We start from the raw sequence: 130323 nt of genomic DNA, 5'->3' as shown, positions 1-130323 counted from the left end.
CAATGACGAGAATTATACTCTAGTAGTCTAGTCAAAGAGATTCCATGCCCCGATGATAGCGAAGACGTGTCTGCAGGCGCCCCAGACAGTGGTGAGATACCAACCCGTCAGTCACCTGCCATACAGCCTGCCAACCATGAGCAATGATCTGTGGTGCCTTTTCATTTCACAGCAAGACCCCTTTGGTTGTCAGCCGCGGCGCACTTACATCACAGCGGTACGTCGGCGATATTCTATGCCCCCTTCTGTTCTTCATCACAAATCATCATGGGTTTACATTTCAAGTAGATAACACCCGCCCACAGATAGCGAGAGTTTCTACTGCTTGCCTTCGTGCTTGCCAAACCCTACCTGAGCAGTCGCTGGTGAAGTGTCAGTGCAGCAGCGAGTCGCATATTTAGCTTTCGTATTTGTTTTGTAGTTTAATCTTAATTTCTTTCCGAGTGTTTGTGCGCTTGCATATTTAATTAAATAAAATCCTTGCGTATTCTCGTATTTGAGAGGAGTAATATTGCTTATTGATAGCCGTAGAGTATAAATTCGCGGAGTCGTTAGATATTAGCAGTACGATGGATAGGGTGTGTGCGTGCTTCGTGCGGGCGCAGGAGGAACTGGCTGCGGTTCGCGAGCAGCTGAGCGTCCTGTTGGCCACGGTCAGCCGCATTCAGGCTGCTGTGTCGAGGTGCAGCGACGGCGTAGGGTCTGGCGCGTCGCTCTAGACACCCTAGTTGTCGCTTGCTGCGTTCGTTGACTCAGCCGCCGGGGCACCTTCTAGTGTACCCGGCGTATTGGGGCCGCCCTCACCTCAGGGTGAGTCACGGACTGCAACGCGTTCGCGTCGCTCGAGGCGGAGGGTCAATGTGGAGGCTGCCTGGCTGGCCTCACCCGTTCGTCCTGTCTGGGCAGGTGGCCGCTCCTTCAGCAGGGCCAGAGCAGGCACACAGGGGCAAAGGCTTACTGGTTATTGAGCTCCAACGTTAGGTGGGTGATGGAGCCCCCTTAGGGAAATAGCGTACAGGGCAGGAAAGAACTCCAACGTGCACTCGGTTTGTCTGCCGGGGGGCCTCATCCAAGATGTTGAGGCGGCCTTGCCTGCGGCTATTGAGCGTACGGGGAGCAGTCTTCTGCATGTAGTTGCCCACGTCGGCACCAGTGATGCCTGTCGCTTGGGTTCTGAGGCGATCCTCAGTACGTACAGGCGGCTGGCGGATTTGGTGAAGACCGCTGGCCTTGCACGTGGGGTGCAAGCAGAGCTCTCTATTTGCAGCATTGTTCCCAGAGTGGATCGGGGTCCTTTGGTTTGGAGCCAAGTGGAGGGTCTCAACCTGAGGCTTCATCAACTCTGTGATGGTCTCCGTTGCAGATTTCTAGACTTGTGCTATTGGGTGGGGAATTCTAGGATGCCCCTAGATAGGTCAGGGGTGCACTACACAAAGAAAGCGGCTACTCGGGTAGCGGAGTACTTGTGGCGTGCATATGGGGGTTTTTTAGGCTAGGCAGTAGTGCGAGGTGTCCTGATAAACACTCACCAGTCGACGTGCAGGCAGGGAAATCAGGATGCGCTCAGTGTAATGACGCTTCAGCTATCAAGATATTAGCAGTAAATTTTGAGTGTTAGGAATAAAGTTCCTGAATTTGCAGCCCTCCAGGAAGCGTGTGGCGCGCAAATTATTCTCAGGACTGAGACCTGGCTGAACCCTGAGATAGGAAGTTCTGAAATATTTAGTGAGGGTAGGAACGTGATTTTAAATTTATTAGAATAAGTACTTGAATTAATTCGATTGAATAAGTGTATCTGCTTTTACTTTTAGGATGAACGAAAAAAACTAAATCGAAAAATAAAGACTGCAAAATCTACAGACATGCCATCTGCCTTGAGGCCAGTGCCTCATGGTCTGGGATTTCCAGTTACATCACCATCTGGTAAGCAGAGTGACTTTTCAGGTGGATTAAAGTAATCACCATCATTATAAATGCAGAGCTCATGTGGAGTTTAATCAACAATGGACCACCCCATGTGCCATTCAATAATGCTACAGGGTTGGCAGGAAATGACAGTGGTTTCACTGACTGACTGACTAATTGATTGACTGGATCGTCAGTGGAACGATATTAACTGTATGGTTGCCATCAAATGTTTGTGCAATATTTTTTATTAAAATAAAAATGCCTCTTACAGTAGTTATAGCTCTAATACTTACTCCTACTTTTCTAAGCATGTTATAAATTGTTAGACAGTACAATGTCAATGAACATTAAGTTACTATCTATAGTTATTTTAAATATTTATTTAGAGTGTAATTGCTATCATTTGTTAAATATTTTTTAGCCATTGGCTACAGGTGTGGAAACCATTCATGTCTTTTATTTCTTGTGGCAGTCTATCACAGTCTATCACAAAAAATTTTTTCCATGGTGTAATCCACAATTTTGAAACTTTGACTTGTTTCTTCAGTTGAGATGTAAAAGTGACTGGATTTGTTTCCATGGTTATGCATTGTGCTGTTTTGCTGTTCAAATTAAAATATTTTCTTATATAAATTATGTTGTGAGAGATGTAATCACATGGAACAGTCAGAATTTCTAACTTTTTGAATAAATATTCACAGTGTGCCCTGTTACTACTATTCATTACTATTTGTTTAGCACTCAACTGTACATTGAAACTAGTATGTATGTTCCCAACACTTCCTGTATTCCTCAAAACATTATCCCATTGATGAGGATTTTATATATATATATATATATATATATATATATATATATATATATATATATATATATATATATATCTCCAAAGTAGGTCATTTTCAGTCTTGAGATGTGCACAATGGTGCAAAGATTTGCAGGGTATAACATGATTAGGTAGCCTCTTTGCCAAAATTCCCATATCTACATCTACATCTACATGATTACTCTGCAATTCACATTTTAAATGCTTGGCAGAGGATTCATCGAACCACAATCATACTATCTCCCTACCATTCCACTCCCGGAGAGCGCAGAAAAAACGAACACCTAAACCTTTCTGTTCGAGCTCTGATTTCTATTATTTTATTTTGAAGATCATTCCTACCTATGTAGGTTGGGCTCAACAAAATATTTTCGCATTCGAAAGAGAAAGTTTGTGTCTGAAATTTCGTAAATAGATCTAGCCGCAACGAAAAACGTCTTTGCTTTAATGACTTCCATCCCAACTCGCGTATCATATATGCCACACTCTCCCCCCTATTGCGTGATAATACAAAACGAGCTGCCCTTTTTTGCATCCTTTCGATGTCCTCCGTCAATCCCACCTCATAAGGATCCCACACCGCGCAGCAATATTCTAACAGAGGACGAACCTGTGTAGTGTAAGCTGTCTCTTTAGTGGACTTGTTGCATCTTCTATGTGTCCTGCCAATGAAACGCAACCTTTGGCTCGCCTTCCCCACAATATTATCTATGTGGTCTTTCCATCTGAAGTTGTTCGTAATTACAGCATCATCTGCGAACAACCTAAGAGAACTGCTCAGATTGTCACCCAGGTCATTTATACATAATTAGATCAGCAACAGCAGAGGTCCCAGGACACTTCCCTGGGGAACACCTGATATCACTTCAGTTTTACTTGATGATTTGCCATCTATTACTACGAACTGCGACCTTCCTGACAGGAAATCACGAATCCAGTCGCACAACAGAGACGATACCCCATAGGCCCGCAGCTTGATTAGAATTCGCTTGTGAGGAACGGTGTCAAAAGCTTTCCGGAAATCTAGAAATACGGAATCAACTTGAGATCCCCTGTCGATAGCGGCCATTATTTCGTGTGAATAAAGAGCTAGCTGCATTGTACAAGAAATATTTTTTCTGAAACCATGCTGATTACGTATCACCTTCGAGGTGATTCATAATCTTTGAATACAGTATATACTCGAAAACCCTACTGCAAACCGACATCAATGATATAGGTCTGTAGTTCGATGGATTACTCCTACTACCCTTCTTAAACACTGGTGCGACCTGTGCACTTTTCCAGTCTGCAAGTACAGATCTATCGGTGAGCGAGCGGTTGTGTAAGATTGCTAAGTAGGGAGCTATTGTATCAGCGTAATCTGAAAGGAACCTAATCGGTATACAATCTGGACCTGAAGACTTGTCCGTATCAAGCGATTTGAGTTGCTTCGCAACCCCTAAGGTATCTACTTCTAAGAAACTCATGCTAGCAGCTGTTCGTGTTTCAAATTCTGGAATATTCCATTCGTCTTCCCTGGTGAAGGAATTTCGGAAAACTGCGTTCAATAACTCCGCTTTAGCGGCGCAGTCGTCGGTAACAGTACCATCGGCACTGCCCAGCGAGGGTATTGACTGCGTCTTGCCGCTTGTGTACTTTACATACAACCAGAATTTCTTCGGATTTTCTACCAAATTTCGAGACAATGTTTCGTTGTGGAAGCTATTAAAGGCATCTCGCATTGAAGTCCGTGCCAAATTTCGCATGTCTGTAAATTTTAGCCAATCTTTGGGATTTCGCGTTCTTCTGAACCTCGCACGCTTTTTCCGTTGCCTCTGCAACAGCGCTCGGACCTGTTTTGTGTACCATGGGGGATATCTTCCATCTCTTACCAATTTATGAGGTATGAATCTCTCAGTTGCTGTTGGTACTATATCTTCGAATTTGAGCCACATCTCGTCTACATTTGCATAGTCAGTTCGGAAGGAATGGAGATTTTCTCTTAGGAAGGCTTCTAGTGACACTTTATCCGTTTTTTTTAAATAAAATTATTTTGCGTTTGTTTCTGGTGGATTTGGAAGAAACGGTATTGAGCCTAGCTACAACGACCTTGTGATCACTAATCCCTGTATCAGTCATGATGCTCTCTATTAGCTCTGGATTGTTTGTGGCTAAGAGGTCAAGTGTGTTTTCGCAACCATTTACAATTCGCGTGGCTTCGTGGACTAACTGCTCGAAATAATTTTCGGAGAAAGCATTTACGACAATCTCGGAAGACGTTTTCTGCCTACCACCGGTTTTGAACAAGTATTTTTGCCAACATATCGAGGGAAGGTTGAAGTCCCCACCAACTATAACCGTATGAGTGGGGTATCTGTTTGTTATGAGACTCAAATTTTCTCTGAACTGTTCAGCAACTATATCATCGGAGTCTGGGGGTCGCTAGAAGGAGCCAATTATTAACTTAGTTCAGCTGTTAAGTAAAACCTCCACCCATACCAATTCGCATGGAGTATCTACTTCGCCTTCACTACAAGATAAACCACTACTGACAGACAAAAACACTCCAACACCAATTCTGCCTAATGTATCTTTCCTGAACACCGTCTGAAACTTCGTAAAAATTTCTGCAGAACTTATTTCAGGCTTTAGCCAGCTTTCTGTACCTATAACGATTTCAGCTTCTGTGCTTTCTATTAGCGCTTGAAGCTCAGGGACTTTCCCAGCACAACTACAACAATTTACAACTACAATTCCGACTGTTCCTTGATCCAAGCACGTCCTGTATTTGCCATGCACCCTTTGAGATTGCAGCCCACCCAGTACTTCCCCGAGGCTTTCTAACCTAAAAAACCGCCCAGTCCACGCCTCACAGCCTCCGCTACCCGTGTAGCCTCGAGCTGAGTGTAGTGAACTCCTGACCTATTCAGCGGAACCCGAAACCCCACCACCCTATGGCGCAAGTCAAGGAATTTGCAGCCAACACGATCGCAAAACCGTCTGAGCCTCTGATTCAGACCCTCCACCAGGCTCTGCACCAAAGGTCCGCAGTTGGTTCTGTGAACGATGCTGCAGGTGGTGAGCTCTGCCTTCATCTCGTAAGCAAGACCGGCAGCCTTCACCAAATCATATAGCCGCTGGAATCCAGAGAGAAATTCCTCAGATCCAAAGCGACACACGTCATTAGTGCCGACATGTGCCACCACCTGCAGCTGGCTGCACCCTGTGCTCTTCATGGCATCCGGAAGGACTCTTTCCACATCAGGAATGACTGTTCATTTTAACTAACAGTCTACATTCATCCCCAAGAATTTGGTATCAGTTACACAATATAAGAAATTATAATTTACTTTCAATTTAGTATCACTGGGTTTTTCATTTAGTCAAAAGTTTATACAGTTTGTCTTTTTCACTTTTAAAGTAACTGTTGCCCTAGTGTCAGTCCTAATTGAGTGAAAGGAAAATTTTATCAAAATTCAATGAAGGTGTGGTTGGGCAATGAAATCTGCGGCCGTTGGCAGAGTGTGGTAATAGTCAACAGCCAGCAGTCCAGGCAACGTGAAAATGGCACTCGCAGGCACAGAGCTGTGATGGCGGAATTGCACGCACGTTTTTTTTTTTTTTTATAGAGTCAGGAAACCACAGCGTTGCTTTAAGTTATTACGATGTATGAGGAGGGGCACTGGGCCAGAGTCAGGTGGCCAATTTGTAAGTGGTAGGCATGTGGCAATTTGTCCCTGCCTTAATTTCTGTCTCTCTCTGGCACTATGTCAGAAGCGAAGGGAAAACCAGCATAAATAGACAGCTAATTTTAGGTAGAGAGAGTGTGGCAGGTCAGTTGAGCGTCAGGATGGACCTATGCTGGTCTACACGTATAGGGGCAAGTCTGCCAGCAATGTTATAGGTATTCTACATAAGCTTGTACTTTGTTTCTATGTACTTGTTCGGGCTATATTCCGCCTTCAGCGACACAACACAGGGGTTGGATGGAAAGGCAGTGTGGAACTTGGAGATTGCATTGTCTGCCTGAAAGAGAGCAATTACAGCAGTCTACAGCATCCAGGAGGGGCTCGGTTCCTCTCCCATCTACCTTCCATGTTCGCTTCCCACCTGGCATACCGGTGTCTGGGAGAGGCTTACACTGTGGGAGGCACAACAGCGCTAGGGATGGCGGCAGGTGTTGCCACCTGGCAAACACCACTAGTGGCAAGTTGCAACACCACATCCAGGGGGGCGCGAGTTGGAGACCGGTCCTGTTCTGGGAGAAGTGTTGGCCCGAGGGCCATGGGTGACCAGTACATCCACCTTCGTCCCATGGTCAGGCAGAGCAGGCCAAATGGGGTGGAGAGTGGTGAGGACCAGGGACTGTAGCAGTATCCGGAATAGCGGGCAGCTACACGGCGCAAGACATGACACCTTGGCAGGTGGCGATCAGACAGAGCGTGGCTGGCCAAGACACGACACCTTGGCGAGTGGAGACTGGGCAGATCAACGGCTGACTTCTGGCTGAGTGGCATTGATGACAACAGTAGCAGCATCAGAATACTGGAAGTTGCTGAGCCAGCTGGACTCATGTAACAGAGCTGTGGGTGGCATGCCAACACTATGCTTCACCCATGGAATACTGTAAATTAGCTGAATAAAGAAATGATTCCAAATACTGCTCTATCACTCTGCACTGCCCCTCAATGTTCTTGAACTTGCTCTGCCTCCTGACAAAATATGGCGCAATGGGTCCTGGCTTCAGCTTGGTCATCTGGAGTCCTGGGCTTGACCACCAAACTCGCAACATAACTCTAATTTTTAATGACCAGTTGTGAATGTCTCGGCGAGCTTCATTGGATTTTTATGTTAGCTGTGTTGAATTTCTGTCAGTGATCGCTATGATGCTGTCATCAACAAACAGTCTTTTTTCTCTTACCCGACACCTTGTGGGAATCATTTAGATTTATAAGGAGGAGGATTGGGCCAAGTGCACCTCCGTGGGTGATACTTACATAGATCAACCAGGAAAATATGATCACATACGTAACAGCTGATATGTCCCCTTTGGCGCAGATAACAGTAGAGACGAATTGTGACATGGAAGCAATGAGGTATCAGTAGGTCACTGGAGGGGGTTGGCACCACATTTGATACACAAGTCTACATCTACATATATACTCCATTAACCACCAAGTGGTGTGTGGCGGAGGGTACTATTCACGCCAAAGTCATATTCTCCCCCCACCACCACCACCCTCCCCCCTCTACAGGCCTTGCGACATAGTGCATTATCTTGTTGAAAAATGTCATCAGGAAACATGACCTTCATGAATGAGTGTCTGCAACCAGTGTATGACACTTGTTGGCTATATTGGTGCTTTACATATGCTCCACTGGACCCTTGGAGGACCACATGAATGTTCCCAAGAGCATAACAGAGCTGCTGCCAGCTTGTCTGCATCCCACATTACGTGTGCTGTTCCCCTAGAAGATAATGAATTCGCATCCACTCATTGGTATGATGAAGAAGCTATCTGGATTCATCAGACCATGCTATTCTCTGCTAGTGCGCCTATGTCCAGTGCTGATGGTCACTTGCCCATTTCAGTAGTAGCTGCCAATGTCATAGTATCAACACTGGCACATGCATAGGTCATCAGCTGTCGAGACCAATCATTAGGAGTGTTTGGTGCACTGCATGTTCAGACACACTTGTACCCTGCCCAGCCACATGTCTGCTTAACCAGTTTGCCCAGCCTGTGACATCCAACGTTTGTAATGAGGTGTGGCCACACAACCCTGCGATGTCTGGACATGGTTTTACCTTTTTTTCATCATGTGTCAAGGACACTCACCACAACACTCCTCAAATACTCAACAACTCATGTAGTTTCGGAAATTCTTGTGCCAGGCTTCTAGGCCATCAGAATCTGCCCTCACTCAGACTCAGATAGATTGCATGCCTTTCCCTTTCTACACACAGACAGCATCCTCACTGTTACTACAAACACAATCGGTGTGTCTTATTACCAGTCATTGTTAACCAGCTGATTCTGCTATCATGTGGATCGATTTATATCGATAGTAGGTCAGTGGTCATCATATTCTGGTTGACCAGTGTAAGTTAATATATTTTTTATCTGATAAATGTTTTACTGCTAGTCTTTTAGAAATATGTGAGATTTTAATATCTTGCACCCACTTTTCCAAGTATGACTTAAACCACTTTTTTTGCCATACCCTTATTCCTAATAGGTCTAATTTGTGTAATAAAATTCTATGGTTAACTGTGTCAAATGCCTTCAATAGATAAAAAAATGCATGTTGTATTCTTGCCTTTGTCTCATACTTCGGGTACTATTTTAGTAAACAGTGTTTTAGCTGACCATGTGCCTCTTCTGGGCCTGAAAATGAATTGTTCACTGCAGAGAGAGTTGTATTTATTTTAGTACTCCATTAGCCTGTTTTCCTATATGGTTTCTATTGTCATGGGAAAACAAGGTAACAAAAAAAATTGGTTTGTGGTTTTCTACTTTTTCTGCATCACCATTTTATTCTATTGGTACTACTTTTGCTTTTTTCAGGTATACAGGAAAGCTGCCAGATTTGAAATATTAATTATTATTGTTAAAAGGTTTTTTATGTTGTTTATAAATTTTTTAGGGACACTGACTTGAATCTCATTGAACCCCTGCATTTCTTATTGTTTCATTGGTGTGTTACCTGTGCAACATCTTTCTCTGTAGTTGGAAAGAGCACCAATGAATGCGGTGGCTAGTTCTGGTGGTGTAGAAAATATGCATCTGGAAATTTCTCTTGCAGTTTCATAGTAATGGCATTTGTATTCATTCACAAAGAGTGCTACTTCCTTTGGGTTGCTGATTTGAACATTTTTGCTTCTAATCTGAGTTTCCAAGTGTTTCTGTTCAACATTTGGTGTCTCCTGTTTGTTTATGTACCAGATTGCTTTGCTTTTGTTATTTGCCTTCAGTAATGTTTTACTGTTTGTAAGTTGCAGATAGCAATAACTTCCTGTAAGTTCTCCTGCAATTTTTGTAAAATTCTGAAAAAGCTGTATCAGTCTAGCTGATTTTGATGGATGTGAGAGACCTTAGAGTACCAGAGGAATTTTTGATATCTCTTGTCACACACACATTTTTTTGAAGTTCCAGTGGAATTCTGTGTTTTGGGGAATGATTCCTCAAATATTAGTTTAAAAATTGTCATGAGCTTATTAAACATTTTGTTTACATTTGTTTCAGGATACACTTTCTCTTACCCTTTGAATTGTAACTGGGATCATAACTAGTGAACCAACTCAGTACATTTTAAAGGAATATAATCAGAGTGACCAGTTAAAAATACCACTAAGGCTCATGCACCTAAACATACAGTACCTTAGAAATAAGCTTAATATATTACAGGTTTTTTTAAGTGAGCAGTCACCTCATATAGTAGTATTAACTGAGCGTGGATTAAAATCTGATGAAATTATTTACTGTAAACTAGAGGGCTACTCCTTAGCAAATAGTTATTGTAGACAGCAACATAAGGGTGGTGGTGTGGCAGTTTACATTAGTGAGAATCTCGAGTACAAGAAAATAAACTATCTAGACCAGTACAACAAAGAAGGCTTGATTGAAGTGACAGGCATTGAATTCCACACCAAAGAGTGTAGAGAGGTTATGAGAAAACATAAATTTATTGGGATTTACCATCCACCAAAGGCTGATGTAGTTAGCTTCATAGACATATTTAGTAGAGTAGTGGGACGTTGTGGTCCCAGTGACCTAACTATACTTGGTGATCTGAATATTGAGGCAAAATCTTCCAGTTTGTGTAATATGAGGTTAATAGGTACTCTTAACTCATATAATCTCATGAATGTAGTAAATAGTGATACCAGGGTAACAAAGTCCATATCTAGCAGAACTGATTACGTTATACTATGTAAACATATTAAATACAGTGTTAGGTGCTGGAATATGGATTTTCACTACTCTGACCACAAATGCCAGCTTGTAGAGTATGTAAACACAAGCATCCCAAAAATGACAAAAGTTATCGAAAATAAAAGAATCCTAAAAGAGGGTAACATCCTTGCCCTAAGAAATAAATTAGCTATAGAGGACTGGGATCTGGTTTACCAGACTGAAGGATCTGAAAACAAATGGGCCAAATTCTATGATACTATGTTAAGACACATTGACAGATGCTGCCCTGTCAAGAAAATACAAAGAGTGTTCACCCATAACCAAAGTGCAAAAACCAACAGACTGATACTTCCAGCAAATATGGTAAAACTCAGGCAAAACATCCAGGACCTGGATGTGTTACACAAGTCAACAAACCTGCAGGTTTTTAAGGCCAAGTACAACGAAACCAAGAAAATCTTTAAGAAAGAGCTTTCAAATCTAAGAAAACAGATATACAGCAGTGAAATAGCTCAATCAGACAATATAGCCAAGAACTCGTGGAGAATTATAAATCAATTTCGCAAAGCCACACCAAAGCCAGAAACTGAAATTTTAATTATAAGACATGAAGGAAACACAATTAAAGATCCTAATAAAGTCTGCAATATTTTCAATAAATACTTTATATCTGCAGCTGTTAGTCCAATTAATAACACAGTTGTGAGTAGTGAGGTAAAGCTCTGCCCTTTTGAAGAGCCACCTTTTGAATTCAAACAAGTAAGTGAAAAAGAAATAGGCAGGATAATAAATAACCTAAAGAATAAGTTCTCATCTGGATGGGATGGTTTGAGTAGTATCATGATTAAAAAATGTAATAAGGAATTAGTTAAAATAATCACCCACCTGGTAAACTGCAGTGTCAGAGAACATAAATTTCCAAATGTATTGAAATGGAGCACAGTTAAACCAGTGCATAAAAAAGGATCCAAGGAAGAGGTTTCAAATTTCAGGCCCATATCATTAATACCTGTCTTCAGCAAAGTATTTGAAGTTGTGCTGCTGACACAACTTAGTGACTATTTCTTGAAAAATAAGTTCCTAACAGAGACACAACACGGATTCCGAAAAGATCATAGCACTATCACAGCAACTACGGAATTTCTTCACAAAACGTATGGTGCCCTTGATCAAGGAATGCAAACAGCTGGCATATTTCTAGACCTTACTAAAGCCTTTGACTCGGTAAACCATGAGTTACTTTTAAGTAAACTTGAGTCATACAATGTAAATGCTGCATCCATGCAATTGCTGGCTACATATTTATTTAACCGCATGCAGTGTACAAAGCTGACTTACAAAATCAATAATCAGATCATTAATTTCCAGTCCAAATATGAGACAGTCACACAAGGTGTATCCCAGGGCTCAATTTTGGGACCTTTCCTTTTCCTGGTGTACATAAATGATATAGAGCAACCTTTCAACTCCCAATTGGTAACCTATGCAGACGATACCTCTCTGTTATTTCTTGGTAAACAAAATGATGAGTTTACGTTGGTAGCAACTGAGGGACTACAGCAAATAACTACTTATTTCCAAGATCAAGGTTTGAAAGTTAATATCAGTAAATCTCAGTTATTGCCATTTAAACTTACAAACTCACACCAAACCTCTATCAGTAACATAGGTGGAATTGAAGTAGTGGACACAGAAGGCTGCAGATTTCTAGGTATTCACCTAGATGAAAATCTAAGATGGGTAAACCATATCAAATTTTTATGCAATAAAATCAGCAGTTCATTAGATCTAATCAGCCAATTATCAAAAGTAGTTCCACATCAGACATTAAAAACAATTTATTATGGAACCATTTTTGCACAGATTAATTATGGGATAGAGATAAGGGGTTGTGCTGCCAACATACATATGAACAGAATATTAACCCTACAGAAAAGAGCAATCAGAATTATCTATGGATTAGGGTATAGAGATTCATGCAGGGAAATCTTTGTTCATCATAAATACCTCACAGTCTACTTACTGTATCTTTACAAATTAATTATATTTTTTGTGACACATCAAAACAAAGAAACAGTGTTCTGATATGCATGCCTATAATACAAGAAATAAAGACTGCTACTACAGACAAAGAACAAAATAAAAAACAACAAACCATAGGCCATGCATTAGTGGTCAAATATGGTACAACAGATTACCGAGCTCTATAAGGTGCCACAAAGGGAACTTATTCAAAGTGAAACTGAAACAATTCTTGATTGACAAGTGTTTATACACTTTAAGTGAATATTAATATTAAACTAAAATAAATTATTGTATATATATATATATATATATATAGGATGACTTTAATTTTGGATTGAATGTCTCTTATTTTTATGTCTTTTGTTATGTGTATTTCTTCTTTGGTTATTTATTATAGAGAGGATTATATATCTGGAGAAAAAAATATAAATCGTTTTATTATTATTGTTTTAATATTTATTCTTTCTATAGGTTTTTTAATTATTAGTCCTAATTTGATTAGAATTTTATTAGGATGGGATTTTTTTAGGTTTAGTTTCTTATTGTTTAGTTATTTACTACCAAAATGTAAAACCTTATAGTGCGGGTATATTAACTGCACTTTCTAATCGTATTGGTGATGTTGCTATTTTAATTTCTATTGCTTGAATATTAAATTTTGGTGGTTGAAATTATATTTATTATTATATTTTATTTCTAATTCTTTTGAAGTAAAGCTTATTACTATATTAATTGTTTTTGCAGCTATAACTAAAAGAGCTCAAATTCCTTTTTCTTCTTGGCTTCCTGCTGCTATGGCTGCTCCTACTCCTGTTTCTGCTTTGGTCCATTCTTCTACTCTTGTTACTGCTGGGGTTTATTTATTAATTCGTTTCAGACCAATATTAGTTACTTATAATTGTGGTTGATTTTTGCTTTTAATTGGTTGTATAACTATATTTATGGCTGGTTTGGGGGCGAATTTTGAATTTGATTTGAAGAAAATTATTGCTCTTTCTACTTTAAGACAACTTGGTTTAATAATAAGATTTTTGGCTATGGGTTACCCAAAACTTGCATTTTTTCATTTATTAGCTCCTGCTTTATTTAAGGCTTTATTGTTTATGTGTGCAGGTTCAATAATTCACAATTTAAAGGATTCTCAGGACATTCGTTTTATAGGTTCTATTGTTAATTTTATGCCTTTAACTTCAGTTTGTTTTAATGTTTCTAGTTTGCCTTTGTGTGGTATACCATTTTTAGCAGGTTTTTATTCAAAGGATTTAATTCTTGAAATGGGTTGTTTAAGATGGATTAATTGTTTAATTTTTTTTATTTATTTCTTTTCTACTGGCTTAACTGCTTCTTATTCTTTTCGTCTTTCTTATTATTCAATATCTGGTGATAATAATTGTTATTCTAGATTTTCTTTTGATGCTAAGGGTTATTATATTTCGTTTGGTATAATTGGTTTATTATTTGTTGCTGTTTTTGGTGGCAGTCATTTGTCTTGATTAATTTTTCCTATTCCTCATGTGATTGCTTTGCCTTATTATTTAAAGTTTTTAACTATTACTGTGGTTGTTTTGGGTGCTTATTTGGGTTATCTTATTTCTAATTTTGATTTTTCTCAAAATTTATTTTCTTTAAGTATACTTTCTTTTGTCAGATTAGCTGGTTCTATGTGGTTTATACCTTTTCTTTCAACCAAGTTTATTAGATATATTCCTTTAAAATTGGGTTATTATTCATCTAAATCATTTGATTATGGTTGGGGTGAATTATTTGGTGGTCATGGTTTATATAGACTGTTTATTTATTTAATTGGTTATATAAAAGGTTGATATGATTCTAATTTTAAGATTTATCTTTTAACTTTTATTTTTTGAATGTTTATTTTGGTGATATTATTTTTCGTTTACTTAAATAGCTTATGATTAGAGCGTGACACTGAAGATGTTAAGGAAGTATTTTTACTTTTAGGTATTTAGAAATATACATATATTATTTTTACAGTGAAAATGTAATGTTTTACTTAAACTATATAAATTTTAGAAATGTTAACGCAATTTAACCGCTAATATAAAAAGTTTGCAGCTTTCATATTGGCTTTACATTTCCTTAATTGGAACTTTATAGTTCAATTATATTATTAACAGTAATACGCCTCTTTTTGGCTCCAATTAATAAGAATAAGGGTATTTTATTTACCAACCTTCCAGGTCGAAACTGACTGCTATATTTCGCTTCTTATTCTATTTAAGGTTGATTGATTATATCAATACTTTTTTAATGCAACCCAAATGTTATAGTTAACTACAACCCTTTATTCTGCTCATTGTAAAGCTCCTTGATTTCATTCATGATATAGTCCTCCTAGTAATACTATAATAAAAAATATTGTTGATATTGTTCAGATTATAATGTCTGAAGTTTTAAAAATAATTACATTTGGGAGGATTAGTGCGATTTCTACATCAAAAATTAAGAAAATTACTGCAATTAAGAAGAATCGAAGTGAGAAGGGTATTCGTGCTGATCTTTTTGGGTCAAATCCACACTCAAATGGTGAGCTTTTTTCTCGGTCATTAATTAATTTTTTTGATAATGTTGTTGCAAGGATTATAACAATTATTGGGATAATAAATCTAATAAAAATTCTTGTAGATAGAATTAGGATTGTTTTTCTTGATTAATATCAAGCTTTTTGATTGGAAGTCAAATGTACTATTTATACTAGAAAAACAATTATCTACCTCATCAATAAATAGAGATGTATAAGAATAATCACACTACATCTACAAGTGTCAGTATCATGCTGCTGCTTCAAATCCAAAGTGGTGTCTTGGTGAGAATTGATTTATTGAATGTCGAAGTAGACATGTTGATAAGAAGATTGTTCCAATAATTACATGTAGCCTATGGAATCCTGTTGCAACAAAGAATGTTGATCCATAAACTGCATCTGCAATGGTGAAGGGTGCTTCTCAATACTCATATGCTTGAAGTATAGTGAAGTATAGTCCTAATAATACTGTGAAGAATAGTCCTTGTAATGCTTGAGTATGGTTAGATTCTATTAAACTATGATGTTCTCATTTTACTGTTACTCCTGATGCTAAAAGAATAGCTGTATTAAGTAATGGAATTTGTATAGGATTAAAAGGTTGAATTCCTATTGGGGGTCATAATATCCCTAGTTCAATAGTAGGTGCTAGTCTTCTTCTAAAAATGCTCAGAAAAATGAAACAAAGAATAGTACTTCTGATGCAATAAATAAAATTATTCCTCATCGTAATCCAATTGATACAAATCCCGTATGTAGTCCTTGGTATGTTCCTTCTCGTACTACATCTCGTCATCATTGGATTATAGTTAGTAAGGTAATTCCAAATCCAATTATAAATAAGTTAATGTTAAATAGGTGAAATCATTTTGCTAATCCTGATACTAAAACTATTGCTCCAATTGCTCCTGTTAATGGTCAAGGTCTATAATCTACTAAGTGGAATGGGTGATTTGAATGAGTTGTTAACATAGGTTTAGTATACTTCTCTAGAATATAAAGTTCTTAAAATTGAGAAAACATAAGCTTGAATTATTGCTACTGCTGATTCTAGAATTAATAGAAGTATTTGTCCAATAATTAATAGTGAGATTAAGTTTATTGCTATAGATGGTCCTGTATTTCCGAGTAATGTTAATAGTAAGTGTCCTGCAATTATATTTGCTGCTAGTCGTACTGCTAATGTACCCGGTCGAATGACATTTCTAGTTGTTTCAATTAATACTATAAATGATATTAATGCAGGCGGTGTTCCTTGAGGAACAAGGTGTGTAAATATATGATTGGTATGATTAATTCATCCAAATAACATAAATCTTAATCATATAGGTAGAGCGACTGCAAATGTTAATGCTAAATGTCCTGTTCTAGTAAAGATGTAAGGGAATAATCCTATGAAATTATTAAATAGTATTTGATCCTAGTAATGTTTTAAATTCATTGTGTAAGGTTAGGTTTAGTTTATTTCAAATAATATTAATTCGTGATGGTGTAAGTCAAAACATTGATGGGATTAATAATAATCCTAAGAATGTTCTAGTTCAATTTAATGATAAATTGAAGATATTAGTTGATGGATCAAATGTTGAGAATAAATTTGTTATCATTTTCAATTTAAGTTTTTTATATCATTTGTTCTTTTTTCTGCTCTTTTAATAAGATTTGGTTTAAATGAGAAAAAGTTTATTTGATTAATTAAAATTAATGTAGCCGAAAATATAATGAATAGGGAGAATCATATGAGGGGATATTTGAGGGATTTGGGTTAAATTTCCCCATCAGAAGTAGTCGTTAATTTACTATTTTTTGGTTTAAGAGACCATTACTTACTTTCAGTCATCTGATGTATTTCAAGGTGTACTAATTGTTTAGTTATTTTAGATTGACACTCTAATGTTATATATTTTAACTAACTCCTTAGATTATCTTAGATAATCACTTGGTAAATAAGTTTACTGAAGTTCTTTCAATTACAATTGGTATGAATCTATGGTTTGCTCCACAGATTTCTGAACATTGTCCAAAGAGCAGTCCAGGTCGGTTTATTGTAAGTGTTCCTTGGTTTAGTCGACCTGGCGTTGCGTCAATTTTAACCACTAATGCAGGTACTGCTCATGAGTGTAGAACGTCTGATGCTCTTGTTAATACTCGTACTTCCGTATTTATTGGTAGAATTGTTCGGTTATCTACATCTAGGAGTCGAAATCCGTCATTTTCTAGGTCTTGTTCTGGTGTTATATAAGTGTCAAATTCTACGTCTATAAAATCTGAATATTCATATCTTCAGTATCATTGTCATCCAATTGTTTTAATTGTAATTATTGCATCTACTGAATCATCAAGTAAATATAATAGTCATAATGATGGGAGTGCAATAAAAATTAGTGTAATTGCTGGTAGTGCTGTTCAGATTGTTTCAATTAAATGTCCGTGAAGTATGTTTCGTTTTGTATAGGCAATAAATAATATATAACCTACAATCCTACAATTACTGTAATTAATAATAATACGACTATAGTATGATCGTGGAAGAATGATAGTTGCTCCATTAATGGGGAAGCTCCATCTTGAAGGGATAAATTTGATCATGTTGCCATTAATGAATTTTCTAATAAAAGGTCAAACCTTTATTTGTAGAGCTTAAATCTACTGCACTAATCTGCCATATTAGAATCTAGAAATTAATGGTAGTTCTGAGTAGCTGTGTTCTGCAGGTGGGTTATTTTGTAGTCATTTTGTTGATCTTCTTATATTAGCTCTAAATATGATTGCACGGTGTGTAACCATTCTTTCTCATATAATTACAATAAATATAATAATTCCTACAATAGAAATTGTAGATCCAACTCTTGACACTACATTTCACGATGTATATGCATCTGGATAATCTGAATATCGTCGTGGTATTCCTGCTAGTTCTAGGAAATGTTGAGGGAAGAATGTTAAGTTTACCCCAATAAATATAATTGTAAATTGATTTTTAATCATGTATTATTTATAGTTAATCCTGTAAATAATGGGTATCATTGAATAACACCTCCTATGATTGCAAATACTGCTCCTATGGATAATACATAATGGAAGTGGGCCACTACATAGTATGTATCATGTAATACAATGTCAAGTGATGAGTTTGCTAATACTAACCCTGTTAGTCCACCAATTGTGAATAGAAAAATAAATCCTAAAGCTCATAATAGTGGTGGATTGAATTTGAATTTAGTTCCATATAGTGTAGCTAATCATCTGAATACCTTAATTCCTGTAGGTACAGCAATAATTATTGTTGCTGATGTAAAGTAAGCTTGTGTGTCAACGTCTATTCCTACTGTAAATATGTGATGTGCTCATACAATAAATCCTATTAGTCCAATTGATAATATAGCATAAATTATACCTAGTGTTCCAAATGATTCAATTTTTCCTCTTTCTTGACATACAATGTGAGAGATAATTCCAAATCCAGGGAGAATTAAAATGTAAACTTCTGGGTTCCCAAAGAATCAAAATAAGTGTTGATATAGAATTGGGTCGCCTCCTCCCGCAGGGTCAAAGAATGATGTATTTAAATTACGATCTGTTAGTAGTATAGTAATAGCTCCTGCTAATACTGGAAGCGATAAAAGGAGGAGAAGGGCTGTAATAGCTACAGATCATACAATTAAAGGTGTTTGATCTAGAGTTATACTTTCTGATCGTATATTAATTGCTGTTGTAATGAAGTTTACTGCACCAAGAATAGATGATACACCTGCTAAATGAAGTGAGAAAATAGCCAGGTCTACAGATGCCCCTCCATGTGCGATAGCTCCTGCAAGAGGGGGGTAAACTGTTCACCCTGTACCAGCACCGTTATCTACTATAGAAGATGTAACAAGAAGGGTTAGTGAAGGCGGTAGTAATCAAAAATTTATATTATTTATTCGTGGGAATGCTATATCTGGTGCACCAATTATTAATGGTACAAGCCAATTACCAAATCCACCAATTATAATAGGTATTACTATAAAAAATTATTACAAATGCGTGTGCTGTAATAATAACATTATAAATTTGGTCATCTCCTATTAGAGATCCTGGCTGGCCGAGTTCAGCACGAATAAGTATTCTTATTGATGTTCCTACTATCCCTGCTCATGCTCCAAATAAGAAGTATAAAGTACCAATATCCTTATGGTTTGTTGAGAATAATCATTTTTGCGGTAAGATGGCTGAATTTAAGGTGGTAGACTGTAAATCTACTTATGAGATGTTTCTCTCTTACCATCTTTAAGGCCTTATATTCAATTATGATTCTAGACTGCAATTCTAGAGGTGTGAAATTTTACTAAGGCCTAAAAGATTATTCTTTTAATTATAACTTTGAAGGTTATTAGTTTAGTTAACTTAAGTCCTTAGTATAATGAGATTAAGGTGGATGTTGAGATTAATCCTATTGTTGAAATTATTACTGTTACAGGGAGAATAATTCTTGATTTTTGAGACTTTACTTATATAGATCATGATTTTTCTGTGTATGATATAATTAGGGCTGAGAATCTAATACGTATATAATAGTAAAGTGTAATTGTAGTTAATACAACCATAATGGTTATAATAGTTGTTATGTTATTTTCTATTAATGATTGTATTACAATTCATTTTGGTAGAAATCCAAGGAATGGTGGCAAACCACCTAGGGATAGAAGAGATAAAAATATTATAAATTTAATTTCAGTTTTTATATTTCTGGCTGAATAAATTTGGTATATAAAAAATAGATTTATTTGCTTAAATAATTAGACCTTAATTAATCTTAATAGTGAGTAAATAACAAAGTATAATTCTCAGACGTTTTCTCTAACTGTTAGAGATCTAATTATTCACCCTAAATGTCTAATTGAGGAATATGCTAGAAGTTGTCGTAGAGACGTTTGATTTAAACCACCTATTGCCCCAATAATAATTCTTAGAATGATAATTGTTCAAACAAAAGTTCTTAGTTGAATACAGTAAGATAACACCATTATTGGGGCAATTTTTGTCATGTTATTAGTGTTAAACAGTTATTTCATCTTGAAGCTCCTATTACTTCTGGAAATCAGAAATGATAGGGTGCAGCCCCGATCTTTAATAATAATCTAGATCTGATTATTATTGATGGAATAAATTCTGTTTCACATCCTATTGGATATTTTATTTGAATCAGCAAAATTGAAAATAATAGTATTGTCGATGCTATTGCTTGGACAATAAAATATTTAATTGATGATTCATTTATTATTATATTTTTATTTCTTGTTAGGAGTGGAATAAATGAAAGTAAGTTGATCTCAAGTCCTATTCAAACTCCAAATCAGGAGTTTGATGAAATGGACAGGATCATTCCTATCATTAATGTTGATAGGAAGAGAAGTTTTGTAGAGTTGTTGGTCATTAAAAAGGAGAGGATTGATACCTCTATAAATGGGATATGAACCCATTAGCTTGTTTAGCTTACCTTTTTACATTAAGGTGTATGATGCACGTTAGTTATTGATACTAAAGGAGGAAGTTTAATTCTGTCTTATGTAATTTTTAATGAAGGTAATTTTTATTTACTTGATTTACCCTATCAGGGTAACCCTTTAATCAGGCACTTCATTTATATTTAGTATATAAATTAAAAATTTTTTTAAAAATTTGTTTATGTATCATTTTGGTAATTTCTAATTAATTTATCTCGGTTCGGATAATTTGAGTATATATTATATATAATAAATAATTTATAATAATATATTAAATTTAATTAAATTTAAATACCTATAATGTTATTTAATTATTATTAAATGATTATTTTAATACATTTATTAACCTAGGATTATAGCTACTTATGTTTTTAGCTTAAAATAGGTTATTATATTGTAAATTATATAATAACATGTAAATTAATATTAAATAGTATTACAATTGGATATAATAAATATAATTGAAATTATTAAATATAAAATATTATATTAATATAAATAATTATATTAATTATAATAATATAATTATATATTTTCTATAATTAAACTATTTAATTAATTAATATTTAAGTTAACTTAATATAAAGTTAATTTTATAATAATAACATATTACATTAATTTACATAATTGTATAAAATTTATTTATTATAGTATTTAATCTTTCTTTATTATTAGTGAAAAGAAAGATTAAATAAGAAATAATATAATACATTTAATGGTATACATGTTCCATATTAAACTTTATTTATATATAATAAAGAAGTTGTTGTGGTCATTCAAGGGTGCGTTTCTTTTTTTTTCACTATTTGTGTTTTTTTTCTTTTTTTCTTTAAATATTTGAATCTTTTATTTTTTTTTAATTTTATAAATTTTTGAATTTCTTATTTTGTTTTCATATGTTTTATTCATGCTTATATTATTCACTTTTTTTTGTATTATATGTAAGTTTTATTAAACTAAATGTTCTATTTTGCAGTAATTTGATTTAATTATCAAGTGATTTTGGATTTAGCAATTGATTTAGTATCGGCATAATTCGTGCCAGCAGCCACGGTTATACGATTGATACAAGTGAATATTATTGGTTAAAACAGTTGTTTATATTTTTAGTGTTAAAATATAAATTTGTAAAGTGAAATGTTAAAATTTATTTATAGCACTTTTTATGAATCTGTGAAATTTAAATAATAAACTAAGATTAGGTACCCTATTATTTTAAATGTTAATTATATTTACCAGGGTACTATTAGTTAAGGACTTTAAACCCAAAGAATTTGGCGGTATCTCATTCCATTCAGAGGAACCTATCCCGTGATTGATAATACATGATTTACTCTACTTAATTTATTTGTTTGTATATCTCCGTTATCAGAGAATCTTTTTAGAGTTATAATTCTCAAGATTTATAATTATAAAATATTTCAGGTCAAGGTGCAGCTTATAGTTAAGAGGAGGTGGGTTACAATAGATTTTTGTTTATAACGGATTTGATGGTGAAATACTATTAATGAACGTGGATTTGATAGCAATTTACTTTAACTGATATTAGCTCTGAGGTGTGTACACATCGCCCGTCGCTCTCATTATTGATTATTCTATTTCATTTTTTAAATTTAGATTCAATTTAGATGAGATAAGTCGGAACATAGTAGATGTACTGGAAAGTGTATCTAGTAAGAGTTTCAAGATATAACTTATTAGTAAAGTGTTTCATTTACACTGAAAATTCTTCTGTGCAAATCAGGATATCTTGATTATTTATTTTATTATATTTATTTTTTTTTATTTAATGATTTAATAAAAATAATTTTGTCGAATTTTGTCTTAGTAAATTTTGTAGAATTGATTTTTTAGATTATAGTTTATTGGTAATGTAATTGTTTTATGAAATATTATTTTAAATTTTTAAAAATAGATTTTATTTATTGTACCTTTTGTATCAGGGTTTATCAAAATTTTAGTATTCACTTTACTTGTCTCGATTTGATTCATAAGTAATTTATAGTTAATGTATCATAATTATTATTAAATTATTTATGGAAATGACATGTTAATCGTTTCCCAAGATATCTAGTTTCTTAAGAAAAAAATTAATTTTTTGAAGTTAATTGTTTTTATTTAATTTTTTAAGTATAAATATTAACTTATTTATTCTTTAACGGATAAGCTTTGAAGTTAATAACCTATAATTTGTTTTATAAAATATAATAGTAAGCTTTAAACCAGCTATCTCCAAGATTATAATTATTTGAGGTTTTTTATTAAGATTATTTATTTAATTTTAAAATTTTTGTAATAATGATAGAATTAGTATATTTATTTGTATATAATTTTTACCTTGTGAATTTATTGTAAGGAACTAGGCAAAATTGATTTCCGCCTGTTTATCAAAAACATGTCCTCTTGAAAATACTTTGAGGTCTGGCCTGCTCACTGAGCAGATTTTTAAGGAGCCATGGTATTTTGACCGTGCAAAGGTAGCATAATCATTAGTCTCTTAATTAGTGGCTGGAATGAATGGCTTGACGAGAAATCAACTGTCTCTTAATAAATTTTTTAATTTAACTTTTGAGTCAAAAGGCTTAAATTTTTCTTTAGGACGAGAAGACCCAATAGAGCTTAACATTTTATTTTTATATAGTTTTTTGTTTGTCTTTCTATATTTAATGATGATGTTTTGTTGGGGTGACATGAAGAATGAATAAACTCTTCATTATTATATCATTTATTTGTTTGATGTTTTGATCCATAATTTATGATCATAAGATTAAGTTACCTTAGGGATAACAGCGTAATTGTTTTTGAGAGCTCATATCGACAAAGCAGATTGCGACCTCGATGTTGGATTAAGAAAAATTTTGGGTGCAGTAGCCCAGTATTTAAGTTTGTTCGACCTTTAAATTCTTACATGATCTGAGTTCAGACCGGCGTGAGCCAGGTCGGTTTCTATCCTAAGATTATTAATTCATATTAGTATGAAAGGACCATATGGTTGAAATATTTTTTATTTTATTGATTAATATTAATTAAATTACTATTTTGACAGATTAATGTGTTGAATTTAGAATTCATTTATGTAGATTTTTTCTACAAATAGTATTGATACTTTATGATTTATTTATGTTTATTTTGAATTTTCTGTTATTAGTTATTTGTGTTTTAATTAGTGTTGCTTTTTTAACTTTATTAGAGCGTAAGGTTTTAGGTTACATCCAAATTCGAAAGGGCCCAAATAAAGTAGGTTTTGTAGGAATTCCTCAGCCCTTTAGTGATGCTATTGAGTTAATTTGTAAGGAGCAGCCAATTCCTATTATATCTAATTATTTACTTTATTATTTTTCTCCTGTTTTTAATTTAATAATTTCCTTTGCTGTTTGAGTAATTTTCCCTTACTTAACTTATATATGTTCTTTTTCTTATGGATTTTTGTTTTTTTTATGTTGTACTAGATTAGGTGTTTATACTGTTATAATTGCTGGTTGGTCTTCTAATTCAAATTATTCTTTACTAGGTTCTCTTCGTTCTGTGCTTTTCCTAAGCTAAATAACTTATTATTCCTTAATTAGTTTATCTCATGCGTTTGCAATATGTACATTAATTAAGAAGTATGTAATGTAGATGATTGTTAAAATTTGTCCTGTTATGATGTAAGGTTCTTCAACAGGTCGTTTACCAATTCTTGTTAATAAGCTTACAGCAACTACTATAATTCAGAATAAAATCTGATTAATAGGATAGAATTGAATACCTCGAAAAATGTATATTTAAAACATTTATGAAAATTAATGTAATATGTTATTATTATAAAATTAACTTTGTATTAAGTTAACTTAAATATTAATTAATTAAATAATTTAATTATAGAAAAAATATATAATTATATTTATAGAGGTATCAATCCTCTCCATTTTAATGACCAACAACTCTACAAAACTTCTCTTCCTATCAACATTAATGATAGGAACGATCCTGTCAATTTCATCAAACTCCTGATTTGGAGTTTGAATAGGACTTGAGATCAACTTACTTTCATTTATTCCGCTCCTAACAAGAAATAAAAATATAATAATGAATGAATCATCAATTAAATATTTTATTGTCCAAGCAATAGCATCGACAATACTATTATTTTCAATTTTGCTGATTCAAATAAAATATCCAATAGAACGAGAAACAGAATTTATTCCATCAATAATTATCAGATCTAGATTATTATTAAAGATCGGGGCTGCACACTTTCATTTCTGATTTCCAGAAGTAATAGGAGCTTCATGATGAAATAACTGTTTAACACTAATAACATGACAAAAATTGCCCCAATAATGGTGTTATCTTACTGTATTCAACTAAGAACTTTCGTTTGAACAATTATCATTCTAAGAATTATTTTGGGGCAATGGGTGGTTTAAATCAAACGTCTCTACGACAACTTCTAGCATATTCCTCAATTAGACATTTACGGTGAATAATTAGATCTCTAACAGTTAGAGAAAACGTCTGAGAATTATACTTTATTATTTACTCACTATTAAGATTAATTATGGTCTTATTATTTAAGCAAATAAATCTATTTTTTATAAACCAAATTTATTCAGCCAGAAATATAAAAACTGAAATTAAATTTATAATATTTTTATCTCTTCTATCCCTAGGTGGTTTGCCACCATTCCTTGGATTTCTACCAAAATGAATTGTAATACAATCATTAATAGAAAATAACATAACAACTATTATAACCATTATGGTTGTATTAACTACAATTACACTTTTTATTATATATGTATTAGATTCTCAGCCCTAATTATATCATACACAGAAAATTCATGATCTATAAAAATAAAGTCTCAAAAATCAAGAATTATTCACCCTATAACAGTAATAATTTCAACAATAGGATGAATCTCAACATCAACCTTAATCTCATTATACTAAGGACTTAAGTTGACTAAACTAATAACCTTCAAAGTTATAATTAATAGGTGTTAATGTACATATTGCAAACGCATGAGATAAACTAATTAAGGAATAATAAGTTAATTAGCTTAGGAAAAGCATATCATTTGAAAACATAGAACTAGAAGTTTAACTCTTCTATTAACTTTTCTTAAAAAATTTCACTAAATAAATGAAATAAATAAAATCTTTAAACCGACAAAGAAAATAAAAAAATTTAAAGATAAAGGCAAAAAACTTTTTCAAGCTAAGTACATTAACTTATCATAACGAAAACGTGGTAATGTCCCCCGAACTCAAATAAACCCAAAGGACAGAACAGCAAGCTTAATAAAAAATATAAAAGAATAAAAATCACCACCTAAAAAAATTAAAGCTAATAAAATTCTTATAAAAACAATTCTTGTATACTCAGCTAAAAAAATTAAAGTAAAACCGCCTGCACCATATTCAATATTATACCCTGAAACTAACTCAGATTCACCTTCGGCAAAGTCAAAAGGAGTACGGTTTGTTTCAGCTAAACAAGAAGCAAAACAAGCTAAAGCCAAAGGAAAAGAAATAATAATAAATCAACAATAAAGCTGATAATTTATAAAATCAAACATGTTAAAACTACCAATTAAAATAATTAAAGATAATAAAATTAAAGCCAAACAAACTTCATATGAAATTGTTTGAGCAACAGAACGAAGAGAACCTAGTAAAGAATAATTTGAATTAGAAGACCAACCAGCAATTATAACTATATAAACACCTAATCTAGCAAAACATAGAAAAACAAAAATCCATAAGAAAAAGAACACATATATGTTCAGTAAGGGAAAATTACTCAAACAGCCAAGGAAATTATTAAATTAAAAACAGGAGAAAAATAATAAAGTAAATAATTAGATATAATAGGAATTGGCTGCTCCTTACAAATTAACTTAATAGCATCACTAAAGGGTTGAGGAATTCCTACAAAACCTACTTTATTTGGGCCCTTTCGAATTTGGATGTAACCTAAAACCTTACGCTCTAATAAAGTTAAAAAAGCAACACTAATTAAAACACAAATAACTAATAACAGAAAATTCAAAATAAACATAAATAAATCATAAAGTATCAATACTATTTGTAGAAAAAATCTACATAAATGAATTCTAAATTCAACACATTAATCTGTCAAAATAGTAATTTAATTAATATTGATCAATAAAATAAAAAATATTCAACCATATGGTCCTTTCGTACTAATATGAATTAATAATCTTAGGATAGAAACCGACCTGGCTCACGCTGGTCTGAACTCAGATCATGTAAGAATTTAAAGGTCGAACAGACTTAATTACTGGGCTACTGCACCCAAAATTTTTCTTAATCCAACATCGAGGTCGGAATCTGCTTTGTCGATATGAGCTCTCAAAAACAATTACGCTGTTATCCCTAAGGTAACTTAATCTTATGAACATAAATTATGGATCAAAACATCAAACATAAATAAATGATATAATAATGAAGAGTTTATTCATTCTTCATGTCACCCCAACAAAACATCATCATTAAATATAGAAAGACAAACAAAAAACTATATAAAAATAAAATGTTAAGCTCTATAGGGTCTTCTCACCTAAAGAAAAATTTAAGCCTTTTGACTAAAAAGTTAAATTAAAAAATTTATTAAGAGACAGTTGATTTCTCGTCAAGCCATTCATTCCAGCCACTAATTAGGAGCCTAATGATTATGCTACCTTTGCACGGTCAAAATACTGCGGCTCTTTAAAAATCTGCTCAGTGAGCAGGCCAGACCTCAAAGTATTTTCAAGAGGACATGTTTTTGATAAACAGGCGGAAATCAATTTTGCCTAATTCCTTATAATAAATTCACAAGGTAAAAATTATATACAAATAAGTATACTAATTCTATCATTATTACAAAAATTTTAAAATTAAATAAATAATCTTAATAAAAAACCTAAAATAATTATATAATCAAAATAAAAAATAATGAACTAAAACGAAATCTTAGAGATAGCTGGTTTAAAGCTTACTATTATACTTTATAAAACAAATTATAGGTTATTAACTTCAAAGCTTATCCCTTAAAGAATAAATAAGTTAATATTTATACTTAAAAAATTAAAAAAAAACAATTAACTTCAAAAAAAAAATTTTTTCTTAAGAAACTAGATATCTTGGGAAACGATTAACATCTCATTTCTATAAATAATTTAATAATAATTATGATACATTAACTATAAATTACTTATGAATCAACCCAAATCGAGACAAGTAAAGTAAATACTAAAATTTTGATAAACCCTGATACAAAAGGTACAATAAATAAAATCTACTTTTAAAAATTTAAAGTAATATTTAATAAAACAATTACATTACCAATAAACTATAATCTAAAAAATCAATTCTACAAAATATACTAAGACAAAATTCGACAAAATTATTTTTATTAAATAATTAAATAAACAAAAAATAAATATAATAAAATAAATAATCAAGATATTCTGATTTGCACAGAAAAATTTTCAGTGTAAAAGAAACACTTTACTAATCAGTTATATCTTGAAACTCTTACTAGATACACTTTCCAGTACATCTACTATGTTACGACTTATCTCATCTAAATTGAAGCTAAATTTAAAAAATAAAATAGAATAATCAATAATGAGAGCGATGGGCGATGTGTACACACCTCAGAGCCAATATCAGTTAAATTAAATAAATTGAATTACTATCATATCCAGCTTCATTAATAGTATTTCACCATCAAATCCGTTATAAACAAAAATCTATTGTAACCCACCTCCTCTTAACTATAAGCTGCACCTTGACCTAAAATATTTTATAATTATAAATCTTGAGAATTATAACTCTAAAAAGATTCTCTGATAATGGAGATATACAAACAAATAAATTAAGTAGAGTAAATCGTGTATTATCAATCACGGGAAGGTTCCTCTGAATGGAATGAGATACCGCCAAATTCTTTGGGTTTAAAGACCTTAACTAATAGTACCCTGGTAAATATAATTAACATTTAAAATAATAGGGTATCTAATCCTAGTTTATTATTTAAATTTCACAGATTCATAAAAAGAGCTATAAATAAATTTTAACATTTCACCTTACAAATTTATATTTTAACCCTAAAAATATAAACAACTGTTTTAACCAATAATATTCACTTGTATCAATCGTATAACCGCGGCTGCTGGCACGAATCATGCCGATACTAAATCAATTGCTAAATCCAAAATCACTTGATAATTAAATCAAATTACTGCAAAATAGAACATTTAGTTTAACATAACTTACATATAATACAAAGAAAAAGTGAATAATATAAGCAAGAATAAAACTTTTGAAAACAATATAAGAAATTCAAAAATCTATAAAATTAAGAAAAAATAAAAGATTCAAATATTTAAAGAAAAAAAAGAAAAAAAACACAAATAGTGACAAAAAAAAGAAACGCACCCTCAAATGACCACAACAACTTCTCTATTATATATAAATAAAGATAAACATGGAACATGTATACCAATAAATGTATTTTATTATTTCTTATTTAATCTTTCTTTTCACTAATAATAAAGGAAGATTAAATAATATAATAAATATATTTTATACAATTATGTAAATTAATGTAATATGTTATTATTATAAAATTAACTTTATATTAAGTTAACTTAAATATTAATTAATTAAATAATTTAATTATAGAAAATATTTATAATTAAATTATTATAATTAATATAATTATTTATATTAATATAATATTTTATATTTAATAATATCAATTATATTTATTATATCCAATTATAATAATATTTAATATTAATTTACATATTATTATATAATTTATAATATAATAACCTATTTTAAGCTAAAAACATAAGTAGCTATAATCCTAGGTAAATAAATGTATTAAAATAATCATTTAATTATAATAAAATAACATTATAGGTATTTAAATTTAATTAAATGTAATATATTAATATAAATTATTTATTATATATAATATATACTCAAATTATCCGAACCGAGATAAATTAATTAGAAATAACAAAAAAGGTACATAAACAAATTTTTTTAAAAAAAGGTTTAATTTATATATTAAATATAAATGAAGTGCCTGATTAAAGGGTTATCTTGATTGGGTAAATCAAGTAAATAAAAATTACCTTCATTAACAATTACATAAGACAGAATTAAACTACCTCCTTCAGTATCAAAAACTAACATGCATCATACACCTTAATGTAAAAAGGTAAGCTAAACAAGCTAATGGGTTCATATCCCATTTATAGAGGTATCAATCCTCTCCTTTTTAATGACCAACAACTCTACAAAACTTCTCTTCCTATCAACATTAATAATAGGAATGATCCTTTCCATTTCATCAAACTCCTGATTTGGAGTTTGAATAGGACTTGGGGAGAACAACTTACTTTCATTTATTCCGCTCCTAACATGAAATAATAATATAATAATAAATGAATCATCAATTAAATATTTTATTGTCCAAGCAATAGCATCAACAATACTATTATTTTCAATTTTGCTGATTCAAATAAAATATCCAATAGGATGAGAAACAGAACTTATTCCATCAATAATTATCAGATCTAGATTATTATTAAAGATCGGGGCTGCACCCTTTCATTTCTGATTTCCAGAAGTAATAGGAGCTTCAAGATGAAATAACTGTTTGACACTAATAACATGACAAAAAATTGCCCCAATAATGGTGTTGTCTTACTGTATTCAACTAAGAACTTTCGTTTGAACAATTATCATTCTAAGAATTATTTTGGGGCAATGGGTGGTTTAAATCAAACGTCTCTACGACAACTTCTAGCATATTCCTCAATTAGACATTTACGGTGAATAATTAGATCTCTAACAGTTAGAGAAAACGTCTGAGAATTATACTTTATTATTTACTCACTATTAAGATTAATTATGGTCTTATTATTTAAGCAAATAAATCTATTTTTTATAAACCAAATTTATTCAGCCAGAAATATAAAAACTGAAATTAAATTTATAATATTTTTATCTCTTCTATCCCTAGGTGGTTTGCCACCATTCCTTGGATTTCTACCAAAATGAATTGTAATACAATCATTAATAGAAAATAACATAACAACTATTATAACCATTATGGTTGTATTAACTACAATTACACTTAAGTATTATATATGTATTAGATTCTCAGCCCTAATTATATCATACACAGAAAATCCATGATCTATAAAAATAAAGTCTCAAAAATCAAGAACAGTAATAATTTCAACAATAGGATTAATCTCAACATCCACCTTAATCTCATTATACTAAGGACTTAAGTTAACTAAACTAATAACCTTCAAAGTTATAATTAAAAAATAATCTTTTAGGCCTTAGTAAAATTTCACACCTCTAGAAATGCAGTCTAGAATCATAATTGAATATAAGGCCTTCAAAATGGTAAGAGAGAAACATCTCATAAGTAGATTTACAGTCTACCACTTTAAATTCAGCCATCTTACCGCAAAAATAATTATTCTCAACAAACCATAAGGATATTGGTACTTCATACTTCTTATTTGGAGCATGAGCAGGTATAGTAGGAACATCAATAAGAATACTTATTCGTGCTGAACTCGGCCAGCCAGGATCTCTAATTGGAGATGACCAAATTTATAATGTTATTATTACAGCACACGCATTTGTAATAATTTTTTTTATAGTAAAACCTATTATTATTGGTGGATTTGGTAATTGGCTTGTACCATTAATAATTGGTGTACCAGATATAGCATTCCCACGAATAAATAATATAAGTTTTTGATTACTACCGCCTTCACTAACCCTTCTTGTTACATCTTCTATAGTAGATAACGGTGCTGGTACAGGGTGAACAGTTTACCCCCCTCTTGCAGGAGCTATCGCACATGGAGGGGCATCTGTAGACCTGGCTATTTTCTCACTTCATTTAGCAGGTGTATCATCTATTCTTGGTGCAGTAAACTTCATTACAACAGCAATTAATATACGATCAGAAAGTATAACTCTAGATCAAACACCTTTAATTGTATGATCTGTAGCTATTACAGCCCTTCTCCTCCTTTTATCGCTTCCAGTATTAGCAGGAGCTATTACTATACTACTAACAGATCGTAATTTAAATACATCATTCTTTGACCCTGCGGGAGGAGGCGACCCAATTCTATATCAACACTTATTTTGATTCTTTGGGAACCCAGAAGTTTACATTTTAATTCTCCCTGGATTTGGAATTATCTCTCACATTGTATGTCAAGAAAGAGGAAAAATTGAATCATTTGGAACACTAGGTATAATTTATGCTATATTATCAATTGGACTAATAGGATTTATTGTATGAGCACATCACATATTTACAGTAGGAATAGACGTTGACACACGATCTTACTTTACATCAGCAACAATAATTATTGCTGTACCTACAGGAATTAAGGTATTCAGATGATTAGCTACACTATATGGAACTAAATTCAAATTCAATCCACCACTATTATGAGCTTTAGGATTTATTTTTCTATTCACAATTGGTGGACTAACAGGGTTAGTATTAGCAAACTCATCACTTGACATTGTATTACATGATACATACTATGTAGTGGCCCACTTCCATTATGTATTATCCATAGGAGCAGTATTTGCAATCATAGGAGGTGTTATTCAATGATACCCCGTTTTTGCAGGATTAACTATAAATAATACATGATTAAAAATCCAATTTACAATTATATTTATTGGGGTAAACTTAACATTCTTCCCTCAACATTTCCTAGGACTAGCAGGAATACCACGACGATATTCAGATTATCCAGATGCATATACATCGTGAAATGTAGTGTCAAGAGTTGGATCTACAATTTCTATTGTAGGAATTATTATATTTATTGTAATTATATGAGAAAGAATGGTTACAAACCGAGCAATCATATTTAGAGCTAATATAACAAGATCAATAGCTTGACTACAAAATAACCCACCTGCAGAACACAGCTACTCAGAACTACCATTAATTTCTAGATTCTAATATGGCAGATTAGTGCAGTAGATTTAAGCTCTACAAATAAAGGTTTGACCTTTTATTAGAAAATTCATTAATGGCAACATGATCAAATTTATCCCTTCAAGATGGAGCTTCCCCATTAATGGAGCAACTATCATTCTTCCATGATCATACTATAGTCGTATTAATATTAATTACAGTAATTGTAGGTTATGCTCTAAGTTATATATTATTTATTGCCTATACAAACCGAAACATACTTCACGGACATTTAATTGAAACAATCTGAACAGCACTACCAGCAATTACACTAATTTTTATTGCACTCCCATCATTACGACTATTATATTTACTTGATGATTCATTAGATGCAATAATCACAATTAAAACAACTGGACGACAATGATACTGAAGATATGAATATTCAGATTTTATAGACGTAGAATTTGACACTTATATAACACCAGAACAAGACCTAGAAAATGACGGATTTCGACTCCTAGATGTAGATAACCGAACAATTCTACCAATAAATACGGAAGTACGAGTATTAACAAGAGCATCAGACGTTCTACACTCATGAGCAGTACCTGCATTAGGGGTTAAAATTGACGCAACGCCAGGTCGACTAAACCAAGGAACATTTAAAATAAACCGACCTGGACTGATCTTTGGAAAATGTTCAGAAATCTGTGTGGCAAACCATAGAATCATACCAATTGTAATTGAAAGAACTTCAGTAAACTTATTTATCAAGTGGTTATCTAAGATAATCTAAGGAGTTAGTTAAAATATATAACATTAGAGTGTCAATCTAAAATAACTAAACAATTAGTACACCTTGAAATACATCAGATGACTGAAAGTAAGTAATGGTCTCTTAAACCAAAAAATAGTAAATTAACGACTACTTCTGATGGGGAAATTTAACCCAAATCCCTCAAATATCCCCTCTCATATGATTCTCCCTATTCATTATATTTTCGGCTACATTAATTTTATTTAATAAAAAAACTTTTTCTCATTTAAACCAAATCTTATTAAAAGAGCAGAAAAAAGAACAATTGATATAAAAAACTTAAATTGAAAATGATAACAAATTTATTCTCAACATTTGATCCATCAACTAATATCTTCAATTTATCATTAAATTGAACTAGAACATTCTTAGGATTATTATTAATCCCATCAATGTTTTGACTTACACCATCACGAATTAATATTATTTGAAATAAACTAAACCTAACCTTACACAATGAATTTAAAACATTACTAGGATCAAAATCATTTAATGGAACAACATTCATCTTCATTTCAATCTTTATTATAATACTATTTAATAATTTCATAGGATTATTCCCTTACATCTTTACTAGAACAGGACATTTAGCATTAACATTTGCAATCGCTCTACCTATATGATTAAGATTTATGTTATTTGGATGAATTAATCATACCAATCATATATTTACACACCTTGTTCCTCAAGGAACACCGCCTGCATTAATATCATTTATAGTATTAATTGAAACAATTAGAAATGTCATTCGACCGGGTACATTAGCAGTACGACTAGCAGCAAATATAATTGCAGGACACTTACTATTAACATTACTCGGAAATACAGGACCATCTATAGCAATAAACTTAATCTCACTATTAATTATTGGACAAATACTTCTATTAATTCTAGAATCAGCAGTAGCAATAATTCAAGCTTATGTTTTCTCAATTTTAAGAACTTTATATTCTAGAGAAGTATACTAAACCTATGTTAACAACTCATTCAAATCACCCATTCCACTTAGTAGATTATAGACATTGACCATTAACAGGAGCAATTGGAGCAATAGTTTTAGTATCAGGATTAGCAAAATGATTTCACCTATTTAACATTAACTTATTTATAATTGGATTTGGAATTACCTTACTAACTATAATCCAATGATGATGAGATGTAGTACGAGAAGGAACATACCAAGGACTACATACGGGATTTGTATCAATTGGATTACGATGAGGAATAATTTTATTTATTGCATCAGAAGTACTATTCTTTGTTTCATTTTTCTGAGCATTTTTTAGAAGAAGACTAGCACCTACTATTGAACTAGGGATATTATGACCCCCAATAGGAATTCAACCTTTTAATCCTATACAAATTCCATTACTTAATACAGCTATTCTTTTAGCATCAGGAGTAACAGTAAAATGAGAACATCATAGTTTAATAGAATCTAACCATACTCAAGCATTACAAGGACTATTCTTCACAGTATTATTAGGACTATACTTCACTATACTTCAAGCATATGAGTATTGAGAAGCACCCTTCACCATTGCAGATGCAGTTTATGGATCAACATTCTTTGTTGCAACAGGATTCCATGGGCTACATGTAATTATTGGAACAATCTTCTTATCAACATGTCTACTTCGACATTCAATAAATCAATTCTCACCAAGACACCACTTTGGATTTGAAGCAGCAGCATGATACTGACACTTGTAGATGTAGTGTGATTATTCTTATACATCTCTATTTATTGATGAGGTAGATAATTGTTTTTCTAGTATAAATAGTACATTTGACTTCCAATCAAAAAGCTTGATATTAATCAAGAAAAACAATCCTAATTCTATCTACAAGAATTTTTATTAGATTTATTATCCCAATAATTGTTATAATCCTTGCAACAACATTATCAAAAAAATTAATTAATGACCGAGAAAAAAGCTCACCATTTGAGTGTGGATTTGACCCAAAAAGATCAGCACGAATACCCTTCTCACTTCGATTCTTCTTAATTGCAGTAATTTTCTTAATTTTTGATGTAGAAATCGCACTAATCCTCCCAAATGTAATTATTTTTAAAACTTCAGACATTATAATCTGAACAATATCAACAATATTTTTTATTATAGTATTACTAGGAGGACTATATCATGAATGAAATCAAGGAGCTTTACAATGAGCAGAATAAATGGTTGCAGTTAACTATAACATTTGGGTTGCATTCAAAAAGTATTGATATAATCAATCAACCTTAAATAGAATAAGAAGCGAAATATTGCAGTCAGTTTCGACCTGGAAGGTTGGTAAATAAAATACCCTTATTCTTATTAATTGGAGCCAAAAAGAGGCGTATTACTGTTAATAATATAATTGAAGTATAAAGTTCCAATTAAGGAAATGTAAAGCCAATATGAAAGCTGCTAACTTTTTATATTAGCGGTTAAATTGCGTTAACATTTCTAAAACTTATATAGATTAAGTAAAACATTACATTTTCACTGTAAAAATAATATATGTATATTTCTAAATACCTAAAAGTAAAAATACTTCCTTAACATCTTCAGTGTCACGCTCTAATCATAAGCTATTTAAGTAAACGAAAAATAATATCACCAAAATAAACATTCAAAAAATAAAAGTTAAAAGATAAATCTTAAAATTAGAATCATATCAACCTTGTATATAACCAATTAAATAAATAAACAGTCTATATAAACCATGACCACCAAATAATTCACCCCAACCATAATCAAATGATTTAGATGAATAATAACCCAGTTTTAAAGGAATATATCTAATAAACTTGGTTGAAAGAAACGGTATAAACCACATAGAACCAGCTAATCTGACAAAAGAAAGTATACTTAAAGAAAATAAATTTTGAGAAAAATCAAAATTAGAAATAAGATAACCCAAATAAGCACCCAAAACAACCACAGTAATAGTTAAAAACTTTAAATAATAAGGCAAAGCAATCACATGAGGAATAGGAAAAATTAATCAAGACAAAAGACTGCCACCAAAAACAGCAACAAATAATAAACCAATTATACCAAACGAAATATAATAACCCTTAGCATCAAAAGAAAATCTAGAATAACAATTATTATCACCAGATATTGAATAATAAGAAAGACGAAAAGAATAAGAAGCAGTTAAGCCAGTAGAAAAGAAATAAATAAAAAAATTAAACAATTAATCCATCTTAAACAACCCATTTCAAGAATTAAATCCTTTGAATAAAAACCTGCTAAAAATGGTATACCACACAAAGGCAAACTAGAAACATTAAAACAAACTGAAGTTAAAGGCATAAAATTAACAATAGAACCTATAAAACGAATGTCCTGAGAATCCTTTAAATTGTGAATTATTGAACCTGCACACATAAACAATAAAGCCTTAAATAAAGCAGGAGCTAATAAATGAAAAAATGCAAGTTTTGGGTAACCCATAGCCAAAAATCTTATTATTAAACCAAGTTGTCTTAAAGTAGAAAGAGCAATAATTTTCTTCAAATCAAATTCAAAATTCGCCCACAAACCAGCCATAAATATAGTTATACAACCAATTAAAAGCAAAAATCAACCACAATTATAAGTATCTAATATTGGTCTGAAACGAATTAATAAATAAACCCCAGCACTAACAAGAGTAGAAGAATGGACCAAAGCAGAAACAGGAGTAGGAGCAGCCATAGCAGCAGGAAGCCAAGAAGAAAAAGGAATTTGAGCTCTTTTAGTTATAGCTGCAAAAACAATTAATATAGTAATAAGCTTTATTTCAAAAGAATTAGAAATAAAATATAATAATAAATATAATTTCAACCACCAAAATTTAATATTCAAGCAATAGAAATTAAAATAGCAACATCACCAATACGATTAGAAAGTGCAGTTAATATACCCGCACTATAAGGTTTTACATTTTGGTAGTAAATAACTAAACAATAAGAAACTAAACCTAAAAAAATCCCATCCTAATAAAATTCTAATCAAATTAGGACTAATAATTAAAAAACCTATAGAAAGAATAAATATTAAAACAATAATAATAAAACGATTTATATTTTTTTCTCCAGATATATAATCCTCTCTATAATAAATAACCAAAGAAGAAATACACATAACAAAAGACATAAAAATAAGAGACATTCAATCCAAAATTAAAGTCATCCTATATATATATATATATATATATATATATATATATATATATATATATATACAATAATTTATTTTAGTTTAATATTAATATTCACTTAAAGTGTATAAACACTTGTCAATCAAGAATTGTTTCAGTTTCACTTTGAATAAGTTCCCTTTGTGGCACCTTATAGAGCTCGGTAATCTGTTGTACCATATTTGACCACTAATGCATGGACTATGGTCTGTTGTTTTTTATTTTGTTCTTTGTCTGTAGTAGCAGTCTTTATTTCTTGTATTATAGGCATGCATATCAGAACACTGTTTCTTTGTTTTGATGTGTCACAAAAAATATAATTAATTTGTAAAGATACAGTAAGTAGACTGTGAGGTATTTATGATGAACAAAGATTTCCCTGCATGAATCTCTATACCCTAATCCATAGATAATTCTGATTGCTCTTTTCTGTAGGGTTAATATTCTGTTCATATGTATGTTGGCAGCACAACCCCTTATCTCTATCCCATAATTAATCTGTGCAAAAATGGTTCCATAATAAATTGTTTTTAATGTCTGATGTGGAACTACTTTTGATAATTGGCTGATTAGATCTAATGAACTGCTGATTTTATTGCATAAAAATTTGATATGGTTTACCCATCTTAGATTTTCATCTAGGTGAATACCTAGAAATCTGCAGCCTTCTGTGTCCACTACTTCAATTCCACCTATGTTACTGATAGAGGTTTGGTGTGAGTTTGTAAGTTTAAATGGCAATAACTGAGATTTACTGATATTAACTTTCAAACCTTGATCTTGGAAATAAGTAGTTATTTGCTGTAGTCCCTCAGTTGCTACCAACGTAAACTCATCATTTTGTTTACCAAGAAATAACAGAGAGGTATCGTCTGCATAGGTTACCAATTGGGAGTTGAAAGGTTGCTCTATATCATTTATGTACACCAGGAAAAGGAAAGGTCCCAAAATTGAGCCCTGGGATACACCTTGTGTGACTGTCTCATATTTGGACTGGAAATTAATGATCTGATTATTGATTTTGTAAGTCAGCTTTGTACACTGCATGCGGTTAAATAAATATGTAGCCAGCAATTGCATGGATGCAGCATTTACATTGTATGACTCAAGTTTACTTAAAAGTAACTCATGGTTTACCGAGTCAAAGGCTTTAGTAAGGTCTAGAAATATGCCAGCTGTTTGCATTCCTTGATCAAGGGCACCATACGTTTTGTGAAGAAATTCCGTAGTTGCTGTGATAGTGCTATGATCTTTTCGGAATCCGTGTTGTGTCTCTGTTAGGAACTTATTTTTCAAGAAATAGTCACTAAGTTGTGTCAGCAGCACAACTTCAAATACTTTGCTGAAGACAGGTATTAATGATATGGGCCTGAAATTTGAAACCTCTTCCTTGGATCCTTTTTTATGCACTGGTTTAACTGTGCTCCATTTCAATACATTTGGAAATTTATGTTCTCTGACACTGCAGTTTACCAGGTGGGTGATTATTTTAACTAATTCCTTATTACATTTTTTAATCATGATACTACTCAAACCATCCCATCCAGATGAGAACTTATTCTTTAGGTTATTTATTATCCTGCCTATTTCTTTTTCACTTACTTGTTTGAATTCAAAAGGTGGCTCTTCAAAAGGGCAGAGCTTTACCTCACTACTCACAACTGTGTTATTAATTGGACTAACAGCTGCAGATATAAAGTATTTATTGAAAATATTGCAGACTTTATTAGGATCTTTAATTGTGTTTCCTTCATGTCTTATAATTAAAATTTCAGTTTCTGGCTTTGGTGTGGCTTTGCGAAATTGATTTATAATTCTCCACGAGTTCTTGGCTATATTGTCTGATTGAGCTATTTCACTGCTGTATATCTGTTTTCTTAGATTTGAAAGCTCTTTCTTAAAGATTTTCTTGGTTTCGTTGTACTTGGCCTTAAAAACCTGCAGGTTTGTTGACTTGTGTAACACATCCAGGTCCTGGATGTTTTGCCTGAGTTTTACCATATTTGCTGGAAGTATCAGTCTGTTGGTTTTTGCACTTTGGTTATGGGTGAACACTCTTTGTATTTTCTTGACAGGGCAGCATCTGTCAATGTGTCTTAACATAGTATCATAGAATTTGGCCCATTTGTTTTCAGATCCTTCAGTCTGGTAAACCAGATCCCAGTCCTCTATAGCTAATTTATTTCTTAGGGCAAGGATGTTACCCTCTTTTAGGATTCTTTTATTTTCGATAACTTTTGTCATTTTTGGGATGCTTGTGTTTACATACTCTACAAGCTGGCATTTGTGGTCAGAGTAGTGAAAATCCATATTCCAGCACCTAACACTGTATTTAATATGTTTACATAGTATAACGTAATCAGTTCTGCTAGATATGGACTTTGTTACCCTGGTATCACTATTTACTACATTCATGAGATTATATGAGTTAAGAGTACCTATTAACCTCATATTACACAAACTGGAAGATTTTGCCTCAATATTCAGATCACCAAGTATAGTTAGGTCACTGGGACCACAACGTCCCACTACTCTACTAAATATGTCTATGAAGCTAACTACATCAGCCTTTGGTGGATGGTAAATCCCAATAAATTTATGTTTTCTCATAACCTCTCTACACTCTTTGGTGTGGAATTCAATGCCTGTCACTTCAATCAAGCCTTCTTTGTTTTACTGGTCTAGATAGTTTATTTTCTTGTACTCGAGATTCTCACTAATGTAAACTGCCACACCACCACCCTTATGTTGCTGTCTACAATAACTATTTGCTAAGGAGTAGCCCTCTAGTTTACAGTAAATAATTTCATCAGATTTTAATCCACGCTCAGTTAATACTACTATATGAGGTGACTGCTCACTTAAAAAAACCTGTAATATATTAAGCTTATTTCTAAGGTACTGTATGTTTAGGTGCATGAGCCTTAGTGGTATTTTTAACTGGTCACTCTGATTATATTCCTTTAAAATGTACTGAGTTGGTTCACTAGTTATGATCCCAGTTACAATTCAAAGGGTAAGAGAAAGTGTATCCTGAAACAAATGTAAACAAAATGTTTAATAAGCTCATGACAATTTTTAAACTAATATTTGAGGAATCATTCCCCAAAACACAGAATTCCACTGGAACTTCAAAAAAATGTGTGTGTGACAAGAGATATCAAAAAGTCCTCTGGTACTCTAAGGTCTCTCACATCCATCAAAATCAGCTAGACTGATACAGCTTTTTCAGAATTTTACAAAAATTGCAGGAGAACTTACAGGAAGTTATTGCTATCTGCAACTTACAAACAGTAAAACATTACTGAAGGCAAATAACAAAAGCAAAGCAATCTGGTACATAAACAAACAGGAGACACCAAATGTTGAACAGAAACACTTGGAAACTCAGATTAGAAGCAAAAATGTTCAAATCAGCAACCCAAAGGAAGTAGCACTCTTTGTGAATGAATACAAATGCCATTACTATGAAACTGCAAGAGAAATTTCCAGATGCATATTTTCTACACCACCAGAACTAGCCACCGCATTCATTGGTGCTCTTTCCAACTACAGAGAAAGATGTTGCACAGGTAACACACCAATGAAACAATAAGAAATGCAGGGGTTCAATGAGATTCAAGTCAGTGTCCCTAAAAAATTTATAAACAACATAAAAAACCTATTAACAATAATAATTAATATTTCAAATCTGGCAGCTTTCCTGTATACCTGAAAAAAGCAAAAGTAGTACCAATAGAATAAAATGGTGATGCAGAAAAAGTAGAAAACCACAAACCAATTTTTTTTGTTACCTTGTTTTCCCATGACAATAGAAACCATATAGGAAAACAGGCTAATGGAGTACTAAAATAAATACAACTCTCTCTGCAGTGAACAATTCATTTTCAGGCCCAGAAGAGGCACATGGTCAGCTAAAACACTGTTTACTAAAATAGTACCCGAAGTATGAGACAAAGGCAAGAATACAACATGCATTTTTTTATCTATTGAAGGCATTTGACACAGTTAACCATAGAATTTTATTACACAAATTAGACCTATTAGGAATAAGGGTATGGCAAAAAAAGTGGTTTAAGTCATACTTGGAAAAGTGGGTGCAAGATATTAAAATCTCACATATTTCTAAAAGACTAGCAGTAAAACATTTATCAGATAAAAAATATATTAACTTACACTGGTCAACCAGAATATGATGACCACTGACCTACTATCGATATAAATCGATCCACATGATAGCAGAATCAGCTGGTTAACAATGACTGGTAATAAGACACACCGATTGTGTTTGTAGTAACAGTGAGGATGCTGTCTGTGTGTAGAAAGGGAAAGGCATGCAATCTATCTGAGTCTGAGTGAGGGCAGATTCTGATGGCCTAGAAGCCTGGCACAAGAATTTCCGAAACTACATGAGTTGTTGAGTATTTGAGGAGTGTTGTGGTGAGTGTCCTTGACACATGATGAAAAAAAGGTAAAACCATGTCCAGACATCGCAGGGTTGTGTGGCCACACCTCATTACAAACGTTGGATGTCACAGGCTGGGCAAACTGGTTAAGCAGACAGGTGGCTGGGCAGGGTACAAGTGTGTCTGAACATGCAGTGCACCAAACACTCCTAATGATTGGTCTCGACAGCTGATGACCTATGCATGTGCCAGTGTTGATACTATGACATTGGCAGCTACTACTGAAATGGGCAAGTGACCATCAGCACTGGACATAGGCGCACTAGCAGAGAATTGCATGGTCTGATGAATCCAGATAGCTTCTTCATCATACCAATGAGTGGATGCGAATTCATTATCTTCTAGGGGAACAGCACACGTAATGTGGGATGCAGACAAGCTGGCAGCAGCTCTGTTATGCTCTTGGGAACATTCATGTGGTCCTCCAAGGGTCCAGTGGAGCATATGTAAAGCACCAATATAGCCAACAAGTGTCATACACTGGTTGCAGACACTCATTCATGAAGGTCATGTTTCCTGATGACATTTTTCAACAAGATAATGCACTATGTCGCAAGGCCTGTAGAGGGGGGAGGGTGGTGGTGGTGGGGGGAGAATATGACTTTGGCGTGAATAGTACCCTCCGCCACACACCACTTGGTGGTTAATGGAGTATATATGTAGATGTAGACTTGTGTATCAAATGTGGTGCCAACCCCCTCCAGTGACCTACTGATACCTCATTGCTTCCATGTCACAATTCGTCTCTACTGTTATCTGCGCCAAAGGGGACATATCAGCTGTTACGTATGTGATCATATTTTCCTGGTTGATCTATGTAAGTATCACCCATGGAGGTGCACTTGGCCCAATCCTCCTCCTTATAAATCTAAATGATTCCCACAAGGTGTCGGGTAAGAGAAAACAGACTGTTTGTTGATGACAGTATCATAGCGATCACTGACAGAAATTCAACACAGCTAACATAAAAATCCAATGAAGCTCGCAGAGACATTCACAACTGGTCATTAAAAATTAGAGTTATGTTGCGAGTTTGGTGGTCAAGCCCAGGACTCCAGATGACCAAGCTGAAGCCAGGACCCATTGCGCCATATTTTGTCAGGAGGCAGAGCAAGTTCAAGAACATTGAGGGGCAGTGCAGAGTGATAGAGCAGTATTTGGAATCATTTCTTTATTCAGCTAATTTACAGTATTCCATGGGTGAAGCATAGTGTTGGCATGCCACCCACAGCTCTGTTACATGAGTCCAGCTGGCTCAGCAACTTCCAGTATTCTGATGCTGCTACTGTTGTCATCAATGCCACTCAGCCAGAAGTCAGCCGTTGATCTGCCCAGTCTCCACTCGTCAAGGTGTCGTGTCTTGGCCAGCCACGCTCTGTCTGGTCGCCACCTGCCAAGGTGTCATGTCTTGCGCCGTGTAGCTGCCCGCTATTCCGGATACTGCTACAGTCCCTGGTCCTCACCACTCTCCACCCCATTTGGCCTGCTCTGCCTGACCATGGGACGAAGGTGGATGTACTGGTCACCCATGGCCCTCGGGCCAACACTTCTCCCAGAACAGGACCGGTCTCCAACTCACGCCCCCCTGGATGTGGTGTTGCAACTTGCCACTAGTGGTGTTTGCCAGGTGGCAACACCTGCCGCCATCCCTAGCGCTGTTGTGCCTCCCACAGTGTAAGCCTCTCCCAGACACCGGTATGCCAGGTGGGAAGCGAACATGGAAGGTAGATGGGAGAGGAACAGAGCCCCTCCTGGATGCTGTAGACTGCTGTAATTGCTCTCTTTCAGGCAGACAATGCAATCTCCAAGTTCCACACTGCCTTTCCATCCAACCCCTGTGTTGTGTCGCTGAAGGCGGAATATAGCCCGAACAAGTACATAGAAACAAAGTACAAGCTTATGTAGAATACCTATAACATTGCTGGCAGACTTGCCCCTATACGTGTAGACCAGCATAGGTCCATCCTGACGCTCAACTGACCTGCCACACTCTCTCTACCTAAAATTAGCTGTCTATTTATGCTGGTTTTCCCTTCGCTTCTGACATAGTGCCAGAGAGAGACAGAAATTAAGGCAGGGACAAATTGCCACATGCCTACCACTTACAAATTGGCCACCTGACTCTGGCCCAGTGCCCCTCCTCATACATCGTAATAACTTAAAGCAACGCTGTGGTTTCCTGACTCGTTAAAAAAAAAAAACGTGCGTGCAATACCGCCATCACAGCTCTGTGCCTGCGAGTGCCATTTTCACGTTGCCTGGACTGCTGGCTGTTGACTATTACCACACTCTGCCAACGGCCGCAGATTTCATTGCCCAACCACACCTTCATTGAATTTTGATAAAATTTTCCTTTCACTCAATTAGGACTGACACTAGGGCAACAGTTACTTTAAAAGTGAAAAAGACAAACTGTATAAACTTTTGACTAAATGAAAAACCCAGTGATACTAAATTGAAAGTAAATTATAATTTCTTATATTGTGTAACTGATACCAAATTCTTGGGGATGAATGTAGACTGTTAGTTAAAATGAACAGTCATTCCTGATGTGGAAAGAGTCCTTCCGGATGCCATGAAGAGCACAGGGTGCAGCCAGCTGCAGGTGGTGGCACATGTCGGCACTAATGACGTGTGTCGCTTTGGATCTGAGGAATTTCTCTCTGGATTCCAGCGGCTATATGATTTGGTGAAGGCTGCCGGTCTTGCTTACGAGATGAAGGCAGAGCTCACCACCTGCAGCATCGTTCACAGAACCGACTGCGGACCTTTGGTGCAGAGCCTGGTGGAGGGTCTGAATCAGAGGCTCAGACGGTTTTGCGATCGTGTTGGCTGCCAATTCCTTGACTTGCGCCATAGGGTGGTGGGGTTTCGGGTTCCGCTGAATAGGTCAGGAGTTCACTACACTCAGCTCGAGGCTACACGGGTAGCGGAGGCTGTGTGGCGTGGACTGGGCGGTTTTTTAGGTTAGAAAGCCTCGGGGAAGTACTGGGTGGGCTGCAATCTCAAAGGGTGCATGGCAAATACAGGACGTGCTTGGATCAAGGAACAGTCGGAATTGTAGTTGTAAATTGTTGTAGTTGTGCTGGGAAAGTCCCTGAGCTTCAAGCGCTAATAGAAAGCACAGAAGCTGAAATCGTTATAGGTACAGAAAGCTGGCTAAAGCCTGAAATAAGTTCTGCAGAAATTTTTACGAAGTTTCAGACGGTGTTCAGGAAAGATACATTAGGCAGAATTGGTGTTGGAGTGTTTTTGTCTGTCAGTAGTGGTTTATCTTGTAGTGAAGGCGAAGTAGATACTCCATGCGAATTGGTATGGGTGGAGGTTTTACTTAACAGCTGAACTAAATTAATAATCGGCTCCTTCTAGCGACCCCCAGACTCCGATGATATAGTTGCTGAACAGTTCAGAGAAAATTTGAGTCTCATAACAAACAGATACCCCACTCATACGGTTATAGTTGGTGGGGACTTCAACCTTCCCTCGATATGTTGGCAAAAATACTTGTTCAAAACCGGTGGTAGGCAGAAAACGTCTTCCGAGATTGTCGTAAATGCTTTCTCCGAAAATTATTTCGAGCAGTTAGTCCACGAAGCCACGCGAATTGTAAATGGTTGCGAAAACACACTTGACCTCTTAGCCACAAACAATCCAGAGCTAATAGAGAGCATCATGACTGATACAGGGATTAGTGATCACAAGGTCGTTGTAGCTAGGCTCAATACCGTTTCTTCCAAATCCAGCAGAAACAAACGCAAAATAATTTTATTTAAAAAAAACGGATAAAGTGTCACTAGAAGCCTTCCTAAGAGAAAATCTCCATTCCTTCCGAACTGACTATGCAAATGTAGACGAGATGTGGCTCAAATTCGAAGATATAGTACCAACAGCAACTGAGAGATTCATACCTCATAAATTGGTAAGAGATGGAAGATATCCCCCATGGTACACAAAACAGGTCCGAGCGCTGTTGCAGAGGCAACGGAAAAAGCGTGCGAGGTTCAGAAGAACGCGAAATCCCAAAGATTGGCTAAAATTTACAGACATGCGAAATTTGGCACGGACTTCAATGCGAGATGCCTTTAATAGCTTCCACAACGAAACATTGTCTCGAAATTTGGTAGAAAATCCGAAGAAATTCTGGTTGTATGTAAAGTACACAAGCGGCAAGACGCAGTCAATACCCTCGCTGGGCAGTGCCGATGGTACTGTTACCGACGACTGCGCCGCTAAAGCGGAGTTATTGAACGCAGTTTTCCGAAATTCCTTCACCAGGGAAGACGAATGGAATATTCCAGAATTTGAAACACGAACAGCTGCTAGCATGAGTTTCTTAGAAGTAGATACCTTAGGGGTTGCGAAGCAACTCAAATCGCTTGATACGGACAAGTCTTCAGGTCCAGATTGTATACCGATTAGGTTCCTTTCAGATTACGCTGATACAATAGCTCCCTACTTAGCAATCTTACACAACCGCTCGCTCACCGATAGATCTGTACTTGCAGACTGGAAAAGTGCACAGGTCGCACCAGTGTTTAAGAAGGGTAGTAGGAGTAATCCATCGAACTACAGACCTATATCATTGATGTCGGTTTGCAGTAGGGTTTTCGAGTATATACTGTATTCAAAGATTATGAATCACCTCGAAGGTGATACGTAATCAGCATGGTTTCAGAAAAAATATTTCTTGTACAATGCAGCTAGCTCTTTATTCACACGAAATAATGGCCGCTATCGACAGGGGATCTCAAGTTGATTCCGTATTTCTAGATTTCCGGAAAGCTTTTGACACCGTTCCTCACAAGCGAATTCTAATCAAGCTGCGGGCCTATGGGGTATCGTCTCTGTTGTGCGACTGGATTCGTGATTTCCTGTCAGGAAGGTCGCAGTTCGTAGTAATAGATGGCAAATCATCAAGTAAAACTGAAGTGATATCAGGTGTTCCCCAGGGAAGTGTCCTGGGACCTCTGCTGTTGCTGATCTAATTATGTATAAATGACCTGGGTGACAATCTGAGCAGTTCTCTTAGGTTGTTCGCAGATGATGCTGTAATTACGAACAACTTCAGATGGAAAGACCACATAGATAATATTGTGGGGAAGGCGAGCCAAAGGTTGCGTTTCATTGGCAGGACACATAGAAGATGCAACAAGTCCACTAAAGAGACAGCTTACACTACACAGGTTCGTCCTCTGTTAGAATATTGCTGCGCGGTGTGGGATCCTTATGAGGTGGGATTGACGGAGGACATCGAAAGGATGCAAAAAAGGGCAGCTCGTTTTGTATTATCACGCAATAGGGGGGAGAGTGTGGCATATATGATACGCGAGTTGGGATGGAAGTCATTAAAGCAAAGACGTTTTTCGTTGCGGCTAGATCTATTTACGAAATTTCAGACACAAACTTTCTCTTTCGAATGCGAAAATATTTTGTTGAGCCCAACCTACATAGGTAGGAATGATCTTCAAAATAAAATAATAGAAATCAGAGCTCGAACAGAAAGGTTTAGGTGTTCGTTTTTTCTGCGCTCTCCGGGAGTGGAATGGTAGGGAGATAGTATGATTGTGGTTCGATGAATCCTCTGCCAAGCATTTAAAATGTGAATTGCAGAGTAATCATGTAGATGTAGATGTAGATATGGGAATTTTGGCAAAGAGGCTACCTAATCATGTTATACCCTGCAAATCTTTGCACCATTGTGCACATCTCAAGACTGAAAATGACCTACTTTGGAGATATATATATATATATATATATATATATATATATATATATATATATATATATATATAAAATCCTCATCAATGGGATAATGTTTTGAGGAATACAGGAAGTGTTGGGAACATACATACTAGTTTCAATGTACAGTTGAGTGCTAAACAAATAGTAATGAATAGTAGTAACAGGGCACACTGTGAATATTTATTCAAAAAGTTAGAAATTCTGACTGTTCCATGTGATTACATCTCTCACAACATAATTTATATAAGAAAATATTTTAATTTGAACAGCAAAACAGCACAATGCATAACCATGGAAACAAATCCAGTCACTTTTACATCTCAACTGAAGAAACAAGTCAAAGTTTCAAAATTGTGGATTACACCATGGAAAAATTTTTTGTGATAGACTGTGATAGACTGCCACAAGAAATAAAAGACATGAATGGTTTCCACACCTGTAGCCAATGGCTAAAAAATATTTAACTAATGATAGCAATTACACTCTAATTAAATATTTAAAATAACTATAGATAGTAACTTAATGTTCATTGACATTGTACTGTCTAACAATTTATAACATGCTTAGAAAAGTAGGAGTAAGTATTAGAGCTATAACTACTGTAAGAGGCATTTTTATTTTAATAAAAAATATTGCACAAACATTTGATGGCAACCATACAGTTAATATCGTTCCACTGACGATCCAGTCAATCAATTAGTCAGTCAGTCAGTGAAACCACTGTCATTTCCTGCCAACCCTGTAGCATTATTGAATGGCACATGGGGTGGTCCATTGTTGATTAAACTCCACATGAGCTCTGCATTTATAATGATGGTGATTACTTTAATCCACCTGAAAAGTCACTCTGCTTACCAGATGGTGATGTAACTGGAAATCCCAGACCATGAGGCACTGGCCTCAAGGCAGATGGCATGTCTGTAGATTTTGCAGTCTTTATTTTTCGATTTAGTTTTTTTCGTTCATCCTAAAAGTAAAAGCAGATACACTTATTCAATCGAATTAATTCAAGTACTTATTCTAATAAATTTAAAATCACGTTCCTACCCTCACTAAATATTTCAGAACTTCCTATCTCAGGGTTCAGCCAGGTCTCAGTCCTGAGAATAATTTGCGCGCCACACGCTTCCTGGAGGGCTGCAAATTCAGGAACTTTATTCCTAACACTCAAAATTTACTGCTAATATCTTGATAGCTGAAGCGTCATTACACTGAGCGCATCCTGATTTCCCTGCCTGCACGTCGACTGGTGAGTGTTTATCAGGACACCTCGCACTACTGCCTAGCCTAAAAAACCCCCATATGCACGCCACAAGTACTCCGCTACCCGAGTAGCCGCTTTCTTTGTGTAGTGCACCCCTGACCTATCTAGGGGCATCCTAGAATTCCCCACCCAATAGCACAAGTCTAGAAATCTGCAACGGAGACCATCACAGAGTTGATGAAGCCTCAGGTTGAGACCCTCCACTTGGCTCCAAACCAAAGGACCCCGATCCACTCTGGGAACAATGCTGCAAATAGAGAGCTCTGCTTGCACCCCACGTGCAAGGCCAGCGGTCTTCACCAAATCCGCCAGCCGCCTGTACGTACTGAGGATCGCCTCAGAACCCAAGCGACAGGCATCATTGGTGCCGACGTGGGCAACTACATGCAGAAGACTGCTCCCCGTACGCTCAATAGCCGCAGGCAAGGCCGCCTCAACATCTTGGATGAGGCCCCCCGGCAGACAAACCGAGTGCACGTTGGAGTTCTTTCCTGCCCTGTACGCTATTTCCCTAAGGGGGCTCCATCACCCACCTAACGTTGGAGCTCAATAACCAGTAAGCCTTTGCCCCTGTGTGCCTGCTCTGGCCCTGCTGAAGGAGCGGCCACCTGCCCAGACAGGACGAACGGGTGAGGCCAGCCAGGCAGCCTCCACATTGACCCTCCGCCTCGAGCGACGCGAACGCGTTGCAGTCCGTGACTCACCCTGAGGTGAGGGCGGCCCCAATACGCCGGGTACACTAGAAGGTGCCCCGGCGGCTGAGTCAACGAACGCAGCAAGCGACAACTAGGGTGTCTAGAGCGACGTGCCAGACCCTACGCCGTCGCTGCACCTCGACACAGCAGCCTGAATGCGGCTGACCGTGGCCAACAGGACGCTCAGCTGCTCGCGAACCGCAGCCAGTTCCTCCTGCGCCCGCACGAAGCACGCACACACCCTATCCATCGTACTGCTAATATCTAACGACTCCGCGAATTTATACTCTACGGCTATCAATAAGCAATATTACTCCTCTCAAATACGAGAATACGCAAGGATTTTATTTAATTAAATATGCAAGCGCACAAACACTCGGAAAGAAATTAAGATTAAACTACAAAACAAATACGAAAGCTAAATATGCGACTCGCTGCTGCACTGATACTTCACCAGCGACTGCTCAGGTAGGGTTTGGCAAGCACGAAGGCAAGCAGTAGAAACTCTCGCTATCTGTGGGCGGGTGTTATCTACTTGAAATGTAAACCCATGATGATTTGTGATGAAGAACAGAAGGGGGCATAGAATATCGCCGACGTACCGCTGTGATGTAAGTGCGCCGCGGCTGACAACCAAAGGGGTCTTGCTGTGAAATGAAAAGGCACCACAGATCATTGCTCATGGTTGGCAGGCTGTATGGCAGGTGACTGACGGGTTGGTATCTCACCACTGTCTGGGGCGCCTGCAGACACGTCTTCGCTATCATCGGGGCATGGAATCTCTTTGACTAGACTACTAGAGTATAATTCTCGTCATTGATGAGTCCTGGTTGGAACTGAGCCCCGCTGACCAGTAAAAGCGTGCTACCCAACCCTACATTTGCCACCAAGGCTGCCCCATCACTTCCAATTGATCACGTTTGGGGCATTATGGGCAAAGACCTCAAGCCAATTCGGGATTGTGGGTATCTAATGTGCAAAATGAACAGACTTCGACACGATATCTCTCAGGAGGACATCCACCAACTCTGAACTAATGCCAAGCTGAAAAACTGTTTGCATGAAGGCCAGAGCTGGACCAACGAGTTAGCTACTTGCTCTATTTGTGAACCTGTTTATCTAGAATACATTACCCAATTTTTTTCTGAAATTGCAATTATTTGTTTGTCTGTGTTTTATATCGATCGGCTATGTTGCGTATTTCTGCTTGAAAAAATTTAAGAATCTGGATCCAGAGCAAATTCTTATCCGGCCCCGAACGAGCACTGCCTCCTCCGTACTTTATAGATGGAATTATCGTATTTGTTGGAACAGCGTATTTACATGCGTTAAAATTAGAACACGATCCCAGTGAATCTTACTTCTGCAACAATACTTCTTCGCTCTGTCATTTTCCAGCAAATGAAAAAATAATTCTATACTAGTAAAGTTTGTAGTAACTGACAGAAAAACAGCGAATAAAACAGGTGTCATTTCTGGCATTCACCAAGATGGTGTTACAGGGCCTTTGCTGTTCCTTACCTTCATGAGCAATTTAGGAGACAATTTGAGCAGCCATCTTACGTTGTTTGCAGATAATGCCGTCGTTTATCACTAGCAAAGTCATAAGAAGATTGAAACCAATTGCGAAAGGATTTAGATAGCTGTATGCTGCGATGTTTGGCTGTTTACCCTAAATAATGAAAAGTGTGAAGTCATCCACATGAGTGCTAAAAGGAATCCGTTGAACTTCGGTTACTCGATAAAACAGGCAAATCTAACGGCCGTAAATTGAATTAAATACCTAGGAATTGCAATTATAGATAACTTACATTGGAAAGAGCACACAGAAAATGTTGTGGTGAAGGAAAACAGAAGATAGAGTTTTGTTGGCAGAGCATTAGAAGATGCAACATGAAAGTGCCTACACTACACCTTTCGAGTACTGCTGCACAGTGTGGTATAGTTTCCTGGTAAGATTCACAGAATACATGGAGGAAGTTCGAAGAAGGGTAGCACGTTTTCTATTATCGGTTAATAGTTGAGAGAACTTCACAGACATATTACACGATTTGGGGTGGAGATCGTTAAACCACAGGCTTTTTCGTTGCTGCGGGAACTTATCACGAAATTTGAATCACCAACTTCTCCTCCTAATGCGAAAGTATTTTATTGATGCCAGCCTACAGAGGGAGAAAGATCACCATAGTAAAATAAGGGAAATCAGAGCACGCACAGAAAGATATAGGTGTTCGTTTTCTCCAGGCGCTGTTCGAGAATGGAATAATAGAGAATTAGTGGGAATGTGGTTAAATGAACTCTACCAAGCACTTTAAGCATAGGCGTTAATATGGTGCCGAGAGCTATGGAATTCTTTTGATTATCTAGTGTTAAGTGCAAATATTTATACAATCTGTCGATAACATGAAACCAAGACAAAAGCCTACATTTTTCAGAAGTAAACTAGGAAACTTAAAGCAATAAATCTGTTTATTAGGAAAGTTTTACTCTGGTAGCAGATCATGAGACCCATTCTTCCTATCCTGTGCTAGGGGTTCATAGGGCAACTCCCCATCACAGCCCCCTCAGATTCAGTGGTAAGATAGCCCAGTGGATAGCTCTTCAAAAACTTAACACAGATCAAGCATGAAAACAGAAAGAAGATGTACTGAACTACGAAAAAAATCAGCAAAATAAAAACGAGCAGTCCAAGCTCAAAATGTGCAACATCTACCGAATGTACACAGCCATGGTGTCGTGGTTATCTGATTACAGTGTTGGACTGCAAAGGAGAGATCCGATTTCGAACATATATTTTTTTTATTTCTCACAAAGTTATGAACTGTCCGTCGGGTCATTAATGTGTCTATTGTGCTGTAACTTCTGCTTACAACAACGAAGTGTAATGAATTGACCTCCAGACGTACATGTCTATTTTTTTCTACGCAAGTACCACATGTTATGACTCTTTAGTTCAATTTTGAAAGTTTTCACTAATTCCTTTCCTTGTAACACTGTTCACCCATGTATTTGTTGTTTTCATTTCCGTGAGAGGTCTATGCGGCATCTCGCCTGCTCACACCTTATGTGCGCTTACGACGGTAATATACTCGTATTCTTACCATAAAACTCATGTTGTATAACCGATGTAGGGTACAACTATTACCAAGACTAGAGAAGTGGAAACAGACATGTCATTGACTGGACGGACATAAATTTGAGAAAAAAAATAGAGCGTGAGGGAGATTTGAACTCTTATCTCCAGCGAAGCATTCGAACACCATGACCACACAACCACGGCACTTCGCTTTCCACATTTCCTTCGAGGTTTCCAATCTTAAAGTTCGATCTTTCACTGCTTCGATTTGGTTATTTTTTCAAAGTATAGTACACATTTCTGTTTTCATGCTTGATCTGTGTTCAGTTTTTGACGGGATATCCACAGAACCATCTTACCACTAAATCTAATGGAGGAGGAGGGGGAGGGGGAGGGGAAGGGGGTGCTTCCCTTTTAACAAACAATTTTGAGTACTCAAATATCTACGCAAAACATGTTTGAAATAAAATGAAAATCTTGTATTTGTCACATCATAAGGGTACACAAATGTTAGAAATTCAGTAAAGAAAACAAAAGTATCTTGCGGAATAAGCCTTATCAACAGAATTTGTCACCAGTTAATTATGTAGTCACAATATACTGTTGGTATGAATGGTTTCAGTTTCTGTATATCGGTTGGTTTCTTCTCATTTAGTTCCACATAGCCCTGCAGAAAAGGAGCACATGGCAACAATGGACGGTTGATTGTTCATAATTTTCAACTGTTGCTTTGCACAATCAGTCCATCAGTGATACTCCTTCCTACGACAAGATGCTCTTCATATCTAAACTCCATAAATTCACATACATAGAATATTACTTTTCATTTTTTTCACCGTTATTCGCATAGACTCAACCGAAAATACTTACTTCCTGAAGGAGACCTATTTTTGTCACCAGTTACGAAAATCAAAAATGTTTGCAGTCTGTAAATTTTAATACTAAATATGTTGTTCTTGTTCCAAGATACTATTAACACTACTTCCTCATGCAATTGATATATTCTATCTGATATGCGAATCTCTCTGTAACATCGAAATTACAGTCAGGAGGCGTGTAAGAATGCCCACGTACGGGAAAATAATGGTCTAAATTGTGTAATCTTTCAGTGCTAACCAGTGTTTTTAAGAAATCCAACACTTATTTTTGTTCTGACCAGGAAAACCACCAGGAAATTTGTAGTTACATAGTAGAACTTTGTACTTCACTATTAATGTAGTCTAAGAAAGAAGAGCAACTTCATCCAGATGTTTCTTGGCCTATCCCTCATGATATACCTGTACGTAAAGTTTTGCAATGCAGTTCATATTGTGAATATATAATACCTTGAAGGGAAGTTGCCTGCAGCAGAGCGCTTCCTGTACTGACATCTTCGGCAGCTGCAGATTCTGCATGTAATTACACATATTATAGCAACTTCATTGTTTTCTTTACTTAGATTATACAAGGATTCCATTTTGCTTGGGAACGTTTTTGGTCTCCTCGTATGGACTGTATACTCTGCAACTACTACTACTACTACTACTACTACTACTACTAATGGACTTAAGTTTATTGCTATAGCTTTACATTTACAGGAAATAGCAATTTGTGGACTTTTGAGTACCAGTGTGAACCGTTCTTCCAAAAATAATATTCAACAAATAGGAAACCTGTTCAGGATACTTCTCCACAAAAATGCTATTCATTATTTTGATATTAAGGTTCTTAGTCGAATATTTTCATTTCGTTATGTATAATGACCCTTTGTGTTGGATATGAGCGTAACTGCTCGACTACTGGCCCCTTGGAGTTGCATTTAGTGACATTTTTACCCTTTATGTTCTTTAGAGACATTCCAGACAGAAAAAAAACATGTCAAAAGGCGAGCACGAGCTTTTGTCACATTTCTATTTTGAAATGCCTTGGCATATATTTGACATCTTACTAAACGTTATGTAACATAATACATGAAATATCATGTGCGAAATATCTTTGCTTCCTTATCTTGTTAACTTTTACCACTTCACCAGTGCTTGTAATACTAATCGTGTTCATCTTTATTTGCTACAAAAGTTTGTGGATATCTCATCATGATCCCTCTGACAGCTCCGTAACCTTTTTACACATGTGATGTATTATGGAACTGTTAATGACACACTGAAGCACTGTTTTCAACAGCAAACGTTTTGCATAATCAAAATTTACAGTGAAACTGCAGCACACTGATTTGCAATCGTATCCAATTTTCTTCTTTGTGACGACCTTAGAAGCACAGTTGAAGTTGATGTATGCCGAACTATTTACTTTTGCTTCCTTCACATGTTCTGATTTGTATTCGATATTTTTAAGTTCCTTTTCACGTTTTTTTCACTTCGAACAAAACACTTTCTCATTATCAGATGCCATGCTGCCGGTTGACATTCAAAGGATGGTAGTGGTACACCACGTGCTGAACAGACAGAACATTTCCATGCACACATTCAAAGCATAAATAGCACCTCTGCAGGAGAAGAGTCGTTTCTGAATTACACTGAAATTTTAAACCTTGCCTGTAGGCCATAAGTATGTGATAGATACGTTATTTCTACATAAAACTGTGTGTGTTGTCTCCAAAAATACGAAAATTTAAATGACTCAGTGTAAAAAAAGTGGAGAAGCGCTATTTGTGCCTTTAACGATTCAAATACTGTATTACAGCTGGAAAAATGTTTTCATTAAGAGATGAATAAACTATGTTCTTGTATTTCTTACTGACCACACAAGCCATAGTTTTCTCGCTCTTTGTGTGTAACTTCGCAGTTGTGATTTTCGATATGAAATTTAGAACAAAGACGAACCAGATTACTGTAACAGAAGACCAAATACAACTATTCAATGGAAAAAACTTTGATTAAATCTAAATTTTGCATCTTCATCATTTCTTCTCGTAAATAAACTAATGTACCAATTACATAGAACATATTTCAGGGTACCAATCGTTACGGCAGATCAAACAAAAATAGTCCCTTTAAACATGTTTATTGATGCATGCAATACTTAGTTCTGCGCTCATAACTATATCTGTGACTGCAACATCCGCTATCAATCGATATTTTGATTTTATTAAACGTAATTATGGTATGACTAGCCCACAACCCGTGTGTCTTCCAGGCTGTACGCGGAGACATCCGTCACCTCATCCTCGGCAGCCTCTTCTACTTCGTCGTCCTGGTCATCTCCCTGGTCGTTGTCGTCTTCTGCAGTCGCCTCCTGCAGACGAAACGCATATCTTAGTAGGCTGTCACAGCAAGTTCAGTTCATTAAATGAAACAAGTTTACTGTTACCAGTCACCGTTGACTGGCTACAGTAAACTACTTGTTTCATTTAATGTCAATAAGTCACGGTAAAGCCTAACCTAAAATGTTTGCATTTCAAGTTCACTTCAACCCAACTACTCCTGCTTGTCGCAAAATGAACTCTATGGAACTGAATTTATCTTTTAAAAGCAGGGAAAGGTCTAAAATTTTTCTTTCAAAAATACTGTCTTGATCACACCACTTATGTTTCATTAACATAGGTGACCGGTTTCGGTCATATCACTTGACCATCAGAATAGCACCGCACGAACAAAATCAGTCTTCGGCCATCATGTAACTTTTAATAAGCATGCTGAAGGGATGGTACAACAATTTGCAAGTCCTTCATTGCGCTAATAAAGGCTTATTATTAAATATTTAGGAGGAGATCGAGATATATGCCCGTTAGAGAGATGAACCATCAGTGCTTCTCAATGAACAGCTGGATTTTCGTGAGAAACATTTTTATCATCTCTTTGACGAAATTCTATGAACACGTATGTACTCTTTTGTTCAGAAAATCGTAGGACCCAGTTCTATCCATGGCAGAAATGTACCTCAGAACAGTACATAAATATTTATATCATAATCTTAAACTTCCAACTAGAAATATTACGAAATATAACCCCATTTTTAATAAACCAGTTTTATGACATTTAAAAAATGTAATATACCACTCGTCAGCTGATCATTTCATTATTACATATATCTCCAGTGCCAAATAATGATAATATAAGACAAACTGAATCTAGCATAGGTGTATACTTGCAGTCAAGTCACAACTCATATCGATATGATGCCACAATGCCAAAGACCTTCACAACATCGTTGACTTTTAAACCATTGTGGTAGTACCACCTTAGCCCATAGAGGGCACACAAAGTATTCATAGTCTGTACAGTTATTTTTAAAGCTTTTAATTGGTATTTTATACAATATCTAAGTAGTTCCATGGTTGTAAAGATATTTTATACATAACTTTTTATGTTATTATTGTACTTTTTTTTACGTTTTGACGATTATGCGAACCCGTTTTACACTGGTTGACGTGAGGTATAGGGAGAAGAGGTAGGCGGAACATCTTCGTATTTAAACGTATGCCCGTCACTTGCTGGCACCAGTTGACATCACAGTAGCTGAGAAGAGTGCTCCATCTACCATCTTCGAAGGTTGCCATGGGTATAACAAGTCTTATTGTATTTTATCTTTATAAGCATTTTGTCATTTTATTGTCAATCTAGTAAGGTTTCTATTACTTTCTAAATTAAATTACAGGTCTGATGATGATAATGGGATATGACCGAAACCAGTCACCTATGTTCTTGAAACTTAAGTGGTGTGATCAAGCCTGAATTTTTGAAAGAAAAATTTTAAGAATTTTTGATCACTGTTCCAAAAATGTTTATTAAAAAAGGGAAATATGTTTCTGGGCACTGAATCAGAATGAAGTGCAAAACTTAGCAATGCTTCCATTTCTTGCAGGACTCTAAATAGATGTGACATCGTTTGCAGGTATGAAGCGGATGCTGAAGTGTTTTTAGAAAACAAACGACATTTAAGAATTTTACTTGGGCAGTACCACCTTTGATCTTTGCAGTTAAGAGTTACAAGAATCCGAGGCATGGTTGAAGTCTAGGGAACAGTAGATTGCGTGAAGGCATATAGCGGAAGAAAAATGTCGGTCACACTGACAACAAAGGACAATGCTCTCGTTGGATCGAGATTAGCAGAGCCAAATCTTAAAGGCTTACATTCCGACACACATTCTGAATGTAGCTGATGCCAAAACGGGAAATTAATTTCGTTAGTTCATCAAAATTTGTGAAGAAGTTAAATATTTCGAGGACCTAAGTATTTTGCCGGATGACGTAACCTTTAAATTTTACGGAACAATTAATTGCAAAAGCTGCGTGCACTGGGCTAAAGAAAATCCATACATAACTGAAGCTAGGCACGTTAGCCTACCACGGATATCATTCTGGCGTTTGCCGGCCGGACGGTTTATCAGGCCCCGCCCGCTTCTTTGACAAGCCTGGCACAGTGTAACGTAGCACATTATCCCGAGTTGTTATTCCTTGCAGTGAAGTACGCGATTTTTAACAGTGTCTGGCTCTGTTGCCGGGGAAACTCGTTTTTTCGTACTCCACATACTGTAATCCTGTCGTTGCCACGACTGTACTTTCATCACCTCAGATCATGATCTTCAATACTTTCGGACATATATTTAATCTAAAAATAACTTCTTTCGCCATTTCATTCATTCATTCATTCATTCATTCATTCATTCATTCATTCATTCATTCATTCATTAAAACAAACTGAAGTTAAAGGCATAAAATTAACAATAGAACCTATAAAACGAATGTCCTGAAATTTTACTAAGGCCTAAAAGATTATTCTTTTAATTATAACTTTGAAGGTTATTGGTTTAGTTAACTTAAGTCCTTAGTATAATGAGATTAAGGTTGATGTTGAGATTAATCCTATTGTTGAAATTATTACTGTTCTTGATTTTTGAGACTTTATTTTTATAGATCATGGATTTTCTGTGTATGATATAATTAGGGCTGTGAATCTAATACATATATAATAGTAAAGTGTAATTGTGGTTAATACAACCATAATGGTTATAATAGTTGTTATGTTATTTTCTATTAATGATTGAATTACAATTCATTTTGGTAGAAATCCAAGGAATGGTGGCAAACCATCTAGGGATAGAAGAGATAAAAATATTATAAATTTAATTTCAGTTTTTATATTTCTGGCTGAATAAATGTGGTTTATAAAAAATAGATTTATTTGCTTAAATAATAAGACCATAATTAATCTGAATAGTGAGTAAATAATAAAGTATAATTCTCAGATGTTTTCTCTAACAGTTAGAGATCTAATTATTCACCCTAAATGTCTAATTGAGGAATATGCTAGAAGTTGCCGAAGAGACACTTGATTTAAACCACCTATTGCCCCAATAATAATTATTAGAATGATAATTGTTCAAACGAAAGTTCTTAATTGAATACAGTAAGATAACACCATTATTGGGGCAATTTTTTGTCATGTTATTAGTGTTAAACAGTTATTTCATCTTGAAGCTCCTATTACTTCTGGAAATCAGAAATGAAAGGGTGCAGCCCCGATCTTTAATAATAATCTAGATCTGATTATTATTGATGGAATAAGTTCTGTTTCTCATCAAATTAGATATTTTATTTGAATCAGCAAAATTGAAAATAATAGTATTGTCGATGCTATTGCTTGGACAATAAAATATTTAACTGATGATTCATTTATTATTATATTTTTATTTCTTGTTAGGAGCAGAATAAATGAAAGTAAGTTGATCTCAAGTCCTATTCAAACTCCAAATCAGGAGTTTGATGAAATGGACAGGATCATTCCTATCATTAATGTTGATAGGAAGAGAAGTTTTGTAGAGTTGTTGGTCATTAAAAAGGAGAGGATTGATACCTCTATAAATGGGATATGAACCCATTAGCTTGTTTAGCTTACCTTTTTACATCAAGGTGTATGACGCATGTTAGTTTTTGATACTAAAGGAGGTAGTTTAATTCTGTCTTATGTAATTTTTTAATGAAGATAATTTTTATTTACTTGATTTACCCTATCAAGGTAACCCTTTAATCAGGCACTTCATTTATATGTAATATATAAATAAAAAAAATTTTTTTTAATTTGTTTATGTATCATTTTGGTTATTTCTAACTAATTCGTCTCGGTTCGGATTATTTGAGTATATATTATATATAGTAAATAATTTATATTAATATATTACATTTAATTAGATTTAAATACCTATAATGTTATTTTATTATTATTAAATGATTATTTTAATACATTTATTTACCTAGGATTATAGCTACTTATGTTTTAGCTTAAAATAGGTTATTATATTATAAATTATATAATAATATGTAAATTAATATTAAATATTATTATAATTGGATATAATAAATATAATTGATATTATTAAATATAAAATATTACATTAATGTAAATAATTATATTAATTATAATAATATAATTATATATATTTTCTATAATTAAATTATTTAATTAATTAATATTTAAGTTAACTTAATATAAAGTTAATTTTATAATAATAACATATTACATTAATTTACATAATTGTATAAAATATATTTATTATATTATTTAATCTTTCTTTATTATTAGTGAAAAGAAAGATTAAATAAGAAAGAATATAATGCATTTATTGGTATAAATATTCCATATTAACCTTTATTTACATATAATAGAGAAGTTGTTGTGGTCATTCGAGGGTGCGCTTCTTTTTTTTTGTCACTATTTATGTTTTTTTTTCTGTTTCTTTCTTTAAATATTTGAATCTTTTATTTTTTCTTAATTATATATATTTTTGAATTTCTTATTTTGTTTTCAAAAGTTTTATTCTTGCTTATATTATTCACTTTTTCCTTGTATTATATGTAAGATTTGTTAAACTAAATGTTCTATTTTGCAGTAATTTGAATTAATTATCAAGTGATTTTGGATTTAGCAATTGATTTAGTATCGGCATGGTTCGTGCCAGCAGCCGCGGTTATACGATTGATACAAGTGAATATTAATGGTTAAAACAGTTGTTTATTTAATTTTTCAAGTATAAATATTAACTTATTTATTCTTTAAGGGATAAGCTTTGAAGTTAATAACCTATAATTTGTTTTATAAAATATAATAATAAGCTTTAAACCAGCTATCTCTAAGATTACGTTTTAGTTCATTATTTTTTATTTTGATTTTATAATTATTTTAGGTTTTTTATTAAGATTATTTATTTAATTTTAAAATTTTTGTAGTAATAATAGAATTAGTATATTTATTTGTATATAGTTTTTACCTTGTGAATTTATTATAAGGAACTAGGCAAAATTGTTTTCCGCCTGTTTATCAAAAACATGTCCTCTTGAAAATACTTTGAGGTCTGGCCTGCTCACTGAGCAGATTTTTAAAGAGCCGCGGTATTTTGACCGTGCAAGGGTAGCATAATCATTAGTCTCTTAATTAGTGGCTGGAATGAATGGCTTGACGAGAAATCAACTGTCTCTTAATAAATTTTTGAATTTAACTTTTGAGTCAAAAGGCTTAAATTTTTCTTTAGGATGAGAAGACCCTATAGAGCTTAACATTTTATTTTTATATAGTTTTTTGTTTGTCTTTCTATATTTAATGATGATGTTTTGTTGGGGAGACATGAAGAATGAATAAACTCTTCATTATTATATCATTTAATTATGTTTGATGTTTTGATCCATAATTTATGATAATAAGATCAAGTTACCTTAGGGATAACAGCGTAATTGTTTTTGAGAGCTCATATTGACAAAGCAGATTCCGACCTCGATGTTGGATTAAGAAAAATTTTGGGTTCAGTAGCCCAGTAATTAGGTCTGTTCGACCTTTAAATTCTTACATGATCTGAGTTCAGACCGGCGTGAGCCAGGTCGGTTTCTATCCTAAGTTTATTAATTCATATTAGTACGAAAGGACCATATGGTTGAAATATTTTTTATTTTATTGATTAATATTAATTAAATTACTATTTTGACAGATTAATGTGTTGAATTTAGAATTCATTTATGTAATTTTTTTTCTACAAATAGTAATGATACATTATGATTTATTTATGTTTATTTTGAATTTTCTTTTATTAGTTATTTGTGTTTTAATTAGTGTTGCTTTTTTAACTTTATTAGAGCGTAAGGTTTTAGGTTACATCCAAATTCGAAAGGGACCAAATAAAGTAGGTTTTGTAGGAATTCCTCAACCCTTTAGTGATGCTACTAAGTTAATTTGTAAGGAGCAGCCAATTCCCATTATATCTAATTATTTACTTTATTATTTTTCTCCTGTTTTTAATTTAATAATTTCCTTGGCTGTTTGAGTAATTTTCCCTTACTTAACTTATATATGTTCTTTTTCTTATGGATTTTTGTTTTTTTTTATGTTGTACTAGATTAGGTGTTTATACTGTTATAATTGCTGGTTGGCCTTCTAATTCAAATTATTCTTTACTAGGTTCTCTTCGTTCTGTTGCTCAAACAATTTCATATGAAGTTAGTTTGGCTTTAATTTTATTATCTTTAATTATTTTAATTGGTAGTTTTAACATGTTTGATTTTATAAATTATCAGCTTTCTTGTTGATTTATTGTTATTTCTTTTCCATTGGCTTTAGCTTGTTTTGCTTCTTGTTTAGCTGAAACAAACTGTACTCCTTTTGACTTTGCCGAAGGTGAATCTCAGTTAGTTTCAGGGTTTGATATTGAATATGGTGCAGGCTGTTTTACTTTAATTTTTTTAGCTGAGTATACAAGAATTGTTTTTATAACAATATTATTAGCTTTAATTTTTTTAGGTGGTGATTTTTATTCTTTTATATTTTTTATTAAGCTTGCTGTTAGGTCCTTTGGGTTTATTAGAGTTTGGGGGACATTACCACGTTTACGTTATGATAAGTTAATGTACTTTTTTTCGCTTTATCTTTAAATTTTTTTATTTTCTTTGTCGGTTTAAAGATTTTATTTATTTCATTTATTTAGTGAAATTTTTTTAAGAAAAGTTAATAGAAGAGTATGTTTTCAAAACATATGCTTTTCCTAAGCTAATTAACTTATTATTCCTTAATTAGTTTATCTCATGCATTTGCAATATGTACATTAATTAAGAAGTATGTAAAGTAGATAATTGTTAAGATTGGTCCTGTTATGATGTAAGGTTCTTCAACAGGTCGTTTACCAATTCATGTTAATAAGCATACAACAACTACTATAATTCAGAATAAAATCTGATTAATAGGATAGAATTGAATACCTCAAAATGGTGTTTTATTATAAAATGGTAAAATTATTAAGATTGTAATTGATAAGAATAATGCAATAACACCTCCTAGCTTATTAGGGATTGATCGTAGAATTGCATACGCAAATAAGAACTATCATTCTGGTTGAATTTGGACTGGAGTTACTAATGGGTTAGCAGGCACAAAATTATCTGGATCCCCTAGAAGGTAAGGATTAATCAAGCACAATATAATTAATAATGATGTTATTAATACAAATGTAATAGAGTCCTTGAAAGTAAAGTATGGGTGAAATGGGATTTTTTCAATATCTCCATTTAGGCCTAATGGGTTATTAGACGCTGTTTGGTGAAGGAAAAATAAATGAATTGCTGCCATGGCAGCAATAATAAACGGTAGTACAAAATGGAATGTAAAGAATCGATTTCATGTTGCATTATCAACGGCAAACCCTCCTCATACTCATTGAACTAAATCTTTCCCTAAATATAGAATTGCGGATAATAAATTAGTAATTACTGTCGCACCTCAGAATGATATTTGACCTCAAGGTAAAATATCCTATAAATGCGGTTGCTATAACTAAGAATAGAAATATTGTACCAATTATTCAGGTGAGCATGTATATGTAAGATCCGTAGTAAATTCCTCGTCCTACATGTAAATAAATACAAATAAAAAATATAGAAGCTCAATTTGCGTGTAAGGTTCGAATAATTCAACCATTATTTATATCTCGGAAGATGTGAACTACACTACTAAATGCTATTTCAATATTTGATGTATAATGCATAGCTAAAAATAGTCCGGTTACAATTTGAATTACCAAACATAACCCTAGTAGGGACCCAAAATTTCATCAAAATGAAATATTTGTTGGTGCAGGCAAATCAACTAAAGAGTTATTAATGATTTTAATTAAAGGATGTCTTAATCGTAAGGGTTTATTCATTAGTAAATTATCTTATTTTACGAATAGGCCCCTGGTTAATATTGGTGATTTTAACAACTGCTAATAGTGCCAAAATTAAATAAATAATTATAATTATTGTAATAATAAATGTTGGTCTATTATATAGTTTTTCTAAAGATATTGTTATTTCTTGATAATTGATTGAATTATCAATATTTAGAGTTTCAGTATTTTTGAAAAAGTCTATAAATATTGTTATATCTATAATAATTAATACTGATATAATAAATACTCATATTGTTAAGATAATAATTGTCGTAATTGATTTAGGTTGGAATATTTCGTTTGATGCAATTCTCGTAATATAAATAAATAGAACTAATATACCACCAAGAAACATTAAAAATAAAATATATGATAATCAATATCTTTCCATTATTGTTCCTGTTATTAGCCCGACTAAAAAGGTTTGTAGGATAATGAAAAGCATTATTGATATTGGGTGTCTTAATTTAATAAAATTAATATTTATTACGTTTGATAGTGATGTAATTATTATTTTGATCATTTCAGGGGTTAGTTTATTAAAAATATCGGTTTTGGGGGCGGATGATGGAAAGCTTTTTCACCTCTGAAGTTTTAAAAGTGGGGGCTGAACTTATTTCCGGTTTACAAGACCGGTGTTTTTTTTAAACTATTAAAACTATTGTTTATATTCTCTGTCTTTACTTCTTTATTGATTTATTTTGCTGTTGTTTATGTTTTTTCCTCTAAACGTAAGCATTTATTAATGGTTCTTTTGAGATTAGAATATATTGTTCTTTCTTTATTTATATTAATTATTGTTTTCCTTATTGAGTTTGACTATGATTATTTTTTTCCTGTTATTTTTTTGGTTTTTTCTGTTTCTGAAGGTGGTTTAGGTCTTTCTATTTTAGTTTCAATAATTCGTTCTCATGGGAATGATTTTTTAATTGTTTTGGTTTATCTTTATGTTAAAGTATTTATTTATAACTATTTTTTGATCCCTCTTTGTTTGGTTAATAATTGTTGATGGTTGGTTCATTCTTTAATGTTTATGTCTAGTTTTGTTTTTATGATTTGTGTTTATTCATATGCAGATTTGAATATGATTATATATTATTTTGGTATTGATTATTTTTCTTTTAGTTTGATTTAGCTTAGTTTTTGAATTTGTTCTTTAATAATTACTGCTAGAGGTTCAGTTTCTTTAAGTTCTTATCATTCTAATTTTTTTGTCTTTATAGTCTTAATTTTAATGATTATGCTTTATTGTTCTTTTGCTAGATTGAGTCTTCTTTCTTTTTATATTTTTTTTGAGGCTAGATTAGTTCCTACTTTACTTTTGATTTTAGGTTGAGGTTATCAACCTGAACGTTTACAGGCTGGTGTTTATTTAATTTTTTATACTCTGGTTGCTAGATTGCCTTTATTATTAGTTTTATTTAGGGTTTATGATTTTTCTAATACTTTATATTTTCCTTTATTGGTTGATTATGGTTCTTATTATTTTATATTTTATGTGTTTATAATTCTTGCTTTTTTAGTTAAGATGCCAATATTTTTGGTTCATTTATGGCTTCCTAAGGCTCATGTTGAGGCCCCTATTTCAGGTAGAATGATTCTTGCTGGTGTTTTATTAAAGTTAGGTGGTTATGGTATTTTTCGTGTTATGAAGGTTATTTCTTATTTGGGTTTAAAGTTTAATTATTTTTGATTGTCTTTAGGCTTATCTGGTGGTGTTATTGTTAGATTTATTTGTTTTCGTCAGGTTGATTTAAAGTCTTTAATAGCATATTCTTATGTTGCCCATATAAGAATGGTTATTGGAGGATTGATGACTATAAATTGATGGTGTTGTATGGGTTTCTCTTTCTTTAATGGTTGGTCATGGTTTGTGTTCTTCTGGTTTATTTTGTTTGTCTAATATTATTTATGAGCGTTTAGGTAGATGAAGATTATTAATTAACAAGGGTATGATTAATTTAATACCAAGAATGGCTTATTGATGATTCCTTTTGAGATCTTCTAATATAGCTGCTCCTCCTTCTTTAAATTTGGTAGGTGAACTTAGATTATTAAATAGAATTATGTCTTGATCTTCTTTTAGATTTTTTGCTTTAATTTTTTTGTCTTTTTTTAGAGCTGTTTATACTTTATACATGTATTCTTATTCTCAGCATGGTAATTATTATTCTGGTGATTATACTTGTTCTCTTGGTTATTTTCGTGAATATCATCTTTTACTTTTACATTGATTGCCTTTAAATATTCTTTGTTTAAAGGGGGAGTATTTTTATATTTAGGTTGCTTAAGTATTTTAATTAAAAATGTTGTTTTGTGGAATCAATGATATGATTTTTTCATCTTAGGCCGTGAATTTGTTTTCTATTTGTTCTCTGAGTTTTTTCTTTATTTTTTTCTAGAACTATAATTTTTATTTTGGTATTTATTATTTAATAATTGATTATAGAGTTTTTGTTGAATGAGAACTTCTTAATTTAAATGGTTCTAGGGTTGTTATGACTTTAATTTTGGATTGAATGTCTCTTATTTTTATGTCTTTTGTTATGTATATTTCTTCTTTGGGTATTTATTATAGAGAGGATTATATATCTGGAGAAAAAAATATAAATCGTTTTATTATTATTGTTTTAATATTTATTCTTTCTATAGGTTTTTTAATTATTAGTCCTAATTTGATTAGAATTTTATTAGGATGGGATTTTTTTAGGTTTAGTTTCTTATTGTTTAGTTATTTACTACCAAAATGTAAAATTTTATAGTGCGGGTATATTAACTGCACTTTCTAATCGTATTGGTGATGTTGCTATTATAATTTCTGTTGCTTGAATTTTACATTTGGTGGTTGAAATTATATTTATTATTATGATTTTATTTCTAATTCTTTTGAAATAAAGCTTATTACTATATTAATTGTTTTAGCAGCTATAACTAAAAGAGCTCAAATTCCTTTTTCTTCTTGGCTTCCTGCTGCTATGGCTCCTCCTACTCCTGTTTTTGCTTTGGTCCATTCTTCTACTCTTGTTACTGCTGGGGTTTATTTATTAATTCGTTTCAGACCAATATTGGATACTTATAATTGTGGTTGATTTTTGCTTTTAATTGGTTGTATAACTATATTTATTGCTGGTTTGGGGGCGAATTTTGAATTTGATTTGAAGAAAATTGTTGCTCTTTCTACTTTAAGACAACTTGGTTTAATAATAAGAATTTTGGCTATGGGTTACCCAAAACTTGCATTTTTTCATTTATTAGCTCATGCTTTATTTAAGGCTTTATTGTTTATGTGTGCAGGTTCAATATTTCACAATTTAAAGGATTCTCAGGACATTCGTTTTATAGGTTCTATTGTTAATTTTATGCCTTTAACTTCAGTTTGTTTTAATGTTTCTAGTTTGTCTGTGTGTGGTATACCATTTTTAGCAGGTTTTTATTCAAAGGATTTAATTCTTGAAATGGTTTGTTTAAGATGGATTAATTTTTAATTTTTTTTCTTTATTTCTTTTCTATTGGCTTAACTGCTTCTTATTCTTTTCCTCTTTTTCATTATTCAATATCTGGTGATAATAATTGTTATTCTAGATTTTCTTTTGATGATAAGGGTTATTATATTTCGTTTGGTATAATTGGTTTATTATTTGTTGCTGTTTTTGGTGGCAGTCTTATGTCTTGATTAATTATTCCTATTCCTCATGTGATTGATTTGCCTTATTATTTAAAGTTTTTAACTATTACTGTGGTTGTTTTTGGTTCTTATTTGGGTTATCTTATTTCTAATTTTGATGTTTCTCAAAATTTATTTTCTTTAAGTATACTTTCTTTTGTCAGATTAGCTGGTTCTATGTGGTTTATACCTTTTCTTTCAACCAATTTTATTAGATATATTCCTTTAAAATTGGGTTATTATTCATCTAAATCATTTGATTATGGTTGGGGTGAATTATTTGGTGGTCAAGGTTTATATAGACTGTTTATTTATTTAATTGGTTATATACAAGGTTGATATGATTCTAATTTTAAGATTTATCTTTTAACTTTTATTTTTTGAATGTTTATTTTGGTGATATTATTTTTCGTTTACTTAAATGGCTTATGATTAGAGCGTGACACTGAAGATGTTAAGGAAGTATTTTTACTTTTAGGTATTTAGAAATATACATATATTATTTTTACAGTGAAAATGTAATGTTTTATTTAAACTATATAAATTTTAGAAATGTTAACGGAATTCAACCGCTAATATAAAAAGTTAGCAGCTTCCATATTGGTTTTACATTTCCTTAATTGGAACTTTATAGTTCAATTATATTATTAACAGTAATACGCCTCTTTTTGGCTTCAATTAATAAGAATAAGGGTATTTTATTTACCAACCTTCCAGGTCGAAACTGACTGCAATATTTCGCTTCTTATTCTATTTAAGGTTGATTGATTATATCAATACTTTTTGAATGCAACCCAAATGTTATAGTTAACTACAACCATTTATTCTGCTCATTGTAAAGCTCCTTGATTTCATTCATGATATAGTCCTCCTAGTAATACTATAATAAAAAATATTGTTGATATTGTTCAGATTATAATGTTTGAAGTTTTAAAAATAATTACAATTAGGAGGATTAGTGCGATTTCTACATCAAAAATTAAGAAAATTACTGCAATTAAGAAGAATCGAAGTGAGAAGGGTATTCGTGCTGACCTTTTTGGGTCAAATCCACACTTAAATGGTGAGCTTTTTTCTCGGTCATTAATTAATTTTTTTGATAATGTTGTTGCAAGGATTATAACAATTATTGGGATAATAAATCTAATAAAAATTCTTGTAGATAGAATTAGGATTGTTTTTCTTGATTAATATCAAGCTTTTTGATTGGAAGTCAAATGTACTATTTATACTAGAAAAACAATTATCTACCTCATCAATAAATAGAGATGTATAAGAATAATCACACTACATCTACTAAGTGTCAGTAACATGCTGCTGCTTCAAATCCAAAGTGGTGTCTTGGTGAGAATTGATTTATTGAATGTCGAAGTAGACATGTTGATAAGAAGATTGTTCCAATAACTACATGTAGCCCATGGAATCCTGTTGCAACAAAGAATGTTGATCCATAAACTGCATCTGCAATGGTGAAGGGTGCTTCTCAATACTCATATGCTTGAAGTATAGTGAAGTATAGTCCTAATAATACTGTGAAGAATAGTCCTTGTAATGCTTGAGTATGGTTAGATTCTATTAAACTATGATGTGCTCACGTTACTGTTACTCCTGATGCTAAAAGAATAGCTGTATTAAGTAATGGAATTTGTATAGGATTAAAAGGTTGAATTCCTATTGGGGGTCATAATATACCTAGTTCAATAGTAGGTGCTAGTCTTCTTCTCAATGGTCAGAAAAATGAAACAAAGAATAGTACTTCTGATGCAATAAATAAAACTATTCTTCATCGTAATCCAATTGATACAAATCCTGTATGTAGTCCTTGGTATGTTCCTTCTTGTACTATATCTCGTCATCATTGGATTATAGTTAGTAAGGTAATTCCAAATCCAATTATAAATAAGTTAATGTTAAATAGGCGAAATCATTTTGCTAATCCTGATACTAAAACTATTGCTCCAATTGCTCCTGTTAATGGTCAAGGTCTATAATCTACTAAGTAGAATGGGTGATTTGAATGAGTTGTTAACATAGGTTTAGTATACTTCTCTAGAATATAAAGTTCTTAAAATTGAGAAAACATAAGCTTGAATTATTGCTACTGCTGATTCTAGAATTAATAGAAGTATTTGTCCAATAATTAATAGTGAGATTAAGTTTATTGCTATAGATGGTCCTGTATTTCCTAGTAATGTTAATAGTAAGTGTCCTGCAATTATATTTGCTGCTAGTCGTACTGCTAATGTACCCAGTCGAATGACATTTCTAATTGTTTCAATTAATACTATAAATGATATTAATGCAGGCGGTGTTCCTTGAGGAACAAGGTGTGTAAATATATGATTGGTATGATTAATTCATCCAAATAACATAAATCTTAATCATATAGGTTGAGCGATTGCAAATGTTAATACTAAATGTCTTGGTCTAGTAAAGATGTAAGGGAATAATCCTATGAAATTATTAAATAGTATTATAATAAAGATTGAAATGAAGATGAATGTTGTTCCATTAAATGATTTTGGTCCTAGTAATGTTTTAAATTCATTGTGTAAGGTTAGGTTTAGTTTATTTCAAATAATATTAATTCGTGATGGTGTAAGTCAAAACATTGATGGGATTAATAATAATCCTAAGAATGCTCTAAATCAACACACACACACACACATATATATATATATATATATATATATATATATATATATATATATATTGTACTAAACTCGTAAAAAAATGCTGTGACGTTTGCAAAAGACACCAGTTGGTGTCTCCATGCAAAAAAATACAATACATAAAAAGTAAATAAATAAAACTAACATAGGTTTGCTTCTGAAAACAACATTTTTTATTCAGTTAAGTTAGCAGACTTTGCTACACAAACATTTTCTTTCAGAGTCTCACATAAATTATCTGATATTCCTAGATTTTGAACAAGTAACTGACAGTGCTTGCTTTCTATCTCTGTTGCTATATCGTCTGTTATTGAGGAAGATTGTTTGGTCACTCTCGTTGGACAGTTTATGAGTGTTGTTATGCCAGGGATGCAGAGGATATTCAGCTATGTACTACTAACATCGTATGATTTTATTTTGTTGATATTTAAATTCCCAAATGTGAGAATGTTCATTTTTATACTATATACCTTGTCTAAGCTCTGAGTTTCAACAAAAAATTATCCATATTACCACTGGGGCATTTATACAAATAAAATAAAATAATTTTTTCTGGAATGCTGTTTACTGATATTTCAGTCAATGATAATTCAAAATATTTGACTTTACTTAGTTCTAGAAGGTCTTTTCTCATTTTAAATGTACAACTTTTTTCACATTAATACAGGAACCCACCTTTCATGGAAATTGTACTACAGGAACAGGCCAGGTCATATGATGTTAATGGAAAATATAGAGTTTTATTTTCCTTACCCCAGTGTTCAGTGATAAATACAATGGTACAGCCTGGTGTTTGCAATTCTAATTCTAGGTGCTACACTATATTATTTATGGATTGTATACATTCATGAAATACTTTTAAACATACAAATGGGCATGCAGTGACAGCATCCTCATCCTCAGCATCATCTGGTAAAGAAGGATTTAGCAGCTCTGTATTGGTCTTGACTGTGTACAATGATTTACATGTGTCTCTGATGGCAGTGCAACAGTGTCACAGCTCTCATTTCTATAATGAAAACTTCCCGAAAACACTTTAATTCTGTGGCTCAGTAATGATATGCCCCTTTATTCAGATGCATGTCATATGCTATAAAATTATTTCTTACCAAATCATCTATGCTGAGAAAAGAAGCATTTGGACTGGACTGGTAAATATGTCTGTAGATCATGTTGGCCTTTTAGATCTCTTCATTTATAACAGAAGTATCCACAAGATCAAACTTGCATGACATTCCTATCACAATTGCCATATGAACATCTATTTTAGTTAAAATATATCCCAGAGCTGTGCTTACATTCATTTTTGTACACATCGTTTGCACCACCTACAACAATGAGATTGATTTTGTAACATACAACTCTTGTTTTTGTAGTCCTTCAAGGATTCCCCCAGTTATGCTCCAAGTTTCATAATACTGATAATATTTACCTTCTGATGGTAGCTAAGCATTCCTGCAATCCCTCTGCCTTGACTGTTAGCAAGGAGAACTGTCTTATTATTTTTTGTCATTTTCATATCACTATTAAATGGTTTGTTGACCTTTCTTTTAAAACAGTCAGGTTCTATTAATGTGCTCTGATCTTGCTGGTAGTTTGAGCTTATTGTTATTAGTGATCCAAATTGTGGTGCTTTATCTGTTTTGAATTTCTAAGCAGTTTTATGTTTTTAGCCTAAATGTAAATTCCAGACTCTGTTTCCTGAAGGATGCTTCAGTGTTTCTGAAACAGATTTAGATTTTGTATGTTTGGATTCACTGTATGTTTAGATATGTTTTCCAGCAGCATGATGTGTACTTTGGATGTTTTTGAAGTATTCCTGGAATCCTTCTGGTACTTTAACTTCACAGTTTGTGTCTTCTGGCACTTCAAGTTCACAGTTCATGTTACACCTTCTGGTTGAGGTAAAATGACCACACTGCAATATCATATTTATCCAACAATTTTAGGCAAGTGACTTTCAATTAAATATCTCCCCAGTATGAGAACATACATAATGAATGTATGAATGCAGGAGGTAGACACGGGGCTGATCAGAAATGGATATTTATTTCTGACCACAAAGCGTGCTTGGGTTGCCTAATGGTAGGGTGACTTGGCATGGTAAATGGCAAATCAATCCTCAAGTCCTGGTTCAGCACAAATTTTTACGGCCATCACTTTATTATATAGCTGATGGTTGTTGATATTCACATTTAAAAATGCATTTCATTGTTTTGAAGTTTCATCAACAGAAGTAACCATAAATAAGGGTACTAGTCAGTCTAGAAATTCAGTGTCTATTTTCTGTACACAACTGAAATTCCAAGGTACAAGGACAGCCATTGTGAGGATAATTGAGCAAATTACTACATCCTCCAATGTGTGAGTCCACATAATTATTTCGATGAAAACCCATAGGTCATAAGGATTTTAATGGAGAGTGGTTCCTCTGTAGCATCATTCACATATGCAGCGAGGAGAGGAGAAAACAACAGTGGTACCGGACGTACATGATAACTCACTCAGCACGATGGTTTGCAAGTACTCATGTAGATCTTTAATGACCTGCCAGGTTAGCCAAGAGTGCTAACGAGCTGCTTCCTGGGCTCGGGTAGGCAAGCTTGCCCTAGATCAAATCCGCCCGGCAGGTTAATGGGGATGGCCGGTGTGTCTGCCAGCCTGGATGTGGTTTTTTGGCAGTTTTCCGCATCCTACTAGGTGAATACCAGGCTGGTCTGCACGTTCCACCTCAGTTACTCGACTTGCAGACTTTTGAAAAACATTCACACTATTTCACAATTTACACTAGACGCAGACAGCTCGGGTTCACTAATTCGGTCTCAGGGGGTGTATGGGGGTGGCGGTAGGAAGGGCATCCGGCCACCCCTTCCAATTAACCATGCCAAATTTGTACTTAACCCTACCGACCCTGTGCACAATGCGAGATAAAGGCAGTAGCAATAGAAAGAAAGAAAGAACGAAAGATATGGATTTTTAATGACCTCCAACTTTAAATAATACATAAATAGTATGTGAGACAACCTCAAAGGCCATTGATGATTTTAATTGATCCAATTATGTGTTTTTGGTGAAACATTACATATTGTATTAAATAAACAAAATAATTTTTAGACTTATTCCCAAAACTTCTTTATTACTTACAGCCTAGGTTTCATGTTATAAGCCTGTTTTCTACTATATAATTGATCCCAAACATAAAATTCAGGTACACATAAACATAACTTTTGGATCTATTGTTTCCTGTCAAACTGTAAATGTTATCTCTGTTGACAGTTTTGACAAAATTACACAATGATTTACAAAATTCTTCAGAACGAGATTAACAATAACTATGGCTAAACGTACAGAAGAATAGTGCTACATACAGGATTGAAAATTTCCTTTGTTCTTCTATGTAGGGGTTTCACTATTAGCTAAAATGGGTGAACAGTTGCACTGAGTTTGTTCATAGAAAGATTAATATGGGGATACCCACATTTGTTTCTTAATTTCTAAGATTTCTATCTGAGTGAGAATTGCACCCTTTCCTTCTGTGTGTAGACTTCTACATCTATTACGTATTCCTGGTTTTCATTTTCCGTGACGTAACTCTGTCTTGGAATCTGGCAGAAAACCCAAAGACATTCTGGTCATACGTAAAGCACACTAGTGGCAAGATGCAGTCAATACCTTCACTGCGTGATAACAATAGTGAAGTCACTGATGGCAGTGCCACTAAAGAAGAAGTATTAAACATGGTTTTCTGAAACTCCTTCACCAAAGATGATGAAGTAAATAGTCCTGAATTCCAATCAAGAACAACTGTGAAGATGAGAAATGTTGAAGTAGATATCCCTGGTGTAGCAAAGCGGCTTAAATCAGTTAATAAAGGCAATGCATCCAGTCCAGATTGTGTAGCAGTTAGGTTCCTTTCAGAGTATTCTGATGCAATAACCCCACATTTAGCAATCATATACAACCATTTGCTCACAGAAAGTTCCGCACCTAAAGACTAGAAAGTTGCTCAAGTCACACCAATGCCCAAAAGGGAAATAGGAGTAATCCACTGAATTATGGGCCCATATCAAGAATGGCGATTTGCAGTAGAATTTTGAGATATATACTGTATTCGAACGTTATGAATTACCTTGAGTAAAATGATTTATTGACACACAGTCAAAACGGATTCAGGAAACATCATTCTCGTGAAACACGATTAGCTTATTATATTCATGAAGGTGTGAGTGCTATCAACAAGGGATGTCAAATTGATTCAATATTTTTAGATTTCCAGAAGGCTTTCAACTCCATTCTTCACAAGCATCTTCTAGCCAAACTGCATGCCTATGGAATATAGCCTCAGTTATGCAACTGGATGATTTACTGTCAGAAAGGTCACAGTTCGTAGTAATAGAAAGAAAATTATTGAGTAAAACAGAAGTAATATCTGGCGTTCCCCAAGGAAGTGTTATAGGTCCTCTATTGTTACTGTTTTATATTAATGACATAGGAGACAATCTGAGTGGCATTCTTAGATTATTTGCAGATGATGCTGTCGTTTACCATCTTGTAAAGTAATCAGAAGACCAAAACTAATTGCAAAATGATTTAGATAAGATACCTGTGTGGTGTGAAAAGTGGCGATTGACCCCAAATAAAGAAAAGTGTGCCATTATTCAGATGAGTACTAAAAGAAATCCGCTAAATTTTGATTATGTAATAAGTCACACAAATCTGAATGCTGTAAATTCAACTAAATATTTAGGGATTACAATTACAAGTAACCTAAATTGGAACGATCACATAGACAATTTGGGAGGAGAGCTAATCAAAGACTCTGATTCAATGGCAGAACAATTAGAAGGTGCAACAGATCTACTAAAGAGATTACTTACACCACACTTGTCCACCCTATTCAGGAGTACTGCTATGCATTGTGGTATCCGCATCAGGTTGGACTGACAGATGCCATCAGAAAAGTTTAAAGACATGTGGGTCATTTTGTATTATCACAAAATAGGGGAGATAGTGCCACAGACATGATACTTAAATTGGAGTGGCAGTAATTAAAACAAAGGCATTTTTTGTTGTGATGGGATCTTCTCACAAAAGTTCAATTACCAGTTTTCTCCTCCAATTTTGAAAACATTCTGTTGGCACCTACCTACACAGGGGGAAATGAACATCATGATAAAATAACAGAAATCATGTGGTTTACTGAAACCTCTGCTAGACACTTAATTGTAAATAGCAGAGTAATCACGTAGATGTGGAAGTATGCAGTCTACACCACATCAACAGTTTAATCACTTTAATGATCAGACTTCACTATCAATATTCTGAGAGCATATATTCTGAATTTGGCAGGTAAAACATTACTTCATCCAAAACATTACTTCTAGAAGTGGTAAAGACAAGAATATCTGACAAATTACAACCCACAAGAGAGTTGTCAACAATTGTTTTTGTATGTACCATTTGCAATTTTATCTGCAGTAAGTGATGACAGTCGTAGAAACAGAAGTTCTCTCCAGTACACATTATTTAGCTGGCATGTGGAGTATAGCCATATGTTTTCAATGTTCTTTAACAGAACTAACCAAAAGCAAGGAGCTGAAACTAGCTCAATGTCAACATCTCTTCCCTGTACATGTGTAACTTCCCAAATTACAAGAGAATAATTTCCAGCAATAATTGCATAATGGAGTATAGATAAATGTTTCACATGCTCTTAAAGAAAAGTAACTGTAAACATGGAGATACTGTCTCAGTATCAACCGTCCATCCCATGTACATGTTTAACTGCCCAAACTACAAGAGCATACTGTCCAGCAATAGTTGTATAAATTATTGCAGTCTCTAATATGTGGGTCAATGAAATTATCATGCCCTAGATATGTGAGGAAATAATAGTATTGACAGAAGTACCCTGCCTTACACACTGTGAGGTTGTTTTCAGAGTACTCCAGTAGGTCATTAATTTATATCAATATTATTATCCACATAGGAGGTAAATTTGACAATCTCAGACTTCATCATTAATTAAATGAAAATTAATATCTAGCAATATTCTGCGAACATCCATTTCAAGACCGTTCAGTCTAAAAATTACTTCATCCTACACACTGCTCTTAGAAGACATACAGACAAGAGCATCTGACAAATCAGAGCCCTCAAGGAGGACTGTTAACAATTGTCCTCCTTTGTACCATTTGTGATATAATATGGGATAAATGGAAATGGATGTTGGACCCAGGCTTCTGCCCACTGCACAGTATTAAGTGAAGTATAGACATACGTTTTTAAATTTCCTTAACAGAAGTAACTGTAACAATTAGATGTTTTTAAATTTCCTTAACAGAAGTAACTGTAACAATTACATCACACCATCTCAAAGTCAAGTATTTGATTACATACATGACTGTCAAAATTGTTAGAATACACTCCTGGAAATTGAAATAAGAACACCGTGAATTCATTGTCCCAGGAAGGGGAAACTTTATTGACACATTCCTGGGGTCAGATACATCACATGATCACACTGACAGAACCACAGGCACATAGACACAGGCAACAGAGCATGCACAATGTCGGCACTAGTACAGCATATATCCACCTTTCGCAGCAATGCAGGCTGCTATTCTCCCATGGAGACGATCGTAGAGATGCTGGATGTAGTCCTGTGGAACGGCTTGCCATGACATTTCCATCTGGCGCCTCAGTTGGACCAACGTTCGTGCTGGACGTGCAGACCGCGTGAGACGACGCTTCATCCAGTCCCAAACATGCTCAATGGGGGACAGATCCGGAGATCTTGCTGGCCAGGGTAGTTGACTTACACCTTCAAGAGCACGTTGGGTGGCACAGGATACATGCGGACGTGCATTGTCCTGTTGGAACAGCAAGTTCCATTGCCGGTCTAGGAATGGTAGAACGATGGGTTCGATGACGGTTTGGATGTACCGTGCACTATTCAGTGCCCCCCGACGATCACCAGTGGTGTACGGCCAGTGTAGGCGATCGCTCCCCACACCATGATGCCGGGTGTTGGCCCTGTGTGCCTCGGTCGTATGCAGTCCTGATTGTGGCGCTCACCTGCACGGCGCCAAACACGCATACGACCATCATTGGCACCAAGGCAGACGCGACTCTCATCGTTGAAGACGACACGTCTCCATTCGTCCCTCCATTCACGCCTGTCGCGACACCACTGGAGGCGGGCTGCACGATGTTGGGGCGTGAGTGGAAGACGGCCTAACGATGTGCGGGACTGTAGCCCAGCTTCATGGAGACGGTTGCGAATGGTCCTCGCCGATACCCCAGGAGCAACAGTGTCCCTAATTTGCTGGGAAGTGGCGGTGCGGTCCCCTACGGCACTGCGTAGGATCCTACGGTCTTGGCGTGCATCCGTGCGTCGCTGCGGTCCGGTCCCAGGTCGACGGGCACGTGCACCTTCCGCCGACCACTGGCGACAACATCGATGTACTGTGGAGACCTCACGCCCCACGTGTTGAGCAATTCGGCGGTACGTCCACCCGGCCTCCCGCATGCCCACTACACGACCTCGCTCAATGTCCGTCAACTGCACATACGGTTCACGTCCACGCTGTCGCGGCATGGTACCAGTGTTAAAGACTGCGATGGAGCTCCGTATGCCACGGCAAACTGGCTGACACTGACGGCGGCGGTGCACAAATGCTGCGCAGCTAGTGCCATTCGACGGCCAACACCGCAGTTCCTGGTGTGTCCGCTGTGCCGTGCGTGTGATCATTGCTTGTACAGCCCTCTCGCAGTGTCCGGAGCAAGTATGGTGGGTCTGACACACCGGTGTCAATGTGTTCTTTTTTCCATTTACAGGAGTGTATATTCCCCAAGAATACTTGGCAAATTATTACATCCTCCAGTACATTGGCCTATTAAATGACCATGTTGTAATAATCAGAGCACATAAAGAGTTTCCTTGACAGAGTTCCTTCATGTACAGCCTATACAGATGCAAAAGGGTGGGAGTAAAATTGTGGTTACATAAGCACTCTCCATGACATACTGTGAGGTCGGTTTGCTGAGTAATGTTAATCTTTGATGTCCATAAGCAACAATTAAATCTGGTGACTATGCATTATCCATTTACCAGAAAGCATTTCCTGTCAAAATTCAGAGATCACACTGAGGGAATATAGAATAGTTGTATGTAAACAACTAGAATTCTCTCGAATACACATATATTCACACTTAGCTTCTACAGAGATACAAGTCCGGAGGCTAACACCCATTAGCGTCCAACATCCTCTCCAAAGCTCCCTCCTCAAAGATAGCACACTTACGCAAAGAACAAATATCGATATTTATGGCGCTCTACGCCACATAACCCCCCCCCCCCGCACAGTATGGAGTACGTCCCTGTGAATGGGGGGGGGATGGGGGTGAGAAGTTAGGAAGGTAACGCACAGTTCTTCTGCGTCAGGCGGAAGCGGTCGACTGGTAGGAGACCGGGGGGTGAAACCTGGTACGTCGACGGTGAAGTCAGCAAGCGACGCCGGCGGCTGAAGACGATGTCCTGTCCTGGAGTGAAGGTGTAGCACTTCGTCAGCCAGCAGGCGGAGAATCACCTTGCCAGAAGGCCTAACAAATACACGCAAATTGCCACACACAGCACTTCTGCTCAATTTAAAGCGGCACACCACATGAGATTCTGCACTTCCTCCCTCAATATTGTCACACACGAGTTCCACACACACACCGTATCGCCATCTACAACAGATCATTTATGTATGTCATCAGGGTGCACATGTGTTGTGAATTCTTGGATGGCACCTGTACGAGCAATGGTAGGGAGGCAGGGAGGTGTGGGAAAGCCATGGCAGGGGGAAGCATTTGCTAAGAGGGGGGGGTGGCAGGTGCACTGGACTGCGCAGGAGACAACCTCGGGCGATCAGCTGACAGACGAGGGAGCGTGACCGAAGGCAATGAGGAGCCAGCGTGGATTGAACCGCGTGACAAAAAGCTGTCACACAAAGATGGTAACACAATGGTAGAATCCGAGTGGTTGGCAGTTCGGCTGCGAGGGCTGTGAGGAGTGAAGCCCCGAAAAGATTGGCCACTCGAATTAGATGAACACAGAGAAGGAGCAGTGCTCGGCAGAGAAACAGGCTGTGGAGAATCAATACCCAAATGCATGGTGTGTGAAGATGGATGGCCGCTCGAAGCAGGAGTGGGAGAAATGGGGGCAGAATCATGGAGGTTCACCTGAGGCTCAATGAAAGCTGGTTTCACTCGGTTGAGTGAGACCGTGGTTACAGAGTCTTTTATGAGGAGATCCTTGTTATTCTCAGAGCGTTTGACGACCTTGTAAGGACCTGAGTAGGGCGACTGAAGCATGGCTTTGACTGAGTCATTTCTGAGAAACACGTACTCACAAGAGTCTAGCGTGCGCGGTATGTACACGCGCAGAGGTCTATGAGCAGCCGGAGGTGGCGGCTGAATTTTGCTTCAGTGCAAGTGCACCCGCTCGAGAAGTGAAGGGAGTTCCAAGGCCTGTAGAAGTGGGGTCGGAGTGACTAATTCTCCAGGCAAAACCAGAGGTTGGCCATACACAAACTCGGCTACGGAACCCTTGAGGTCTTCCTTGAAAGTCGCACGAAGGCCAAGAAGCTCAAAGGGCAATGCCTCTGTCCATAGTGAGTCATAGCAACGCAGGGCAGACTTTAGGGTACGATGCCATCGCTCGACAAGCCCATTGCTTTGGGGGTGGTATGCAGAAGTATGAATTTTGACAATACCACACATTTTACGTAAGTCAGAGAAAACTGAAGACTCGAATTGTCGCACCTGGTCAGTGGTGAGGTAAACAGGTGAGCCAAATCTAGAGATCCACGAATCTAAGAATGCTCGACTTACTGTCTCAGAGGTAATGTTCAGAATAGGCACAGCCTCAGCCCACCGAGTCATCCTGTCAATAGCTGTAAACAAGTAACGGAAACCCTCAGAGGGGGCGAAGGGCCTATGAGGTCGACATGAACATGGTGAAACCAGCCTGGCGGTTGGGCAAAACAGCCAAGGGGTGGAGAAGTGTGCCTGGAAACTTTGTTCTGTTGACACACCATGCATGCCCTTGCCCAAGACTGACAGTCATGGTGCATGTCTCTCCAGACAATCCGTTCAGCTACCAGACGGGTGGAGGCTTTGGCACCGGGGTGTGCTAATGTGTGTGGTTTGTCAAAGACCTGGCGTTGAAGGGGCTTAGGAATGAATGGCCACAACGTACCAGTCCATTCATCACACCACACTAAGTCAGATATGCCAGGGAAAGTAGAGCGTACTGGTTGGAGAGAGGAACTGTGGTCTGAAATTAACTGCATGGTACCGGGGTCTGCCGATTGCAACCGAGGTAGGTCCGTTAAGTCAATTAAGGTTGTGACAGCACCAACACGCGAGAGAAAATCAGCAACCACACTGTCTGCTCCTCGGATGTAGCGAATGTCATTTGTAAATTGCAAGATGTAATCGATGTGACGAAAGCGTCGTGGGGGCGGATCAGCCGCAGGATTTTTTATGGCAGGAACCAACAGCTTGTGATCAGTGAGCACATAGAAATCTCGTCCCTCAACATCAGTTCTGAAGTGTCTTATGGCCTTGTAAACTGCAAGTAATTCTCTGTCGAATGCTGAGTATTTCTTCTGCGCGTTGTTTAGCTTTTTTGAGAAAAACTGCAGGGAGGTCTTAACATTGTTGTATGTCTGACTCAGTACTGCGCCGATAGCATTGTCACTAGCGTCAGTAGTGATAAACATTGTGACGTCCGCCCGTGGGTGAGCAATAGTGACAGCAGAGGCCAACAGCTGTTTGAGTTCATTAAATGCCTTGTCCATGTCTGGTGTCCATCGTACCGGGCGGGTGCCAGAAGTTTGTGGGCCAGCGAGAGCATCTGTGAGAGGAGCCTGCACCGCAGAAGCGGCTGGCAAATGTTTCCAGTAATAATTAAGTGTTCCGATGAACCGGCATAATTCCCTATAGGTCTGAGGGCGTAGCATCTCGAGAACAGGCTTGATCTTGTCCTGTTGTGGTGTCAGACCGTCCGATGACACAACATAACTTAGGAATGTGACGGATGACTGGTGCAATTGAGTCTTTTTATTGTTCAGTTCAATACCAGCGGCTGCTAAAATATCTGTCACGACTTGAACACGCTCTTCACTCTGTTCCAAAGTAGAAGCAAAATCCAATATGTCGTCCATGAATACGAAACGAAAGTCTAGATGGGATAAAGTTTGATTTATGAAACTCTGCCACGTTTGGGGGGCGTTTTTCAACCCAAACGGCATAAATTTGTATTGGAACAGCCGAAGGGAGTGGTTATGGCAGTCTTTTCAATGTCCTCCAGAGCCATAGGAATCTGATGAAATGCATGCTTACAGTCCAAAACAGAGAAGTACTTTGCATCTGCGAGCGCATGATTGAAGTCTGCGATGTGTGCGACCGGATATTTATCAATGATGGTGCGGGCATTTAAACACCCATAGTCTCCGACCATACGCCAAGTACCGTCTTTCTTTTGGTCAAACAGGATAGGACTAGCGCAGCAACTGGAAGAAGGTTCAATTATTCCCTTTTGTAACAGATCGTCCAATTGTTCTTTTGCAATTTTCATAAATGCCGGCTTGAGACGGCGTGGGCATTGCGATATGGGTGGCCAATCGGTTAGACGTAACCGATGAACTGTGCCGTTAGTGACTACTGCAATACGTGGCGCGGCACAACAGTCAGATGTCCGTGAAGCGGAGCAGGCAATGGCGGACGGGCCAAGCTGTGGTGCTGAGGGCACGGAAGTACAGGTGTGCCACCCGCTCGTAGGCTGCGTAAAGGCTGCACACGTGTTAACATGGGCGAGGTTGGTAGACTGGTTCTTGGTAGCGATCCATGCCACTACGAGCACTGTAGGCACGAATGGGCGTGGCCGAACAGCAGATGGTCGTAGTTCATTGCCACGAGCTTGGCAAGTTAATTGTCCATTCGGAAGGCAAGGAGCATGAGCACTCGGGCATACCCTATCATTACAAAAGGGGGTGCTGACACAGTTTACAGAGTTCACAACATTGTCGTTAACGTGTGCGGGCACGGGAACACCAGATTGGCACGGACTGACCTTGTCTGTAGCTGACGAGTCGTCTCCTTGTAGTGCCGCGAGGCGTTGTTGTGTGGAGGCCAACTCGTGGCGTATGTCACAGAGATGCAGCAGCATTTCCATATGTTCCATCCGCAACTTCGAAGACTTGGCGCACTCCACTAGCCACTTCTTTGTCCAAGATTGCAGCTCCAAGGATAGGTTTACACACTTCTTAGCACAGCACACATGTTTGGTGTTAGCCGAACTGTCACTCGGTGAAGCGAAAGGAATATGTTTGTTAAGGGGGGGGGGGGGAAAACACAGTATTTTGCACAAAATCTAGTGATAACTGATAGTGCTTCAGGAAATCAATTCCGAGAATAGGTTCTTCAATTGTTGACACTAGAAACGTCCACTCCACCTTGCACTCCGGCGAAAGTTTCACTGTATACAAAGTGGAACCCGAACACTGTAGGGTAGACAAGTTCACTGCACGAAGTACTGTTTTGTGTGGTTGCACTTTATTGGTTGCTAGGCGAACCAGCAGCAAAGAGACGTCTGCGCCAGTGTCTACCAGAAAACATACACCTGATCGTAAATCGCGAACATAGACTCGACCACACTTACTGTTATTGTCCAAAACGGAGTGCAACGTTGTTTACATCGCAGGAGGTGGCTTCAAAAATGGCTCTGAGCACTATGGGACTCAACTGCTGAGGTCATTAGTCCCCTAGAACTTAGAACTAGTTAAACCTAACTAACCTAAGGACATCACGAACATCCATGGCCGAGGCAGGATTCGAACCTGCGACCGTAACGGTCTTGCGGTTCCAGCAGGAGGTGGCACCGTAGCCTACCTGCGGTTGGAGTTTGGGTAAGAACACGGTGATTGGCATTTGCGAGCTTGCTCCCCGAATCTCGCGTGGAAGAAACAATAAGGTTGGGCGGGCCTGTGCTCCTGTGGGTAGTTGCTAGGTGACGGAGTATGTGCCACAGAGTCTTCCACAGAGGCCGATGCACTGTCGTTGCAGAGAGTTGCAGGTGCAGGCAGGGCGGCTAGTTTAACAAACTTGTTATTAGCAGCACCAGACAAGGGCGTGGCGTCAGAAAGCGTCTTAGTGCGGTCACGTCCAGAATGCAGTGCACGGAGCTCACGTTGCCTGGCGGAGTATGCTCTGTCGGCGGCGCGTAAACGTTCCTTTACTGGCTTATGTTCATACGCAGAGATTGCAGTATGGACAGGCAAAGGCAGCTTTTCAGTCCAGATTTCTGTGAGCGTGTCATCAGGCATAACTTGCTCATCGACGAGAAGACGGATGCACCACCACAGCTGGGACGGAGACCTGTCGCCGAGACGCTCTTCGTAGATGAGCTGTCGCACATTTTCTCTCCTGGTTTTTGAGATGCGCTCCAGTATCGTCTGTTTCGCCACAGCATACTTCCCTGCTAGGGGGGGGGGGGTGCTTTGACCAGATCTTAAATTAAATCGATGCGGTCGTGAAGATGGTTCATGAGGCAGGCGAAGCGTGCATCGTCGTCCAAAGCCCAGACATTGAATGTTTGCTCAACCAGGTTAAACCAGAACTCCGGGTGAGCGGGTTTGAACTCTGGTAATTTCGGCAGATTCGGCACTTTAGTCACTGCGAGGGTGCGCCTATTACTTCGGACGGAAGTAGAGCATGCAGAAGATTGCGAGTCCAAATTATTGGCGTCCCGTAATGCGGGAATCGCGAAATTCACTTGACGCCGGGGGGTCGGCTGAGAAGCAACGGATGCTTGAACGGTGTGAGGATCGTAGTCAAAATGTGCATTCTCATTGACGTGGTAGCTTGGAGAGAAGCCACAAGTGCTTAAGTACGCCAGTGAATGTCCGTTATGCACACAGTATTCACTCGACTGTGAGTAGTGGGGCTGGTTGTAGATGTCGGAGTTATTACTGTCCAGCACAGAATTGTTGACTTGATTAGAAGCAACACAAGGATCCCACACACGTCCACTAGAATGCACACTCGGTGTGATATTTGCTGTTTGGCGAGCATTGAACACCTGTTCACTAGCCAGCGCGGAAGGATACACATGTGGTGGGAACTGATTCGAGTTTGAATTTACTACTGGATTTTCCAAAGTAGCAAAATCTCGCTCAACACCACGAACTGTATTGAATTGTGTGTTCGACACAGGAGTAGGAATGTTCTGACCAACACTCTGTGGAGAACACGTGAGAAGGTCCAGGCTAACACAGACAGAATCCGCGACCGTTGGCGGTTGGAAGAAACTGACGGCACTCGATGAATTCCACTGCATGTTCTGGCTGAAGGATTCCGAAGATTCTTGCGGCATGTCCACTACGATGGTAAGAGTGCTGGAGAGATGTTGCTGGAATCCGGGCGGCGGTGAATGCTGAAAGGCCATTGTCTGGAGCTGAACAAAGGCCTTTGCGATCGCGGAGAAACCCGACGCGGTAGGCGCGTAAATAACCTTCGGGTGGTAACTCGGATGCGTATTACACAAAAACGGGGTCACCAGTGAGGGAATATAGAATAGTTGTAGGTAAACAACTAGAATTCTCTCGGATACAGATGTATTTACACTTAGCTTCTACACAGATACAAGTCCGGAAGCTAACTCCCGTTAGCATCCAACATCCTCTCCAAAGCCCCCTCCTCAAAGATAGCACACTTACGCAGAGAACAAATATCGATATTTATGGCGCTCTACGCCACAATACAATCCAAGATTGGTCAGGAAAACAATTTCTTCTTCATAGCATTTGTTCCTAAAAGTGATAAAGATTAGAGCGTCTGAAATATTAGAGCTCATAATGAGCATTATCAACAAGTTGACACTATTTACCATTAGTGGTGGATTTGAAATGGAACAGACTGGGAAATGAAACAGAAATACTCTCTTATCACACAGTATTGAGCTGGCTTGTGGAGTATACATTTATGATTCCAATGTCCTTTGACCTAAGAAACTGATATGACTCACTGCAAAATTCTGAGAACATATTTTCCAAGGTTTGGCTGGCTAACTATTACTTCCTCCTATAAACTGCTCTTATAACTTATAGCAGGGAGAAAATGTGACAACGTAGAGCCCATAAGAATGACTGTGAACTGTACGTTTCCTGTGTATTATTTGCGATTTTACATGGTATAAATGTAAATGACTGTAGAAGCAGAAGACCTCTCCACTGTACAGCATGAAGCTGGTATATGGAATATAAACATATGTCCTCAAAGTTCTTTAACAAAAGTACCTATAAACTAAGAGCTCTGACATGCTGAAAGTCAAGTACCTATTTACCTTGTATAACTCACTGTCTGGATTATGAGAGCATACCTTCTGAGGAAGTTAGGGTAAATAGGTACATTGTCCAGTACATGCTACCATGAAATTATCATGATGAACAAAACATAGCTCATAAGGATTTTTGTAGAAAATGACCTTCTAGGACTGTTCAGATGGATTTTAGTTTATTATGGTTTTTTCCAAGCACCATTCGTAAATGTCAAGGATGGGAGGAAATGATAGTGATATCAAAAGGATCCCTTGTCACTCACTTTACGAGGGTTTCTTCAGTACACATGCAGATCTGTAGTTTTCATCAACATTATTAACCACATACGAAGTAGATATGACCAAGTCAAAGTCCATTTTCAGTTAAATGAAAATGATTTAGAGACAAAATTCTGAGAACGTACATTCCAACACTGGTTGGGCTAACTGTTACGAGGGTGGTTTGAAAAGTTCTATGACCAGAATAGAAAAAAGTACTTACATCACTGGAACTTTATTTATTATTCAATGTAGTCTCCTTGTAGATTAATGCACTTGGCCCAACAAAGTTCCTGTGCCTTGATCCCACAGGCCTGCCAAATAGTTGTCAAGTCCAGCTATCAAGTCTCGTTTCAAGTGAATTTTCATCCACCATGAAAAATTATCAGTTTTAGGAAGAGATGGAAGTCTGACAGAGCCATATCAGGTGAATAAGGTGGGTGTGGCAACCATTCATACGTTTGTTTCTGTCATTTTTCCATGGCAGCGGCACATGTGTGCGGGTACGCATCATGAGTTGCTACACCCAGCTTGCAGATAATTTTTTCATTGCTAATTCTTCAGTTAAAATGTAATATACCCTTTCAGGTGACATCTGGCAAGCATGAGCAATTTTATGCACTTTCAATCGGCAATCCTCCATGACCAATTTTTCCACTCGTGCAATAACTTCTGGAGTAGTGGCACATCTTGGCAGATCACTGCACAGATCATCATCTAAGCTCTCCTGACCAAATTTAAGTTCATTTGTCCACTTGCCAACAGATGAATATGAAGGAACACTGGCCCCCAGTGTTTTATGGAAATCAGCTTAAATATCCTTTGCTTTCATGTCACCACCACAGCTCTCTTCCAAGAGCATTGATGTTGCATGTTTTTGCAGGCAACAGTACAATTAATATCATGTGAACAACTCGCTGCGCCAGTGTTGACCTCTCGTGGTGATTCTGAAATATTTTTAAACCACCCTCAAACTTTCTCCTATACATTGCTATTAGAAGTGACAGAGACAGAAGCATAATTGTCAACAAGTGACTTCCCATCTATTACTCATGAATGTATCTGGAATATATGGAAATGGTTGAGGAACCAGGACATCTCTCCACCAAAATGCATTGAGCTGTGATATGTGTGTGTGTGTGTGTGTGTGTGTGTGTGTGTGTGTGTGTGTGTGTGTGTGTTTGTAATTTCTGGGTCCATAGAGTTACCATGATGAAACAATCAATGCTGATGCAGATTTAAAAATATAGTAGTACTTCACACCATTCATAAATGGAACAGGGATGTGGAAATAATTGTAGTGTTGCCAGACGTACCTCCTACTACACATTGTGAGATGATTTGCTGAATACCCATGTAGATCTGTAAAGTTCATCAAGACTGTTAAACATCAAACAAGGTGACCTGACAACCTCAAAATCCATTCTCAGTTAAATGAACATGAATTATTGGCACAATTACGAGAACATGCATTCCAAGTTTGGGCAGGGTAAATATTACTTCCTCATACACATTGCTACATTCGGCATTTAGAATTCATGATTTTATCTTGTATAAATTCAAATGGTTGTGGTATCATCACTTCTCTCCACCAAACAGCATTATATGGGCATGTGGTGTATAGATGTATGATTTCAATATTCTTTAACACAAGTATCCATAAACAAGGAGACCTTCTTTAACAGAAGTAACCAAAAACAAGAAGATTAGATAATTACAAAGGTGAGTATCTATTTACTGTACATCACCAACCACCTAAATTATAGGAGCATACATTCCAGGAATAGCTGTGCCCAATATTACATCCAATATTATGTGGGTCCAAAAAATCTGCATCATAAAAAAGATTTTGTCATTATACAGATGTGAATCGACACTGGTTCTTCACACGCACCATTAAAAAATGCAACGGTGGTGAGAGGAGATTGTAGTGGTACAAGAAGTGTTCTGCTGTGCACATTGCAGATGCTTTGTGGTTTACTCTTGGAGATTACTCATGTTCATCTATGTTAACAACCAAAGGGCAAGTAAATGATACAACATCGCAGTCCATTGTCAATTTATTGTGCATGATAAACTCTCAGAATCCCAAGAGCACACATTAAAAAATTCATTAATTAAATTATCAATTCTGCCAGCACATCCTTCCAATACATGGTAAAAAGAAGTACTCCTGACAAGTTAGAGCTCTTAAAATGACTATTGACAGTATTCTGCTGATATACCATTAGTGTTTGAATGTGGAAAGAACACAAATGATTGTGGAACAAAATGTATCCTCCACTGCACAGTACTATCATTGTATGTAGAGGATAGACATGTTTTTGCAATGTTCTTTAACCAGTTACAGTAAACAATGTTTTCTGGCAGCATACATTCCAAGAATGGTTGGGCATATTGTTACATCCTCTAATACTTAGGTCAATGCAGTGAATTTGATGAAAAAAATCACAACTCACTAGGTAATCATGTCACCCAACATTGAAAATTCTGAAATTATTAACAGTACTCTCCCTGTATAAAAATGACATTGTCGTTTTTTGTGTACCAATTTAGAATCTTGGAAGGAGAACTGCTTTGATCACATTTATAATACAAGAATTAAATTAAAGTTTATGCTCTTTCTCATCCTTTAACTTATATGGTCAGTCTCCCCACTATATAAGAATGAAAATGTTACTGTTTAAAAGCATTATGAGTATGAATCTAGATTCATTGAAAAGAAACCTATATGGTGCTCTGTTTCAGTGATGATACTACTCAGTACAAGATTCCGTGAACAATGAACTGAATATCTGTGCAGGATGTAGTTTATAAACTGTCTTGTTATCTGAATGTGTGAAGGTATCTTTTCACAAAAAAGTTGCATTAATTTTTAAACAGAAATATTTCTTTTCAACTGTAGCTTTGTATCAGTGAAATTGTGTTAACAATATTTTGATGTGTCTCCTGTATTATAGTCAAATAATTAGTATATATATGATATGAGACAAATAATTCACAATTCAACAAATTAATTCAGCTCAACAGTGGTTCTTTCCACACACCATTCAGAAACACAACAGGGATGAGAGGAATGTTGCAAAAAATACAACCTACCACACAATAAAGGCAGTTTGCAAAGCTCCCATGTAGATCTTTTCTGTTGATCAATATTGTCAATTAAATGAATATGATTCACAAATTACATTCAGAGAAATTACATTCTAATGGTCATCAACATTATTAAACATGAAGCAAGAAGCTCTAATAACCTCAATGTCCACTCTCTGTTAAACTGGCTCTGTTCACTAACATTATTCTGAGGCCATACATAACTAGAACATTGGTGCAAATAATACTTTCTTTTGCATGCTGCTCCTAGAGTATAAGGAATACTGTCATCAACTGTATTCCCATTTACCATTCATCTTACTATTTGAAATAAAAGATGTATGTGTTACCAGAAATTCTCTCTACAACACAGTTTCATGCTAGAATGTGAATTATATATGTATGCTTTCAATGTCCTTTAACAGAAGTAATGGTCAATGAGATCAGTCAGTCTCAAATTAAATTATCAATACTGATGGGCCAAACATAGGATGAAAGTAACTTTTACATGATTCATCATGGGCAGATTAGACAGCTCACTGAAACTGGGACCATACATAGAAAGAATTGCTCTAGTATAGTATGGAAAGTAACTGATAGAAAATCACAATGGGACAAACAGAAATGATACCTTTATTCAAAGACATTAATTACACTGAAGGTTTAGTTATTAATGCTGATGTTTTAAACATTAAAAAGTTTAAGACATGGTTCTTAATATGGTGTGTATTCACCACAGACAGCAATTTCAGTATTCTCCCATGCTAGCTAGAAGGTTTATTTATTTATTTACTTAGTTCTTTGATCATCTCTAGTACAAGATGACATGGAACTAACTCTAAGGAGTTTTTGTGGTAGAATGTTCCAGACCTTCTCCAATGTTCCTGACAACTTGTGGATGGTCACTGGTGCATGTGGATGCACTGCAATACATATTCACCAATGCATCCCACATGTTGTAGATGGGATTAAGTTGGGGGATTGAGTAGGCTAGTCCATTTGCGGAATATCCAATCATTCCAAGAGCTCCTCCAGCTACACTATTTGATGGAGTCTTGCAACTTCATCCATAAAAATGAAATCAGGGCCAAGTGCACCCCTGAAAATACACATGTGGGGAAGGAGTAAAGTGCCCCAATGATGTTGACCAGTGAGTATAAAGTTTTCAAAGAAGTGATCTACCCGCATATCGTGAGAGGTTGGAATGCATAATACACCCATAATCATTGACAAATATGATCGTTTTATTGTTCTATGATTTGTGTTGTGCGAATGTATTTTGTTGCATGGCTGTACTGACCTCCAACTCATTGGACATGGTACACTCACCAATCATAGTAATTGCAACACTGTGTTATTTCCCAGTGTGGTTTTTTCAGCAGTTCATTTGGCCACAACCCCATTTGCAATAGTACATGTGGGATGTGTTGGGGAGACATATTGCAGCATGTCCAAATTCATCAATGACCATTCAGCAGTTGACAAGTGTGCTGGTGGGGAAATGGAGTGCTGTACCACACGAGCCCTTTACCAACCTGGTGGACAGCATGGGGTGACATTGCAGAGCTTTTGAAGTCATTTGGGGGTGATAAAATATCCTATTAAGAATCATGTCCAGGATAACATCATGAATTATGGTGATTTCAATGCAATTACTGTCTTCGAATAAAAGTACCATCTATTGGTCTCATTATGAATTTCTGTCTATAAAGATCAGTACTATACTTCAGCAGTTATCTCAAAGTATGATCTGAGTTAGAACAAGCTATATTACATAGCAGTGACCTATTATGTGAAACTAAATTTTGTACTTAAGTTTAGCACACCAGTGTATTTTACACACACAATTGATTGTCCAAATTACGAGAGCATACAATCCAAGAATAGGTAGGCAAGTTATTACATCCTCCAATACATGGTTCCACTAAATGACAGTGACTGAAAAATTAGAGGTTACATGCAGTATTTTTTTGCATGTACGATTCACAAATGCAGCAAGGATGAGAGATTTATTTTTTATTTATTTATTTATTCATCCGTGGAACAATAAATATTGTATGGATGTCGTCAGTTTACAACACATGAGCACACATTTACATTTACAATAAAACAGGTTTCTCATATTTTGTGTAGTTTTTATAACTAGTCATACACACATTTATAATTACATAATATTTTGGTGATAATGTCATATGTTGATAATAATCTACATCTATGTTAAATATTATTTTACAGTATAACAACTTTTACTTACTGAAAAGGTTTTAAGCTTTTGTCTGAAAGTGGGGGGCTCATTTATTTCTTGTGGTAATTTGTTATACAGTTTTATCCCATTATAAAATATACTTTTTTGTGTCTTTGCCTTGTTCTTTCTATCTAGATGGAGGTGGTGACAAGCTCTTGTTTCATGGTCATGTATTAGGCTGTTTGTGTTGTACATGTTGAGATTTTTCTTAATGAACATTATGTTCTGAAAGATATACTCACAAGAAACAGTTAGAATGCCTAGCTTTCTAAATAATTCTAGACAGTGGGCCCTGTTGTTGCTGTTTGTTACTATCCTTATGGCTCTTTTTTGTACTTTGAACACAGTTTGTATGTTACTGGCACTTGTTCCCCAAAACATGATCCCATAGCTAAGGACTGAGTGTAGATATCCGTAATATGTTATTTTAAGACAGGTATTATTGCATACCGGTGCAAGGATTCTAAGAGCATAGCATGCTGTGGATAATTTCTTTGCCAAAATGTTGCCATGGTTTGTCCATTTCAGTTGGCTGTCTACATTCATCCCTAAGAATTTGGTACTTGTTACACATTCTAATACATTATTATTAACTTTTATTCTAGTGGCATTGTGTTTTTTGTTCAATTGGAAGTTAATATAGTTAGTTTTCCTTACATTTAGGGTTACTTTATTTTTTAATGACCAGTTGTGGACATCACTGAGAGCCTCGTTTACTCTTTCTGACAGTTGTGTTGGATTTTCACCTGTTATTACTATGTTGCTGTCATCAGAAAAAAGTATTTTTTTCTCCATGTCTGATACTTTGTGGGAAGTCGTTAATGTATATAAGAAACAATATTGGGCCTAAAACACTTCCCTGTGGGACGCCTATATTCACATTTTCTGGGTCAGACAGGTGTTTTATAAGGGAATGGTTTGAAACTTGTGATATCTCAACTCGTTGAACTCTGTTTTCCAAGTATGATTTGAACCACTTCTTTGTCACACCTCTTATTCCTATTTGCCCTAATTTATGAAGTGAGATTTTGTGGTCAACTGTATCAAAGGCCTAGGACAAGTCTAAAAAGGTACCACTTACATTTTCACCTTTGTCCAGTGCTTCTAAAATTACTTTAGTGAACTGTGCTATAGCAGATTGTGTGCCTTTTCCGGGCCTAAAACCAAATTGGTCATTGGAAAGAAGATTATATTTATTCAGGTAATTTAGCAGTCTCTTTTTGACTAGTATTTCCATTATTTTAGAAATGATAGACAGTATAGAGATCGGCCTGTAGTTCTCTACATTTTCCACATCTCCGTTTTTAAGGATAGGTATAACTTTTGCTTGTTTTAGGTAATCTGGAAAGTATACAGATTCGAAAGATTCATTAATTATGTCTGTTAATGGGCCCTTTATGGAGTCTATATGATCTTTAATTATGCAGACTGGGATTTCATCAAGTCCTACTGAAGTTTTATTTTTTAGTTGGTGTACTACTAGTGCCACTTCCCTTTCTGTAGTTGGCAAGAGCACCATTGAGTTTGTTGGCTGGTTCTGAGTAGGTAAATCATACGTATCTGGAAATTTCTGCTATAATTTTTTTGCAATACTACTGAAATATGAGTTTACAAAATCAGCTAATTTTTTAGGGTCACCTACTGGTACATCTTTGTTTTTAATATGTGAATTGAGGTCCTTTTTAGCAGAGTTAGATGTTTCCTGTTTGATGATGTTCCAGGCTGCTTTGCTCTTGTTTTCAGCTTCAAGTAATATTTTGTTGTTTGAAAGTTTTTGCGGCTAGCAACACCTTTCTGTATATTTTCCTGTACTTTTTGTAGAATTGCAGAACTTCTGGGTTAGATTGATTATTTTTTATGGAGTTGAGATATCTAAGAGTTTCTGAGGATTTTTTGATACCTGTAGTACTCCACTGATTTCTCTTTGTAGTTTTAATTGGATAAAGAGTTTTGGGAAACATCTCTTCAAATCTGAGTTTAAAAATTGACATGAACTTGATAAATTTCTGATTTGCATTGGTTTCTGCATAGACTTCCCTCCAATCTTCATATTCTAGCTGGGATTTAAACTGATACAGGGCTGATTTGGAAAACATTCTTTTGTATGCACAAAGTTTAGGAGGAGTTTCTAGATGAATGTTAGTTTTTAAGATCTGGCAGAGGTGGTCTGATAGGCCCAGGTTTTGGCCAACAATATGACATTTTTTACTATCAGTATCTGTAGCTACATGATCTATAGATGAGGAGGATTCTTTCGTTATTCTAGTTGGACAATTAACAAGGGAGGATATTCCATAACAGCTTAGAATATTCACATATATGTTGCCAGCCTTATCAGGCTTCATCATATTAATGTTTAAATCACCACAGATAATTACATTTGCTTTTGGTCCAGAAACCTTGTCTAAGCTTTGATTCAGTTTTGAGAAGAATATATCAATGTCTCCACTGGGGGAGCAGTGCACACAAAATATGACTAATTTTTTTGCTATGCCAGGTCCTATTATTTCAACAGCGGAAAGTTCGAAATGTTTGTCCTCACCTAGATCTAAAAGATCATATCTAACTTTAAATGACATACCTTTTTTTACATAGATACATGAACCTCCACCATTTATTGAGATTCTGCTATAGTAACATGCAAGGTCAAATGAGGTTAATGCAATGTGTTCAATTTCCTTCCCTTTGCACCAGTGTTCAGTGATACACAAAATTTGGCTATCAAAATTTTCCAATTCTACTTCTAGCTGTTACACTGTAACACTGTTACTAGAAGTAGCACAGTTAACAATGGATCATCCCACATACCATTCCTATATGCAACAGGGTTGGGAGGAAATAACAGTGGTAGCAGAAGGACCCTCAAGTACACATTGTTAGGTGGATTCCTGGTACTCACATAGATCTTTTAAGGTTCATCAGCAAAATTAACCACATATGAAGTAGGTCCAACAATCCCAAAGTCCATTATCTGTTTAAAGACAATCATTCATTGAGAAGATTCTGAGGACATACATTCCAAGATTGGTCAGGCTAAATGTTACTTCTATTTAAACATTGTTCTTATAAGAGATACAGACAAGTTCAACATATAAGAGCCTATAGCAAACATTGATCATAATTACCTTCCCATCCACCATTAAGCTGGCATGTGGTGTAGAGATATATTTACTCAATGTCCTTTAAGAGAAATAGCCATAAACAAGACCAGACAGTCTCAAAAGTCAAATGACTAACTGCCCAAATCACAAACGGATACACTCCATGAACAGATTCAGATATTATTACATCTTCCAATACATTGGTCCACATAATTACAATGTTGAAAAAGATCAGACCTCAGAAGGAGTTTAATCGACAGCACTACTTCCCATGCATCATTAGGAAATGGAACAGGAAATGAAGGAAATGCTAATTCTAGTAGAACTATACTCTAACTTACATTGTGAGTTGGTTGCCAAATACACACACAGGTGTTTAATTTTTATAAATATTATTACCATGAAACAAGTAAATCTAACATCCACAAAATCCATCATCAATTTACTGAAAACGAACTTTTGTCAAAATTTCAAGATCAAATGTACTGAGTTTTGTCAGGCTAAGTATTACTTCATTTCACACTTTGCTCCTAAAAGTGATAAAGACCAAAACATCTGACAACTAAAAGCTCATAAGGAAGATCATTGACACTTACCATCATATTTACCATTTTTGATTAAACCCAGAAGAAAACTAAATGATTACTGAAACACAGAAGTAGTACTCTCTCTCATAGAGCGTGAAGGTGGCGTCCGGAGTATAGATACAGGATTTCAATGGCCAACAGAAGTAACAGTCACGCAGATAGATCCAACAGTCTCAAAGTCAAGTATCTATTTACCATAAACAATCAAATGTCCAAATTTCAAGAAAATGTATTTCAAGAATATGTGGACAATTTATTATGTCATCCAATACATGGGACCACTAAAAGAGGATGATGATGAAATCTAAGATCATAAGGAATTCAAATGATGCTAGGTTATGAATTGCACCATTCACAATCACAACAGGGATGGGAATAAATAATCCTAACACCAGACTTACACTGTAAGTTGGCTTGCACAATACTCTTGTATATCTTTAATATTCATCAACATTATTAATCACATGACAAGTACATGTGACAATCTCAACATCTATTATCAATTTGCTGATCATGATTAATTCTCAGAATTCCAAGACTATACATTCAAAAGTTGTTCATACTATTCCATCCAAATAAACATTGTTCCTGGAAGCGATAAAGACATCTCACAAAATAGTGCTTATTGGGAGGGTTAGTGTCACGTGTCTTCTCATATACCTACCTGGAATGTCGCTGGAATCAAAGGAAGTGGTTGCTGTACCAGAAGTACTCTGTACTTTATAGTATTAATGAGATATCTGGAGAATACAATACTGATTAACAAAATCAACCATCAAAAAAGATGAACTAACAATTTCAAAATATCTACTTACCATGCGTTCCTAAATGTACATATATAGATGTATGTATTCAATGTCCAGCAACAGAATTAACCTTAAAACAGGCAGATATGTTAGTGTCAGAGTGAAGTATCTGTTTACCATATACAGCTAACTGCCAGATTCTGAGAGCATATATTCCAAGGAAATGACTGGCAGTTATACAAGGTGCCCTCCCCCATACATCATATGGTGGCTTGCAGAGTATCACTGTAGATGTAGATGTACATGCAGAACAATTGGGCAACAGTCCAGAAAATGACCATGATAAGGAAAACAGAGCCCATAAGGAGTTTAACAGATAGTAATTCTCCCATCCACCACTTGCAAATGGAACAGGGTAGGGAGGAACTTACAATGCTACTTCAAGTGCTCTTCACACATACCATATAATATAAGTTTTAATATAAAGATTCAGATTTTCTGTTATGATTAACAGATTTACTATCAAACAAGAAGAATGCTAAAGTCTATGTTAGGTATCAATGTGTTGTATGAGTCTTATTTTTGAAATTCCTAGAGTGTACATTCCAGGTACAGCAGACCAATGCACTATTTACACACGTATGGTGCACCCAAGATGACCACCATGACATGATTAGTGTAATTAGAATATGTGTGCAGGTTTATCAATAGTTGTTCTTCCTGGGCACAATTCATAGATAGACTATGGACGGGATAAAACTATAATGGTACTTGAAATGCAGTGTACCACACACCACAAAGTGATTTGAGGAGTATAACATAGCTAAACAACATTCATGAAATAGAGTTTACCATCGAGGAAAGATAATAGTCAATGTCAAAACAAAATATCAATTTTAACTTCCAACTGTGCCCATAACCATAATCATGGACATTGTGAATGTCAATTAGAATATCTCAGGCGGAGTTAAAATAGTATTAGGCAATTAGTTTGTGTTTCTAATGGTATTATAATATTATGCTGAAGAACGTGGGAACTGTACATAATATGAGGTACACATACAACAGAGTTGCTGAAATTGATCACAAAGAATCCTACTAATAATAAGAAAGGATAGTATTGCCAGGTGGGAAGTATAGTTTACACTGAGAAAATAGAGAACAAATGCAGCAAAACTAGAGTCTTGCAGTTAGTTGTCGAAGAAATATTATGGGAGTATACTGGTACTCAGAATAGTACTGCACACAAACTCCTTTCCAGAGATGAAGGGGAACTACTATGAGATCGAAACCAGTGGTATTACAGAAATTAGTTATGCCAGTGACACATATTTGACACCTTGGCCTTGTCAACAGTTAAGTACTCATTCTGAGCATGTTGTACTTGGTATCAGAAACTTATTAATGGGTGTTCAGTTCTAGAGAGAAACCTGGAAAATGTAAACCATGGCCAAGGAAGTTAAAAAACATGTGAATTAAACCACTATTCACATGTGGAGCTAGTGATTTACAAACATACTGGAAGGGACACCAGGCCACATGGTGTCTACTTTGAGAAAACAGGAGAGGAGGTGAAGCTTTACTGCAGGTTAGTAGTGTACAAATACTGAACCAGACGAGAGTACACATAACGACTGGAAGATGCACCAACTACATGAGCTTCAAGTCCCCACCACACAACTGCTGCCATCAAGCATTTCATAAATGCAGCCTTGACTGAGACTGCCATATTTTAGTACTAAAATTCTGTGTTGCCTTTATAGGGGCAGTCAATGACGTCTGCCTAAAGATAGTAGCACCAAAGTTACAACTCATTCATTCACAGTCTGCTTTTTGATTCCAAGGAACTAAAATTCTGTGAAAAGTTGTTATTTCATAAGCCAAGTTGTATGTCACACACTTAACATTGACCACTGATTTCTCTCCTTGAAACAAATTAACTGACTATTAACTTTATGAAATACTGTTTATGTTGTGTGTGCAGCAACTGCTGTTGGGAAATAAATGAACACTTAGCATTATCTTATTACATTATCATATAACTTCTTTTGAAGAATGTGTAAACAAAATCCTGTTTTACATTATGGATAAACCAAATGACACAGAAGTGGATAAAGGCAGACTGGCTGAGTATTTGTCCCCTCCCTCCTAACTGAGATTCACAGCACTCTCTTGTGTACCTCCCTGTTGTCTGATCTGATAAGCTGACATTCAAGTACATGTCAACCTGCTTAAAATACTTATGAATGCAGAAAGCCACTGTCTGTGTTGGGTACTGAGCAATGGAAGTTAAAAAGCTTTGAATACAAGCCTGAAATTTGTAAGCAAACCCCCATACTTCTCTTTACATGATGTTATGTGTAAACATTTTTGCCCCATCAAAAATGGTCACTTTATGTTATTTAAACACACTCAAAGGAATGTAATATTTAAAAGTACACAGGAAAATAAGATATTCAAAGTAAGTACTAAGTGCATGGGAGCTACAGAGATACTTCTTATCCACATGCAACCAAGAGTTATATTATCAGCCCCATTACTCAAGTTAGTTACTCGTCTCCATGAAATATGTTCTGGAAATAAAATCAGTCAATCAACTTTTAACTGACTACTTAATTATTGTGTCTTTTTGACTGCTCAATCTAGCTGCCATTAGACTGACACTTGTAAATTTACACACTAATCTAACTTAAAAGGAAGAACAAGAACATGACAGTAGCCTGGTCCTGCAAAATAACCTATCTTCCAATTTAACCACAGTGTCACTACTTTGGCTGTAGTAAAGTACCGGACACAAGTCAACCATAAAAAGCATGAATTACTATTACACTGTAATGCACACATGGGATCACACCACAAGAAGACAGCCCAACATACAGATCACAGATGTGCAACCATCTATCAACCATATCTACCAGGATAATAACATGAAAAACTCCTATGTTAAACCCTGAGCATTCTGGTGTTACAGCTCATGAGGTCAGGCCACCAAGTACCTGCTAGTAAATGTACACTCGGTGGTCATTCTTTTCCATACTTGTGAAAATGACTGCAGTGTATTTGAGTTATGGTCAGATTTCTTATGCACTCTATATCTGATGGCACTCTCATCAGGCAGCTTGTAAATGAGTTTTTCTCTTTACATATTGCTATAGGATTTGAAAGTCTGTGTCCAGATTGCAGTCTCCTAAAGCAGTACAAAATAATTTTAAAAAAGAAAATAAACAATGTTGGCTGTAAATTTGAGATTAATTCCAAGTCTTAAGTGGTGGAATACAATTCACACATGTTATTGAGATGCCTATAGCTGAACATACAGTGGTGAAGGCTGATAGTGGAACAGTCTCTGGTTTGAATCTCCATTATGGCAATTTTTTTACTGTTCTTTAAGTCCTATATTTTTGACAAGCATAAATTAAAATAAATACGGAATCGTAATTTTCTACTGAAAATAACATTATCTTATTTTCAAATATGGCTAACATGAAATAAATTATAACTTGAAACAGACATGTGAAATGACTTATATACATCACCAATGCTCAAGAATGAATTTTTATTCTGCAGAAGAGTGTGCACTAAAATAAAACTTCATCACAGATTAAAATCAGAGTAATGTGCCTGGAAGTTTCATCAATAATACCAATGCGTTTCATATGCTCATTTCTACACAGAATGAAGAAAGAAGAAATTAGTGGGCATTAGCAGTAAGCAGAGGAGGTATAGAATACCCAGGAAAAGTGCCTTTGCTGTTGACCAGCAGATCTCTCTGTAGATACTGCCCAGCCTTTTGAATTTTTATGTACTAGAATCTAATAGATAACTATAGTGAAGCATGCCTGTCACAATAATTGTTAGCAAAAAGCAAACTTTACTCGCAATGGCTCTCATACTTATGCGTTACCATATGAGTTTGTTTCTGTAAACATAATTCACTCAACTAAGTATGGAAACATATGCATTTTTGATAGACTATATTTCTTTCTCCCAATTCTTTCTGGTGGCAAAGTTTCAGTCTCAGTTTTATCATGATCCAGGACACCAAGATTTGTCTTGGTTTTGTTGGTGTGGATAAATTGTGAGCAGTTGTTTTTCACTAGTGTAGTTGGTTGCTGTAGCACTGTTTGTGGTGAACAACTATCTGCTTGAAGGTATATAGCTGTGCAAATCCCCTTGACAGTACTTTACCATAAAGACTGCAGTCTCATGACATAGCACATAGGCACTTTTGTTGTCTACATTTTGACATTAATCTCTATTCTGAGGTTTATCTTATGTGGCATGATGTGTGTTTGGACTTTAGCTTCCTGCAACTCACATGGAAAACAAATCTTACGACATCTTAATTTGTAATCTATGTTCTTGTTAGTTTAGCAATTTATCTCCTGAACAAATGAAAGCAGGTACATGTGACATGATGGTGGAGAGTTTATTGATGCACCATGATATATATTAGCATAAACAGCACTAGTGAGATGTATTATTGCTCCAATAAGAATAGAATAGTTCAAAACACATTTACTAGCATATTTTCCACAATTTTAACTTATGATTTTGCCTCAGTGACAGAGCTATAAATGTGGAGTTGGCACTTGGTTTTTAACCATGTGTACTTAGTGCCACAGACAGAAACATGGCTGCCATAGAGGCATTCGACATTTCTCTCTAAAGACAACTCACTGAGTTTTGTATCTATTGGCAGAACTAGGTACCTGTGGCATCACGTCATGAGTTCTAATGACCAGAAAGCTCAGGATTTAATGTTTAGTTGGTGAAAACACACTCCACTCAATCAAGGAAGTCACAATCGCATCAACTGCTATGGACACACACACCTTCCCATTACTGGTTGGCATGGAGTGCTATTCTCCTCACTTTTTGTGTTCAGGTCTGGTTCACAGAAACTTTAGCAAATTAAACTGTTAAGGAAGTCAACATAAAAACCAATAAATGAAAGTGTATTATTAAAAAGCTCTAGCTGACTCATCTGCTTGTGTCGTAATTAAGGTGGGTGATGTTACATAGCTGGCCGTTGTGGCCGAATGGTTCTAGGCGCTTCAGTCCGGAACCACCTTGCTGCTAGGGTCGCAGGTTCGAATCCTGCCTCGGGCATGGATGTGTGCGATGTCCTTAGGTTAGTTAGGTTTAAGTAGTTCTAAGTCTAGGGGACTGATGACCCCATATGTTAAATCCCATAGTGCTTAGAGCCATTTGAACCATTTTTTTGCTGTTGCATATAGAAAGCATGTGAATCTAGAAATCTCCTCTCACTTCAGAGAGGTCACATGCAAAGCATATTTTACATTCTTACTGTACACATGAAGTGTATCATTCCTTTAACAGAGTTTCTTCATATCTATTTATTATCCACCATTCTGTAACACATTTTATTACAACCAAAAGGAAATAAAGGCTGAGTCATACCCCAAGACAGTATGAAGGTCATTCAATAAGTAACACTACATAATACTTTTCTTGGCCAATTTCAGTTGAAAAATGCTGACTTTCTTATGGGTATCATGAAATAGTACCACTTCAGCCCTATAGTTCATGAAGTTCTGATAGGTGGTAGCATTCCAAGCAGAATGCCGTCAATGAGTTTCTTTTAATGGACAACCAGAGCATTGCATTTGCATTTGCAGAATATCCACAGAGAGTAGGCAGTTAATAAAAGCATGGTGAGTCATTGGGCAAGGTGTCTTGACATCACAACTAGGTTGCACAACAAACCTGTCCAACCTCCCATGTGCCGGTTGACCACACACAAACGTGGCTATTGCATTGTTGGTGCATGTGGACATTGTAATTCAATGTTATCAATGAATCACAATCAAACACCTCACTGCTCAGCTGAATGAATTTCATTGAACTGTTCTCCCTCATCTACCCTACTCCTCAAAATTTGCACCTCCTGACTTCCATCTGTGTGGCCCAGTGAAGGATGCAGTCATCAGGAAGAGGGCCTGGGTGATGAAGTGGTTATTGATGCAGCAAGACATTGACTCCAACATTAACCAATAAAGTGGTTCTTTGCAAGCATAAAGGCTCTCTCAGTATGATGGCATAATGCCTCAAAATGAATGGAGATTATGTTGAGAAATATGGACTTGTAGCCAGATGAACGGGGAATCATATGGTGCACAGGAATCCTGAATAAAACCAACCTGCTTACAGAAAAGCACACCTCTTTGTAAATAAAATATTTATAAATAAGGGTCCACTTGCAGTATAGATGATTATAGAGAACATCTTATGACAGCCTTCATAAGATGTGCACAACACAGCCCTTGATTGACAAAGCAATGCTTATTCCGCAACCAATCATTACTTTTTCTAATTGTTCCTACCAGTTTAAATATCACAAGCAGAATAAAAGTACCAGTGAACAATTTCTTTAGATAAATAATGGTACTGGTATTACCATATGATCTCAAAGGGAAAGATAAGTGAAACAAAATGGACTACCATAGCCCAAATACTGATATTCATGGAAAAGAACAGTGTGAAAGGCAAATGTCTAATGGTGCATACTAAAATCATGTGTTACTGATATGAGGATAAGGAGTGCTCAGGATACTGCGGTAAACTAACTCCTAACCAGAAATGAAAGCAATGCCTGTATTAAATCAAAACCAAATGGTTTAAATGATCCAGTGTCTCTGAATAGCTGTGACACAATTGCAGGCCTTTATTCTGATGTGATATCTTCTAAATAGAAGGGATCGGTTGGTAGGACATGTTTTGAAGCACCAAGGGATCACAAATGTAGCATTGGAGGGCAGTGTGGAGGGTAAAAATCGTAGAGGGAGACCAAGAGATGAATACACTAAGCAGATTCAGAAGGATGTAGGTTGCAGTAGATACTGGGAGATGAAGAAGCTTGCACAGGATAGAGTAGCATGGAGAGCTGCATCAAACCAGTCTCAGGACTGAAGACCACAACAACAACAACATCTTCTAAATGACATCATATTAAAAACTGCGGTTAGGTTCAGCACCCATCATGGTTGTAACATGTAAAAATTAATCAGTGTTCAACTCTGGCGAGGGGCATGAGAAATAGTTACCATTGCCACATGTACACAAATTACCAGTAATAATTATAAAAATTGAAAGGTTAATGGTGCATTAAATACCTGAAAAATATTTAATGTATGTTTCCTGGTATTAGTTAAAAAGTGAAATCAAAATTTTATTAGTACAGGTATACATCAGAAGTTTTACAACCCAGTGTTCAGAAATAGCTCTAGTTATATTACATGCTGATGCAGAAAAATATAAAGAAGAAAACTGAACAAATTGTTTAAAAAATGAATAGACACAATCTATCAAGGTGGGTACTATACAGCAGTGAAATGCTGAGTTATCAAACTGGTGATTTTATCATTTGTGATATTAATCTGGTCATTAAAGCACTGTTTGTGAACATTACTTTGCAAAAATAAAGAAATGTATATAAGAATTTAACCTCTTTCAGTTCCAGTTTGCTTGCACTACCAATGAAAAGTTGGCCACTATTACTATCAGTCTCCTCTCTGATTTCAGAATGGTTGTTTTGTTTATTACCATTTAATAATGTCCCAAGGAATTATATTATGGTGTTACTCACATTTAAGAAATAAAAGGTATCATTATGGAAAAAACATGCTGTATCACCACTAGAAGGGAGTAACCCACACTAATTTTACAAGCATATGTTTAAGGACTTTGGCATTTTAGCTACTGCTTTTCAATACACATAGTCACTCATGAAAACTGAAGCAACTGATAAAATTGCGGTTCAGAAAAAAATATGATGGCCATAAGTAGAAAATTAGTACAAGAAATAAACTCCATTAAAACTGACTTTAGAATAGAAAGTAGCAAATAATGCTCATGTGTGCTTTTCTCAGATTACATAAAGTGACTTCCCCTACTGAAGCTACATTTGGAAGTAAGCTAAACAAATAAACTTGTGTAATTCCTTCTATACCACAAAATACTATACAGAGTGTCTCTCCTAAGCATCATCAGGTACATTTTCTCTGATGTTCCACAAGGTATTTGTGAGTTTGTTTTTGTAGTGTGTGACTAGACTCAGCCCAAACACGTGCTGCTCATCACATCTTTCAGATGACTGGAAATGCCAATGGAAAGTGCTGATTTGTTAGAAACAAAATTAGTTTGATAGCAGAATTTTTTTGTGCCCATTCAAAAGGGTAGTCCCAAAGTAGACTATTGTGATATTTGTTTTATTGATATGTATGAAAAGAAGTATTAAAACATGATGAATAACCAATACTCCAGGAGCAACTCATATGCCACCATGGCATGTGCTGATCACTACCACAATGCAGCAGCCCTGTTAGGTCAGTCACTGATGGAAAATTGGTTATTCTTCAGGTTTTACTATCCATCTTAATGCATACTGAACAAATGAACATCACTCTAGACTAATTTTGCACAGCTCTATCAACTGGGCAATTTAAAACTCTTTTGGTTGTAAGGGGAAACAAACTGACCCTTTCAATCAACACCATTAGGTGCATGAAAGACGCCACAAGCAGTATTTGTTTGGGATGAGTCATGTTAAACACTGAAAAAACAAAACTGCAAAAATCTGCCAAAACACCATGGAGAACGTACCTGATGACTCATAGGAGAGAACTCCAGTATATTACATCAGTTGCTACACATGTAAAGTAATCTGTAAACAGTCAACATGCAGTCTTATTAAATTTTTAATATTGTTATGTGCCATGTAAAGTAAATTATTCATTTATTCTATAACATTTCAGTACATAGTATGACATCAATGAGTCACATAATGTGTAAATAACTTATCACAGTCATTTTGCAGCTTCCATTTACAATAAGCTTCCACTATAAATGAAAAAGGTTGTAATAAAACTGACATTTTCATATTAAAGTTGGAAGACTCCCTTTAGGCATTCCCTTTAGACATTCTCTATAGACATCACCTGCAGCAATTTACAGATTTTAAGATCTTTACATTTTTCTCATTTTTAGTCCATGATTAAGTAGCTTTAGCTCAGATGATTCCACAAACTCTAAGAAAATAAGTAAAGAAGTAAACATGAGTCTTAGACTTCCAAAGCATCACACAGTGTAACATATTTAAAGATTTCCCTCAAAATATATTCTTGTCTCATGTATGTTGGAAGAAGTTCTTCCAATGACTGAACTATAATACCTTCTTACTTTTACAAGTCATACATGAAAAGAACTTAAGTGTTAATTTTACATTTGGAGTGTAGAGTTGAGGCATCTTCTTAGTAGGATGTTCAATCTTTTTTCTCCTTCAGAAAGTGGTATTTCATGTATGGCACCCCAATAAACTAGAGATTCAGTGGAATGAGTTGGTCCAAGATACCATACTTCATAATAAATGGTCATAATAGCTGCAAGAAGTGTCCCACTAATATTAAGCATCACAGTATTTGTCTGACATTAGGTACCAGTTAGAGATCTCATACAAGTCCTCTAAAACAGTTGGATAACAAAATGGCTACTGAAGTCTCAAAATAATTGTATTGATTCCTATGTACCACATCATGAAAACATGTGAGTGAAAATTAATCATGAGTAGGTCCCTCCGTCATGTAAAAGTAAGGGAAAATGTGGCTATAGCATGCATCTGTTTTAAATCATTGGTGACCCTGTTTTTATGGGATTTGGCCAAGGTCTAAGGAATGTTGTGCCTAATGTTTCATCTACTACTAAGAATCACAGGAGCAGAAGCTATAAACATGTAGTTAGTTAATTTTATAATGCAAACTTGTTTTGTCAGACAAATTTTTCAATAATTAACTAAATACATATTTTATATCATCTGAAAATATTTCCCGTGGTAGGTGAAAAATCACTAGACACAGAAAGAGGCTTTATACCACAGCTTAATGTCCATAAAACCAATACCACCATGGGAAGGTTATGGATACAGGCTGTGAGAGCCTGGATTGTATAATCTAGTTTTATGTCATGTAAGTATTCTACAAATTGTGTTCTTGCCAGACACCTGATGGCAGATATCACTATGCCATTAAAAATAACCTATAAAGTTTTGAGAACCAGTATCCAGCAAGGTATCTGGGGACATATATATGTCTCCAATAAATTACTCCAGCAGGGATGGCAAAGCAAGATTACACTAATAACGGCACATAAAGAGACACTTAAGAACACATTATTCCTGATCTTGACACACAAATGGAACATGGGAAAATATTAATAGGTGGTACAATAGGATGTAGCCTCTGGCATGCATGTCACAACGGTTTGCTGAGTACAGATGTAGATGCAGATTTATGTGAATGGGCTACACCAAAGAATGTAGTGGATTCATATATTGGAACAATTTGTAACAGTAAATAGGATGTAAAAGACACTTATAACTCCATTATCACTGAAAATTCTCAACGTTACTACTGAAGAAAAGCACACAAGAAGGGTAGCAGTAATATTTGACAATAGTTTCACTCATATACTATGACAAACAAAATACTTACGTCCTAAAAAGAAATCAAAGGATGAGCAGAATATGTTTACTATTTACCACTGAATGGTTTCTGTTTCTCATGAAGACTGTCATTATAGTTACAAAACCAGACATTAATTTTGAGCAACATTGTGAACTACTAAGTCATAATCGCATTATGAACAGAATCATTCATAAAAGTTAATTTGAAACTGAATGTCAGCAACAAATTCTTGTATATAAAATCATACTTGACATTACAGTTATCAAAGATATGAACCTTCCACTGGCCATACACAAAAAGATGAGCAAAATGTAGTAACTATTCCTCTAAATAGCATACCAGAAGTAATCAGTATAATTGGAGACCAAGTTAAAACATTCGACTCGACAGACATTTTATCAAATCATTCTAGTATATGCTGGTATGAAATATTTTGCCAGTCCTCTTGACTTTTGAACCCCAGTGTGGTACTATATGCGAACAAATGAGAGTAAGTGCAATACAAAACTACTCAAAATGCTGATTCTAAGACAGACCTCTAGGTAAAATAATTATGTTCCTTTGATACTGTAATGACTATAGAAATTAGAATGTATTAAAATGAATTCATTAAACAGATGGTCCAGATATACTTCACAAAATTTATTTTTTGCCATCATGTCACCGTTTATGACCAGATAAGATGACATCTCACACGATATTTGTTGTTGATTTTCCAGCATTGCCATTAGTAGCAAAATCTCTGTCACATAATGTCTTCAAGGAAATAGAACCCAAGTTCTTCATTATTGTTTCCCATACCAGATCTGAAAAGAAAGATGACCATAGCAACACTTTTAGTGCCAAAACAGAATCGTGTTATGCAGTGAAGGGTTACTTATGTATCCTTTCACACATACTTCAAATTCCATGCTTCAACAGTAACAGAGAAAAGAAGAAGAGGTATTAAGTCACAGATGGGGACAATGAAAAAGGATAATAGAAATATAATAGTTTTCTGACAAAGTCCTTCTTCAAAAGTTTCACAAGGGCAACCGATGCATGCATGGACACTGTCTCTGGCTCCTAATGTACACAGACAATGGCCATGTATGCATAATACCTGTGAATTTTCTACATCTCAAGAAGGACTTTGTTCGAAAGATGAAATATGTCATGTATTTTCTTTTCATTGTGCCTGTCTGTAATTCAACATCTGCTCTTTGTGGTGAATATGAGCCTATCATATCTGCAGTGTTGTTATTCCTACCTAGTCCTTTACTGATTGAAAAAAGAAGAAAGCATATTGAGATAGATTATGTCCTGCTATTAACAACACATGCCTATTTATTTTATTATTATACAGTTTAGTGTGCTGTATGTAGCACTAATAAGCTGGAGCAGCCTCTTAATATTGTGAGATGTAGCAATGTCAATTATTTCTGTGAGTGCTTGAGATTTAATTACCAAGATAATACAATTCATCACTTATACTTGCAAAATGTTATGGAATCACATTTGAGGTTTCTTATGGTGGTAGTTGCACTTATATTCTAGCTATATGTAAAATGTTTGTTTATTAGCTGTTCCATTGATTTCCCTGAACATATAAATCACTGTATGTATCATGTAAGATCACTTATTTTCACCATAGTAACAGTTTTTATAATTATCACAGTAGGGTCTACAAGCCAATGTAGTACAATTATGCACATTGCTTAACAAAACTAGTGATTCACCCAGAAGACATGGTCAGATGCCAAAGTATCTTCGTAAACATACACATCATCAGTTACTACGAAAATGACTGGAGTTGTTAAATTTTCTGCAGCATGTAGAAAGGCCAACAGTGTGCATTAGTGATGTTACCATGCCTGGTTGGGTATAAGGTGGTCAGACACAGCAACAGATGTTGAGCAATCACTGTGAAGCACACAGAGATGCCACGTACTGTGTTCAACTGCACTTTGAGCACATGACAGAATTTGAAAGGGGGCCCACTGGAGTTCTCCATTTCGCTACTTGGTCAAACTGTGCAATATCCATATTTGTGACTCACGTAGATGTGACAATGCCTCATGCTGAAATGTATGGGAACATGAAGGCAGCAGATATACTTCTTGTTAAGGTCCTGGTCAACCATGTCTGATCACAAGAAGGATGGAACGCTTGCATTGGGCACCAAGCACTTTGTGACCCCTTCACATCTGTGCCTGCCATATGTGCACTCCTTACAGAATTTGTCACCCTGCAACCATTGGTCAGAGACTAGCAGCAGCCAAATTACAAAATTAGTGTTCCATGCATAGACCGCCGTTAACACCACAACACTAATGGCTGCATTTGGAGTTGTGCCATGACAGGCAACCTGGACTGATGAGGTAAGGGACCATAATGTATTCAGTGATGAATCATGGTTCTGCACTACATCCATTGCCCTTTGTTGATGGGTATGGTGGCAGACTGAAGGGAGGTCTAACACTTGCAATATTTTGCAGAGGCACAGCAATGTTACTCCTTATGTCATGGTATAGAGAGCCATGAGGCGTGACTTCAAATCATTGCTTGTAGTGCAGAGGTAACACTGATTACAAAAAGGAACATCACTGAAATCTTTTCTTACCTCTCGTGTGCAGCTTGGAATCCCAAGTGTCCACTTGTGTCAGTTGGGCCTTAAACCAGCCCTGGCGATGTCATACTCATAAGTGGGGTCACTGCCAAGTTCTTTGTAAATTTTACTGAATTACATAATCATTGAAATAAAGTCACATACCCTCTCGACTCATGAAATTTCATTTCATTCCTTCTTTTCCCTGTGATTCCTCACTTTTTGTCAGACACTGTGATTATATTACACATGTTGCCCAATTATACAGTTCATTTAAAGTTGATTGGCAATCTCCCTATAACTCCCACCAAGTAGCAGTTTAAAATGTGTCAATGTATGTGTGAGGATAGACTATTATACTGTCTACTGCCCCAGATGATGTTGCTGCTTCCCATTGGTGGTGCAATGCAGCAGCACTTTTTCTGTCTTGTGAGTGCACTGGTGGACATAGAAATGACAGCGTCAAAGTAGACAAGCATTGTCAGTGATAGACAGTGTGGTTTCTATGAAAGGAAGGAGTGACTGCTTCAGACATTCACAATGAGGCTAGGTGCCATATGTGGGGAAATAGTACAAAATCACACATCTGTATTTCAATGGGTATCAGAGTTTAGCGATGCAAGAGGCTCTGCTAAAATTCACATAAGCGCTGGGCATTCAGCAACTGCACAGAAACCAACAATACCAACCGTGTCAATGGCTTGATATTGGGCACAGGCAAGTCAGTTTAGATGAACCAGAGAAGGCAACAGGTCTGTCACGGAGAACTCTGCACACTATCATTCATTATGATTTGAAGATGAAGAAGGCGTGTGCATAATGGATGTCCAATACCCTCACCACTGTACAGAAACAGAAATGTATGGAGATATGCCAACTGTTGGTGCAAAAATATGTTGCAGATCCAGCAGAGTTCCTTGAGCATGTGGTCACCATCAACGAGTGATGGCTCTTCCTTGAGACTCCAGAAAAGAATGCCAGTCTGTGGAGTGGAAGCACACTATAAGCTCTCACCCCAAGAAGTCACAGCTGGGCCTATTCATGCAGAAACAAATGGCAACTGTTCTGTGATCAGGAAAGGATAGTACCGGTGGATTGGTTCTCTCCCAATATGACCCTCAACAGAGATCAATACTGCAGTTCACTCCACCAACACAACAATGTGCAGCCAGATGCCAGTCGCCAAGCTATTGCCACCACACAGGACTTATTGTTTACTGTGCTGCGACACCACCCATATTAGCCATATCTGGCTCCTAGTGACTATGACCTATTCTATGAACTTCAAGAGGTCCTCTGGGGTAACAAGTTCTCCACCAATAACGAACTTCAATTAGGTATCCTCCATGTTTTTCATCTGTTTCTTGATTTATTCCACTGACATCTTTGTCATCCACTGACTAACAATTTCATGAAGTCATCAAATGAGGATTGTTAAAACTGACACATGATGGCAAATAGTTAGTTGGTTGCATGTTCCGTTGATCCATCACACAGTATGGAAGCCATTGTGATGTGTATCTTGTCAAGTGCATAAGAAAGATTTAAAAATATTAAGTGCCCTCTGTTTGTACATCTATGAACTGACTATTTTTGTATATAGTAACCCTATGTTGTTCACAGACAAGAATTTTAAGCATCAATACAGCACTAGGAATAAGGCAAACTTCATGCGTCCTATTCATAGGTTAAAGTTATATGCCCAAACCCCAGAATATATGGGCATGAAAATCTACAACATGCTAAAAAAGAAACAAACAAACAGCATGGAGCTAGGGCAACTGAAACCAAAGATACACAAGTTATTAGTGGAGAAATGTTATTACTCCATAGAAGAATTCATAAATGATGATGTGGAAGTCTGAGTAAGGAAACATCACCTGTAAATTAAGCTTAGCAGTTTTTTGTCAAATAAATGATTGTAAAAATATGTTCACTGTGTAAACACTGTTGTTATATATTACTTTGTAATACATGTAAACATGAGTGTTGATATATTGTTTTTGTAATACTGTATATACAAATTGTAATTGCAATATAAATGTAATGTTGACAAGTCCCCAGTACATCAGATCTGTGATTTGACTTTGTACGTTATGGGATAATAAAAAATTCTGATTCTGATTCTGATTCTCTTTGCAAGCATCACTGTTGTTGCAAAAAGGTCTTTTTCATCTAACATTTCTTTCCCAGACATAAGATATCTTTTTGCTTTTCTTAGGTATTTGAAGTGCACCACTTCATAGTCATACCAAATATGCACAATTCCAATAGTTACAGGTGTTGTACTAGTTCAAGCTTCAGTGTAGTGTTGAAAGTTGATTGGAATCTACCCAATACTTTCTGAACACCATTGAAGATTTTGTTCATATTTGTATTTCTTCTTGTAAGCATAGTCTGGGAAACTGCCAATTCTTTAAATGCCTGCAGCCATCCCATCTCGCTGCTGGTAACAGTATATATATAGCCTGCTGCATCTGCAACACATACCAAGAGTGTCTAGACAATTTCCTTACTTTATTACCTGCCATCTGAAATTAGCGTATGTAATATCATTGGATTAGTGAATCATAGCATATTTATCAGTTCATGTTTAATGTTTCACTTAATTTATTTTATTATAGAGTGACCTACCACTATTCTTGTTAAATTTAAACAGATATGTGAAATAAATATCTTAATTAACATCAAAGATCACACAGAAAAGAACTAGAGTCCACATTGAGGAAAATGAACTATTGTGCCATTTTACTCTGATACATGTTATGTTTTTGTAGCCTGACACACCTCCCTTGAACCATTTGAGAAACTTTCAACTTCTGTGTCCTCTAGCAGAACCTCCTACTTCTCAAAACATAACTTATACTTTTCTCAAACAACTAATTACTACAACACTAATAAATGCATATATGTGAATAAAGGTAAAAAGTTGGAGACTTACCTATAAGTTTTTCGTTCACAGTAGCAATGCTAAAGCTGGCAGCTCTTCACCGTATATGGAGGAAGTGGGTTGACTGTCGACCTTTTTACACTGCTTAGTGCAGGTGTCACTGCTCATCTGGTTTTGTCCATGGCCTTGCTATGTCATTTTACCTGGGTATGTCATTATTGCCTGACTTCCCCCAATACAAACTGTTAAAGGGAGATACAAAAAGATATTGAACTATGGGAGTACAGATATGTTAAACAAATGTTTTCTATTGTCTCACTGACATGTAACATTTTTATGTGTTTGCATAGTTAGTGATGCTTCAGATCACAGAAAAAAATTCTTGAAAATTTTTCTACAGTAGCAGCAGTAAGAAAGATCTCTTGTATAATATTGTCACAGTCCAGATTGTAATCAGCAATTGTTATCTGTGAACAATTATGTCTTGAGATCCTCTGATCTTCTATTGCCTACTGACACATCATCCCTAGTCCCAATTATGATGGTAGATAGCAGTTGTTACTTGAAAATCAGCACTGCAATACCCATGTTTCATTGCCAAAAACAATGGGGTCCAGGAAACATTCACTATCCTTGAAATACCATTCCAGATGATTCAGTGAAGACATCATTTGCTTAAGTTTCATCACATCATGGACCCACCAATGTGAAACCTCCCGGTATCTTAAGAACACATGAAAAATGTTGTAAGCACTCCCGCACAATACACCAAGCTCCAGAGAAGTGGCTGTGATGTGCACATTCGGATCAGCTTTTATCATTGGAGCCACATGGGAAATATTGTCATTAGCCAGCTAGAAACGTGGTCTCCTCAACTGCTCATTGTCATTAAAGACTTCACGGTCTTTGTCGAACTCACAACACCACCACCTCACAGTTCTCTAAGCAGGAGAGTGCTCCTCATACGTGGGCTGCGTTTGCCTTTAGATGTTGATGGGCATTCATCCCTTGCTCCATATAAAATGAATCACATTTCATTGTTCTGATACCCTGGACATGTGAACCACAACCACCACTTTTAAAAAGTGACAGCAATAGCATGTGTGAGAGCAACATGTGGATAAGATCAGCACAAACCAAGAAAGGCCCAGTGCTGCAAATATATGTGTTACTTTACATTTACAATAATAATTTAGCTAAAATGACACTCTGATTTGCCTTTGCATAATGTCGTTGTAATCTAGATTCACAGACACTAGCACTATCAACTCCCTTTATTGGCTGTTAGAAAAAAATCTGCTGCATTTTCAGATATATATTGCAAGACTGTAAGAGTTGACCTTGTTGCTTCACATGTATTGCAACAATAGCCTGAATTCCAACCTTATTCTATTTCATTTCCACAAATTAAAAATGCTTATCACATCCATTCCCTCATTGCAGGGTCCCCATTATTAAATATAAAACGAATACAGTTTTACATTTTATCTTGTTATATCCAATGCAATACGGTGCAATAGCTTGTCTTTGTTATTTGTGAATTTATGAAATATTGGGGTATGTGTGTGAGAAACACTGAGTAAGCTATGTATCTTGACATACTAAATTTCTAAGATAAAGTGTTATTAAAATGGTGAAACAGCTTATGTAAAGTCTACTATGTAAGGTAACCATCCACATTTCTGTGCAGTCAATGTAACTGACAGCTATCCCTGCAACTTGAGTTTCATTCCTCATACATCCAAGGAGCCGGGGGCAGGAAGGGAGTGCAGTGAGCCTCATCATGCCAATGTAACTCTCCACTAACATACTGCAATAGAGAACAAGCAGTATGTTAGTGGAGAGTTCCTTGATCTTGGAAAAGGTCTTGGTTGTGCAGTCATCACCATATTACTTGACAAACTGTAGAACATGGTTATTAGAGGATCTGTGTCTTAATTCATAAAATGATGTGTGAGCAACAAATAATATAAGTGGCAGGTCATTTAAATCAAAACTTAGTAATGTAAAACACGGTGAGTCTCAAAGTTCCATGGTGGTATGTACTGTTGTCTTAATGTATAGAAGTAGTATATTGTGCTGTTCTTGTGACACTGTATTGTATGATGGCAGTAGATCAACTGTGTGTCAACTCAAAGCTTGACCGGCAGAATATGATGTTCAACAGATGTGTAACTGTTTTTTTGGTTGTGTCTGTCAGCAACTCAATGTGTGATCCTTAGGGTAAGCAGTAATTAGACATATGGAAGAAAGAGTATGACAAATATGGGTAAACCACTTACATTAGTCTCTTTCTGCATACTTTTGTGTCTTCCTCCTGAAAAGGTAATTATTTAGTAAGAGATGTTCATTTTGTATGACACTGATTTTCATATCTTGGAGACACATACCAATAATGTTTCCTACCTTATATTTTGATCTCAATTCTTATAAGACAGATGTATTTTTCATGATAATTAAGAGTTTACAGGCATTAAAATTATCCCCAGGTATTTGAAGAAATTTGCTACTTCCATAAGAGTATTCTAGATACTGGTGAGTGGGAGGTGGTTGCTTCATACTTGATATAACAAAAGCATGGATTCAAACATGCCCCATTCTCACTGTACTGTTTATGAATTCACATTGTTACCATTCTCTTATAGCATATTCCTCAAGATTAAATAAATCTGCAGCCTATTTTTACACATTATCTTAAATATGAATGGTGTGATAATTTGTCTTTGACACTTGTGCATAGATAAAATATTGACACATGGATATCAAACACATATCAGTTGGATTTATTATATGATATTTTTTCAGTTCTGAGAGACATATTTTGTAAAATCTACCATATCATGTTTTAATCTGTTTATGTAAGAAGATATAGTTATAGATCACACATTAGTGTGTCAGTCTGATTCTATGAATTGTTGTACAAATGGAAACACTTTGTCAGTGTTCATATCAGTGACTTGTGCTTCTTAATATTTAAAGTGGAGCTCTATATTCCCAAAACGTTCTACATAATTCCTCTTGAGAAATAATCAACAAATAACTCAAGACCTATTGTTTTACAGTTGCACATATCATCTGGAAATACAATCTTCCAACCATGCCCATTATCCATTTCCTTTTGTCAGTTGAGACAACTTTCTCTCCATTCACTCATCCAGACAGACAGGTAATACCAGCAGGTAATGGGAGATATAAGATATTTTAATAGGTGAGTAGAGATATGAAAATCAAATGCTTTCTGTGGTCTCACAGAATGTAATACTATTATGTGCTTCCATAGTTAGAGATCCTCCATATCTCTGAATAAAATGCTTGAAAATTTTCTCTAGAATACCAGCAGTAAGAAAGATTTCCTGTATACCATTGTTATAGTTCAGGTTGTAATCAGCAATTCTTAACTGTGCACACTTACGTCTTGAGAGCCTCTGATTCTCTCTTGCCTAGAAACACAATACCCCATCGCCTGACTATGCTGTAAGATAGTCAATGGTTACTTGGAAGATTGGCATTGACTGTTGTCTCTAAATCGCCAGTGACAACTCAGTTTTTGACATCTAAAGTATAAGATACAGTAAAGAGATGAAAGCCGCATACATCTGTAGCAGTGTTGAATATCACACTAAGACCTGAGCAAAGAGTGATCTCTTGTTGTACACCTAAGGACAAAAGTGTCAGTACTTCTGTTGGTTTCTTTATGAAGAGGTTTAGTATTTTATACAGTGTCACTGTATGAGTCTTAATTAGTGACAGAATGATAGTAACTTCAAAACAATATCAATTTAGAAACAGCTTAATTTGGTACCTTCTTTGTATGATAAAGGCTATTATTGGCAGATTAGTATCACAACAATATTAGTGTATATCAACCATTCCTTATTTTTCACATCAGAACGTAAACATATTCCCACATGCAGAAATCACAAGTTTTGTAACAGGCTCCTGTAAACTACTCTTCAGTTACACTATTCCATTTGTTTTAGTCTCAAGTACCTCTTGTTTGCAGACTGTGAAAGACAGTAATTCCATGTTATAAAACTATTAAGAACATATGTATTTTACTGTGTTTCGAGTTTACTCTATGCTACCATGGACAACATTGAGATTAACTATAAGTGTCAGTGTGTGTAAATCACAAGCATTAGTCCACTGTAATTCTTCTTGGATGCTCCCTTAAGGATTTTCTTGTTGTATTGTCTGTTCATGCAGTAGTAAACCTTCATTCAGTACACTAACCATTTTTATTTCTTAGAAACACAAGGTGTTAATAATTTCTATTTTATATTAGGTTAATTTTAAACTGAGAATGATATATTGTCATTGGTTATTCTAGGTTCATGGACACTAACAATGTCAACTTCCTTCCCTGGCTGTTTAAAATAATGTGCTGCATTTTCTGCCAGATATCTGAGGTCTCCAAATTGGGACTTTGGTGCTTCATACTGAGTGTAAATATAGCCTTCATCCAAAAAAATTTCTGTTTCATTGTACAAGTTAAGAATGCAGACCATTTCTGTTCTCTTTTTTCAAGCTCACCATGGATAAATTTATATGCAATCAACATTTTTTATATTGATATATGTGAAGCAATATCGTGCAATATCTTGCTTTTCTCATTTGTGACTAGATGATACATTTGAGGATGGGATTAACAAACAGTAAGTAATATCCTTATCTTGAGGTGCTATATTTCTGAGATGTAGTGTTATTAAAATTATAGAGAGATTATGTATAGTATGCTGCACTATATCTTCATCACCACATCTGGGTGGTCAGTGTTACTGAAAGCTATGTTTAGGACTTGAGTTCCATTCCTGATACTGAGAGAAAATTTTTGTTGATGAGGGGACTTGAATGGAATACAGTCAGCCTCATCATGCCAACTGAGAAGCTACTTAACTTCAGTAGCTGAAGTACAGTTGCGTAGGCAAAATAGTAACTGCAATAAAGAACAAGCAAAATGTTAGTGGAGTGTTCCTTGATCTTGATAATTGCTTAGACTGTGTCATTGTCACCATATTAGTTGACAATCAGTGGAACCTGGTTACTAGAGGACTGTGTATGAACTCATAAAATCATGTGTGAGCAACAGGAAACAATTTGGGTTACTTAAACAGTATGGTGGGTCGTTTAAATAAAGCATGGTGTGCATCAAAGTTCCACAGTGACATCTCTTTTTTTTCTTAATTTATGTAAGTAGTATAATGTACTGTTCTCATAACTTTAAAAAGGTATTGCATGTATTGTATGGTGATATTACATCAATTACGTTCAAATGCAAAACTTGACAGTCTGGAGATGATGTACAACAATTCTTTAAGCCTTATAGTTGTGCATTTCACCAGCTCAGTGTGTCTTCTTTATGGTGAGTAGCAGTTTATTCTTTCTGTGATATTATTGCTAATCCAAACTTGTTTTAACATTGTTTAATGCATTGTCCTCATCAATTATGTATAGATGATGTGAATAAAGATGGATAACACCCACGAGACTGTACAGTCTCATCACAGTTATATAACGTTTTGCGATGTAATTTTATCTTTATTGAGGCTCAATTATTCTAAAATATTCCATGTTGTATACATATCTGCATATGTAAGTAGATATTTTGGAAATTTGTGGTAAGGTCTTATGGGACCAAACTGCTCAAGTCATGAGTCACCAAACTGCTGAGGTCATTGGTTCCTAAGCTTACGCACTACTTAAACTAACTTATGCGAAGGATGACGCACAGACCCATGCCCATGGCAGGACTCAAACCTATGAAGGAGGGAGCCGGGAGGGGCCGTGACAAGGCGCCTCAGACCGCACAGCTATGCTGAGTGGTTGTGAATAGATAGCATGACAAATCTGGCATTAATAAATTAGTGGATATTAATTGGAATGAAATGGGAGAAGCTCTGGCAGCATTCCATGTGTGAGGGTTCTGAGACTTAATACATAAGCAGGATTTTCACATCTCCTAACCATTTTAAGTGATACAAGTGACAGAGGTTATTTTGTTACATTAAACTGTAGAATCCAAAAGAGAGATGCTGTTCAGCTTCTAATACATCATATTTGCAAATGAGTTGAGCATCTTCAGTGTCCACACAAACATGTGCACGTCAAATGTAATTCTTCTTGGTTTCCAATAGCTCCTACTCTGGAATATTTTTAGCTTGTATCTAGTTTTTGATAACAGTTCTTCTTAAGTTGAGATACTACCTGGTTATTGGAATGCAGTAGAGTAATAATATAGAACATAGGTTATTAGATACAGTGTTGATGAGATATTGTCAGTAAGACCAGTTTTCTCTCGGAATAGAATATTTGTTACTAGGTACATTACCATGTTGTACCTTGGAACTGTTTTTCACATTTCGAAAAATCCTACATATCTGGAGTAAATTTTGTAATATCAGGGAAGGAATGTATCACAGGCATAGCGAATAAGAATGTGTATTTAACTTCTGTTAAAGGACTGGCAAGAGGAAAGAGTGTGGAAACTGTTCCAAGCTACAACAGTCTTCACTGCAGATAATTCAATTCATTAGTTCATTGAGTCAAGAGAGAATAAAGCTTCTCTGTGTTGGCATAGATAGTGATGTTTCAGATAACTGTATAAGATGACTGAATTGATACCTGAATTTCCTGTCAAACATTGCCATTGTGCATCTGGAGATCAAGATGTCATAAAAGTGTATTTTAATGAGTTATGCCCTCCTTCTTTCCTGCTGCCTAGTGGCGTGCCATCATGTCTGAAGGAACTACAACTATGCAGGTAAATGTGAAACTTTTGATTCCAGAACCAACTGTGTTTGGCATCATCTAAAAGTTCAATAATAAATCAGCTTTTTGCATTTGAAATGTCATCTGTAATAAATTGGTCTAAGAAAACTACACCAGTTTCAATGTTAAATATGAAAAAGTGTCCTGTGCTCAGTGACTTCTAGTGAAACCCCTTGAAACAACATCTCAGTAATTGTAGTAGATTTGCATGAAAATATATAGTACACTGTATGCTCTTGTTCTAAGTGTTTGTTAGGGATAGAACAAGTGTAACATCAATGACAATACAGATTGCAGAAATATCGATAGTAAGTTGCTACTATTCTATCATTTGCGTCTGTATTGCTATGTTACTCTAAAACAAAATCTGTTCTGCATATCCTTTCTTTTCATATCAGTACATAACAGTATTCCTTCATACAGAAGCCATAGATTGCCTAATATTCTCCACTTGCCTAATTATAAGATAAATTATTCAAATGGTATCAGACTGACTGAATCAATCTTGCCTATCAAGAATGGAGTCATTGTAAGGCAGTCAATATTGTATTATAAAATTATTTTTAACATTCACCTCATATAACCTAGTTTCATTCTGAGTTCACTTTATCTGATGATAGATGAACATACGGAACAAATATTAAAGCAAATATATGGTAAACCACTTGTATGAGCCTACTTTTTCTTACTTTTGTGTCTTCACTCTCAGACACTCTACTTGAAAATTGAATTTCTTTGGTAACAGATGTTTATTTTGTACAACAATCATTTTCATGTGTTGGCAAACATACCAAAAATTTTTCCTACCTTATATTTTAATTACATTTCTCATAAGACAGATTTTTTTCCATGCTAGTTCAGATCCTAAAATTATCCTCTTCCTTCCCAAGGTGTATGAATAAGTTTGCTACATTTTGCAGTGTATACTGGATACCTATAATTGGAGTTTTGATTGTTTTGTACTTAGCATCTCAAAAGCATGTATACAAACAAGCCTCTTTCTCACTGCACTGTTTAAGAATACACATTTTCACTATTGCCTTGTTCCACAATCATCATTGTTAAATAAAACTACTGTCTGCTTTCACACATTACCTTGAAATATGTGAATTAGTGTGGTGTGATAATTTGTCTTTGTCATTTGTGCAGGGATCAAATATTTCAACAAGGATGTCAACCACCTATCAGAAAATACCTGATGGTGGTTATTTTGATTTATTAGAGGATATGTTGTCAACACTGAGAGGAAGACTTCGTAAAATTTATTGTGTCATATTGTAATTTATTTGTGTAGAAATGAAGGGTCATAACTTATCTATTAATACATTAGTGTGTCAGTCTGAAAGTATTAAGTGTTTTGGAAATGGAAGCACTTGGTCAGCATTCATATCAGTCACTTGTGCTTCTTAATACTAGAAGTGGACCTTTACAGTCCAAAAACCTTCTACATCAGTCCACTTGAACAATAACCCACAAAGAACTGAGAACATATTCTTTCACAACTGCATTCAGCACTTGTAACACAACTTCCAACCATGCCTAATATTTGTTTCATTTGATTAGTTGAAACTACATTCTCTCTATTCACTCATCCATGTAATACCAGCTGTTAATGCGGGATGTAACAAGCTATTCTTTTGGGTGAGTAGAGATATTTTAATCAAAATATTTCTATTGTCTTACAGACAACTAATGCTTTTAGGTGTTTGGAGAGATTGTGACACAACAGATCACTGAATAAAGTGCTTGAAATTTTTGGCTAGAATATCAGCAGTAAGAAAGATTTACTGTACAACATTGTCAAAGTTCAGGTTGTAATCAACAATTCTTAACTGTTTACAATTATGTCTTGAGATCCTCTGATCCTCTCTTGCCTAGTAACACACCATTCCATCTCCTGACTATGCTGGTAAATAGCAGTTGTTACTTAAAAAATCAGCATTGTTTAGTGTGCTGTAAATGGCCAATTAGAACTAAGCTTTTGACATTGTTAGTATATGATGAAATAGAGAAATATGAGAAGTCAGCATCCTTAGTCATGTTGAATATCTCTGTAAGATTTGAGTTAACTGCTTTCTGGTGTCATACAACTAAACACAAAAGTATCAGAACTTCTGTTATTTTCCTTATGAAGAGGTTTAGTATTTTGAACCCTGTCATTGTATAAGTCTTGATTACTGAGAGCATGAGTACGACCTTTCTATGACTTGTGTTGTTATTGGTTGTTTACCATAACAAAAATATTACGACACAATTATCATTTCCTCATTTTTCACATCAGAACATAATAGTATTCCCACAAGCAGATATCACAGATTTTGTAATTGGTTCCTGTAACCTACTTTTCAGTTACACTGTCCATTTGTTTCAGTCCCAAGTATCACACGATTTCAGACTGTGTAAGGCACTAATTCTATGTTATGACATTGTTAATAAGAGCTTTATATGTAATTTTTTTGTATTTTGTGTTCACTCTATGTTGCCACAGACAAATGTTACTACTGGATATAACTGTCAATGTGTGTGAACCATAAGCATTAGTCCCCTCTAGGTCCTCTTGCATGCTCGCTGAAGGATATTCATGGGGATCTTGTTGCTTCATAATTAGTGTAACCATATCCTATTTCACTGTACAAATTGAAAATGCACACCATTTCCATTCTCCCTTTGCAGGCTTCCCATGGATAAATGTAAATGAAATCTGTTTCTTTATTTTAATGTGTTAAATGTGAACTAATATGGTGCAATATCTTGCCTTTGTCATTTGGCAGTAGATGAAATATTTGATTATGGGTTTTACAAACAGTCAGTATAAACTCCATCTTGAGATTCTATACTTCTGAGGTAAAGTGTTATTAAAATGTAGAGACAGGTTATGTACAGTCTGCTATGTCTTATGTCCATCACCATGGCTGAGTGGTCAGTGTTAGTAATAGCTATGCTTAGGTTTCAAGTTCCATTTCTGATACTTCCAGGAATTTTTTCTTGATGAGGTTACTGGAACTGAGTGCAGTCAGCCTCATCATGCCAACTTAGGAGCCACTTCATTTCAGTAACTTCAATAGAATTAAATAGGCAAAATAGTAATCACTTCTGTGTATCATACCGTTCCTTCTGTTTCATATCAGTACATAATGATATCCCTTTTTGCAGAGGTCATAAATTGCCTAATATTCTCCATTAACCTAATTCTCAGAAAAACTATTCAATGTATATCAGACTTAAGTACATTAGGATGCAGTCATAGTAAGACAGTGAATACTGCATTATAAAATTAAGTTTAGTATTTACCTGAGATGAGCCCACTTTTAATTTGAGTTCAGTTTATGTAGCAATAGATAAACATATGGAAGAGACCTTATGACAAAGATGTGTAACCACTTACCTTAGTCCCCTTCTGCTTGCATTTCTGTCTTCAGTTTTAGACTCTCTTCTCAATAGCCAAGTCTTTCAGTAACTGATCTTCATTTTTTACAGCAGTACTTTTGATTTCCTGGAAAAATAGGGCAGTAATGTTTCCAGCTGTATATTTGGATTTCATATATTATAGGACAGATTTATTTTTCATGCTGGTTCTAAGTTCACAGACACTAACATTATACTCTTCATCACTAAGTGTTTGGAAAAATTTTCTGTTTCTTTGAGTGTATTCTCCATATGTGTATGTGTGGAGTTTGTTGCTATCTGTTTAGCATATCATTTAAATGTATCAAAACCACTCCCTTCATCGCTGCACTTCTTAATAACACATATTGTTACTATTCTCTTGTTGTATATCCATCAAGGTTAAATAAACATGTTGCCTCCTGTTACACTTCATCATGAAATGTGTGTAGCAATAGAGTGAGTTAGTTTTCTTTGTCATTTGTACATAGGTGAAATATTGAAACATGTATATCAACCATTTATCAGAAAAAAAACCAGTCATGATGAATTCAATTTCTGAGATGAAATGTTATGAACAATGAAATAAAGATTTTGCAAAATCTACGGTGTCGTACTGTGATCTATTTATGTAAGAAGACACTGCAATGGATGAGGCATCAATACATTAGTGTGTAAGTCTGATTGTATTAAGTGGAAAGCAATTAAAAAAAACTTTGTCACTGTTGTATATCAGTGATTTGTACTTCTTAATAATGAAAATGAAGCAACACGTCCCAAAAAATTCAGCGTTCAGTTGCACAACAGCCTACAAAGAACAGTGGATGTATTATTTCACAAACACAAATATCACTGCTAGCACAACTCACAACCATGTCTTATCATTTGTAGCCTTTCGTTGGTTGAGATAAAATGGTCTCCATTCACTCACCCACACAGATATGTAATACCAGCTGTTGATGGGAGTTGTAACAAAATATTCTAATACGTGAGTACTGATATGTTGATCAAATGTTTTCTTCTGTGTCAAAGATAAGTATAACTTTTATGTGTTTGCATAGTTAGTGACACTTCAGATCACTGAATAAAATACTTGAAAATTTGTCTAGGGTAGCAGTAGTATGAAAGATTTCTTGTCTAATATTTCCAACGTTCATGCTGCTGTCAGCAGTTCTTAACTGTGTACATTAGTGTGTTGGGCCCCTCTGATTATCTCTTGCCTAGTCAAACACCATTGCATTTCTAGATAACTATGGCTATTCTGTTAGATAATCAGTTTTTTCTTGGAAAATCAGTTTTGTTGGGTGTCATCTAAATGGTCAGTGACTAGTCAGCTTTCGATATTTTAAGTATCTGACATAGTAAACAGATGAAAGAAGTGAACATCTGTGGCTATGTTGAATATCACTGGAAACCTGAGGTAAGTGCTTTTTCTTGTTACAGATATAACAAAAAATATGTTAATACTTCTACTGGTTTTTGTATGAAGAGCTTTAGTATTTTGTACACCATCATTGGATAAGTCTTAATTAGTGCCAGCATGATAGGCTAATAGCAGCAAAACAATACCAATTTCAGATACAGCTTAATTTTTCACCACCCTATATGATATTTGTTATCACTGGTAGATCAGTATAACAAAAATATTACTACATACCAACAATTTCCTTATGTTTTACATCAGAAAATAATAGTATTCCCACATGCAGAAATCACTGATTTTGTAATAGTCTCCAGTACCATACTTTTCAGTTACGCTATTCAATTTATTTCTCTCTCAAGTGTCTCATGTTTGCAGACAGTGTAAAACAGTTATTCCATATTATAAAATTGTTGAAACTTCCTGGCAGATAAAAGCTGTGTGCCAGACCACGGCTTGAACTCAGGACCTTCGCCTTTCATGGGCAAATGCTTTACTGTCTGAACTACCCAAGCATGACTCACAGCCCATCCTCACAGCCTTACTTCTGCCTGTACCTCATCTCCTACCTTATGAGCATGATATATAGACTAGATCCCAGGGTTATTTGTGGCAGCTCAAAGGGACACTGTTATGTGGTCCGACTGATGACAGACCCCAGGAGGATAAAAGAGTGCCGATGAATAGGTGATCAGTAAAACTATCGGCGGTATCGGAGGCACAATGATAGCAGCTGGGAATTGGGTGATGAGCCTCTGAAGACACTCAGACCTAAAGTGGTCTTCTTTGCCACACATGGAACAGGTCTTGGGTTGGCTATCATGCTGCGCAGCAGCTGCTGATTTGTAGGTAAGACGGCACATGACAAAGGAGATCAATAGTGATCCATCGTTCATCGTTAACAACGGGGTACGTTTGCAATTCCGTCCAGCGTTCACCAATGTGACCTTGTACAGTGACATGGAGGAGGAGAGCATCTTCCACTGGGAGCTCGAGTGGTAGTTAGAAAAGTTATATCGTGCACACGGCCATGCCAGTGTAGTTGACAGTGACCACGCCGACGTTACCATCGACCTGGAAAAGCGTAGTCCTTGTCTGGTGTTATGAAGTCATTGATGTCTTTGAAGTGCACCATACAGTTTAAAATGGACAAAAATATGCGCAAAATGTCGGAAGCAGGGATTTTAGCTGCGTCACGTAGGAATCGTTCCACTTCCAAAGCCTTTGGACGGGTGTAATGATTGCAGAAGGTTAATCGCAGTGCAGATTTTCAAAAACGGTTGGTCATGCTTTACCACTCGTAAATGACACGTAAGTGATGGTCGCTGATAGTAAACAAAAACGACTGCGCGCGCCCCACAAGCGCAAACACAAATCATGTCAGCACTTCATGGCTACGAAAGCCGGATCCATTGCACTTTAACCTCTACGCCATTCTACCAATAACGTACGTCTCATTTACTAAATGGTATGATATGGTCTGTGATGTCATACCTTCTCCATGAAAGGAAATTATATACCTAGTGAAAGTCTCGCAGGGCGCCTTCGACGGAAATTCCATGAATGGAGTTATGAAGAGCATAATTGAAAGTGACACGGTATGTACTCTGCTAGATTTTATCAAACCTACGTATTTTGGCGATACATTGTATGGGATAGGTTGAGAAAATTAATAGCTGCTAACGCAAGTGTCTCAAAACTTCGTCACAGTAACTACGAAATTACTCATGTAGAAACTGCTCATGCAGAAAAAGGCTTGACAATCTTTGAATCATATAGTCTACCATTATGCTTGAAATGTACAGAATATGCAGTTAAATTATATACTTCCATATCTGTCTTACAACGAAAGATTTAATGTAACGAAAGAAGACTCTTTCTTTCAGTCAAAGTTATGAAATGATTTAAGTGAATCACAAAGTAATTAAAATGTATATTTACAAGGAAAAAGTTTCTCTTCTGATGCAGATACATAAAAAAAGAGGTGAAAAAGCTTGCAACTTTGCTAATCAGTATGTTTGTCACTTCCACATTTACCTGAGTATTCATTGCTTCGGCAACGTTTGTCTCGCGTGATGATCTCCTAAATGACAAACACCATACAAATTACTGTCATTTAAGAGTCCTGTGGAGCCTTTTCTGCACCTTTCTTGTGCTGCTTCTCAGTATTTTCAAAATAGACACTTCTGGTCACTCTTACAATGTACTGAGTAGATCATGGGCTTATAGTGAAGAGCTTGTTTTAGGATTTGGTCACTGAATTTCATCCTGGCCGGCTACAGATCGAATGCTGGAAACGAGAAAAAAGTTAAAAGGTGCAATGTTTCTCCAGCAAGATCCAAACCGACTTGTATATCGACCAGCACATTGGAAATCGAGTGCATCACCACTGAGCCAACATGATACTGTTGTGGTATACTTATTTTCATGATGTCCATCTTTCCTAATGTAGATGAGGCCTTCTCGGAACTTGACAGAAAAGAGCAGTCAAAGCTTAGGAGCCAAACGTTAAAACTGGGCTCAAACAATGAATTTTACTTACTCACATACGAAACGGAAGGCATTCAGAATATTTCATCTAAATGAAAAGAAAGTACAATATCAGACATAAAACGTGGCTGCTGGCCGGCCACCACAGAGATGAAGCCCGAGTCGTCCATTTAAGGCGAAAAATATGCCCGCCCGCACATTAGAATTGTAAGTACCGCCATATGCACGATCTGGCAACACTACGGGATGCGGAAATTTATGGAAGAAGTCTTCTCGAGGAGTTAAGGAAATGTATCTGCTTGTGGTCTAGTGAATAAGAAGAAGATTCGAAGAAGAAGAAGAAGCTTCGAAGAAGAAGAAGAAGAAGAATCGGTAAGTTTCGTGCTTTTGTAGATATAAAGTCGCGGGATCGGGTCCACTCGATTCTCTAGATTCTTTAAATCGCATATTGGATATTTGCTAAGGTTATCAGTCTGATGGAACCGCAAACATGATTCGTTTCATTTTCTAATCCTCCTATAATCGCAATAAGTTCCAGAAGCATGTCCAAGAGACAGCTCGTTGCTGCATCAAAATCAGCACAATTTACGTTCGAGAGTTTCCTCGCCTCACAGCAGCTACTGGCTACCTGCCATACGCAGCCCGCCGCCAACATTAGACGCCTCCGACCAGGTGAACGTGGCGGTGCGCAATGAGTGTATTTATTACGGTCGTTTTCTTGTTTGAAGTTATCCTATTTACCCCTCCCACAGTTGTTGTTGTCATGGTCTTCAATCCAAAAACTGGTTTGATGCAGCTCTCTAGGCCACTCTATCCTGTGCAGTCCTCTTCATCTCCGAGTAACTACTGCAACCTACATCCCTTTGAATCTGCTTACTGTATTCATCTTTTGGTCTCCATCTATGATTTTTACTTCCCATGTTTCCCTCCAGTACTAAATTGGTGATCCCTTGATGCCTCAGAATGTGTCCTACTAACCGATCCCTTATCTTAGTCAGGTTGTACCACAGTTACGATTAAGATTTTGCGTATTTGAAACTTATGAATGTTGTTTAAGTGCGATAAATTAAAATTGCAAGTGGAAAAAGCTCTGACATCTGCGACATATTGTTCGATTTGATTTTAGCAGAGGGGTGAAGGCAGCAGAGGCTGCTTTGAATCTTGATATTGTGTGTGATGAGAGAGCTTTTGGGCAAAACACATTAGCAAAACATGTTTTTTATTCAAGAAATATCGTTCTGGCATGAATGATTTTGCACATTCAAGAAGCCTCAATAACAGACACCCGTGACGAAGTGCGACCATTTTACCGTCGTGCGACATCTTCACTCAGTAGATAAGGTTCAAAAGTCGGGAGCAGGGGTACCGTTTGCTCTATAGTAAGACAACGAAAGCGTTGACAATTAATGCATTTTTGATTGATCGTCATTAGCTGGCTCAGTGAGGATTCCAACGCAATATTCTTACTAGTTACTCGTTATAATGCCTTTACAAAAACATCTTAAGAAGAATTAATGACCGAGCCCTAAAACAAAAACTCGATAAAATGGCAGTGTGGACATAATATTTTGCCTTTGGTGACTCGGAAACTCTGTGGTGCATTCTGAAAACCTCCCCATCGTTGATTATACCGCAGCTGGTATTTTTTGCCAACGACTAAAACACGTATCGATCGCAGTGTAAGAAAAAACGACGTACAAAATTCCACACTTCTTGGTATTACACGATAACGCGCTCTGCCGGCTTTACTAACAAAACTATCCAGGAGTTTCAAAAGTGATCCCTCACGCACTTATTCTTCTGACCTTCCCCCTCAAATTTTTACCTTCCTAGCGCCTTATCGATAAACAGTTCTCTCTGGTTTGACAACATCTTTACCTGAGATCCATTAGGTTGCTGCAGGCAGGGAATTGGTAAACTGCCTTAGCGTTTAAGACCATTTTAAACAAAGCGAGAGAAGATACTGTTGATGATTAATTTCCCTCAAATATTTCCTGATGATGATGATGATGAAGTCCCATACTCCTTTACAGAGCTTACGGGAACGATGTGGGAGACCCGCATGCCGTACTAGGTCCTAGTGGAGGTGGTTTGCCATTGCCTTCCTCCGACTGTAATGGGGATGAATGATGATGATGAAGACGACACAACAACACCCAGTCATCTCGAGGCAGGTGAAAATTCCTAACATCGCCGGGAATCGAACCCGGGACACCGTGCTCTGGAAGCGAGAACGCTACCGCGAGACCACGAACTGCGGACTAATATTTCCTACTGTGTTCAATTAAGTAACGGGAAACGCTTTTAAAATATGTGCCGTGCTAATTCACATGAAATTCATATTACCACGATATCCGTAAGATGAAAGTCTATTTCAATAAAACATAAGGTATCTGTAACAGGAGCGTGCCTAATCACCACAAATCAGAAAGATATTACTCATTCTGGATTTAGAAACAGTTTACTTGCTGTGTTATGTCACAATGAAGTAGTATCGAAATGTGCATTTCATAAATAAAAAATTCGTAAATAAAACAAACGAAATTTCCGTATTGATTACTGATCAGACTGCTTGTAGCTCTGTCACTAAATGGGTAATAATGTGTAGTTCAGCGAGACTGGAAGGGGGAACAAATGCAGCCCCCACTTTACAGACCAGGTTTCCTCACGTACTGCAACGTTGAGCTAACCCGTTTTGTTCCAGTGCTGGCTAGGACACATACGGTAGCAACGTACGCTATGAGATTAATTAGAATTTCGACGTCGAATGATTTTATTGGGCTCAGAACCTTATATTGATAACTTTATTTCACAGCTTATGTGAAAAATCACTCAGATTGTTTAATGGAAATAATGCAAATATATAAAATTAAATTTATATGCTAATTCTGCTTCTTCCAGTAAGAAACTCGTCGTTGCCAAACCCTGCATTGTTGACAAGATTCAGTTATACTTCTAGCAGGGTGTATACCAACGTTGCGAGGACTCGAAGACGTGGCGACCGGGTGCTGAAATACCCAAAGAAAATGTCAGTGAGTCTTATCTGAGTTTCTGTAGCTGGGTTTAGGGACTAGAGTGTTGGTACTAGCAACACTCAGGTGCAATGACTGCAAATTAAACAACACAAATGATTAACTATCTCAATTATTACGTGTTTTTCTGTCTTAAGCTACTGAAACTACAAAGATCATTGCCAGACTTGTTGCACATTTTTAGAACATCTCCAGTATTTGCACTGTAAAATATATGAGTAGGTAAGACACCTTTTTACAATAATTGACTTGGAAAACATTTTTTGAGATCGATTTCAGTGACACTCTCCATGGATGATAGGCGCACAAACAAAGAGACAACCACAGAGCATCGATTGCAAAACACAAAATCCACGATGAGCCTATGTATGCTACGAATAGCGTGAAGTTCCGAATCAAGAAAGGCTTTTCATATTTTTCTTTTTGCATCTGTATCATAAGAGATACATTTCGTTGTAAATATACATTTTGATTACTCTGTGATATACTGGAATCATTTCAAAACTAGGCCTGAAACAAACAGTTTTCTTTCATTTCATCAAAACTTTCGTCGTAAGATAGATATCATAAGTGACAAATTCAACGGCATTTTCTGGTACATTTCAATCATGATGACAAAATATATGCTTAAGAGTCTCTCACACCATTTTCTGCACGAACAGATTCCACACGAGTAACGCTGCTATCACCGTGTCGAAACTGTGTGGCATTTGCGTTGGCAGCTATTAAGTTTCTCACACTTTGCCACACGCAACATCTTCAAATTAAGCAGCTTTGATAAGACCTAACAGAACACCCTTCGTGTCACTTTCAGTTAGCTTATATTCTTCATAGCTCCGTTCACACAATTCAAAGTCAGATGAACAGTCTGCATTTCCGTCGAAGACGCCCTGCGCCACTTTCACTCGTTGCTTCATTTCTTTTTCGTGGAAAATGTGTGACATCACAAACCATATTATACCATTTCGTAAATGAAACTTAAGCTATTGGTAGAATGACATAGTGCTTTAGGCGATCAGTTCCTACTATGCAGGTAAATGATGCGAATCCTGTTATTCTCATGATTTTTTATTCGTGGTAAGAGTTATTATTTAATGCTCGACTTTACGTCTACCCGCTGGTCTTGCATCACACTTTCTCCGCATGCATTGTGATTTGAGTTTGGCGTTAAATGGAAATGATATCTCCTTTGAGCTTTCGTCGGTATTGTTATTCTGCCTGCCGGCCGCGGTGGTCTAGCGGTTCTGGCGCTGCAGTCCAGAACCGCGGGACTGCTACGGTCGCAGGTTCGAATCCTGCCTCGGGCATGGGTGTGTGTGATGTCCTTAGGTTAGTTAGGTTTAAGTAGTTCTAAGTTCTAGGGGACTTATGACCTAAGATGTTGAGTCCCATAGTGCTCAGAGCCATTTGAACCATTTTTTCTGTTATTCTGCCTGCATGTAGATAAAGAGAACACAAACTAAAATGATACTTTTTCTCGAC

General features: G+C 35.9%; 1 long non-coding RNA gene across 1 annotated transcript; it reads right to left on the bottom strand.

The window, feature by feature from the left end:
• Positions 1-22978: 22978 nt before the first annotated feature.
• On the bottom strand, positions 22979-61604 carry LOC126184815 (uncharacterized). Its single transcript, XR_007536887.1, has 2 exons — positions 61117-61604; positions 22979-23028 (listed from the first exon to the last, which is right to left on the bottom strand). It is a non-coding gene; the product is annotated as an uncharacterized LOC126184815 (long non-coding RNA).
• Positions 61605-130323: the final 68719 nt, after the last annotated feature.

The sequence above is a fragment of the Schistocerca cancellata genome, chromosome 4 (genome assembly GCF_023864275.1).
Source record: "Schistocerca cancellata isolate TAMUIC-IGC-003103 chromosome 4, iqSchCanc2.1, whole genome shotgun sequence".
In the NCBI taxonomy this organism is placed as follows: Eukaryota; Metazoa; Arthropoda; class Insecta; order Orthoptera; family Acrididae; genus Schistocerca; species Schistocerca cancellata.
Note: the sequence above shows the minus strand (reverse complement) of the source record. Positions and strands in the feature narration are given on the sequence as shown.